We start from the raw sequence: 141,410 nt of genomic DNA, 5'->3' as shown, positions 1-141,410 counted from the left end.
TGCATGGACAAACATGTGGGTCAGTTTTGAAACTTTGTTGTGGGATAGCCACAGATTAGTCACAGTGATGTGCTTGTACGCTTCAGCTGGGGAGCCTTGTGTCCAGAAGAGCCCTCTCAGCTTGTGCCTTGAGTCCTGCAGTCTTGGGCTTCCTTAAGAAATACGTAAATATATTGGAATACACAAAATGGATCGTTTTTGTGTAAATATTCGTAGCAAACCAGTTTGCTTGGCTCTTGGGTTATTTTGTACTTAGTTTGTCCTTTTCGTGAAAACGTTGATAAGCTGTTGTTAGAGTAGACCTTGTCTCAATTTTGGTCATCTCCTGGGTAAGATTCACAATTGTGGTAAAAAAAAAAATGCTGAAAGCTGCTTTCAGAGTGATGTTTCATCATGATCTCTAGATGTGTTTCTGAAAACACGCCATTGTATCTTTTGTGTGAAGAAAACTTTTTGCAGAGGTGGATGCTTAATAACATCCATTTCGCTCTGGAAAAGCAAGAGAATAGGAAAGCAGGGAGGTCATTTCCGTTTCTGACCTAAGAAAACTTAAAAGCAGTCTTCTTAAAGCAGTGATTCCATTTACATCCTTTAGAAAAGGAGGAGCATAATTACCTTATCCCTAGCTTTATATTTTACATTTTGAAGTGATTAGTGAAACTTAAGTTTACATGATACTATAATGTATCTTTTGGGGTTTCTTACAAGGATCTGTTTATTCCTTATGGAAGAACCAGTCTTCACTCCCAAAACAGGCAGTGAGGAAAACTTTTCTTGGAAAAAAGCTTCTGCACTTTTGTTCTGTTGATCATTTCTTGATCTGATTGACCTCACTGTGAATAAGGGGAGTACTCTTGCTGGGTTTAAATGTCCTTTGGAAAAGTTGTACTCATATTCAACTGGAAGTGGAACATTTCAGTGCCCTTAGTGGTTATCATTTAACTACATGCTGTAACTTACCATCTTTCAAAATACTACATTGAGTGAAAGATGGAAAAGTGTGAGGGAAAAACTAAGTGTGAAATGTTGGTTGTGTGTAGGTTTAGATGAGTATCCCTTCTTCAAAATGTGTTGTGTAAGACAAGTGTACCAAGCCTGTGTAAGAATGAAGTGTCAAAATCTCTTGGAGGGGGGAAAAAAGTAACTTTCTCCCTGAAATGTTTCTGTGAATGTTTAGGTTATTCTAGCTTGTACTTGAGGGACAAAATTAGAGCAAGTATTGGTATTTCTGGATAAATGCTTAAGCACTGCCCACACATTTTTCTTGGGTTTTATACTTTTATGTCCTCCTTGTCATCATGTGCCTTCTTACAAAGTAGTAAAAATATAGTTGTCTGGAACTGTGTGGTAAGATGCTACCAGAACCTAATTATTGTATCTTACAGGAGTATTTTTTGTAAACTCTTCACAAAATCTTATCCTTTGGTCTTGCCTCTGCAGTTTTTCTTGAGTGATGTGCAGTGTTTTGGGGGCAAATAGCTTCAGTGCTCAGTTGAGACAGGCCACGTGAGGTCCATTCTGCGTATGGTCTTCTGAATTCAGCAGGAATGCTGTATTTATCTCTTGAACGAACTTAAACTGTTGAGAGAGCTGTGTTTTGCCCAGGCTCTCTTAAATCAGTGGTTTTCAACCTGGAGTTGGCAAGAAGCAACTGTGGAAAAATAAGATTGTTGCCAATAGTTTAAATTGTGTAGGGTCTTTATGCTTTTCAGGAGCCCACAGTTTGAAAATTACTGCTCTAAATGATTTGTAAACAAGAGCTAATTTTTTCTTTTTCCTTTTCCAAAGTGGTTGTAGGTGTAAAGGAGCATGAGCTGATATTTAGTCATGTATTAGATTAGGATTGAGTTTTCTTTTCCCTTTTGCTTCTTGTACCTAACTATTTAAAAGCATATTTTATCCAAAAATGAATGTCGCTGAGGAGACTAACCCTGGAGAGCTTCAAATTGAAAACTAAGTTCTGCAAGAAGGTTAGAGTGGCATTAAGCAGGTCTGGTTTAAGCGCTGTGCTCCCTGTCCTCAGAGCTTCTGTATTTTCCCTTTCAAGAATTTTGCTGTGAAGGTCAGACTCCTGCTACAGAGTTTGTGGTAGATCTAAAGATTTCAATAGTGCCCCTATGTTCCCTTCTTGTGGTTGAGAAGGGAGCACAGGCTTGAGTGTAAACTTGAGTGATGTAGTCTCCATGCCCTGTGTTGGCAAATACACTGAGACAACAGGTAAGCCATCTTTCTGGCCTCAGGAGGACATGGTTTTAATGACTCAAAGGTATCTGAGGTGTGGAATGGACACCAAGCTGTTTGGTAGTTCCTAGGTGCACTGATAGTCTGGGTATCAAAGTCTTCTCCTAACAGCTCTTCCAGCTCACTCTTACTTTACTAGAACCTTAGCTGAGGTCACAGGCTGAGTGCACTAACAAATTTGAATACAGAGTTCGGAGGTTACTCAGCTCAACAAGTTGCTCAGTTTCAAATTAGATTAAAAATTGACTTCATAAGTTAAAGATGTTGCAGTCCTGTAGGCTCCTTTGCCATGGAGGCTGCCTTCCTTGCCTGTAACAAACAGATTGGTTCTTGTTCCCAAATCATCTGTTTGCCTGTGACTAATCTTGAATTCATATCTTCCTGCTGCTTGTACTTTGAGCTGAATTCTGTGCTCCAAATAAGAACAGCAGATAGGGCTTTAAATTTTCTCAATCCCTCCTAGCCCAAGGACTGCTCCTGCCCTGGGATAGGAAATGCCTTATGCAGCTTTGTGTATAATGGGAGGTGATGGAGGGGAAGGCATGCAGGGAGAAGTCGATCACAGCTGCTTTGGTCTATACTTACTGGCATGTTGGTGAACTTTAGCAGCTAAATGTGCTTGTGATGACACCTCACAAACTTCAGAAAATAAGCAGTTATTTTTGGAAACTTTTTCTCTAAGAACTAAACGTACTAAACCTACTTAAAAAAAAAAGTCTATGCAAAATCACCTTCTGCTTATCATGCTCATGGGCATTTCAGCATCCTAACCCTAAATCCTGCTTGGTGTTCTATCCTGTCTGTCCTTCCATTATCTGGAACGTGGAGCATTTTATGTTGCTGCAAAGCAATTGTAGAATAGTTTGGGTTGAAAAGGACCTCAAGATCATCTAGTTCCAACTGCCATGCTATGGGCAGAGGAATAGTTCTTTCATACTCAGTTCAGAGGAAGAGATGAGTGATTCTCTGACTTAATCTTTGCTCTCAGCATGCCATGATGCTGCCTAGGAAAGTTTTTGTGATTCTGCCTGTAAGCAGCAGACAACCAATTTCAGGGCTGGTTTGTGCTGGGAGATTTGAAGGGTTAAGAGTGTTGAATTTATTGCATAGTGTTGAGATTCTGGTGGTGGCAGAACTTTCTGTACACACACACCCCCCCACCACACCCCCCTAAAAAAACAACAAACCAAACAAAACCAACCCCTAAATAATCCCTGCTCTGAACACTGCTTTGCTGCCCCATAGTTTTACTAGCACAGCTGTATCAGTGTCTTTTTGTAAGCTGGGTCCTGAAGCTGAAGTTTGATAAGCCTTTCCTTTAGTGAGAGGTCCTCAGTGAGGCTGAGCAGGGTGTATCAGACCTCAGCTGTGGGTGGGCCTGAAGGAAAGCCATGGATATAGGTATGTGGAGGAATCCCTGCACGTGGTGTTCCGTGCCTCTGAGCGTCTATTCACAATGGCTGCAGAAGGGCCCTGGTGCCTGCTTGGAGCAATTTCTGCTGAGGCATGAAAAGTGAGGCTCTCCTGTGGACAAATCCCTGCTTTCTGTCAGCATGGCAGCCAGTGTGCAAGTGGGCTCTGACTGTTGGTCCAGTAATAGCTCGCACTGCTTTCAGTCCACACTGGGGGCTAAACCCACACTTGAGGTTGGGAGCTAAAGTAGAGTGATTCAGATAGCCTTGGGAATATGAACTTTTGCCTCAGGTGGTCACACAAAAGGTTGTAAACTTGCTCAAAATGACACACACAGTACTTATCTACAGGCTTTCAACCTCCTTGGTAATGCATTCTTTTGCTTAAGTGACTCCTCCCTGTTAATTCAGTCCAAGGCGAGGTAGACAAGATAGAGCCAAATATGAGCTAATGGGACATCATAGCCTTGAAATATCTCGAGTCTTTCCGCTCAGAACCAGTGAAGGAAAATGAATCTCTTTCTTAAAACTAGGTCTCTTTTGAAAATTCAGATTTAGCATAAATGAGGGTCAAACATCACAACGAATGCTTTTAGAAAAGGAGATGATACACTCTAATAGCTGTATAATTGCCTTGTCTGAGGGGATGTAAAGGTGCATCTAAAACAAAGAATTAAGAAGTTTTTGTTGTTCTGCCTCTGGATTAAATTAGCTGTAAGTGCCATACTAAAAGGTATAGTTGGTTTAGTTGAGAGATAGTTCTGTGAAATCCAGAGACGCAAAGCATGGAAGGTCAACCAGAGTAATGAAATAAACTTTGCATAAAAGTATAGCCGTAAACAGGTGTTTCTATTGTGTGGTGGTTGGGGTTTTTTTTTTATTTGTTTTGGAGTGTTGGCTTTTTTTTCTCCTTTTCTTTTTTGATCAGGTGGGGGTAAGCAGAATTAAGAGACCTGTCTGTGGGGAAATCATGGCTATTTATTTCTAAGGTACTGGAAAAACAGATCAACCAGTAGGCTTCCAAGTACATCTTAGAGTTTTGGGGAAATGGACAACATATTTCCCACTCTAGGGAAAACCCACTTTCAAGTAAGTACCAGTCGTTTTTCCCATGAGAGGAAGAAGTATGTTCTTTGCACACCTTTGCTTATTAATATTTTAGCATGAGACTTTGGGGGATAGTGATGGGGACAGACTGGTGGGAGAAGGCAGGCAGGCAACCTGGTCTGGTGGAAGGTGTCTGGGCCTGTGGGAGGTGTCCCTGCCATGGCAGGGTGGTTGGAGCTAGGTGATTTTGAAGGTCCCTTCCAACCCAAACCATTCTATGATTCTATGATTGTGCTGTTGGTTTTTTTTTTTTTTTTTTTCCCTCCAGTCTTACAAAGCAGATAGAAGTTACCTGGAAAAAAACTGTTCTAAAAGCTCATTGTTTTCAGTTAAGGGGTTGAGTGGGTTAGGACAGAATAGAGATTTGCCTAGATAGAGTCATCAGAGAACCTTTCTTTTAAGGAAATCAGCATCAGAAAATGGTCCTTAAGAATATTTAGTAGAACCACTGTTGGCTTTTTGAGTTTTGGGTTGGTTTTTTTTTTCAGCATAAAGCTAAACATTACACTATTTATTTGTTAAATTGTATTGCATCACAGTAACGTAAGCAGGCTTATAGAGGTTCAGATTTCTGAAAAGGCATGAAGTTAGTCTCTGTGCAAAATAACTGTTTAAGTGGAAAATATTGAAATATATTGCTTATAGTTTCTATGTCCTAAACCTGTGTGTAGAAGATGCTACAGGAAGCATTCAGTAGACTTTATTTTCCCCTTTTTAAATAAAGGAGAGATTGTGCTAGAGCATAATAAATGAACTATTTCACCCTGACTTTGAAGAAGCTGCAAGTCCACCTACAGACCTTGCCAAACTGTGAGAATTTGCTTTGCATTTGTAGTAGGTACAGGTTTGGGCAGTAACTCTGGTAATTTTGGAGAAATGGCAATTTTACATCTGTTAACCTAAATGGGCAGAATGGGAAAATACAGTTGTTTAATGCTGGCCAGTCTATCAGATCCTTCAGGAAAGGTCTTGGTTCTACCACAGGAAATAGAATGCACATCCAAAGGATGCATAGCCGTAGAAAGTTTAGGGGCAATGCTCTCCCAAATGGCAGAGATGGTAGATTTTAACCATGGGAACCTCCTGAGGTTAGTCAACCTCTCATTACATCAGATGGTTGTGAAGCATTCTTGTTTTATTCCTGTATTTTCCCTTTTCACTGAGAAACAATCCCTACCAGAGAGGATAATGTGGGATGATCACAAGGTGTACAGGTCAAGCAGGTTTGGACTGGGCTTTCTGTGTGGTCAGTCAGTCAGGATGCATATTCAGCTTGGCTGCTGGTTAGGAATTTTGTGTTTAGGCAAGGCTGGATGTTGGCACAGGGCTTGCTTCCAAACTGGAGTCATCAGGTAGGGCTATAAGGGCAGGTTGGCACTTGTGCTGAATTCATCTGCTGAGATTTGTCAGCCAGCAACTCTTGAAAGTTGACCGAGGAGCACAACAGGACTATGTCAGACCAGCGCAGGAGAGAGGAGAGAGAACTGGAATAAGAACTGTTCCCAGAGCACATTTCCTTTCTAACAGCCCTTGATTCTCCAGCATCCTCACTGTAGTCCACATCTCCCATGGTTTTCACTTACAAGGAGCTGTAAGCAGTTATGTGTCTTAACTGATCAGAGTAAGTGCATACTCTGTTCTTGGGCAGTCTCTTAAGCAGTAGCTGCACTACTAGCTCCTAAGCAAATGTAGAGTGGATTGATTTTCATGGTGGTGTTGTTTACAGCAACCCCTTATGTGGCCACTTACATATTGCCCTTTTTGGAACTGGGATTCCTGGCTAGTTAAACCTTTGTCTTAACACTGAGCAGCTGTTCTTATGCAAAGTGGACTTGCAGAAGTTACTTCTTAAAAAGAAAAAAATTAAAAAAAATGTGTATATATATATATATATATATATATAAAAAGGGGACATGCACACTCTAAAATCACTTGTTCCTTATGCAGTCACATGAATTTGCACCAGTGTAACTGATAGAGTGCAGGGATAGGAATTGAGGTTATGGAACAGAGAAGGGAAGGGCTGCAGAACCTGCTGTTACTGCTGAAAGACATGCTTATGAGACTGTGCTTTGAATCTGTAGGCTTGATTGGAGTTTGTCTCCCTGAGTTTTGCCTCATGCTAGCACTGATAATTCAAAAGGGGCAAAAGACTGCATACATAAATACTTTGCCAATATCCCCTGGTGCAAAAAGCAAAGCTTGAGGGGTTTTGTCATGTCCAAAGCCTCACATCTTCCTAAAAAGCATTGAGTTCTTCAATGAGATGATGTGGTTCTCAGTTCTATAGTGTCCCTGTAGTTTGAACTACCTTAAAATGGTACTGCAATCCCTTAAAAGCAGCGTTTCATGTGCCTTTGGCTTGAGGGATGCCTGGGAGTCTGTTGTTTGAATTTCCATTTAAATATTCTGGACTAACCAGTCTCTGTCAAAGATGAGGCAAACTGGTAGGAGCTGTTTCTTTATTCTTGCTATTACGCCACGAGCAGAAGCTGTATATGTTCATGGTTGAACATCTTCCTCAGAATGACTTATTTCAGAAATTGGTAGCTTAGCAGTTGTCGAGTGGAGGTAAAACCTTCAGCCTCCTGTTTTCATGTGATGATGATACACATAAACTGAAGCACAAACATCAATGCTGGAGCTTATCCTAAGATACAGCAACATGACAGGTGGAAAGATGGCTTCTGTTAAAAAGGTTTTTTGTTGTTTTCCTTCCGATCTGCCCTGAGTGTAAAGTATCTACATGGTTGCCTTACAGAAGGCTTGTTAATGAGAGTTAATCCTGCAGAATTAGCGTATTCTGTTAATTTGGGAATGAAGCAGAATAGATGGTTCTTAGTTTGTGCCTGGGAATATCTCTTAAGAACAAAGGCTTGACAATCCCTGAAGATGTATGCTGGGTAATGAAGCTTCTGCTTTTGTGTTTATGTGGCTACTGCAGGTGGGGATCCTCTTGCAGCCTTTCTAAAGGTAGAGTCAGTTCTTTCCTCCTGTTGCCTTTGCCCTTAAAGCTGGATGGTGCAGACATTCGCTATGATGGATGAGTGGATGTCGTGCTCAGGAAAGTAAGGTGAAAGTAAAGGGTGAAGGGATTTTATCCATTTTTCTTTCTTTCTTTTGTAATAGTTGAGCTAGCTGTTTTGGTTTCTTTTCTCAAGGACCACATGAATAAACCTGAACAATATGAGGTTGAGTTGCACCTGTAAAAATGGATGCATTTTGTCAGCTTCCTCCTGTTCTGCACAAAGCCACGAGCAGCAGAAGTACTGGAAGAACCTGCTGCGTAGGCTTATGCTAACCGTATGTTAACTTTGCTTCAAAAAAATTAAACCCTACCTCCTGCAGAACTTGATTTGCCATTGAGAAGAGCTTTCCACTTGCTGGGATTGAAGGGGAATTTTTCAGTCCCTGGCAATTGTGCAAGGAGATGGCTATTGTTACTGGCTCAAAGACTGTAGAAAGAACTTTAATTTCCCTGCTCTGTTTGATACCTCTGCAACTCCAAACTGTTTTTCAATGCAAATATTCAGCTGATTGTCCACTGTTGCTGCTTTTAGGTTTCTTTCGTTTTGACTTTCTCTTCCCCTATCCTCATGTTTCCTCTACATCGAGTGTTTGAAATTATTTTTTTCACGAGACATTTTTGTTTCCAAACTAATTTTATTTTCTGTCTAGGTCATTTATGTATTTGTCTTCACTAATGTTTGCAACATCTCCATAGTATCCTCTGTGAATTTAACTAACATGCTGTTTACCCTTTCTTCCAGATCCAGTTTCTGATCCTACTTCCACATTTGGGAGTATGCAAGGGACAAACACATCTCTTTGCGTAGCTTGACTGGATATCCCAAGACTAGGATGTTAGTATATTTAAACAATTTATTTTTGCATTAAAATGTTGCCACTATATTAATTGCACATAGATTATTATTATTATTATTATTATTATTGAAAATGTAATTTGCTTTATTGGCATTATGCATATTCAGAAGCCTGCTGTTAGAAACACTTTTTCTGCAGCCTGACTAATGCTTATTGGTGACTTTAAAATGGGTGCGGGAGTAGGAAGCATTTCAGTGTTGGTTTTAAAGGAGCCAGGCTTATTTAGTGTTACAGCTTTAGCACTCATTCTTGAAAATCTTGGCTCTTTGTCTAATAAGATTAACTGTAGGTTAATCCAAAAACATATAAAATCTTTAGACCCATGTTCAAGATATTTATGAAAGACCACTTCAGACTTCTGAATGCATGAATACAGGCTCTAGGAGAGATTTTTAAATACTTGGAATAGTCAAATATCCACAGAAATACTTTCATCAAGTAAGTGTTAATGAAAAACTAGAATTGCACACTGAAGTTTTTTGAATCCCTGCATCACAGGTTGCATTATTCTGGTATTTGTAAGAAACCAATTGTCTGGAAAAGTAAACCCTGGGCTAAACTACTTTTGCAGAGTTGATAATGCAGCTTCCTTTAAAATGTGTTTTGTGATGGTGCAGTTATTGCAAAATGAGCTAGTGCATGTTTTCTGTTATGTAAGCAATTGTCTGGCAGTAATCAGCAGTTCAAAGATAAAGAAGTCAGCATTAAACTAATGTGCTATTTTTAAAACTATTTTTGTCTCAGCCACCTCTTGGAGTGTCTCATGTAATCAACTGCTACTATATCTAATTGAACAAACTACTGAAACACTACTACAAGCAACTATTAAATTCCTGAAGTGAATTTGATGCTGGATGCAGTGTTCATTGAGTAGCTGTAGACTTTGCAGGTTCCTCTGCAGCCCTGGTTTTCCAGTGCGCTTACGTTCTTTACCTCTTGTAAATGGAGTCTTCTCTTCACGTGGTTTGAATTTCTTTTGTTAAAACTGTTGCCTGTCTTCTTGGCTGACATTTTGAAGTAAGTGGGTTTTCATTTATACTGTCTAGCTCTGTACATGGGTAGTAAATTTAGGTAAGATTTCAGATTTTCAACTTAGCTACTTTGCTAGATGCTCTCAGAAGAGCCAGTGCTAGGGAAGCACAGCACTTGTTCTAGTGTTCCACTGTGTCTTATTTTCGTAGTCCATTCCTTCACTCACCCCTTTAGTGTTATTCCTGTGCTTTTACAGAAAAGTGAGTTTGGTATGGTTGCTAACAAGCTTTTCAAGGGAATTTGAGGCTCATTGAATACTATTGTTTATCAGGTTTGCTGAAGCACAAGGTATTCTAGAAGTCAAATATTCCTTGAGCCTGGAAATGTTTCTAGTGTCAACAGACCACTTTCTTAAATACATTGGCTATATTTGATATAACCTTCAGAGGATTTAAGGTATAAAATAGTGGGGTAATGAGGAGCAAGGCACTTACATGAAATTGTTACTTGTGCGTCCTGCACACACTGTCTTCAGCAATTTATTGTTCATTCTTTGTGATACTTTGTTCATTACATGTGCATACTACTCTTTCAGAGAAACTTGTGTATGAAGAATTCTATAGGGAAAAGCTGACCTTAAGGGAAGATACCTACCAAGTGTTATAGACACCAACCTATTTTGTAACTTTGAGTATCTGTTAGTGCTGCTCTAGACTTTTAAACCCTTAGGATCAGATGATTAACATGTAGCCTGCAGAAGCACAGTTTGTATCAAATTCCTTCACTGTTTATATGGCTGCGCTTCTGGCAGTTCCTAGCCCTGGATTAGTCGATCCGTTTCTGAGGTTTTTCTCTGAAAGGAATGCTCAGAAGTTACAAAAAGGGCTGCTTTGGGTATAGGTGGACAGCGACTCTTATCTTAAAAGCTGAAGCTTTTCTAGCAAACTGTCACTCAAAACTGTGAAGTGTTTTTTGTTTTTTCTTCATATAGAGGTTGTCTGTCTCCAGTGAAGTTAGCAATACAACATAATGTGCAATGCCAAGCTTGAGGAGCTTTGTGTATAGATTACCTGGAAAATTTCACTCTGATTTTGAGCACAGATACTGTAGTACTCAGCTTAGAAGGCTGAGTGTTCTCCCAGTGTTTCTTTACTTAGCACCAAAGAAATGCTTTTAGATCTGCTGAGCATCCTAAACAGGGATTAATTCTTTGAACAGATCTGAGGCAGTAACAGGTCTGCCAAGACTGTTTCATTGAGATACCACCTATAAAATTGCAGTAAGGGTGGCTGTTCTAGAAGCCTGATCACCACATGTTTTGTCTTTAACAATTTGATATTCTTGACTAGAAACCCAAATTTGATTAACTGTGAATATAGTCTGAGATTCTGCTGTAATTCAATCTCATTGAGCAACTTAGTGTGCAGAAAGCGTGGGACTGCTGTCTTCTTTCAAATTCAGATCACACATGCTGTTTTCAAGCAAAGAACTTCAGCTAGGCTGAAAAGAAAAGTTGTGTGGGAATAGGGTGGCCTCAACAAAAATACAGTGGATTAAATGTTTGACTTCTTTAGTTATGCAAGGCTGGTAACGTGCTGTGCTTCAGGAAGTGTTCAAGGCCAGGTTGGATGGGACTTTGAGCAACATGATCGGATGGAAGGTGTCCTGCCTGTGGCAGGGAGGTTGGAACTAGATGACCTCTAAGGTCCCTTCCAACCCAAACCAAACAGTGATTTTGTGAATTATAGAAGGTCTGGAGTAAATGAGACAGAAGACTGGGCTTCTGCAGTCAAAAAGTTGCACAGACCTGCTTGGCTTGAGAAAGACTTAAACTTACTTAGGTAAGTGCAAAGTAAATGGTTAAATATACCATAGACACCAAATTCACTGTAGCTATCCAGAAAAGATACTTGGGCATAACTTTGAAATCCTGAATGGCCATCATAAAAGATGTGTTCACTGTCACGTTACGTTTGCATCAACCGAATCCCAAAGGATTTTCTTCTATGAGTTTCAGCTCTGATCCAGTACTTACTTCAGATGTCTGTCTCAAATCTGAATAAGAGAAAGGCAATCTGAGAGAGGGAATGAGAAAGTCGAACAGGTCTTGATTTCAGCAGTGTTGCTGTCTAAGCTGTCCCTGGTCCTGCCACTTGTTCCTGGACTAAGCCAGGAAATTGTTCTTGTCTAGAAATAAGGCAAGCAAAACAGGTTATTTTTCTCATAGTCTTCTGTATGTACCTGAACAGGTGCTGGTGTGTTGCCAGTGAAAATGGAAGAGTGTGAATAGAAAAGCCTGGTGTTAAGCAGCCTTTCTTCTGTCCTATGTTACTGTCAAGGAGGAAAAAGAAAAGCTCAGTCTAGCTCCAGTTGTAGCTAGACACAAAATACCCTAAGAAAGTGTGTGCTTCTCCTGGGAAGCTCATCTGCAGGCATAGCTTATGGAATTGATGGTGTGTATCTGAAGCTGAAAGGTTAGTAAGATTCAGAAAGCTGCTACATGAAATGATGGCAAACATTGCATGACATTAGAAGTGAGAGAGAGATTTATGAGTCTCTTGCTCTTTGGGAAAATTTTCTACTAAGCCCCAAAAGCCAAGCTGTCTTAAAGCTGCTCACTGCAAGTTTCTTGCATCTGTGTGTAGTTTTTAAAGAATGTTCACTACTCCTATTGTACACCGAGTAATGAATTCTCCATCACATTTGGCAATTTCAGTTCCCACAGCTTACTTCAGCACCAAACTGTTTCGCTGCTATAATCTTTTGTTACAGTGTCATCAGCAGCTGTGGTTATGCTTTTGTTTCCAGAGAAATATCAGGGCTTGCAGCTTTAGTGCACAGGCATAACTCGAGGTATGAATGAAGGGCAGGTATTCCAGTTACTATTTAGTTCTTGGCACAAGGGTAGCAATAGTAACACAGCTGTATCTTCTGTGATGTTGTCATGTGCTGACTTTGTACGGTTGTGCTCTTGATACTATTGTTGTATAAAGGGCAATAAAGCTGGAGGGGCTGTGAGGCTTAGGTGTTTTCCCTTTGAGTTTGCATCTTGTGTTGTAGGCTCATGAATGCCTCACTTGAGGTATACTTTCAAATGTGATTTCAGTGGTGAAAATTAGTCCTTGTAATCTGCTCTGTCGCTAGTATGACTTCTGTGCTCACATCTTTCAGTGTTAAGATACTTCTCTCTGGGTGCTGATCTGCGTGTTTGGGGGATTTTTGTTTAAGGTGGATATCTTTTCCCTGCTGCCTTGCTTTCTGTTATCCTTTCATTTTGTGTAGCTGCCTGTATCACCTGCTGATTTCACTTAGATCATCCTTTCTGTTGACAGAACTGAACAGTCCATCTGAAAAGCCTAAGGGTACTTTTTTAGAGTTTGAGAAGCCTTCTCAAAACATCAGGCATGGCTCCTATTCACTGTAGTCATGATTCAGCCTTCTTCGCATGATCTAGATTCTTCTTTTCTGTTAGCTGCTTAAGCAGAATTTAGATACACTCAATGTTTAGTGAGATAATCACTTGACTTTATTAAGTGATGCATCTTTACATATTGTAAGACTTTTCAAGATGCTGTTAGCTAGCTGGAATCAGAAGGCAAAGTCTTCCTGGGGGCAATAATGTAATGGCTTATGATAGAGATTTATTTAACATCAGACTTACAAACACAAATCACAGAGTAAAAAGGTTTTTGGCACTTTGTACCTTACAGGTAAGCTCAGTATATTCACCTCTCAACTAAGAAATGTTCAATAAACTTTCACAGGTCTATGCTATTTGTTGAAGATCATCAGCTTTTCAATAATGGGTGATAAAACTATGTTTAGTTTCCTAAGTAGAATCACATTATCATTCCCCTTTGCAGACTCCTATATAAATTTAACAGTCTCTGTAGAGATGGTGAAAGGCATGTTTATAACTTGAGATCCAAAAAGAAGAGAATAACTTATTGAGTTCATTCAGTAATGAATGATGATATAACTGACCTGCTGTGATAAAGGGGGTGAAACTGAGTGACACTCCAAGGGTTTGCTAGAGTGTAGTTGTTTAAATGGACTCAGCAGCTTGTGCTTACCCTTTATGGGCTGATATTTAAGTGAATTGTTTCAGTAAGTGTCTGTGTGTTGCAGACAGGGAATGATGTGTTTCAGGACTGAGTTCCTAGGGGAAGGCTCACTTTTCAAATAGGTCTGCTGTGGAGTATAACTAATATCACAGCCAGTTTAACCCACTCTTATAACACGCTTCTTCTCTGTGCCAATACCTGTCTCTTGAGGCTGAGGTGGAAATCTCTGGTGTCCTGTGCTTCCCCATATACTACTTCTGGGGGAGAGGGAAGGTTCCTCCACGGTTTGAATTGACTTGAGCCTCTGCTCTACCTACTTGTGGAAAGTTGTTCCTGACACCACACCTGACTGGCTAATCTGTGGTATGGACGTTACTGTGGCCATGAAATAAAGTGGAGTGGTGAACTGATGCTGCTGGAAATCCTATCTCTTCTGTAGGAGGCATTTTCCAGGCAGATCAATTCTGTCTGCTGCAAGTCTATTCTTACACTTGTGCCGAGGGAGCATGGGGATAAACACTGGTGGTTAATGAATGTCATCTTAACTTTGCTTGGGAGTGAAGCATTAACAAGTTGTCTCCAACAGGAAAAAAATCTCAAGGTTTTTATTTTACTGCAATAAATAATGCAACACTGTTGAATATGGAAAACAGTTGCCTCAAGATTGAGAAACGTTTGTGTCTCTGTATAAAAAACCTTTGGTCCATGATGTTTTACACTATTGAGCACACTCATTCTTTGACTCTTTTAATCTGTTTATAAACTTTCTGGCTGGTTGGTATAGTTTTTTCTCATCGAGAGTTGTACCTGGTTCCTTGCTGGAAATCCAGACCTGGAGGTTGAACAATTAAGAGCAGTGTCTTTGAATTGAGATACTGAAAACCAACTCCCACTTTAATTTGTAGTGTTAATATTTGTTTGGGTTTGGGGTGTTCTTCGTTTGTTTTTAATGTGGATCATATTTTACCATTAAGTAAAAATGACCTTTTTAAGGATACATGGAAAGTTGTTAGTTATTGAAATTCTTCTACTGTCTTTGCCATTTTGTGATGCCTGTGTTTTCTGGTTTATTTTCTAAAGTAATAAAATGCAAGTATTTACATGAGAAGATTCCAGTTAGATTCTGCATTGGTGGTGACTGGCTGTGAAGAAAACCAGGTAGTCTTACAATAAACCTCCTGATCTTGAGTTATAATGTTAAACAAAAGCCAACAACCGCTGATTTGAAGGACGAGCCAGATTAGTGATGCAGTATCTACAAATCGGAGGATCTTCCCACCCCCACAAGCCCACACAAGATTACAGCTCAGTCTGCCTGATCAGTTGCTATATCTTGAGGTGATGTTGAGCTGCTGCAGAGTCCTTGGCTTTTCTTGAATTCTGCTGCTGAGGCTTTTGATTAGAGATAAGAAGGTTGCATGCCTTAGTGTGATTCTCCACTTGGTATCAGATCACACACACAAAAATACTGCTCATGGGAGGGGGATGGGAGATGATCCATATTATGCCTTTTGCCTTGCTGTACTCTGGCAACAAGCTTGTAACTTGTCACTTCTGGGTTTTTTGGGGGTGACTTTTCAATTGTAATCAGTGAGATAAGCTGCTGGAGTGCTAACAGAGGATGGGGAGACCTGTTCCCATTTTTTTTCACTGGAGACCAGCCTGATAACTTGTTTTCTTTGCTTCTTCATTCTCCCCTGTAGAGGGAAGAGATCTCTCTTTTAGGGGGTTTGGCAGGGTGCTCTTCTCTTGTGAAGGCAAGTGCATTGCAACTGTGGTTTAGATATGTAGCTGTTCTTCTGTCATGCTTAGCTTATTAACTTTTAAATGCCTTGCTGTGAGTTTGATACTACATCAGAGAAAATGTGCTTAGGCTTGATTCTCAGAGGAAAAGGGATTGCTTGGTAGAGAGGGATGGAGAGAAGAGTCAGGATGGCCTGCTGCAGCTGCTTCTTTATTAAAATTACAGACCAGTAGTGGAATTTTAATGAAGTCTTGCAGGATGGTTGGCCAGAAGCTCTTCTATCAACAGTGCTTGTCTGCTCTAGTAGTTTTCTTGTCCCTTTTTTGATTTCTCAGCTTACTGCTGTGGTAAATCACTGTAACAGTGAAGTGGCTGTTTGACAGAGCATGTGCCTTGTTGGCTTCTTGCTAGTTTCAAATGAAACTTCTCTACTGGAGATGCTGTTCTACAGTGAATGAAACATTAGTCTAAGGCCAAAGGACTCTCTCTTGAGCTCCAAGGGCCTGTTTATGGACCTCAACAGGTGATACCGTGTATTCTGTCTTGGAATGCAAGGTGTTCTGATGAAAAAGCTATTGAAGAGCTACGTATTATTATATAGAACTTCATTATATCTGTTCTTTCAAACAGTACCTATCTTAACATACTTAGTTCTCTTCTTCTGTATGTGTGTGTCTGTATTGCTCTTGCAGAAGTAGGTTATTGGTATTTATGGTCCCTGGAAAGTCCTTGGATTTCCTAAAGCATCTGTTGTCTCTGGAGGAGGGATACCTGCAGCAAGTCCCTCAGCAGTGCAGTTTCATTAATAAAAATGCAGAAGAACGAACTTTGAAAACTTGCTAAAGATGCGCAGCTTTTTCTTTGTTCCACGGGAAGCTCAGAGAAAGTTGGTCTAACTTGTAGTTAGAGTACTTAATTGGACTCCCTTCGCATAATGAGATCTTTCATCGTAGATGGATGGGAGTTTTTTATTTTGTTGCATGAATTAAAGAATATTCACAACTTATAATTATATGCGTGTCCTGAGACTTGGTGTATATTAATAACTGTCCTGTGACTTTTTTTTCCCCTCCCTTGTTGCTTGGTCTTGCTTTTCTATTAAGATGCCTGTGACTGAAACATTCAAGTTTAATAGATTTTTGTCCTGAAAGAGTCAGAATTCCCATGATACGCATAGACAGTAGGATTTTTCTGAATTAATTCCTCCTTCAAATCCCATAGCTGTGGATAAATATATCCAATCTTGACCAGAAAATCTAGGCATGAGAAATCCAATAAAAACCTGATGTGATGATGGTGGCTCCTGCTTCCTACTAGTTAATGAGACTCCTAACATGAATGTAATTGCTGGGGGAGAGTACAAGGAGAACAGATCTTAGCATCCAGTCCATACTTCCCTAAATAACACCTCCAGAATCCTAGAGCAGGGCAGGTGTTGGTCCTGTCCTAGAGTGCATGTCTTCTGTCTTTACTTGGACCCTTGTCTTATTGTCTGGCTGAGTTTGATCAGCTTCCGATTTCATCTGCTGGATCTGGGGATGTCTTTAATAATCCTGTTGCTAAATGTGTGATTTGTGGCTTTCTCCATTCCCCTCCGCCCCCTTTCAAAGTAGTGTTTAATTGCATTTGCTTTGGTAAGCAGCCTCTGTGACCTGGGCTTTTGTTATTTACTGTTCTTCCTGTCTTTGTGTCTCCTGCAAATTTAGCGACTGCTTTCTTCCAAGTCACTGATTAAAACGTGAAATGGCATATGGTCAAGAACCAATACCTGATGAAGCTCACTAGCAGTGGTTTCCCACTGACAGCATTTAAAGAGCTGTCACTAAATTGCCTTTTAATCTGATTTATATGTATTTGGCTGATTTTTGGCTTGGTTTGGTTTTTCAATGCCTCCTCCTCAACTGGTTTTAGTCAAAATGTGTTGTGCTGGCCCAAAAATGTTGCAGAAATCTAAAAATATTATATTAAATCTGTTACTGTTAATGAAGTCTTCATTTTCATTAAAGTCATTAAATAATTGCTGTTAGCCCATGTTGAGTGACACCATGTCTGTTAAATCCTCTGTAGTCCTCTGGGCTGTTCCTTGGTTTTTAAAACCTTTACCAAGTTGAGAGCCCAGTTAAATGTTTTTCAGAGGGAAGACTTTTCCAAGGGACATTTCAAAGGGAAGACTTCTGCTCCCACCGCCCCAGCCCGTTGGAACTTTCTCAGTATTCCAAGCCTTTCTGGAATTAAACATTGCTGCAAACATTCTTTGAGTAACTTCCAGGGAGGTGGAGGAGGGGGGGTAGGGGTGGTAAAATAGCCTACGTAGTATTCTAAGGCTGTTAACTTAAAAATGTTAAATAATATCACCTTGCTGGATCGTGTTGAGTAATCATATACCATTATATTGAATGTTCATATACTACCCTATTCTTATAGATTTTTTTTATTTTTTTTTTTTACGGTACTATTCATATGTGACTTTTGAGGCTTGTTTTTTTTTTTCTTTGTTCTGACCTTTGTAACATTTCTGAATTTTTATTGATGTTCTCTGCTCTGAATCCCCCTGCCCCTCTTCCCAACCTCTTATCTTCTTCGTGCTTTCACTCTTAGTTGCATTGTGGGTTTGGATTTTGTTAGGTTTTTGGTGGTTTTTTGTTTGGGGGGTTTTTTTTCCATATTTTTTGAGGGTTTTAGGTAAAAAGTTCTTAAATAGTCAAGAAATCTAAACAAAAGATATAAGCAACTCTTGTCTTAGTTGATTTGACTCAATTTCCAGCTATTTGAAGTTGTTCTTCCAAAGTTCAAGTTGCTATTTATTAGGCTGATTGGTTATTAGAAATAAATGTTGATGAATCAGTTGCCTTCTTGTTGCGATTGATCTACAGTATCTGCTGTACTTAACTACTGCCCTGGCTAGTGCTTGTTTCATCTATTGAGATCTTTCATACAAATTGATATTCACAGATTAAATCGATGTTCACGAATTAGAGTTGATGACTTATGTATGCTTTATTTTCCCGCTTCAAGGCCCTTGCTATTTTGATTTTGTTGTGGGTTTGTTTGAGTTCAGTTTATATAGTAGTAAAGACAGGTTGTAGCTTTTCTTTTCTTTACTACCCTCAAAACGATTTGACTTTGGGTTAGTGGTACAAGCTTTACTGCTTTGATGAGATCCATGTGTAGGGCTGAATTATGTAGTGAGTATTAAAGGGTATGTTTGAGCTGTGCTGTTGCAGGGAAAGAAAGCATTGTTTGAAAAGCTAGGCTCTGTGTCAGTGGCAGTCCAGAAATGCATCCCTATCTCCTCCTGATCTTGCATTCCTGTTTTTTTAAAGGGGAGAATATGTCTTTGGCTCACACACATTGCTAGAGATCAGCAAAGTCCTCCCTTGGACTCTGATAACACTCTAATAGTGTTATCTCAAAGAGCCCAGTAGCTACTTAATCATGACGAGCTCTCAATTTTAAGGCAAAAGAGGATCTAACTGGATAATTTTATTTCTAAAGCTTGAAGTCAAACTATTGTGTTAAACTGTTAACCAACAGTTTAAAATTTATGACTTAAAATACCGGTTATAGAAGGGAGGACGTAAATGCCAGAAAAGATGAAAACTGAACTGTTTATGTGCAGAGATAAAACTAGTGAAATGTAACCATGCTGAAAGCTGCATCGTGAACTTTTCTCTTTAATTTTTGGTTTTAATTTTTTGCTTTTAATTTCTGTGCTTGTTACTTGTAGCATAAAAATAGCGCATCCATGTTCTGGGTTTTGTCAGGGGACTTCTTAGAGAATAGTGTTTCTTAAATATTGCTTTACTTTTAGAGCTAACAGTGGTGAAAAAGTATTAAGTTATTCTAGTCTTGCTTCAGTGTTAAGGGTTTTCTTTGTTCTTTCTGGGAATTTGGTTTCTTTTCGGTAACTCTTCATTTGCTGGAGAGCCTTCTCATATAGCCAAAGTGTTTTACACTTCAAAAATGTTGTATTTTGAAAAGAAATTAAAACCTTTTGGGTCTTAGTATAAGAATTTAGGAAAAAAAGATTTTTTTCCCTTGTACAAGTCAGCAGTTATAAGGATTAAAAGGATGGCTGCTTTAATTGTGAGGAACTTGCCTAAGGGAAAGCTCTGAAATATCAGGATCTTCATCCTCTTTTCTCTCCTCTGTTATTCCTGCAACTTTTCCACTGGCCCTGCTCTTCAGCCACTGTGAACTGTCAGACACCGAAATATAGGTGGTGGAAATATGAAAACCGGGATTTAGTGGAGGCAGCCATGTTAATTTCTCTTCCATTTGAAATGCAGGAAGATATCATCTGCCAAATGGAAAAGGACAATCGGTGGGAAAAGAAATGTTCTTTTCAAGCTTCTAAGAGCAGTGACAATGGAGAGAAAAAATACTATAAAAAAGTAGGCAGCTCCTTTTTCAAGATTTTGTTTTCAATGTATTATGCATGATTAACTGTACACAGTTGCTCTTTCGGAGTCCTCAGTGACTGAATACTACAGCGCAGGGCTTAGACTGTCTTTACTGCGCTGCACTTTGCATCTGGGGGGAGTAGGCCTCAGCTTCATGGTGGTTCTGTCAGTCATTATACTAATTTTGAATACATTCATACTTCCCTTATTTGCCTTTTTTAATGTCAAGCATTGCACATAAGATGTTCTGCTGTTGCTATGCAACTGCTAAATCCAATATTTAATATTAATAAAACCCGAGTGGCATTAGCATCACTCAGAACAGTGGGCTAGCAAACTATGATTGTACAATATCCAAGCTGTAAAACTTGGCAGGGACTTCAGTGTGCAATTGCATGCATGGCAAACTGTGGGGCATGAGTCATTGGCAGTTACTATTTTAAGAGTGGTGAGTTTGGGTAAAATTTCTGTGCTCTCTTTATTTATATATATAATTTTTTATAACAGAAAGAATGAGGTTGGCTACCTGTTTTTCTTAAGGTTTCATTTCGGATACAAATTCTGAGGGGTCACTACCCATAAGAGAGTCAATGTTCAAAATCTATGGGTCAATACCCTGATTCTCCTATTTTTCTTCTAGGTCAGGTTGGTCGGCCCTTTCCCACTGTTCCTGCCACTTCCTGAAGCCTGAATTGGCTTTTTTTGGAGGCAGTGCTACTTCTCTGCCTGACAAGGTGCTGTTCAATGGGATGTTTATCCAGTTTCTCCTCTTCCACCTTGTTTTCCAATCCCTCCCTATTTCTCTTTACTCTTGACTGTTACTCTCACCATCCCTCTTACACCTTTATTTTTTCCTTTTTATTTTTTTTTCTTTTCCCATTTGATCCTTTCCGAAATTAGGTATTTTAGTGCCAGCCTCTGATAGGGATTAGATCACCCATGGTGATGTACCCCAACAATGCTGTGGCCATCAGTTGTTTGCAGGCTGCAAATTCTGTAGGTTTCCACATCTGGTACCTGAAGATGTTGTTGCAGTGGCACTCTTGCTGACACCCAGAGGGGTGTAATGCTACTTGTCTTTTCCTTTTGAAGACTGCTGTCCAGAAGATAAATTTGGTCTGCAAAAAGTCAGAGTTATTTTAGAATTACTGCAATGTAATAACCATTTTCCTTCATAGATGTGACCCGTTTATATTTCGACTGGTTTCTTAAAATGGATACTTCAGGTAATTTATTTGTCCCCGATTTGCCCATGCAGGTTTCTCTGAATTTAAAACCATATTTTTGCCTGTTTTTTTCCCCCTTCATTTCTTCTTCTGCTTCTCAAAGATTCAGGCAAGTAGGAGAAGCTGCCACTATGTATATGCAAACCATTATTAAACCTACAAAGCGAAAGTATTAATAGGGCAAAAATTACCCTATTAATTACCTACAGTAAGTCGTAGTCATGAGTTTTATGGTTATATTGGGAGTATGTTTTTCTAAACAGGTAGAATTGGTCTCTCCCACTTAAAGTAGTTTTTGTATTTCTCATATTCATTCTGTTAACCTGTCTTCTCACAGTATTCGGTAGTTAATAGCTTTGTAGATTTTACTGCCAGCAAGGGGTTAGTGCAGTATTGATTTAACATTTCCAAATAATGGCAGGAATTTTGGTACAGGTTTTCCCTCTTTTGAAAAAAACTAAAATTGGTGAGATTTATTTCAAGTAAGGCGCAAATCATGGCATTGAAGTAAATCGGACTGTGTATCTTGGATGTGAATTTGTGATTGGAATTTGGTTCCTTAGTGGCATGCCACTTTGAGTCCCTTTCCTTTGAATTTTCTCTCCTCAAACCTGTAACTCTTCAGGAAACACTGATTCTAACGTTTGCTGAAATTCAGAAAAGTAACTGAATGCCACTCAGATGGAAGAAAGTATTTCTTAATTGGGAAAGCATACCTTAGTTCAGAGGTTTAAACAAGAGATTTTGTAGAGCAATTATCTGGTCATGTTGTAGAACTACAACCTACAACTTCCTATTTTCTTTCTGAAATGGTTTATTTCAATGTCATCATGTTCTTTGTTTTTAACTTCGCTGTTTACCGAAGTGCAGGAGCTGGTGGGCTCTCTGGACTGTGCTGTGATTTGTCAGGAGTTCAGTCATCACAACTGACCCATGCATCTTGTGATACTTAGAGAAAACACGTTGAGCTCTGTTCTTGGAACAGATAAATATAGAACTGCTATTGTGAATATTCTTGTAGTGACGTACTTAATCTAGAAAGCTAACAATTCTTTTATTTGCTTTTAGGGTTTGAAAGTATTCTAGAAGGCCTGTTTGGACCTGGATTATTAAAAGATCTCAGTTTGTTTAAAGGTATTCAATCTCTATGTTTGTATCTTGTTCTGCATTTCTAATGACAGAAGCAGCCCCAGCTCTGCCTCTAGAAAATGTGTGTTACCGTGGTGATTTGTGCTTTTTTTCCCCCTCCCCCAGGCAGTGCTCACAGTTAGTTTCATATTGGCTAAAATTACTAATGAGTGTGCGTTCATCTTTATGTAGCTGGGAGTGTGTTTGGCAGTGCTCGGAAAAACAGATTGGTTGTGCATAGATAAAATGTGTACAGTTTGGTAATCTGGGGATTTAGACAAATGGCTGAAATGAAGCCTGCATCCTCAGAATGCAGGCAAGAATGTGGTGAAACAGGTATTTAATTTGGCATTTCTCTTTTGGCTCCAGTTGTGTCGCGCTATATGAATATGAAGTAATTTGCTATTCCTCTGATTTACAGACTGTGAGCCTGAAGGTGTTTCTGATTGGTCTTTTGATGAAAATTGTCTTTTCTGCTGCCTGAGAAGAGAAAAAGTGAAGGTAACAATGCAGATGTGTGAAGCTAGTAGTTGTAGGGGAGGGACAAAGGGAGGGAGCTTGCTCCTAGTTAAGTGAACATAGAAAATTGCAACCTCCTACCCCCTTCCCCTCCTTCGGAAAAAGGCTTCTTTAATTAAAACAGTGCAAGTTAATGAACAGACTTGCCTCTTCTCTGCAACTTTGTAGGATATGATGCACATTTTTATTCGTTTTCCATGTGTAGTGGCTCTTTCTGTTTGGTGTTTTTTGTTTGGTTTGGTTTTCTTTGAGTTCTTTGTAAGAGACCTTGTTGGGATCATAAACCCTTTCCAAGGGAGCCAAACTGTGGCTTGTGCATGTTTACTACTGTCGGATGCTGGGCTTATCTGCAGTATGGAAATGTGGTCCTTTTAACAGCCTAAAGTCTTGTTCTGTATCTTGGAATCTCTTTCCCTATGGGCCATATCTTTTTATTAAAGGGCTCATGTATGGTAGGTAGATTTTGTACTGTGCTTGTTTATAATCAAGTCATAGAATCGTAGATGATAGTCAGAGCCTAAACATGGACAAGTCAGCTTTGTCAGCATAATAAACTTGCAGTTGGTTTTCTTAATGAGATATAGCAGTATACAAAGCAAGAGCTCTTGTGCTATATGTGATGGTTTCTCAGCCCGTGTGTTGCAAAAACGATTGTTCTATAGCATAGGAAGGAAGGCAGGTTCATCTATCTTGGCAAAACTTCATTTGCTGGAACTTGTAACTACTCCTTCTTCCTGCACAATATAAAATAACACACAGTGGATCTCCATCAACTTAGGAATGAAACAAAAGCACTCTTTCCTCTGCAGCAGCTAACATGTGTGTCTTGTTCATAAAGGAAGTACTTTGTTGATACTGATACTTGCCATGTTGACATTTTACACTTGTTTTGTATTAACAGTTTTTAAGGCATGGAGAGGAGAGTTAGGACTGCTTGAGTTTAGCACAGATGTAAGGCATAATGCTTTCTTTCATTGAGACTTACAGCAGGTAAGCTGTATGTGTGCTTGTGCTGTAAGGAGTTCTGTCTTTGTTTTATGTTATCTCATAAAAAGACAAAAATCAGTGTTCAGCACAGTTCTAGTTAAGTTGATTCTGAAATTAATTTTGTGGTCAGAGACTAGTCATAGTCTGGGGGAATCCAACAGGTATAGGTAGAGTTTCAAAACCACTGTTTACATCTCAGTTGTCTTCAGAGGTCCACAGTACCTAAAATAAAGCTCCTGAAAATCAGTGATTTTTAGGTGAAGACAAAAACTGAGAACATGAATGTCCACTGTATAGTGTGCTGATGGTCATCTTGTCCTTTTCAAACTTCAACACAACTGCTGATCAAAAGCTGAGATATCACTGTATTTTCATGTACTTAGCTAGGCTTTCCTGTCTAAGTTTCACATGGTAAAGTGTAGCCCATGATTCTGAGTATCACTGAAAAACCAGTGATGTATTCCTTGTGCTAGTGGTAGTTATCATTTACGTTAAGGTTCCTCATGTGGAAGGTTCACATTAAGGTTTCCGTTGTACTGTGGCTTTTCAATGGGTGAAAAAAAAAATGCAGATGTGGTCACCTTTGGTGTGCTCTGTGGTGTTTTGGCATCAGGCTCTAAGGAGATTTTAGGATTGTGTTATGTGCAGCATCGCTAGGCAAAGGTGCTCGGTGAAAGGGATGGAGGTTATAAGTTCTGAGCAGGCAGGAGAGAAATGCAAGTTTAAAGGCTGTGGTAGTATCAGTCAGCCACTATGGGCTTGGGTAGAATAACTTTCATAAATAAAACCCAAGCAATTTCTGTCACTTCATATTCCAGTAGCCAAAAAATACCTGTTTCAACCACTTTTCTTACAACTGATTGGTAAATGGGAACAGCAGAGTTGTTCACAGGCTTATTTGTTCTATGGCCAGGGATCACTGGCTGAGGGAATGGGGTAGGAGGATAAACCAGTCCATTCACATCAAACTTGTGACTTCTCTGTTAATCCTGGTGATTCTCATCGTGCTTGGAGTATGTGTGATTCTTTTTTTAGTTAGTTTTTTGTTTTCTTCCTGCCTCTCAGCATTTGTATCTGTTCTGTTGGGTTTGGGGTTCTGGGGTTTTTTGTTTTATTTGGTTTTGAGGGAAGAATGTGTCTCCTTGTAGACTTAGTGAGTTCTTGTATATCAGCTGAGAGAGATGGCAGGGTAGGAGTACTTCATTTCCCCTGCGGGTACACCAAATTGCTGCACTGCTGGCTGTTGCTGATGCCATTAGCTTGCAATACAGAGTTAAATATGACTCTCTAATGGGAGCCTTCAAATAGTATGGATTTTACAACGTAATTTAAATTAAAACGTCAGAGACCTAACTGTTACAAAAAGTCTGTAACTTCCTTTGGTATTTAGCCAAGTGATGGACAGAACTAGATTAGAAATGGTACTAGTTTATTTGAAATCTCTTCCATTGAACATCTGTATGGATAGCTTTAACTTTTCTTTTTGGGGAATTGCAGGTTCAGTTTTCTGTAACTGATAAAACTTGTCAGATCCTGTACATAAAGCAGTAGCAATTGTGCTTTCTGTGCCTCATCCTCTATACTGCTTTTTTTTATTGTACATGTGCATTCTCTTAGGTTTTGAGGAAAAGAACTGGTGAAATGATTTAGGTCTGTGCTTTTGTGTACTGCTGAATTACAGAATTAAAAGGCATGTAACTGATGCTGTAGCTGGGAGCAAGATAGCCACAAACCACGTTACAACAGTGTGTGGCTGTGGCTGGCCTTTTTTTTTCACAGTAAGTACTTCTTCACCAATACACCTTTTTAGATTAGTGGAATAATTAACGGTGTGCTTGATTTTCACCTCTGAGTGACATGTAGGTACTTGGTCTGACAAGTTCAAACCCAGTAAAAATCTTCAGGGGTTTTCCCTGGATTTCATTTGCTCAAAGTACCTGTAATTTGGGAGACCAGTAGTTGTGCTTAAGGAGAATTGAGTTTTACTGCAGGATGAGAATTGGAGGCCAAGATTAGTTTATTGGCAGAGCTGTTAAGGGGAAAAAAAAAACACGCTTGCTCTCCCACCCATGTCAGTGATGTTGGTTCTTGCTTTTACAGGCAATCAGATTCAATTACATGAATTCTTCAAAGGATGGAGAACCATCTGCCAAAGCATTCTGGAAAGATTAATTTATTTGTAGCAGTAGTTCTACTTGCAAATACTGAGCAAAAGCATGGATTTTTTTTTTTTTTTTTGGCAGTCAAAATACAAGACAGTTTTTGATGAAGAAATTGATTTAAGTGCCTTCATTTGAAAGGGATGATAAAATACAGACAAAATAGGGAGCTAAAATCTTCACAAACACACTTTTGCCCAAATCCAAAGGGTTATGTGCAATAATCTTAAGTTTTTTAGAAATCAGAGTTCGATTTTCTTCCAGAAAGAATGCAAAAGAATGCCGAATAATTCCAGAATAATGCAGAGTAAACTATTATTTCAGTATGCTATGATCGGAGGCTAACAAATTGCCTAAGGATCTGCTACCAGGTTATTAATGTGGGTGTCTGTGTGCAAAAACATATGGGTACATTGATGGGTATGAAAGACAAAAAAGACAAAGTTAGCAGCTCTAGCTGCCTACTCCTAGTGAGAGGAAGTAGGTTGGGTTCTATGGAACCAAACTTGGTAAACTTGGGTAATCTGCAAATATGGTGAATTTGAGTAATCTGCAAATGTGATAGTTCTCAATTGCTTGTGGGCTTTAACCTTCACAGGGAATATTTAAGATAGTTTAGTTTGCAAGATGGTTGTGGTGGTTTTTTTTCTCTTTATAATGAAGTTTTTCCTTCTAAAAGGTTGTGGCACAGAGAAGACCCATCAATTCAGATGAACTGAACGTGAAGTGTGCTTGACATATCTCTTTAATTATGGTTCTTAATTTTTCAGTTTGGCTTGTTTAGATAAAGTGACAGAGATTACGGATGAAATCTGTGGCTTCATGTAGAATGCTTGTATCAAATGTGTCTGCGGTCAGTTGCTCATAGCTGGAGCTCAAGCTTAGTTTAAGATGTTGTTTCTTTTATAAGAAAGAGCTGCAGATAGAGAAGGACAGAAGAAAGCAGCAGTGATAAGAGGGGAAACTGGGAAAAGACTACATGAAGAGGATTCAGTCGAGTATATTCATTTGGAAAAGAAAACACTGTTGTCTAAAGCTACATAAAGCAATCCATATGTATTATTAAAAAAAATAAAAGGGGAAGGGGGGACACAACTAATCTCATTAGTTGGTGAGAGCTGAACAAGAAGGATAATACTCCTAAGCACATTAAGTATTTTATAGATATATTTAAGCTACAAAAATAGCAAGAGAAAATGTCTTCTGGAAGCATATTCTGGAGTCTTGTGCTGTTGACGTCAGAGGGTTGAGTCTGGACTTCAGAGTACCATGGCATACCTGGGCTTCAGTGTAAGGCCCTTCCAGTTGTGAAGAAGTATGGGAGGGGTACAGCACGTGAAGGAGTAATTTTAAAATCCAAAGTTATTCTGATATGTTTTTTATCTTTTTAAAGGTTATAAGTAATTGCTTTGCGCAAACATCTAAAAGGTAATGCTGTGCCATTACTTGATTATGTTTAGTCACAATAACAGCCTCTGACTCTGGTATCCTTTCACTATGGAGGAACATAAACAATAAGAAGCAAACTGTGTAAGTGTCTGAATAATTCTGAAGAGAAGCTACCGCTATCATTTAAAGCACTAACTCCTAGGGTAATTGAAGATAGCAGAGGAAATACCTGAAAATGAGTTGAAGTTGTGCAACTCTTGGGATTCTTTGATGGCTTTAGAGTGTGTTTAAACTGTGTACAGAGATCTTAAGTGCGCAGGGTGATGCTCCTAAAACATTTTTCATGCATTTCATCACATAAAAAAACCCTCAAGCATTTAGAAGGTCAGTTTTGTATTGGGTGGTTATAAAATAATTTGCTGTGGAGTCTAAAACCTGAAGAGGCTGTTTATGATAACCTCCAGCTAGTTTTAGTAGTAGTGCAGGGTTACAGTTTTGCTTGTGTGTAAATGTCAATGTCAAACTTATTGTAATTCCACAGATTTTTGTGTCTTTCTCTCCCTCTTATATAGCTAATAAATTATATTCAATAGCTATGGATCAGTCAAGTCATATTTATCAAATTCAAATTTAATATCAGTCATCTTAATAGAGAAATAAATACTACTTCTTACTATATGAGTATGTATGCTCAGTAAGTGAGCATAAAACTAAGCCATCTGAACTTTTAGTTGATTCCAAGATAGGAACTGTTGTAGATGCTTCAAAGGACATGCTCAGAAGTGGGAATGTTCTCAATAAATTTGAAAATCAGGACAGACTGACTTATTTTGTCAAGTCACAGGTTGCAGATAGCTGAAAAGTGATAGCATTCTAAAAGTACTAAACCGTTTCTGGGGCCATAGCAAGACAGGCATTTGTCTTCATACCTGGAAGGACCTAAGTTGAGGTGAAACCTCAACTGGGTGTAGCATTTTGAGAGAGATGTAAATGAACTGAATATTATTGATTATTGGTGTCCCTGCCCATGGCAGGGGGTTGGAATTAGATGACCTTAAGGTCCTTTCCAACCCTAACTATTCTATGGTTCTCTGATTACTGAAATGAAAGCAACAAGAATGACTTGGTCTTGAACACAGAAGGAAAGAAGACAGTCTCTGGTGCCATTAGGGCTTTTCTGCAGAAAATAGTAGGTTGCTCTCCTTTGCACTGGCTAAGAGATAAAAAGACTGTACAGTCTTAAGAAAAATGAAGTGTTGGAGGAGACAACCTAGGGATGCTGAAACATTCCTTTCTTACTTGCTGTTCCTGATTTTACCTTGGAGTGATGGTCTAGATCGTATCCCTGTGGGCCATGGGTTGGCCAAGTGGTCTGCTGGAAGCCACCACTCTGTTTCCTCCATAAAGATGGATAAGAATTACTTCACAGCATTTTATCTTACGGGTGATTCCTGCTCCATCTGCGTGCAGCTTGTGGCTTAAACATGAAGCTGCTGTTGCCGTATCTATATAAAACCAGCCTGCATTATACCTTTCTCTTCATGCCAGCAGTTTAGCATTTAGAATTGCAGTCTCAACATTTCCTACAAGGAGGGTCTCAGTGAGGATCCAGCACTAGTGCTGACAAAGCCAGGCTGTCCAGGATTAGGTGGTCTGTCAAGGTCATGCATTGACCTTGCATTTTGAAACCCTGAGCTCTATATTTCTAAGGCTCTTTGACTTAATTATATTGTTATGCTGTGTATCTTAATGTGCAAAAGGCTTTAGACCTTTGGGAGCATATGAAATCCACTCCAAATATCTTTTCCTGAAGGTGTATTCTTCAGTACAGTGATACTGTATGTTCACTGATGGCATTCCAGGGATGCTCTGGGGCATGATTCCCGTCTGAAGAGATGGACAAAGAGAACAGAGTGAATTCTGTGCTATAAATATTATGTAATAGTAAATGGTTGGGGTTTTTTTCCAGGGTGTTTGCAACTAATGACAATGCTATCTAAATATTCGTTTGTTTTTCTTTTTTCTGCTTCCTGCATGTTGGTACTGAAAACTTCAGTGTGATCCAGGACTGTGGAGTGAGAGGATAAGCCTCAAGATAGTGGATCTATATAATGGTTATTGGGAAGAAATGGTGGAAAATGTTTAAAAAAAACCTCCACCAAACAAACCAAAACAACACCCACAAAAAATCAAAATGCCCCAAAATCACCAAAAACCCTCAACAAACAAAACCGAAACAAAGCCCCAGAACCCAACACGAGACCAGCCAGCCAACCACACAGATCCAGAACAAACAAAAGCCACACTTTTGGAAGCTGACTTTGAATAGCAGTCACAATCAAATATTTAGCATGGAAACTTGAAGCTTCTTTTGAGGAGTTGAGCCAGCTGTGATTTCTGGCATAGTTGTGACACAATTGATAAGAAAAATTATGGAAAACTGCAATAAACAGAAATCTTCCCCATATTTTCTCATGTAGTGAGTGCTGTGCTGCAGATACCAGAAAATAGCTGAAGATTATTTTTTTTTCTATGCACAAGGTTAAATGATTGCTATAGAACTGTATTTCTTTGTATTTCGGTGTCTTAGCATGGATGTTAATAAAGCCCATACATGTAAAGAACAGCATGCTCGTTACTTTGAGGCATAAGAGCTAAGTGCTGCCATTGCCTTGGTTATTCTCCTCTTCTTCCAGATGCAGATCAAATGATCCTTCGTTCAGCCATTCACCATTATAAGCTACTTAAAATTTTTTTCCTGACTGCTTTCCTTTTCTTCATTCCTTCTCTAGAAAATGTGTGGATTGGTAGATTAAACTGTACTCTTTATGCATTGCCTTTACGTGAGTAATGTAAAGTACACTTGCTTCTGGTGAGGCATGCTGCCATTCAAATCTGTTTCCACCAAGTTGCTAGGCTAGTACTTACTGTGTGTTGTCTTAGTTGCAGAAAGTACTAGAAGGGTTTGAAATGCATTTGGTTTGCCAAGGGTTATTTTTATTTTAGGCTTCTTCCAGAGCTAAAGTCTGTCAAAGGGCTGAGTATCAGCTCAGGTTGAAGGGTAATGTCTCCTTCAATTCTGAATTCTCTCATTGTGCTTTGAATTAAAGGAGTTTTTTGCAGTGGCTTCTGGGACTTTAGCTAGAGGATGCCAATTAGCTGTAATAGAGCTTATCTAGCTAAATCTCTGAGCATCAGTTTGCAGAGATGCCTTTTAAAGTTAAACTTGAAGCAGTTTGTAAATGCTTAGATATTCTAGTGATCGTTCCAACACTTCTGTATGCCTAGATTAATTCTGTTATTAGCTAATTTGCACAAACATCTGCTTCTTGTACAACCTGATAAGCCAAGCTTACAATTATTCCGATAATGCCTAAAAGATAATGGAGCTTGACTCAGAATGGCTGTCAATAACTGGGACAGATCCTGCAGTAAAATTTGTCAGATACAGAAACACAGTTTCAAAAAGGGGATGCAAATGTGCTCTGTGAATTCTCAACTGAGGCATAAGTCCAACAAAACTATTGGGCTTACTCTCCACAAATAGTTTTGTGAGATCCTGTGCAGATACTTCACACTTTTTTTTAAGTATCCGAAAAGTACAATTGCATTTTGTGTGTTCATAAAGTGCCAGGGAACCACAGGAGCAAGCCTGGAATCCCTCTGGTATAGAAAAAAACCAGTCACTTTGTGAGGTATTTACTTGTGCAGACTCTTACCTTCACAGCAAAGTGTGGTGTTTTACTCGCCTGCCATCTCCGGCATTGCATGTTCCTTATCTTTTTATTAAAAGCACTGCTTTGTCTCTATACCCTGTCTGAGAGAGTATCTCCCTTTATTTGTGATAGAGAACTTTTGGAAGCTGTTGAATTACAAATCTAAGGCGAGAGCCCATGTTGTTAAGGCCAGAGTCCACAGCATTTCGTATTATTACCCTTTGCACGTAGTTCATGTGATTGCAGTGTTTGTTAATTTACTATGAGCTGGTTATGTGACCTTGCTTCATTAAACCTCTTAAGTTGAGACGGCACAAACTGAAGAGTGACTTCTTTGAATTTATTGTGAATTATAAATGAATTGCCAGTTCTTTCCTTCCCTACTAATCCCATGAGGATATGAACCTGAAATCAAGTTTTAGAGGCCAAAATCCAGATGTACTCTAGATATATTATGGTAACTGATACTTCTTAAAGGTTAACAAAACAAAACACTCCCTAAACCCAAAGAGTGGTTATGTATGCATTCCTGCAGTAGGTAAATACAGGTAACTTTATAGCTTAAAATGAAAGTGGAGGGAGAGGGCCCGGAAACAGACTGTTCTAAGCAGGAGCAAGGCATTGAACAGAGAAATGAGAAAAGGGGAGTGTGTTGGGGCGGGGGGAGGGTTCTTATTTAGAGATCTTATTTTTATAACCGTTGGCTTCTAGTTTCTTGAGTTCCATTTAAAGTGAGTAATTTATGCTGGCATCTCACACAGTTTAATTATCCTCGTTAAAACACTTGTTTTGAAATATTGAGATAACTCAGTTGCTTCCAGTTGTAAGAAAGAGAATGAATTTTATTTCACTGCAGGTGGTGTGTGCAGCTAACTTAAGTTTATTTCGCTTAAAAGTAGCTACTGCTGAGCCTTTTCACAAAGGATCTGTTTGTTGCTGAAGTTTGGTCGTTTGTTTATTGCTCAGCTCACATGAATGCTGCGTAGATTGAGGAGAACTTTCTGTGTTTTGCCTTCAATGGTTATTTCTTGGAACTAAAAGTAGTAGCTAAAGAACAAGTGCTAGATAAGAGATTCGCAGCCAAGTGTTGTAAAATATCTACATGTTCTTTATAGTAGCCTCTTATTTCCCATAATGTTATCAAATCTTACCGGCTTCTGCTGCATTTACAACAAGAAAACAGGACAAAGTACAATGTTCTGAAGCAGTCAAAAATTAAGTTGTGATTTCATTAGATTCAGCTCTGTCTAGTACATAACAAAGTTTTGAATTTAAATTTTTTTTAATGCCTAAGGAACTTTATTTATTTTGGAGTCGGGAAGATCTTACAAATATTAAATATCTTTGCAGGAACACTTAGTCAGTCTGGATGAGCCAGCCTCGGAAGCTGGACAAGAAGCTCTGCTTAGACAAGAGCAAGCAAAAATCATTCGTTTTGAAAGGCAAGCGGAAGAGTTCCTCAATGCAGTCTTTTACAGAAAAGGTTGGTTTTACTTGGGGGGGGAAATGTTATCTCTTGCTGGTCTCTTTGCATGCAATGCAGGTATCAAAGATCTGACATTCAAGCTGTCATTGTATGTTCAGTATTTTTCAGTTGTTGTCTTAATATATATTTATCAAGAGTAACCATTGACTCTCAAATAATGTAGCAATACAACAGTGTGGGCTTGAGAGAGACGAGAAGTGTATAACATACTTAGCCCTAAACCCAATCTCATCCTGAGAGCACTGGTGTGTGTTTTGTACTTTCAGAGGAATGACTCAGTTCTTATCCAGTATAACTGCTCCCCTGAAACCAATGTTTGGGTGAGTGGGCTGTTTGGAAGAAGGGGCAAGTGATGGTGGTAGTGGGTGGGCAATTTTAAACAAAAAATTGCTTTTTAGAATCTTACTTTAATGGGATGTGTACTAATGCAGTTTTTCTTGAAGCTCAGCAGTCTTCTCACTATGGTCTGTAGTGATTACCCACCCCCAGAAATCAACAGTACAAAATAATGTTGGAATAGTGCTAAGGTGGATATGTGGCGAATTCGAAATGTGATCAGCAAAAGAATTGGAAAATTGATGCTGTAGAATTTTCTGAGACCAGTAACAGTAGCTCAATGCTAGACAATCCTGTAAATCTCCTCTGGAGAGTTATGTCAGTTAAACTGTGCTCTTAGGAAGGCACAAAACTCATTTCAGTGTTTTCTACCAATCTGAGAAATGGGAATCCAGAGGTTGCTTCCAAATGCATCCTGAATGAAAATACATCATACTTATCAGTCTAACCCACGTGTGAGAAAATCTGCCAAATCAGTAATTCCAACCTGTCTTCTGGGGGACAATGGAAGGCTTCAGTTTAACAGATTAGAAATTGCTGTAGCCAGTCCTCAGCCCTTCCTCCCAGGGACCAAAATATTTAAAGGTGTTTTAAGTAGATAACAGTATCTTAGCCTTTCTTTTAGGACTCAAATGAAGAAACACAAACTATACATTATGATGCATTATGTAAAGTATAGAAGCATGTAGGATGGTAGGAAGGATAATTATTGCATTACTACTGATAGTTCAGATAATGCTTTTATTGCAAGTCTTCCTTCTCAGAGTGTGGGTTTTGTTGTTTGGCTCTTTTTTTTCTTTTCTTCTAAGGTTGATGTTTCCTTTTACTTTTAAATTTATCCCATCTCTCTTTTTAAATCCAGAAGGGATTTAAGTAAACAAAAATCTAGAGGAAAATATACTTTTTTCCATTTTACTTTTCTCACGAGAAAAAATAATGCACTTCCGCCACCTCCAAATGGTTTATTAAAGATGTGATCCATTTAACATTGAGCTTAAATTTTTCTCTATGACCTGCCTGTGTGTCTTATTAGAAATGCATACTTTCCTGAATGTTGGAAGACCATTGGCAGATACTGCAGTGTGCTAATGAGGGGTTTAATGCTCTGTCCTTGGTCAGATGCACACAATGAGCATAATGAAATGGCTTCAGATGTCTAAGAATCTTTATGGATTTTTTTTAATATACTCTTGCTTTCCTTCCTCTGGCATATCTGTGCTTGGTGCAAGAGTAGTAAGGGAGGGGAAGCAGCCTGGCAGGAAGTAATTTTTGAATCCTTAATATGCATCATTGTCAAGCTTAGCTGTATTTAGATTGCCTGAAAGGTTATTCTAACTCATGCCAGTGCCACAAGATCCCCAGGCACTGTCATACCAAAGAGGACGCAAAGAATGGCAGAACTCTGACACTCCTGTGATGCTCAGAGATGCTGGGCTCTCCTGGCATCATGCCAGATGTTTGTTCTTTCCTTTTTTGTTTGTTCTTTCCATCCTTACTGTCAGTAACATTTGAGACTGGTGTTTTGTAGCCCAGGCAGATCAGAGAAGATGCAGATGCTCTGTGAACAGATGCCTGTTGCACATCAAGGACATGCACTCTTGTGCCTATATATATAGGCAATTAGCAAGATCAGCAAACTTTCTGAGCAGGTCCATTAATCTTACGTACTTCCTCTCTGCTTTGTGCCCACTCTGTGATGCATCTTTTGAGTATTCATACTTCCCCGTTGTCTGTACATACCTAGTTGTCTGTTACCTTTACCTTGTGGCAGGATAGGACCTTCTTTTGATGGTTTAATGAAGATTTCAGTGTAGATAAAATACAACAGCTATCAAGATTTTGGTAGCTCACAGGTACTGCTTTAGATTATTTATAGCTGATAAATATTTGCTGTATTGTTCTTCCCTGAGAGTTTCTATGGTTTAGTTAATTTTAGTTAATTAAAATAAAAAACAAACAACAAAATAATGAGACACATGGAGTCAAAATAAACATCTGCTGATTTCAAGTGATGCTGCAGAGGCACCAGCGAATGTTTTCCACTTGCTTTTGAACAGCTTTAATCCTTAGTGTTCAGGCTTTATATTAAGCAAGGAGCCTTTAATGTGCTAGGTAACTGTTCTTCTGCTTAAAAATTGAGTCCTGTGTTCTGAATTAGTGAGTTTATCTTGAGCAGCACTGGAAAGCTCTCAGTAGTGATCCTGTGCTTATTCTTTGAAGTTGCAGATTAAGATGCATGGCTGTAGGCATATGCAATATTTTCTTCCTGAATTTGGAAATACGTTTAACTGTAGGCATTACTGTACTGTATATGTGGATATGGGTGCACGGTGAAGGCATGATTCTTCTTCAGAAAATGCAGGTGCCTCAGAGCTCTGTATTCCTGCCAGCCCCACTTGTACATACTACAAGCACATGTTGAATAGTTGGTATCAGTGTGATCATGCCACCAGTTTGTGCCCTTGTGGGCTTTCTTAGGGCGTTTCATATGTCCTTCAGCAAGTTATAGTAGAGAGGCTAGAAAATGGAAGAAATGTCACCATAACAAAAAAAAGCCTTCATGCTTCTCCAGGGTTCCTGTGGGCTGCTTAGTAAGAAAATGAGAATATGATTGCACCTAAATTCAAGTTTGGCTCATCTCTTGGGAGCTGCTTAAACTCTAGTGTCTCATCCTTAGCAACAATAAAACACCCTGTAGATTTTACAAGAAAATGATTATGAATTTACATGAACATCTTGAAAGTTTACAGCTATTATACCCTTATAAGAATATACATGGTGATTATGAAAGGTCTTAGTTTTAGAAAGCTGTGCTTAACAGGAAGGAATTTGGGCTTGATAAGTATTTAAAGCTCAGCACGGTTTTTCATCAAGAAACACAGAGGCTGCTGCTTGCTGCTTCTCTCTGGTTTGTGGACAACTCCATGTTCAAGCTCAATGTCAGTCATCCTTTATAGATACACTAAAGCTGGATTGTTGGGATGATGCATTTTTGTCAGAAATGGCAGCAAAAGTCTAATCTAAGACTAAATATCCCACAGAAGATTTTGCTCGTGCTTCTAATAGTTCAATCTCAATAAATTGCCTTTGAACATGGACAATTTTTTTTTAAAGAGGAAGTAAACACTTCTCTGTTGTTCCATTTTGAGAGCTGCTTTTAGGGATTTGCTTGGTCTTCTACTGCACAATTTTCCCTGAATGTTTCTTCAGAAATAGAAAATCAGACCTTTTGAGCCATTGCTGGAGTTGTGTGGTTGTGGTTTTTGTTTTTGTTTTGGTGGTGGTGATTTTGAGGGGTTGTTTGTGTTGTTTTTTTTTTCCCCACATCCCCAAACATTTTTGTATTTATACAGTATTTCATACAAATAAATTGGAATGTCTGCCTGTTCCATTTCACATTTCTAATAGATTTAGCAGCTCTCCTAGAAACAGTTATTTTTCGTTTTACACATCGTGGGATTTTTGTGTATGTGAAAGCTCTTTGAGTAATCCCTGATGTTGCATTGATGATAATGACTGAAATGTCAAAAGGAATAGATAGAATGGGATGGAAACACTTGAACATTTGATCTTATGCGAGTTATTTTGAAGAATCAGAACTACAGGGCTTGATTTCTTGGTAGACCTGTAGGGCACTGCTGCAACTTTATTCTCCTTTCTCCCCTTCTGTAGCTGCAGGTAAGTTACTCAATTCTTCCTCTGAATAACCTGTTAAATTTTTTTGTTGAATGAGCTTCGTTACTTGGTACTTCAGAAGTCTAACTCTCCATTTCCATTTCCACACCTCTTAAAGGTCTGGTCAAATATATCTATGGTTGAAAACAAAAGATAAGGTTGCATATTTCTTAATTTGGAAAGGCTATACCAGAATTGTCAATAGTTTTTGTTCCGGTATTCTAAGACTAGAGTACATTTTCTACAAAAACTATTTCATCTGTGGCTTTCATTTTTTTCCCTCCCATTAGATTATTTTTTTTTTAATAAGCAATGATTTAATATAAAAGCTGTTTTACTTAAAGTGCTTCCTTAAAAAACATCTCTAATATTTACAGACAGTCCTAGGGTCTCTGACCCCAATATTCCCCTAGTGGCCCGTGAGATCATGCAGCGAATGATCCGACAGTTTGCTGCTGAATATACCTCAAAAACTAGCTCTACTCAGGACTCCAGCCAGCCCAATAGCACAAAGAACCAAAGCCTGCTGAAAGCATCTCTGGTCGCCTCCTCTCCCACGGCTGCAACTGCTCAGAACCCTGTGCTCAGCAAACTTCTCATGGCTGACCAAGACTCACCTCTGGACCTTACTGTCAGAAAGTCTCAGTCAGAACCTAGTGAACAAGGTAGGACTCTTACCAGTGTCTTGCATCCTACAGCAATCCATTAACGGCATTCTTATTGCAAAACCAGGCAATTGAAAGGTTGCACTTTTACATAAGCTGTAAAGGGGAAAAGCAGTAGATGTTTTTACAATAAAATAGCAACTAGCTGGATGTGGCTGGGAGAGAAGAGACTTTTTGGAAGCATGTGGGCCCATAGACATGAATGATATTTCTGAAGAAGGGCAAAGGGAATGGATGTGCTCCATGCTCTGGAGACAAGTGGGCTGTTCCTACTGGGAGCTGCAAGAAACAGTCTGCCAAAATAGACTGTGTGCTTGCAGATAAGGCAAGTTCACATGGTCATGAAAACCATAATGTTGACTCTTCTCTGAGATCAGTACACAGTCTGATTGAAAGACTGATTTATTTTCTTTCTGGCCATAGTGTGAAAACAGTATCTTTTTAGAAGTCTGTGAGAAATGGCTTTGTGAAGGCTGTAAAAGTGATACCCATGAACTGTACAAAACTTCCAGGTTTATGCATTTGGAAGAAATGTCTCTTCTGCCTTAAAAATAGACTTGTTCTGGAGAGCACAGATTGAATAACTTGTAACAGCATTGCAGAGCTTGTTTTAATTTGAAAACCTTGCTTGCCATTAAAAATGTTTTTTAACGAGTGAGTTCTGTGAGTGATTTACAGTATGTGAATGTTGGTTTGGTTTTTTTTTTTTCCCTGAAACTGTTGACTAGAGGTTATCGCAAGTGTCCTACTGAGAGGATTAAAATTAGCCCCTTTACCCTTCTTTAGAAATATATTAATGTCTGAAATCATTCTGTCAAAACCACAGTAGGCTGTCCATCCTCCAGTGGGAAAGGTAGAGCCTTTAAAAAGCTAGTACAGAATTGTATGTGGATGTTTCTTTATTCTTTGAGCTTAGGTTTATGAAGCCCTTTGTACAGAGGTTAATTTGGTGTGTCCAACAGCATGCAGTTTGGGCGTCTGGACACTTACTGCACCTACAGCACTTGCTGAAAGTTGTCACCACACTTCAGTTACGAAACTGCAGTGGAAGGGTATATGGTGTCAGTGGAAGGTTATATGGTGCCTGTCTTGAAGTGAGGACCTGTACCTTTAGCTGATAGGAATATGTTTCTAGCTATTTTTTGGTTTTGTTTCTAGCTAATTATAAATGTATTTCACACCTGTTGCATATATGCTTATAAATGTGAAACTGTTCTTATTGTGAAACTTTTTGCTGAACCAAAGAATCGGTTTCGTTTCTGTTTCTTTTTATTTCTGGTTGGTTTTTTTTTGTAATTAGAGGATTGTAGGTGAAGAAGGAAACATGAACTGTTCTTTGGCTACCATGTGACAAAAAAGCTCTAAGATAATTTGTAATGTTCATGGAATCATAGAATGGTTTGGGTTGGAAGGGACCTTAAAGATTCAACCCTAACCCTTCATAACACCTGTTACAGCGTTAGAACATACACATATTAACTTATACAGCAATCTGTCTTTTTTTTTTATTATTTTTTTTTTTTTTTTACAATTTACATTTCATGTACTTGGGAAGAAATTTTGCCAAACTTGTTAATGAGAGATTTAAGAGGCTGTCAGGAAAGACTGCTGATGGTGCTTATTGTTACATATCTGTTCCAGTAGGTAAGCTAGTTGTAAACTCTGTGGAGTACAAGGAAGGCTCTACTTGCCCTCAGAGACTTCCAGGTCGTTATGACCCTTCTGACAAAGGAAGTGTGGATGCAAGTGCCCCTGGCAGCAGCCCATGCTGTTTAGTGTAGCCCCTTGAAAAGGAGGTGCTACTTGATCCAGTCTGTGTTTCTTGTGGCTGCGTAAGTGTTGTTCAAAAGGAAGATTGAATTCCCTGCTTAAGTTTGGGTTACGGTGTGTTCCCAAATGCAGTGGGTGGAACAGCTTTCCACAAGTTAATTCTAGTTCACTGTTTATCATGGGTTTTTTTTTCCTCCATATGTCAAATGAGAACTTTAAGCAATTTAAAAGCCATCTTACATTGTTCTTGTGCTGGGTTGTATTTACTTGATTAGATAGAGTGAGGAGCTCAAAAATGTCTCTAGTTTACCTTACGAACAGGTTACATTTATCTTTGTCTCATACACTCCTTGTTTCAAAGTTTCCAGGAATTTCAAATGGCTGTGCTGCTTCTATAACAATGTTGCCCTTTTAAAATGACCAAAATTTCAGGTCATTTCAGTGCAGTGGGAGCAAGGCTTTGCTAGCAAAAAGCACTCTCTTTTCTGTTGCCTAGAAATACAGAGTTTACGTAAGGGCTTGCAGAAGAGTATGGGTGAGTGTGAGGATGTGCCATTAGTGAGAATGGAAGAAGCAGTCTAGCAGGAAAAACAATTTGGTATATGGAAGAAAAGAGGGAGTAAAATGACACAATAGAGAAGGGAAAGGCAACAGCTTTGCCAGTAGGAACCCATTGGAGATATGGAAAAAGGATGGTGATAGCTGCCAGGTGAGGGGGAGTCTCACATTTAAGCGTGTGTTTATTTGAAAATGAGTTTCCAGTATGAAATTCCCAGTGAATTTTCCTACAGAGATTTGGATTTAAAAAAAATCAAATACTGTCTTAAATTGCCCTGTAAGGAGAGGGAATATATCAGGAATTTGGAGATTGCCTCATTCTGGGACCGCTGAGGAGGGTTAGTTGTGTGACAGGCTGTAGTGTGTCCTGAACTGTCATTTGTAGGTCACCTTTCATTCCCTGGCTCTGATAATAGGTGCACTTTTAATTTTGTCAGTTTACGTTATGACTTCTGAGAGCTATGTTGAAGTCACACGTAAGCCAAATAGCAAACAAATCAAAGCCTTAGTTTGTTTAAAAATAAAATGAAATAGAAAATGCTGTGCGCTAAATAAGACTTTAGCCCAAAAGACTTGGTGTGTCAAGAAACAGCATGGCTGATCCTGCTTCTTCAAACACTGAAGTCATTCTTTTGTCTCTATAGACGGTGTGCTTGATTTATCCACTAAGAAGAGTCCTTGTGCCGGCAGCACCTCTCTGAGTCATTCTCCAGGGTGCTCCAGTACTCCGGGAAATGGGTAAGAGACAGCAACTTACTATGACCTTTTAAAACTGTTTTATACTAAAAATGTGTGCTTACCTCCCGTTAATTTTAACTTACTTTTGGTGTTAACCCTTTGGAGTAATGTATTTTTCAATTTGAACCTTTTGGCAAATACCTTCACCCCTCCTGCCAAATAAGTTGTTGCAGTTAAGAACTCTAATATCTGTTATTTTGGCCAATTTAGTACTTAGCCAAATATCTGTCCATTACTTGCTGCTTGGGTTTAGTGGTAAGTGACGTCTATGGAGATGAGAGTTCGGCTAAATGTACGAAGAGCCTTGGAGACTTTGCAATACAATTTAGATTTTGTTCCACTAAGAGGAAAGTCAGCTAACGGGAAAGTTTGTATTAGGGTAGCAATGCTTTGAGTGATGAACCAAGTTGAATGAAAAGGTTTGAATCACTGCATGCTTTTTGTTAATAATTCCTACCATAAATCATAACCTAAAGCGGCTGGGGGAGGGAGTCTGGTAGCTCAGAAAACTTTAAACATGGCTTTTTGGATTTGTGATTGTACCATAGCACTGAACAAGTTTAAAACAATGATTATAAGATGTGTGGTGTAGTACTCCTGCCTTCATTAGTTCAAGGTGTGAAAGAATGGTGTATAAAGTTTCTTTTAGCTTTTATATTTCTCTTGGTCACTTTTGCATACATTTAGAAACCCTTTAGGATTGAGTCAATTGCACTGGAGAGACTGACTGGGAGTAAGAGGGATTTTGGGTGTTGATGGGAGAATTTTATCTTGAAGCTGCTGTGAACAAGTCACATTTTTAGTGAAGTACAGAAACAGTGTATGGTTTAAGCTGCTATTTAACTGCTGGATTTAGCCGTTGAAAAGCTTGAAATTTTAAACTAACACACACACACACCCCGATCTAACTTTAGAATTTCTTCTTGGAAAAATATTACTTTCAGACTTGAGACATTTAATAGTTTTATTAGTAAAATACTTCAATCCTTGTTGAAAAGTTAGTCTTAATACTTTTTCACTATTCTTTAGCATAAACCTTCCCCACCAACTCTTCTCTTTCAATGCTGGACAACTTATTTCCAGCTCTATTTGCCTAGGAAGGCAGCAGAAGCAATCACAGCTCTGTGTTGTTTGTTCCCTTGTTGGTGTGTCAAGTGAGAGCCGAAGTCCAACACACAGGGGTGCAAGGCCAGCACCTAGTACTGCCCTGAGCAGTCCTGTGGGTCCTGAGAGGATGCGACATACTGGCATGTGTGGTTACTTGTACACGAGGCTGACTGCAGTCTATTTAGTGTCAGTGAAATCAGGTATGAACCTCTGTCCTAGGGACCTGGCAAAATGACTTTTATTTAGGTGCAGAACCACTGGTGTGCATTCAGATGCTGATACATGCTGTGGAAGGAGCAGAGGATGCACGTTGTTTGAGAGAGTTCTCTGGAATAGTAAACTTTCATTCACTTCTGGATTTTGTTCTGAATCCATGTTGACTCTTGTTGCCCACTTCAACTATGACCTGCTGCGTGCTGGAGAGAAGCTAGCAGCATACATACCAAGCACAGTGTATGTTACACGCCAGGTCCTTTTCAGCGGATGTCTTTTCTCCTAAGACTTTCCTTTTTAACATCACATTAGGATTAAAATAATGTAGCTTTTCAATAGTGTGTATCCTATCCTTAAATAATGCTGACTTAGCTAGAGGGCTTTACAGCACTGTAGTGTCCCAGAGCATGAAAATAGAATCGCTTGCTAGTCTCTTTGTTGATCTGTATGTTGAATACGGAGAAGTTTGGAGGTGGATTTTGAAATTAGTGTGACTTAGTTTCTAGAGAGGGGTAAGCTAGCAAAAAAATCAAATACATATGTCTGCAGTAGTAGTACTTTGTGTCGTACAACATTTGTGACAAAAGGAAAATGCTAAAAATACGCACTGCTTTTTTTGCTGTTAACCCTTGATATGGATGACAGCTGGGACTTGGATTTCTTTTCCTAGCCGTGCTATATATCAAATGAGAATCAGGGACATGTATATGTGCAATTAGTTATGAGAGCAATTTGGTAAGTCTAGTGTAATGCAGTGTTTTTCTTTGTGATCTGCAGTATCCAAGCTTTCTTATTCGGTGCTTAATGAAAGTCAAACAAATACCTTTGAGGCCTGCTAAGCATTTTTTTTTCTTCACCCTGAGCAGTAATTCTTCAATACAATATAAGCGAACATCATCCAATGTTTCCACCTATGTGTAGATACTGCGGGTGGCAGTCATATTTGCATGTCGAATATGTTGCACTTTGGCTTACTCTTTTATTACTGTACTTGTTTAGTGGTAACGTCACACCAGTAACACAGTTGTGTGTAGCTCTATGGCGATTGATTACTACTTTGTAATTAAGGTGCTATTTGCAGACGCTTGCGCGAAGTCTTTTCTACTCCGAGAATTTGTGAACCCAACCAGAGACCAGCCAACAGGTTTCATTTTTCTTTGCCCAAAAAGCTTCTCTTTTTTTGTGAACAAGTTTTAAAACTGACTGATGCTGAGACTTAAAAAAAAAATAAATTAAAATAAAATCAAAAAATAAATACAAATTTAGAGAAAAAATAAATAACACAAAAAGTGATGTTACCCAAGCAAGGCCTTCTAATAAAGGAGTGGCCCCCTCACCCATCCCTCCCTACCTGTGCAAGTCCTGCTCACATCAGTTTCCTTCCATCCAATTAGGCGACCTGGGAGACCCAGCCAGCACCATCCGGAGGGACTACAGAGTGGTGATGGGGTACCTCCAAGAAGCTTGCAGGATGGAACCAGGGAAGGTTATGGCCACTCCACATCTCTTAAAGTACCGCTGGCTCGATCACTCCAGATTAGTGAAGAACTGCTGAGCAGAAACCAGTTTTCTACGGCTGCCAGCCATGGGCCATCTGGACTACAGAATCATGGACAGCACTTAATATTATCCAGGGAGGCTTCTTGGGCAAAACCACACTACGAATTCAATTTCAGCCGCATGAAATTCAGGGGAAATGGTGCACTCAGCAACATCAGTGACCTTCCTTTTCTTACAGAAAACTCTGCCTTTCAAAAAATGGCACTTCAAACTAAACAGGATGGGAAAAAGGACATGAGCCATTCGTCTCCTGTGGACTTAAAGATACCACAAGTTCGAGGCATGGACCTTTCATGGGAGTCCCGCTCTGGTGACCAGTACAGCTATAGCTCTTTGGTAATGGGTTCACAAACGGAGAGCGCGCTTAGCAAAAAGTTAAGGGCTATCCTTCCAAAACAAAACAGGAGAAGTTTGCTGGATGCTGGACCAGATTCCTGGGGCTCAGATGCTGAGCAGTCTACCTCTGGACAGCCATATCCCACCTCAGATCAAGAGGGAGATCCTGGCTCTAAGCAACCTAGGAAGAAAAGAGGGAGATACAGACAGTACAACAGCGAGATACTGGAGGAAGCAATCTCTGTGGTTATGAGCGGGAAAATGAGTGTTTCCAAAGCTCAGAGTATTTATGGGATCCCCCACAGTACACTGGAGTACAAAGTTAAAGAGAGGCTGGGCACTTTGAAAAACCCTCCAAAGAAAAAAATGAAATTAATGAGGTCGGAGGGGCAGGATGTTTCAGTAAAGATTGAATTAGATCCCCAGGGAGAAGCAGCACAAAGTGCAAATGAATTGAAAGATGAGTAGGGATGTTGTAGAGTGCCAATTACTTTGCAAACTGGGTGAGCACTACTGCATAGTTCAACCACCACTGAGCGCACCTGATTCTCCTATTTGCTGCAAAGCTCTTTCCTTTGCAGTTTAGCATAGACTTGTGTGGACACAGGTGAAAGGTGTGCTCTGAATGTCACATTTGTAAATTTTTCTAGCCCGGTATGGTGCAGTTTCCCTCCTTCACCTGCCCACTACCCTCTTTTATTTTCTTTTTTTCTTTTTTTTTTCCTTTTTCTTTTGCTTTTTGCATGTTTCTCTGTAATAGAGACTTGAGTTACCTCACAAAGAATGCAGATCTGTGGAAGTGGACGTCTTGCCTGTAGAGCCTGCCTGAACTTCCGGTGTTGGAGTTTTCATGTCTGCCTTCATAGAAAAAAGTCCACTTTGTTAAACTGATACTTCCCTAAAACCAGGCATTTTTCAAATGAGAATCAGACTGTCATTCTTCAAAATGTTTCAGAGATCTTTTTCTCCCTCCTTTTCTTTGATCCAGTTGATTGAAAGATTTAAGCTAAATCAGGTTATTTAGGAATGGTACCTCACTTGAACTCAGAGATTTGCTTATTAGGAGGATAATCAATTGGGTCTAATTAGGCTCTCCACTATTTTCTTTATAAATTGAACATACTTGCCATTCACTGTCTGCTTAGTGCTCACCCGGGGAGGGGTGGGGGGGTGGGGAGGGAAGGGAAAACTTACATACACTACCTTCAGAATATGTCAGTTAATTATTTGTAACACTACCTTTGCTGTAATTTTGTTTGGTATTTTTGAAGGGTGATATTTAGACTCACCTGCTTGAGGATGTAGCCTTATCTCACGGAAGACAAGCTTCTCACAGTCAGGAGCAGTCAGGGTACACTAAATGATGTATTAGGGTATGCCTCATTATAACAGAACTATGGTTCTTTGTGACCTTTATGCTTTTTACAGACTTGATTCTGAGTTTACTATACTATGTGGTTCCAACAAGTAGTTCAAATGACTCTAATCTGGGGAAGGGGGATTTGTGTAACAAACTACTGTGATATTGCAAAAAATGGGAAAAAAAAAAAAAAGAAAAAGCCCACAAAACGGTGATCTCAAACGTTACAACCTCAGTAGTCTGCCCAAATATCTACATTAGTGAAGGAGCTTGTTAATGTTCAGGGAAGAAGTAAAACACTGGTAGCCTGATCTGATTCAGGCTCTGCATCATATCTATCTGTAATACTGTCAGGGTCGAACACTCAGTGAATGGGTGTTTCCTTTTTAAATATTACAGTTGCCAGTAGCAGGAATTAATCCAAGTCCTGCTTTTTTGTTGTTGTTTTTATTTAATCTATTTTGATAGTGGTTTATTACATGCTAGAATAAGCATTTAAACACCGTAAAAGCACTCCGTAAACCACCAGTCCAGTTTTTTCAATACAATGATATCGTTATCATATGATATATGGAGATCCAGGATAAGTTTTGTACAGAACTTTTATCTTTGATACTTTCTGCAGGAGTGGTCAGTAACTGGGTGGAGCTTACTGGACTTACCACAGTATGACCAAATCGGAATTGCTGGTTCTTCAGGTAGAAACAATTTGGTCTTAACCTGTGCAAAAGGTAGATAGAATTACCATTTGTTATGTTTTTTTTTTCCCCCATTTGCACAACCAAAAGAAGCATTAGAGTTTTTGTGTGAGAGCATTAAGTGATGTCAGTGATTGAAAGTGGTTTCTCAAAGTTCATGGGAGGGTGGCCTAAATAGCTGTAGGGATGCTGACTGACTTCTGGAACAGTTGATTCTCTCTCCCCCCTCCCCAGCAACTTCATATTTTCAAAGGTTAGGCACACCATTGCTGTCGTTTTGAATATGCACTGCTCATTCTTGAAACGGACTGGGCACTTGGCCCCAAGTACACTTTTTTTTGTTTACTTAATATATTTTAGTACTCAAATTCCTGGTTCCTCGTAGCTCTCTAGTTGTCATCTTGGTATTTAAAGCAGTTTAAAGCTCAGTAGCGTATATAAACTCTGCAATACGTTCCAGTTTAGCTGGTGATTGCAATAAAGGCGCAGTTAAACATGTGGTTTCATCTGCTGTTGGAGGTTATGGTAGAAAGTTTGCTGCAAGTTTAAAGGAAAAAAAAGCTAACACAGTTTTACTGTTCAGAGAGGTTTAACCTTCTGTAGTTGTCTTTATTTAAGCGACATGAGTTGAGTTTTAGAAACCTTGTCACTGTAGTGTATGTGGAGTGCTCATTTTACTAACCTAAATATTTTGTATGTGTATGTTTAAGTGGGTGACAATCGTGCAGCAGAAGAATGGTGTGCCTACCCTTTAATGCTGCAGTTTTAAAAGAGAATTTGTCTTGTCATTTCAGACTGTAGGCTAAGAATTGTAAATAGATAGTGAGAACTTGAGTACTCTTTATTTGCTTTGGTTAGAAAGTGGATTTAAAAAGACAAAAAACCAACAACAAACCAAACGCGTAACTTTCTCAGTTTAAATGTCCTGAGACCTGAAGATTGTAATACTCATGTCTGCAAAGCTTTTAAACACAACACTTGATCTGTGATAACTTTACTATTCAGGTAATCTTTCTTTTTCAAGAAGCTTTTGAACAACCGTATTTCCTCCAAAGGTCTCTGTTTGAAAAGGAAAAAAAGAAGAAAAAAAGAAGTGTAGATTATTTTTTAAGCACTAATTGCATTACATTGGTAACTGCAATATGAAATAGCCATTATTGTTTTGTGAAGCATGGTTGAGATTAGTTAGTGGTCCCTTTTTAAAATTTCATGAGCCTCTCAAAAAATAAAAACAAATTTAAAAAAAAGCTGCTGAATATTCAAAAGATATATATTTTACCTTATTGTAGGTTTTGTAAATTTAGTCTGTAATATTCAGGTGCACCTTTTAATGTTACCTTTTTTGTTTCAAAGTCCCATCTAATGTATTTTCTCTGAGGTGATTCGTCACATAAGGCTAGTATCACTCGAAGTGCTGCAGTGATCACTGATGTTCTGTTTCCTTTCTCACTACATATTTTTTACAGGCGCTTTCAGTGTAGCTAACTAGTAGTATTTGCGATCATTTTAAATATATGATTGGAATTAATGTTTGTCCATTAGCATGCTTGATTTCCTGCTGACCAGCAGTTTGCATGGCCAAAATCCCTGGTTGACCATATTTTGGTGTGGGAAGGTGTGGTTCACTGCTGTCTTTGTAACAAAAGCCTTGTTTCTCATGTTATTTCTGGTAAGTGGATGCTTATGTTACTTGGATCACTTGGACAGGAGAGAAGGTTTAAAACCTTTCTCCTGCTGCTCTTTTGAGATCGCATTAACGTGTAACATAGACAAACTGCAACCCTGTAAAAATGGAGACGTCGTTAGGAGGAGGCCTTTCGGGTATTTTTCGTCACTAGTTTTCTCTTATTCCCGAGAACGTCCATCCGATGTAGTTATTGGATTTAACAGTATTGTTGTGTACTACGTTGATGTAGCTGAAAAAGCCTGACAGCGAGAAACTGTGAATACTATTTGTGGCAGTCTCTGAAAACTAGTTTTTCAGTCCAAGTATCATGAAGGAGAATCCCTCTCCCCTACCCCATCCTAGAAAAGTAATTTTATATTTTGTGTGTATAAAGTTTTAAGAATCAAGTTTCATATTGTACTGAAGTTTAGGTGTTGCTTGGTAAATCTTTGCTGCAGCATATAATTGAAGATGAGTAAGGCTTAGTGTGGTAGGGGTCCTGATGTGGAGTTAATTATCGTACAGTTCTGGTGAGAAAGCCCAACATGTATGAAATGTGTCATTTTCTTTTCTTTTATTTGGACTTGTAAGATGTAAAAGTGCTTTTTTAGAACTCTGACCTATTACAAACTATTACCTCACTTTCAGCCAGCTGGATCCTCATTCCACAGTGTTGTAGGCATTATTGTGGCCGTAATGCTTGAGTACAGCTATAGAGTTGAACGTTTCCAGTTAGATATTAGTAGGGACACGTTTCTGGACTTGTTTTTATTTATGTCAAAAGATACTTTATTCTCCAGTCATTCCCTGCCTTTTTTTCTTAAAGGCTCTAGACAGTTTCCTTTAGAATTTCTCATTATTTTTTTTTTTATTCCCCTGTTGCACAGGAGAAGTTGCTGCATAAGCAAACAGGTATGCTTTGCTTTGCTTCTTGTTGCAGAACTCATCATTTGATGCAGGCATTACCCAACCCTATTGCTAGACCTGAAGTCAAACACTGAATTTTCATTGCAATTGGAAAACAAATTACTTTTAACAATGCAGGTGTACAGGTAAGGTAGTGCCTCTAGTAATTGAGCACCTTCTGCTTCTGTGTTCTCACACAACTCCTATACCACCTTTTTTTGTAGAGCTTTCCAATGCTCAAGGATATTCCTAAACATGGGAGGCAACTGCACGTGTGTTTAGACCAGGTAGAGCAGACCAGTCTCTGCTTTGTCTCGTGGCAGTCTGACATTTGAGTCTAAATACTTCTCTAATGAGAACCCTAGAGTACATTGCCTTCCCCTGGAAGTTCGCAGAAGCTGGCAAAGTGATTCAGGGGCTTTAGGGTTGAGTAAGCTTTGCATAGATTGGAACAGCTCGTTTTAGTTCTTATTGTCTTGCTTTTTATATCATCTGCAGCAATTGTTATACAGGAAAAACTGGAATTACCGTGTGTTTCTTTCCAGTTTACTTTGAAGTAATGCTCCTAAGATGTCCTTGAGTCTTAGGAGATGAAGTCCAAGGAGTGAAGGGAACACTTTGCTGTTCGCTTGTTTCTCAAAAACAGTGTGGCTACATCTGTAATGTAAAGAGCTCTTTCTTCAGTGAAGACAAAATTTTAACTCTTCAGTGTAAGAATGCATACACTTGTTGCAGTCCAAACTCTTATGAAGGCAAAATTATTAACCTGTACTGAAAGCTTTGTCACAATATTTTAAATAGGTTAAATTCTCTGCCAAATGTTAGAGGTAGAATGGGAAGGATTGTGTCCCTCATTTGCATGAGGATCAGAAACTTCTAGATTTTCCCCAGAAATGTTTCAGAAACGAACAGTAATTTCAGTCTAGGTCAATGTTGCTTTTTCTTGGCACCAGGCGATAATATTGACTAATACTGGTTTAAAAAGCTGTACCTAATTTTGGTACTATAAAGGTTTCCAGTTGATCTCAAACTATGTTGAAAACTCAGTAGTTAGAACCTTCAGAAACCTGAAAATCTGCACTGCTGGTCATACGCAGTTCTGATAGATGTAGCAAAGAAAATAACCACTACAGTTACTCATTTCAAATTATCCAGCATATAAACATGATGTACTGTACTGTGATGATCACTAAGCAGAGAGGGATTGCGGACTCAGAATGGTCCGTAGATCCACTTCACGTATACCAGAAAAAAAACTGTTAGTAACAGCATTCCCGTGTCCATCTCTCCCTCTCGCCTGTTCTTACTTTGACTGGGGCCAAGTCTCTATACCAGTATTACAGCAGCAGTTTTAGAGTTCATGTCCTACTGAATTATGCCTATATTCAGGCGTTGTCATGAAAACCTTCCTATTCAGAAAGCTTTATTTAATCCTCACAAAAATCTCTTAGCCCAGTGGCAGGAACAATTTTACTGGGCCATGTAATAGGAGGAAGGATTTTTCCAGCCTATCCAGGGCATTTCATTCACCTTCTTAAAAACAAACCTTCCCGCCCCTGTGCTTGTCGCTACTGATTTGGTATCATTTAGAATAACTCCAGATGGTAACTACTTTATGGAGCAGGAATTAGGACCCAGACTTTGTTCTGACTGGAGCAGAAAAAGTCAATGTCAGGAAACAATTTCTATAGTCATCACCTGGTACAGCCTAACTTAATATTTCCTACTTGGAAATAATGAAGACACTACCACAACCACTAATACAGGTTTTCAACTACTTGGTGCTACATTTCTCAGATATTTTTGCAGATACTATTTTTTACGCCTGCATGAAAGGATGTAAACTTTACTGTCACTATAAAAAGCACTTGTCTGACCTATTCTAAAGTACCAGAAAAGGGATAAATAACTGCAGCACTTTTTCTGTTACAATGCCAGAGTCTTAATTAAATCTGGTCTTCAGGTTATGAGATATCTTAAACGTACAATCTAGGATCATTAACGGCTTTTCAGGTCAGATCACAAGTTCTCTTGGGATACTAATCTGTCTTTTAAAGACTAATACAACAAAATAGTGTGAAGTTCAGGCAGGGGATGTATATATACATGCCTGATGTTTTTAACTAATCATTTCGGTGGCCATCTCATGGCTTGACATTTGGAATCTGGGATGATGGGTAGGGAAAGGGAAGTTTCCCAAACCGAAAAATCATTTTGGACCATTGTTTAATGTTCAGTTTGAAAACTATATCACAAGAAAAATGGGTAGGGATTCTTTCTCCCTTATGCCTTCAGGGAATGAGTAGTATTTAGAATCTCTGGCTGAAATTCAAGCCTTTTTACCATGTAAATTTTTAATATAAACTCATTGACATGCTTTTTACATCTGAGGACTGAAAATGGATCTTAATGTTTAAGTTGTGGAATGGTATATTTCTTAAATGAAGGGGGAACATTTAAAAAGAATAGATTAGAATACCAGCATTAGTGAGCTTAAGGAATTTTAGTATGTAATAGCAAAGTATAGCAAAGTATTTGATTAAAGAAATTAATCTTGAATTGCTAGTCTGTAACTAGGTGCATTCTAATTTAGCAGGTGAATATTCTTTACTTATCAATATATGATGGGCTTTTTGCAAATAGAAACCTTTATCTGAGTCCCATGTGTTGCTTGTACTGATGGGATGTATGCTTACAGCAGCTTACTGCTGCTTTAAAATGTATAAAATATGTTTTGAGTGTTTGCTCATAACTCTTTCTAACCTCCACTTGTTAAATTGTCAGACATTGGTATTTTATCAGTCCGCAGTGTAAGTTTAAACTAATGTTCTTAGGAATCCAACTTGTACACACACTGTTTAAAAACCCTCAGGGACAGTTTACACACTATCCTCACTCAATTCAGGTACTTGTACTCTCTTCTTAAACCTAGCAGTGACTTGTATTTTGTTTTGCTTTTCTTTTGACGTGCTGATAGCACATCCTTGATGAATGTCAACTTAAAACTCAGTTCAGGTATCCAGGTATAACTCAGCCAAACGGATTTTAAAGCTGCATATTTACTCTCCAGCACACAGTGCCTCAGACACTTATAGTGGCATTCTGTATATTCAGTTATTACTACTGAGCAGATCGCGTGGGGGTTCCTGGTATGTATTGTAAGAAATTCCTATGTATATTATATAATATGTATTATATTATATACATATATAGTATATATGTTATCTTAAACTTATATATTTTAAAATGCCACTACTAGCCAGCGCAGCTAAAAATGAAATACATTCCCAACTGCTTCTGCGAACGGCAGAGGCAGCTTCTTAACGTGGCTCTTGCTTCTCTCTCACCATAACTACTTCTAACCTCAAGCACGGGTCCTTGGCTGTCTGACCTCTACACTCTAGTTATGCAATGTCCTTAGAGAATTCTGTGCACTGGCCACTGTGATGGAAACCAATGGGCCGGGAGTGCTTTGAGTTTATTAGTAATTGTTCTGCCAAAGTTGGTGTTTGTATGACAAGCGTTGTAAACCTGTCAGATAATGAGCAGAGGTCCAAGGAATCCGTAATGGTGTGCGTAATCGCTTCTACCTAATTGGTAGGACCAGGCCCTCAGCAGGTGTCTCCTCTCTAATGCTGAGCACTAATTTGGGACGTGTTGGCACTTAACATCTGTAGTGATGGGCCCCTGTGCTGCGCTCGCGAGGAGGCGAACCTTGAAATCTGCTGCTCTGCTCTCGCAGGGATCTGTTGGCAGTCGCAAGTCAGCAACACCTCTGCTTTATTATTTGACACTTTACATCTTAAAAAGTCTTCTCTTTCTATTTATGTAACCCATAGTCTTTGAAGAGTATGGAAAATGGCATTTCTCTCTGACCTCTAGAAGTTCAAGTGTCATGGGAAAAAGAAATAAAACAGGAACCCCCCCCTTTACTCTTATGGACCTCATTTCAATATACTGTTTACAGTTTGACGGAATTGTATAATTTAATATTTCTCTTGTACTGTAGTTTATATTTATTTACAGATTTTTTTTGTACTGTGTGATTTGAATTTTTTGTTCCTTGCTATGATCAATGTTTTATGTAGTAGAGCACTTATGATCACAAATTAAGGTTTTTGGTTTGATTGCACTACATTAATTTTTTTTTAATGCAGTTCTGATTTTTTGACTGGACTAAATAAGCTGTGTCTTAATGTATGTGATAAGTACTTTTAAATTTTTATTTCATGTGGTCCATTTATTTTTTTGCATTGTATGTCAAAGCGCTAATTCTCTTGTTGTGCATGTGTAAGATTTAATGGCTCCATTGTATTATTTGACCATGTCATTTTGGAAACACATTCCCAGCTGTAACGTTGTGTATGGTAGTTTTCACTGGATGCTAGACTTTTCAAAACCACTATTCTTCTAATAAATTTTGTTGTGAAAAACTTTAAGGGGTTCCAATTCTGTTGTTTGTGGTGTGCTTCCTGAATGGCCACACTGAGGTTATGAAATGCAAACTGTCGCAGATCGAGAGCAGCAGGGAAGTGAAAATGTAAAGCCAATTCTGGCTGAAGGATCAAGCTTTGGAGTCTCTGTACTCTGGTTCTTCTCCGAAATAGGATTGTGGTAAAGCTGCTTTAGCAGCTGGGCGGGGAGCACATGTGAAAGCTGAAATGCTGTCTCGTAGCAGCGTGGCCTCCTGAACTCCTGTACTCTCATTTGCTCTTCCCTACTGGCCACCTTAATTTCTTTAATGGTAAATAATTCATCCGGTGAAGAACAAACATCCTCTCAGGGAAAAAAAAAAAGTGATGTAGGCTTGTTCATTGAGCACTTAGCAATGAGTCAAGGTAGGAACTTATTCTTGCTCTCATTCTCTGCAGCCGTCAGCTCTCCCTTCACAAGAGGAGGCAAGTCCCCAGCTCCTGATAAACACAAGGACAGCTCCAGCAGCTCTGTCCTGCTGTCCCCCTTCACAGGGGCACGAGGCAGGGTCAGCAGCGGCACCACACTCCAGCTGGGCCGTGTTGGAGACCCATGTTTACTTGGCTTGTGACTGTGCTTTGGGTTGAACTACTCCTGACGTTATGCATTATTGATACCGAAATGCTGAATACTAAAAAGTAGGTTACAGTAAGTGGTGTATAATGGAGCCCATGTGAGTTTAGGCATTTCTGCTAACCTTTGTGTTCAGCCCTAGGTTGATTTTAAGAGTGATGCACAGGGATTTCCTAGCTTTAGGAAAATTTATCATGCTGCACAGTCTAGGCCAGGTTTCTTCTCTCCTGAGAAACTGCCTTTCTCAGCTTGTGCTATTGAAAAGTAGGTAATTTAGGGTTTGCTTTTGCTAACATGATTCTTCAGTGCCTTTTTTTTAAGATCCATAAATCACTCTTACATTACAAACTAGCTGTTGTATTCCTTGCATACTAATACTGGTATTAAGAACAAAAAGCAAAATGGTAAGGTAGCTGGATGTTGTCATTGGTTTAACTTTACTGGGCAAATCTCATTTAAATACAAAGCTTGGTTTGACTAGAGACTACATCTTATTCAGGAATAGTGAGTCTTTATGCATAAATAGCTTGAAAGCCTTGTGCTGTAAACTAGTATTTATCATATTTTTTGTGTGTATGTCTGAATACATCTGTCAAATCCATGAAAATAACCTTTGAAAGTGATGAACCATATTCCCATCTGCCATTCTTCAGGATGTATTACACCCTGCAAGCTTTTCCCAGAACATGTTCAAACGACACTTGCAGTCCTATGATTAGCAGAAATACCAAGTTTTTCTGGTTTTCCTGAAGGACTTGCTGATGGTCTCACACTGTTTAAGGTGAAGTGGTTCAGAGTTAAAAGAATGCAGGCTTAAATTCTTCTTTTAAAGCTGTTTTCCGTAATGCAAGTATGTGGCATGGTGAGAGTGCACAAGATGATGCGCGCGGACCCAGAAAGAAGCATCTACGCTGTTATAGAAGTTGCTACAAAAGAAACATAATTAGCCCCATTAGGCAGCTTTAAAAGTCTTCTGCTAATTTACCTCCATTCTTTGCAACTCAGGATGGGTTTTGAGCTGCTCCATTTGTTACTGGAAGAGGCAGCTGCCTCTTCTGAACCTGCGGGAGCATATCTGATGGCCTTCTGAAGTAACAGATCCTCCATGGAGCAGCGGCGGATTGTACCCTTACTTACACCTGGGTCACTTTCCACAATCCAGATACTCTGGCAGATGTGAAATGAGAGGCTCTGCTGTGTGCAAACGTGTACTTCTGTGAAGGGAAGAGCAGGAAGCTCCAGGTTAACCCCAACACTTGCAGGTAGTGACACTAGACCTGACAGTAGGCAACTCCCTCACCTCCGCATGAAGGATCTGAAACGCTCTTGTGTTGGACGTCGGGAAGTGTTGCGAGTGAAGCTGATTTAATTAAGGCCATTTCTGAGCATCACAATTTCATCTTCTTGTGCAACCAAAACGGAGCCCTCGCGTCGTGGTCGCTCAAACAGCAGCAATGCAAAGCTTGCTCTGGTGTGCTCAGGAAGGTGTCACTGTGGCTTTGCTGCTTGGGTGTGCTGAGCTGTCTAATTTCCTAGAGCCATGACAAAAGTGAGGTGGAGAGGGGGAGGATTTAAATCCCAATATTGGGAAGGTACTTCAGGAAATCACTGATTTCTTAATACGCAAGCTCTGCTCTGGAAGGTGCCCAGCCATGGCTGCTGGCTGAACTGTGGTTTGAACTGGAAGCAAATAGCAGGTTCTTGGACCTGTTTAGGAATGATTCATGTGCAGGGAAACAGAGGTGCAGACCAAAAGCAATTTCAAAACCAGCGCTTTGAAAACCAGGCAAATCCAGGAATATGGAGTTTGATACGAAGAAGATGGCAAAGAGATGAAAATGAAAGTTGATCCTTGTAATATAGTTATTCTTAAAACACTTTGTTACGATGCTGGAAGGATCCCAAGTAGCACCATTTGTGGGAGTACTGTTTCCCTTGATCTGGTATGTTCGATGCAGACTCTGTGACTTCAGCTCCAAGATGTTCTCAGTTATCTAGTAGGAGCTTCAAAAGAAATCTGAATGACTTCACACCTCTGAGCTAGGAATTAATTAGGTTCCCTCTTGTTCACCTCCCTGAAAACCCCAGACAACACAACCTTTAAAAGTCCTCCTTTTTATGTCAGAAAGAGGGAACACAAACAATTGCACCTCATTTTTACAGGTCGCTTTGAACTCATCACAATTTACAGGTCACGTTTGAAAGAGAACTTCTAAAGCTGTCTCATGCCTCCTCCTCTGCAGGTGCCGTGCAGCTCTGCAGGAGGTCCATTCCATACGCACTTGACTAAAAGGCAGATTTTGGTATGAGGTGCTGCGACTGAAATCTCCAGGAACTGTTTAAAAGCTCAGCTAAAATTAGAAGTGCTTAAGGTATATTTCAGAGTGTAGCAATAGAAGCACTGCTGCCTGATCAGTGCAATGGGTCCTGGAGGCAAATACACCTGTACCTCCCCAGGGGACTGACCAGAGAGCCCGTGCTGGATCCAGCAGCCCATTGTGGCGGCTGCTGCTCTATCTCCCTTGCTGGCAGGCTCCATCACGGCTTGCATGCCTGCCTGCCTTGGCTGGGCTTCTGCCTCGGAGTGCAGCTCCACCAGCCTTGTGCTGACAGGAGCAGTGGTTTGTGCAGGGCTGTCAGCAAACTGCCTGTAAAAATTACAGTGCAGTTTTGTTACACCTCCTAAGAGCTGATTTTAGGGTTTTTTGCACCAGGATCCCATCATCACGTGGCCCCTGATCCCTCCTGCCCAGCTAATAAAGTGTGGGGCTCGCTTAACTCATTTTTGGAATGACATGGCTAACTTTGAAAGGGCTTTTATGGTTTCCTTTCTTAAAGCAGGGCCTTTGACTGTGCTTTTCTTCCCACTGAGCTTTAGAGGAAGACTCTGACACCAGTTCTTGAGAGTTAGTCCGGCTCTGCAGGGAGAAAACTGTCACTAGGAGAAGCCAAACAGCTTCCCCACATGTGTGAAGGGGTTTTCATAGACACATTCCAGTGCTGGGGCACTTGCTGCAATCTGAGCCTGAGATGCTTGGAGAATCCCCTTGTTCCTGCGGTGTGGCCCTTCTAGGTGAAGGTGGTGGTGTCGTTTTTGCGTGTTTTCGGATGTGCTGTGGTCATGCCTGGTATCTTCCTCAGATTCCTTTCAGGCCTTTAAAGCAAGTAGCTGCGTGTGAGGTGTTAGCAGTGGCTTAAAAGAAACTCTTTAACTTTGAAAGGAGGCTGCAGAAAGGACGCTGTAGGATTCTGGGTTTGCGTAAGAAGCTCTCATAAAAACGTACTCTGTTTGCATGGAAATTCTTCTGATTTCCAGCCATCAAACATAACCTGAGATGTGAAAACTGAACCAACTTACTTGGTACCTGAAGCGTGTTCACTAATAACAAGGCTCTTGTTGGACCATGGTGACCTGGTCTCACTGATGGCTACAGGTCTGCCTGGCTGTAACTCAGTGGGCTCTTCTGCTGATGCATAAAAGAAGTAGGTTTTTGCTTCTGTTTCAGGACCTGTGTTGGCTTTTCTGTAATAGAAAGGTATAAGCGTGTACGGTAAGGGTGACTGCTTGACTGCTCTTTTATTCTAATCTTCTTACCTGTATCTATCCTAATGTCGGTACATTTGCTTTTGTTTGAGTATACACTGGATTGCTGATGGATAAAAACAAAGATAACACAACTCTGGATTTAAAGAAAATACACCTTTGTAGCTCCTTTCATGATCTCTTTAACAAACTAGGAATAATAATTACTCACAAAGCTTAAAATCTGTATAACCTAGCTCAGAGTGACGAAAGTGGTGCCTTAGCGCTGACAAAGAGCAGGTTGGTGAGGTTTGGGTTCTGGCTGTTTTATCTGTTCCTTTATGGCTATGATTAATAAGAGTAGCGGGCCTCAGCAGGACAGCAGGGAATCTGGCACTCAGCCTTCTGTGGGTCAAAAATCCCCACGGCATACTTGCTTTGGGCTCTGGCATCGCGGAGTGGAAGTCACCGCGAGGAGCGTTTTTCAGAGGTGGTTTTGCTGTGATTCCTGGGGATGGTCACATTCTGTGTTCCTCTGGTCACAGAGAACACAGTAAAAGCACCAACATCCCGTTAGTGCTGCGGTCTCGCTACCACCGTGCCGTTAAGCGTGAGTTCATCTCTCTGAGCTTTCAGGGTTCGTGCATTGCACTTACTGTTAATGCGATAAAAAACGCCCGCGGTAGAGGAGACCCGCGAGTGCCTGATGGACATCATGTGCTAATGGGTCATCATCGCTTTGGTTTCGTCAGCAAAGGCTGGGGACTCGTTTTCCTGCTGGTGGGAGCAATGGGACCAGGGAGGAGTGGATATCAGGGAGGCAACTCGGGCATCTCAGGGGGGATGTGCCTGGCTGCAGTGCTGGCTCCTTCCTCCCTGTGCGAGAGGAGTGATGAGTCACTTCTGCTTTTTCCAAAGGATCTGTTCCTTTGCAGGAATAAGCTGTTGTTGGTACATGGGTTTTTTCCACTTTATTTTTCCCTTTATGGCAAAACAGCAATTGATGGGTTTTGTCCACCGCATAAAGAATCAAACAATACCTATCGTTATGCTGCAGGGAGGAAAATTGCAGAGATAAAAGTAGATTGTAACTGTGGCACCCAATTATGGAACTGCCAAAATCGAGGAGGCTTTGAACGTGGTAAATAACCCCAGAGAAAGCCAGGTGTGTTAGTGGTGATGGCACGTCACGTGCTAAGCAAGGTGTAGTTCCCTGCCTTGCTTTGCCACATAGCTGGACAAATATTTGATGGGGGGGCAGATGGGACCTTTTTCAGTGGGCATTCGCCATGATGGGGTGAGGTTTGTGTTTGTGAGTTTTCCTTTAGCATTGCGATGTGTGACAATACAAACAATGGAGAAAGATAATTGTGGGCTGGGATAGCAAGGTGAATTTTTGAGAGGAGAATAGACTGTCTTGAAAGGGGAGGAAGGACAATAGTTGTAATGACAAAGGTTAAAAAAACAGAAAAGATGATGTGAGGGATGCACAGAAATGGAAGGATGAGAGGTTGGAGCTGAAGGGGAGGGGTATGCATTAGCGCAGAGGAAACCTCTCCCCACTGGCATGCATAGAGACATTTCCTGCCTTGTGTTTTGGTTTCTTAATAGTTATCTGACTATAAAATTAACCTACATCATTTAATGGTAGTTGAATGGCAGTTAAATTAACCCACTTTCAAAATAGAGCTTACCTAGCCCGTCAGCTCTGAGACAGCCTCGTCCCCAGGCATCCAGGGCTGCAATCCACTTCTCTGCCTTAACCTATTTCCCAAGCAGACAGCCAGAGTGGTGCATCAGAAGCAGGGTTTGCCGCTCAGCCCGGCGGTTGACAGAGAATACGGGCACGTATCAAACCACTAATTCATATTTCAGGAGGCATTTTCGTGCAAGGAGGTGTAGCCTCGGCACGCGGGAACGCTGCCGTTAGGAGTTGTGATGCCGTTTCTATTAACAGCGTGGCCTTGATTATCTGAGGCCCAATTACCAGAATCTCCAGGTTATCTGAAATGGGGTCGTATCCCCCAGCGCCTGTTAATTACACCCAAGATACCCTCTGCTCTCCAAATGTCTTCCCCTGGCTCCTCCCAAGCTTTGGCAACCGGGTTGTGCTGAGTGTGCTCAGCTCTAGCAAGCGATCTAGCTAATTCCTGCATTTGGTTTTGATATCCATGTTGGAAAAAAACCCAGAATATCCTGGATATTTGCAGACTTCAAAATCCTTGAAGACTTGTAGAAGCAGACAGTGTCAGTGCATGGCGATGTGCTTGTTCGAGCTGGCAATGTCCGTGGGGAGGGCGTCCAATGCATTTGGGTTTTCTTCCACCCCGCAGGTGCAGCCCTGTAGCATCAGTGCAGCGCAGGAGGTGGGATGTATCACAGCGTAGATTAAGCCACTCACAAGCCTTTATTTACTGCAGATGAGTGCACCTTCAGTGGGGGGTTTGCTTCTTGTTGGACCTCTGCTGTTGCAGTGGCCCCAGCTGACCTGTGTGCATGCCTAAGGGCTGGGGGGGAGAGCTTTGTCCCAGGACAGACCAGGAGCTGAGAGCGATGTGCTTGGGAGCAGGGGAGAAGCCATACACCTGCCTCACCTTGGGTGCAGAGCTGGTGTGCGCTCCCAGCTCATACCTGGGGCTGTCAAAGACACAGGGCACCCCTCCCTTACACCATAGTCCCTGGGGTTCTTTCTCCCTTGCCTTAACTGGGTGCTGCTTTTTAAAACGCATGTGCAAAACTGTGAAAATCAGTGTAAGAGCCTTTGTCTTTGCCCTGCACATTTTTGTTATCTGTCTCCTGGTGCTATCTGGTTTTCGGTCTGTTCTCCTCTTCTGGTCCTATCTGCTCGTTTGGAGCACTTAGCTCAGGGAAGATGCTCACTGCTGCCTCGGAGAGAAACAATCATGGTAATTTTTTTTCTTCCTTAAAGGGAATATCCCAGATGTCCTTGATAATTAGAAAAATTAGCGAGGACAAATGTGGAAAGGCTTTGAAAGCCGGTGCGTAAAATAATGTTTCCGATGTGATAAATTTCCCTTGGTTTTAAAGCAATAGCTCAGTGGTAAGGTTTTTAATTAGTCATTAAATATTGTATTAGGAGTATCACAAGTGGTGATAAACTGCTATAGAATACAGTTGGGTTAGTTACCTGGGGAAGGTGGGAGTGGAGGGAGCTATGACAGGAATACAATAAAGATGAGCTTACCTTAGGTTGCTATTAGGTTTTTTAATGTAAAACCAGCTTTGGTTTGTAAGGTTTTTATTTGGCTACAGGTGGGGAGAAGTGATTTTTAATGTTTAACTACTATAAAGAAGCAAATACAAGGCACTACTCTGAAGGGTTAAAAGTCTGAATCTGTAATGGATGTCTCTTGTTGATCCAGTCACTTGGCGATTGTACAGCCTGGATACCTATACATTCTGCTGACAAAAACCCCAACCAAACAAAACCCATCCATAACTTGTTTCTTCCTGCTTTTCAGTTGAAATGCAAACTCAATCCATCCCCACGTGCGTCACCAAGGACAGCATAAATTCAGGGGCCTTGAGAACCTGACAGCGATCATTTCCATAGTTATTTTGGCTGTGCTTTGCACAACTTCAGCTTTGAATTTAGAGGAGAAAAATGCTTTTTCTCCCTCCTCGCTGTTGTGTGGAGCCTCGGCTCTCTCTGTGCTGCTTTTTTCTACTGGTTTTTTTTTACAGTGCAGCGAGGAATTACTGTAGCACCCACAGAGGTGTGAAGGGACTCATTCATCTGTGTGGGGAGTGTTAGGTGCCAGGCATATTTCTGAGGATTGAAGTACAGGCATTTAAACTGGTACATCCAGTGTCAGCCTTTAACGGGGGCTTTGGGAGATGAGCTCCAGAAAACCTTGCTGCAGTGCCTTTTACACTGCTCGTGCCTGCGGCTGTTTTGCCCATCCCCTGCAAGGGATCGCTGCATCCCAGAGCAGTGCCAGCAGACGGAAACGTGTCCCCCACCTCCACCTCTCAGAGCACGAGGGCTTTGCTGCCCCTATGAGTGGAGATGGGTTTGAGCACGATTCCACATGTCAAGTGGAGCAGGGAAGATGCAGCCTGGGTTGCCTTTTGCCACCCTGGGGTGATAGTTTCTGGCAGAGAGCTGGCAGTAGCCGTGGTTCTGTGTCCACTGTGGTGACATTGCTGTGTGCTGCTGCTGAAACACACGGTGCCACCTCCTGCCTCCATCCAGTGCCTTTCCCCAGCGCTGTTTGCTTTTGCACAGCCACTCCACCAGCATACTGGGGCTGGCAGAGAACTCGTTTCCAGCTCCTGCTGGGCAAGACCCACGTGTGGCTCCACATGCAGCCCCCTCCCCGACAGTGGGGAAAGTGAGCCCAATGCCAACCCACAGCCACTTTCAACTGCACGTTTAGCACACAGGATTCACGGCACCCCTGGGGCTGGGGTCAGCTCACCTGGCTGCCAGCAGTGGGTCGGCTCCTCGTAAGAGGCCGCTTCTCCTTTGCAATCCCTCAAAATGCCATTTCCATTTGCCCCGAAGCATAAATTAAGTGCCCGAAGCCAGCAAGAAGTGTTGCCTTCGACCTTAGGGTCAAGGTGGGCATGGTCAGTGCTTTGGGTTCGGCTCATGGAGAGCATCTCTGGCAAGTCAGGCTTTCTTCTCAGTCATCCACATTTCCCAAATCTCTGCTTTTAGCCAGGTTTCCCTTCAGCTCAGTGGGGTACCCCAGTGGTACCTCTGGTTTTGGCTGGTGCCAGGCAGCACTCCACCCCCTGGCACAGAGTGAGTTGTGCGGCAGCAGGAGAGGGAGAGGAGAGGTCACCCCCATGGAAAGAGTGACTTGGATTTTATAAGTTTACAGCAGTGTTTTGTTTCTTTTCCAGAACTGTAATCCTGGTGCTGAGTGGTCTGAAAGGAACAGAAACACTTAGCCTTGAACTTTTGTTCTGCTGCTGCTTCTTGTGCCGCTGAGGTACAAAACATACCTGTAAACTTATCATCAATCAAACCGGTGTGCCGGGGCTAAAAAAAAGAAACCCAAAAAGGGCACAGGCTTCATGTCGAATAGTGAGAAACCTGGGGTGGGGAAAACAGAAGATTGCAGTTGCAATCGGCAGGTTTTCAGAGACCAGCTTCCCAGGTAGGTTGGTATGAACCAGCTGATCTCTTTCTCCCTCTCTGTCCAACTCCCATCCAAAATACACTGTTGAACCAGAGGCAGGCTGAGCTGCCCCTGAAGCTCCGTTTGTGGCAATCACAAGCAGAGCAAGCACAGCGTCACCCTGATGCAACTACAAAAGGGGAGATGTGGCAACCCCTCCAGTGGGTCCACACTGTGGGAGCTGGCTCTGTAACATGGGCAAAGCTCCTTGGGCTGCATAGGGTGGAACCCAGATAATTTGCCCTTTCATCCCCATACTGTAAATCCCATACCTGTGCAGTCCGTAAGTGTTACAGACAGATAACCCCTTGCCTTCCCCCATCACCCCCAACCATGTGGCTTTGTTGGAAGCCCCAGGCTGCCCCCCCCCCCAGCAAGAGCAGGGGGAGGGCTGACTTCAAACTCCACTAAACAGTGCAGGCACAATGCAAACAAATGTATTGCAGCACGCAGCTATGCAAATAGCTTCGGAGCACTGCGTTTTCCCCGGCATTAATTGCTGCACCACCGGGGTTGCGTAGCAACAGCTCTGGTTGTGTCTCTGACAGCTCCTGCCCCTTGATGCCTCTGACACCTTCTGTGGCAGGCAGGGAAGGAGGAGAGAACAGGGCTGCCCTGGGGAAGCTACAAAGGCCAGGAGGTAGCGAGAGGCTCAGGGGTAAGGTCTGTATGGGTGTCTTCTGCCGGCACAGGGTGACACGTGCAGTGCGGCTGGAAAAGGGGGTGTTGGGGCGCAGGAGCCTCCAGCAGCCGCAGCCTTGTGTAGGCAGGTTCCAATGGTGGTGGACAGAAAGGGCAGACCTGCCATCTCCCCGGCTCTGCAGGAAGATGGGCTGTCTCTGCAGCGCAGTGAATCCTTCTGGGTACCCCATGCGGGTCTGTGCGCTTGCAGCTCAGCCATAGGCATGAAGGGTCTCCACTAGGGCACCTCGCACTGGCCACAGATCCTTAGGCTTGTGGCTTCTCCAGCCCTTGAGAGAAATTACACGTTCCTTAGGCACCCCCAAAACTAAGAGAGTCTCAGGCCAAGCCCCGGGGGAAGGGGGGAGCACAGGCACCAAAGAGAAGGCTGCAGATGGTGTGGGCAGCCCTGAGCTCCCTCGCTTGTGTGCTGAGCCCAGCAGCTTCTGCAGGGCTGACCTGTGCCTCCCAAAAGGCAGGCTCTTCAGGGACAGGGGTGACCACCGCCCAAGAGCAATTTTTCACCATGCTCCCCATTCCCATCCTCTGCATTCATCAGTCTTCAGCTCCTGCTGTGCCTTTGCCCGTGGGGCTGAGGAACCTGTTAGTACCCAGCACCTTCCGCTGGGAAGGCACTTCAGCTCTGCAGTCGGCTCTCCCCTCCTTTCCTCTCTTCTTTCTGATAAGCCACGTAAATAAATAGTTTCTCTGCCACAGTTTACAGAGTCCGTAAGCAACCCTGCCTGAAGCCATGGGGCACTTGAAATAAACTTCTATTGCACCTCAGCATAAAACAAGCTCTTCTCAGAAACTGCCTTAAGTAGGGAAGAAGTGGGCAATCCTGATTCCATTGGCAGATAGGCAGGAGAATGGCCATGGGCATGTTTTACTTAGTAGTAACAGGCAGAACAGACAGGAGTGGTGGGGAATACTGGGCAGGTCCCAGGATGCACAGATTAGCAGGTCCCAGGGATGGAGAGGCACAGGCTGCAGCTCAGCACCCTCAGGGCACAGGGAGAGGAAGGACTGAGGTAGAATCCAGCCACACAGGGAGAGCTCTGCCTCAAGGTTACCTTTGGAAGAGGTGATGCTGCCTGCAGCGCCCAGACTTGGGGTGCTGGATGGGCTGCGGAAGGAGCACATCGACCACAAAGTGAGAAGTTGCAACCCATCTTTGAGCCAAAGTGATGTGAAAGCAGAGGACCATGAGTGCAGCTCACCTGCAGAAGCAGGTGAACTGTGTCACTGTGTGTGAGATGGGTCTTCTAAGGACAAAGGGCATCAAGGCTGCATGGCTTTTTCTTTATCAAGCAAGAGAAAGACTTATCTCTGCTTTTGAAATTTACAGCTTGACAAGCAGTGTGTATCTCAGCTTGATTCCTTGGAGTACAGTGGGGCAAATAAGGTGAAAAGCAGCACCATGGACTCAGCCACACTTCAGAGGAGGAAGCTAGGTGCAAGCAAGGCAGAAATGCTGCCTGGAGCCTTTAGGACCAGGGAGCCCAGCTCTCCTCTGCCATACAAGCAGGATGTGGGTCTTTTGAAGACCTGCATACCTTGCAAGGCAGGCATGACCCGCAACCGGCTGTGTTCAGCGTCGCTCCTGCAAGGCAAGGAAGGACCGTGTCCGGCTGCTTTATTCCCTGCTCCCAAACTGGGGATTCCTGGCACAGACCCACGATGTCCTCCCTCGCCAGGCATCTCCCAGCCTGTAGCTCACCTTTTCACCCGCACCACCCACCCGGGCTTCGCCTGTGCCATGGCTCTTTTCTTCGCAGCCATTTGTGCCCTGGCAAGGAGGGAGCTTGGCTGTTTGGCCACCGTAACCTGCTCCGGAGCTGCCCGAGGAGCGTGGTGATGGGGAGGGCTGGGGCAGGGACACACCTCTGCTGCCACGGTTATAAATTGAGGCTCCCTGGGGGAAGATGGCTGCCGCTCTTAGGAGCAGGGCTTGTGAGCAGGTAAGGGGAAAGCATCCACCCCCTTTGCGAAGGTGGAGTAAAAGCTCTGCCTCTCCGCAAAGCCCCCTGCTCCAAGCCCTCCTCCTGCAGGGGGGTGAAAGGTTTATTATCCCCTTTGTTATGCAGCAGGGCAAGGGGAGGAGCTGGGCTGTGGAAGGGATCCTGGCTGACATAACCCTGCCCATGCATGGCTCTGGAGAGGGGCCAGGTTGTACCTGAGCATTTGTATTCAAACTAATCCCGGGCATCGCAAACTGAAAGTCACCGCAGCGCCAGGTAGAACCAGTTGAGACGGTTGCTGAGGGCGGGTTTTTTCGCCTGGGTGTAGTAAAGCAGTCTCAAGGTACGTTGTTTATTGCTAACCCTGGGAGTACGTTTGGGAGCTGAGCTCGCTCAGCCTTTCCGGGTGGTTTGGCAGAGCCCTGCTGCCTGCCACCGAGCACGGCTGGCTCTGGTCCCTGGCTTTCCCTCATTCTCTCTGCCAATGGCTTGTCCAAGCCGGGGCTCTTCCTCCTTGTCCACCTGCCTGGCAGCACGCGGGGGCAAATCCCACTCCAGATAAAGCTGCTTTTCCCCACCCTGGCCCCAACCCCTGTGATAAGCGCTGCCCCCCTTGACCCAGCCAAGCGAGCAAGGTCAGAGTCTGATGCTGGGGAGGGCAGAGTAAGGCTGCAGTGGGGGTAAACGACTTTCACTCCTCCAGTACAAGGCCAGGAGGTGCAAAGTGCGACTGTTACTGGAAAGCAGCCTGGCGCTGCTGGCACAGATCCTTGCGCCTGCAGCGTGGGTGCCAAGGCGCGCGGTCCCCTCGGAGTGGCCAGGACTGGGTAGGAATCGCCCGTGCTGCCGTTGGGAGCAGATAGGGTGTCAGTAACGGCACCTGGCACGGTGCAAACACCGGGTAATTATCCCTTAACCTCTCCACCAATAAGTCCTAATTAATTGCCTCTGCCAAGCAGGTTAAATGATAATCACCTCGGTTTGAGAGCTAGCTAATGGCAGCGATCCTGTGCTGTAGAAGCACACCTTTCTGAGCGACCACTGCGTGTTGACAGCCTGTCAGCTGCAGAGCCACTTTATTAAATGGCACTAAATCAAAGGTCAGTGGAAATGGCAAGGCACCGCACCTCACAGGGGTGCACTGCTGCCTGCATGGCCTGCGGGCTGGCAGCTCACCACAGGTTCTGCACTGGTTTGCAGAAGAGGTTCCGATCTGCCCGGTTTGCCCCAGACCCGTGTTCTGCCACCGGGGCGTAAGCAGAGTTTGAAGTCTCACAGTAGCTCAAGGTTTTTGTCATCTGGCTGGGATGCTGCTCTGCTCCTGCCCGGCCTGCATGGGCAGATGGAGCATGCAGAGGTGTGCAGCCGTCCTGCTTGGTCCCAGAAGTGCTGGGCCCTCCACGCCCTCCACGCTGCACACAGTGCAGATACTGAGTCTGATTCTTACAGGGAAATTTAGGTTTGCCTTGAACATGTCACACTGTGCTACACACCAGGATGTGATAGGTAGAAGTGTAATTATGGGGGCTCTGGCAGTGGGAGACCAACAGGAGCATGGTCCGTGTCCTGCCAGTAGTATGCATACATGTGTATCTCGGGGACTGATGGGGTGTCTGCCAGCCCCATGAGAACAGGATGCTTGATCTCACCTGGAGGTCAGGCAAGTGGTATGCCTGAGTGGGAGGAGAAGAGTTATTCCAGTTTTGTAGTATAAAGTTTTATTCCCTGGGACATGGTACTGATTGCTTCTCTCTTTATCTCTCTAGTGAGGATGCAGCAGAGACGATAGCAATAGACTCTAACAATCAGCCGAAGTCTCCACTGGAAAAGTTTATGGTCAGACTGTGTACACATCACCAGAAGCAATTCATCCGTGTGCTAAACGACATATACACTGAAGTGCAGCCAGACCCTGAAGGCCAGCAGTTGTCTGAATCCGAGAGCATGGAGGCCTCTACTTGTGTCTCTGGTTGTAGCCAGCGAAGCACTGAAAATCAGGACAAGGGTGCTACTTGTACTGAATCAAAGGCCCCTTCTTCCTCCGACCCAGGACAGTCGGGGTCCGATGGCCCCCTGCATATTATGGGACAAGCCCCGAAGCAGCTGCCGGAACTCAAGTGTCTGGACAGAGCAGAGAGCTCCAGTCCTGCTTTGAGAAGGGACTTCTCTGAGCTCCCCGTCACCAGGCTTCATTCTGCTAGTCCAAAGGATAGCTCCACCCAAGGATACCTCAGCACGTTGAACTCTTCCTCTTTGAATTTCCATCATGCCGCAAGGAGCGTGGACGGGCAGCAAGCTGCTGGGCACGAGCAAGAAGTCAGGAAGTGTGAGGACAATAAAGAGCAGCTAGCAGGTAAGACTCTGATGGAAGGTTATATCTCGGTCAAGGTGGCAAATGTGAACGGCAGTGAGGACAGCTTAGACAGCTGTCTGGGGTCCCAGAAGAGCTCCTTCAGAGCTCTGCCAGAAGAGTCCTGGGATCCCAGCTTTGCGGTGACCCCCCCTCGCAGAGCTGACAAAGAGAACACTTTGCAATGCAGCTCAAATGCATCTTTGCACCAGGACTTAGATGCAAAGGAACAAGATGCAAGACCAAAGCAAGAAAACCACCTGCACGCCGTGCCCAAGGGCAAGGCAGGCTGCCACCTGCACCCGGCCGACAAGGGCCCGCTCGACAGGTCCAAAGAGGGCTGGTTGCCCACCGGTGCTGTGCCAGCCACCCACCGGACCCCCAGCGGGCACCCCCGCACTAAGGCAGCCTCCCTCAGATCCACTCGGAAGAGCAAGAAGGCATCGGGGCTGAGGATCAATGACTACGACAACCAGTGCGATGTGGTGTACATCAGCCAGCCCATCACCGAGTGCCATTTCGAGAGCCAGCGGTCGGTGTCGTCCCGCAAGACGGCGAGGAAGAGCACGCGGGGGTATTACTTCAACGGGGAATGCTGTGAGCTCCCGACCGTCCGCACGCTGGTGAAGAGCTCGCGGGTGGAGGAGAGGGGGAGCGGCCCAGCCCTGCGAACAGAGACCCTTGTAAGCGCAAAGCCACCCCTGGTGCTCTCGCTGGGGGGGTCTGCGGGGACAGGACGGGAGGGTGAGAAGAGGGTTTCCCTGAGGCTCCTGGCTAAAGGGGCACCAGCCAGCCGAGAAGTGAAAGAGAGACCTGAGCTGGGCTCCGTGCAGCCCCGGGATACCCGTGCGCTGCGGTCCAGGGAAGCCACCATGGCCATGCCCTTCTTCTCCCTCTCTGCTCCACCCAGCCCTCAGAAAGAGGACAGCTCGGCCGGCTCACCACCCCCAAGCCCCCCTCCTGCTGAAGGAGGGGAGACAGGAGTTGGAGGCACCATGCCCCAGGAGGCTGGCAGCAGCCTGGGCTCCCCCGGGGACAGCAGTGGTGGTGAGCAGCCAGCTGATTTTGCTGCCCTCCCCATCTCAGAAGCACCCAGTGGGGACCAAGGGTGTCCAAGCTCCAACATACAAACTGACCCAGACCTCCCCACCACCCCGGAGCCAAAGTCCCCCTTGCAGCCTGCTGCCACTGCAGACACAGAGCCCCTGACCTGTGATGGTGCCAGGGATCCTGCCCAGCTTCCAGGCGTAGGGGATGTGGAGCCCAGCGGGCTGGGGCTGGCAGAGCCCTGCCCATGCTCGCCAGGCTGTCAGGCTCCTGATGAGCCCCTTGCCACCACGGACAGGGAGAGCTGCCCAGAGCCCCCTGCCACCTTGCAGTGTGTGGATGTAAATGAAAGCATCAATGCTGAACCAGAAGCCGAATTATCAGGCATGGTGGGTGACAGCTCCCTTGAGCAAGAGGAGGCTGTGCTGGGCAGCCCAGCCCTCCTCGAAATACCAGAAGGGGAGGCAGTGCAGAATAACAGCCCAGCAGGTGAAAAAGAACCTGTTGAAGGGGAACCACTGCCTGAATCTGACATCTCTGACACTGCAGGGAATGACTCTGTCTCTTCCAAAGACAGTCTAGACAAGAAACGAAAGAAAGGCAGGAGAGTGCTTGTGGCATCAGACCGGCGTCTCCGTAGCCAGCAGTCCCAGTCACCCACTGAGGGCAGTGCTGAGGATGCTGATTCTTCCAGCTCTGTGCAGCTTCCTTGCCTTCAGATCAAATTCTCCAAGAGCCCTGGCACTAAGCGGTTCAAGAGAGAAGTGCACATGGATGGGGCAGCATCCATGCACTTCCCAAATGACTGCTTCCCCAACGTGCTGCTCAAACCCAGTGAGGGGCTGGGTACCGGCCAGGCTCCAGAGAGCATCGCTGAGCAGCAGCCAGGCGAGGAGAATGGTGTCACTACCAGACAAACCTATAAAAGCATCTTGGCAAAAGAGACTGTATCCGAGGGAGACAATTCCTCTGCAGGTGACCCCCCTGCTAGCAGCAGCCAAAGTCAATCGGGAGAGATGCTGGAAGTCAGCGTCCAGGCTGATTCTGAGAAGAGAAACTTTCTCCTTCCTCTGGAGAGCACCGTGCCTGCAAATGATACCGAGCAAGTGGATGTGAAACCGGGCAATGCCAGCGCAAAGGATGAGGAGAGCCCCAACAGTACCGCAGACATGGGCAAGCTGGAGAACTATGCGCCAGTGGCCATCTCGCCTCCGTGTCCCAGCAGCAGAGGTGGAAGCAAGCATGTTCCAGCAAAGGCTGCAAAGCATAAAAAGGTCGCCCTGCAGTTTTATAACTTAAGACACGCACCCACACCCATAGACACTGCAAAAAAGAGCACACCAGGGAAGGAGCCTATGCAAGCGATCCCCAAACCAAGGGACGAACGCAGTTCAGGGAATGATGACTCCCCAGTGTTGGAGGACATAGACATGGCTGACAGCAAACCAAAGTTCATGGAGTGGTGTGCTGAAGAGGAGAACCAGGAGCTCATTGCTGAGTTCAACACCCAGTACATGAAAGTTCAGAAAGGGTGGATTCAGCTGGAGAAGGAGGTGCAGCCAACCCCCAAGGTAAAGAGCAGAGCTGACAAACTGAAAGAGATTTGGAAAAGCAAGAAAAGGACACGGAAAAGTAGAGGCTCGCTGGAAGTGCAGAAGCTTTCTCCTGTCCAGATGCTGTTTATGAAGGCCTTTAAGCTGTCTGACATCTGCCAGTGGTTTCTGGAGACAACTGAAACCAGGTCTCTAGTGATCGTGAAGAAACTCAATACCCGTCTCCCAGGGGAGATCCCCCCCATCAAAGTCCCCATGCAGAAATATTCCTCCTCCAGTCTCTACCCCAGCTCACTGCAAGCCGAACGCTTGAAGAAACACCTCAAGAAGTTCGCCGCCACTACCCCGGCTCGGAATAACCTGAAGAACCAAAAGCTTTGGGCCAAAATTCGGGAGAACGCTGATAAAGCAGAGGCTGAGGAAGCCACCGCTCCCAGCCGGACGTCTCCCACCAGTGCCGGCACCGAGGACCTGGGTGAGGACAAAACCATCCAGCCTGCCCCCAGCTTGCCCACACAGGCCAGCACCAGGATCCTGCGCAAGTACTCCAACCTACGGGGCAAGCTGCGAGCCCAGCACCGCATGGTGAAAGTGGAGAAGAAGAGCGATGGCCCAGGGGACCACTCATCCCTGGAGAGCAAGCAGAGCAGGAAGAGCGTGTGCATCAACCCGCTGATGTCTCCAAAGCTGGCCTTGCAGATCAAAGCAGACGCCTTTCCTGCTAAATCTCCTTCAGTGGATGGGACGGGGAAGGGACGGAAGGGGAAGAGCCGGTCCCAGGAGGACCCCTCGCCCAAGGCTGACCTCCAGCTCAGCAGGAAGAAGAGGATGCTGAAGGAGAGCGGGAGTACACAGGAGCGGTCTGGCTCCTCCACCAAGGACAAGTTGCCTGCCAAGAAGGCCAGTAAAATAAAGCATTCGGAGGTCAGCACAAAAGCCCCTGCCACCCGAAAGCAGGCTGCCATGGAGAGGAGCAATAAGCTGGCTAGAAAGATGTCTTTGAAAGAGAAGAGAGCCCCAAAAAGGCAGCTGGAGAAGGTGCGGCTCCCAGTGCGGAAGGGCAAGGAGAACACGAGCAGACGGGCCGTGCTGCTCACTGGCCACGAGGAGATGGCCAAGTCCCCGAAGCAGAAGCCCCTGGGGGAGTCCTCTACGCGGTCACAGAAGATGGCCAACAAGAAGCCCAGCGGTGGGAAGACCCTGACGAGGTCCATGAAGAAGATGCAGGAGAGCAGTGGGTCGCAGGGCAAGAGGAAGCTGAGGGCGAAAGTGGACTGTTCGCACAGCAAACGCTCGCGACTGGACCCGAAATAGCAAAGAACCGGTAGCCATGTACAAACCCAATGTACAGTAGTAACCCTTTACCATGCATTAACTAAAGCTGCTTTTATAAGCTGTAGCAAGCCTTTAAAAATCCGCAGCTAAAGGATAATGCCCGTGATTTTAGGCATCGGCAGATGTGTCTCGGACAGAGAAGAGGTCGGCCTGTCTGGCTCTGCTGTTCAGAAGGAAGTTTCTACAGTTTGGACGTTCCTTGGGTTTTTTAAACCCAGAACCAGGCAGTTTTAGTTAAAAGTACAGTGCCTTATTTATCACTTTAAAAATAAAAATAAGAAGCTCGTCTGTGTGATTTGGAGGCTTGCGTTTTATACTTGAGGCACAAGCACTTGTACTGTAGCAGAAAGAAAACCACCACCGTGCACATGAAGTAGCTTTCGCAGTCTTTGGGTGCACGCAAACATTTCCCTTTCCTTCAGTCCTCCTCCTGTCTGTCTTCTTAGTGGCATTTAAAGCAAAACCAAAACCATTTCCCATCACTGAGGGAGAAAAGGGCAAATCTGTCCTTTGTTGGTTTCTTAGTAGCAGCGGCTGGTGTCCCGTACGGATACCTGCTGCTGGTGTGTGTACTGCTGATGGCTGCCTCACTCCCCTATGGCACAGCCCATGGCGGGGGTCCTGCTCAGGCAGCAGGGGAGATGCTGCAGGGGCTCTGGGTACCAGGCTGCTGCATCCACTGCTGCCAGGTGGGCACACTGGGCTGTATCCATCTTTATTTCTTGCTGGCTTCAGGGATGAATCGGTCATGCCGTGCCGTGCATTTGGACAGACTTTCTTCTCCCATTTTGCTGCCCTTGTGGTGATTTCTGTGGTCTCTGATGGCAAAGCAGTTTCCACAGTGCTTCACTAAAGGTTGAATCTCTCCCTTTTGACGTGCCCAAGCTCCTTCTGATGTTGGTGCTCTGCAGAAGAGGAGCCCTGGCCCTCACCCTGTGCTTTTGTGCACATCTTTCCTAGTGTCTTCCTAAAGCCAGAATCTGCAGTTGGAATAGGGCTGGGATAAGGGACTGACTTAAATCTGTTTTATACTGTAATTTGCATTTCATCGCTTTACTGGCAAGGTGCAGTTTGGTTTGTCCTTGCTCGTGTCTGGTGCTGCGGAGCCTGAAAGCAGCCAAGCTTGTGCCCTGCACGACACCTCTGGGACAGAGCCGTTACAAGTACACAGAGCATGTGGCTGTGCTGGCTCTGCTGGGGAAAGACGATCAGTGGCTGAGAAGTGACTGCGGGGGTCTGTGCTCAGGGCAAGACCCTGCTCAGCCATTGCATCTCTGCCTTCACAAAGCCCGTTTGCACGGATCCTGATGCAGGGAGCAGCAGTGCTGGAGAGGGCACCGAGGGCTCTGGGGTGACCTGACCTTTAACAGCTGCTTGCTGGTTCTTGCTCAGCAAGGCTCTGGTGCAGGGCACACATTCAGGAGATCCTGCCCTGGGGGCAGAGGTTAGAGAGGGCTCAGCTGCAGCAGGAATTGCTTTTCACAGTTGGCATTGAACTCCAGATCCCGAAGCCCGCAGACTGGAGCTGGAGAGCAGATAATCATCTTTTATGGCTTTCATTGTACCCATTTAGTTTAGAGGATGAAACCAAGTGTCTGAGATTCGCACGCCCTTCGCAGAGCACCTCTTGCTGTCTTGCAGGTATTCCCTTCCCCCAGTGCTGACGCAAACAAGGCTGCAGCACATTTTCCTCTTACTATGAAATGGCTGATGTAAAAAGAAAAACCCATAAAATCCTTCACCTTTCCTTTGAATCATGCTAGAATAAGTTAACTCTCTGAACAGCTAGGCAGTGATTAAATCTAGCCTGTCAGTCCCTGTACAGATTACTATGAAGTTATCTATTACTTTAATTTTTACTGCATGCATTAAATATGTCAAACATTCCATCAGAAAAGATTTAGAAGCGTTTCAGGAGAGGTGTGAGGCAGGAGGGCACCGATGGCGGTTACATGACTGATCTGTACGTTTCGTACAGGTTGTCTTTCGCTCTTGCTTCTCCATCCGTACTTGTGGTCCTCCTCTAACCTCAGGCTGGGGCAGCCTCTCTGCAGGCATGTGGGCCTGGAATTTCCCCTCCTTACCCCTTGCTAGCACCCATGTGTGCAAGCACCCCTCTTACCTCTCTTCTCGTGCCATTCTCCTGCAGCAAACCCCCCCTTCCCCATCCTTCACCATCCTTGACAAAGCAGGTGAAGTTTTTCAGATGGGAAGCTGCTGCTCCAGCCTGCTGGCTGTCCTCCTGTGTGTCAGGGTTTCCCCTGCACTCTTTGGCTTGAGCATGGCAAGGCTGGGTGATGGCAGGCGTCACAGTGGTGCTGGGAGCACAGCAGCATCTGTGCCACCCAGTTCAGTGTGTGCTGCCTGGCTTAGGTGGTGGTGGGAGCAGGACGCCAAGCTTCCCAGCAGTGTCCCTGCCAGGCATCAGCTCCGAAGAGGAATGGCTAGGATCTGTTTTGTGGAGAAATCAGAGGTGCTAAAAGGGAAACCATATTCCTTCCACCCCTTTGAACTTCCAGTCTCCATCTGTAGTTCTCTCTTCTGTTGCTGTGTTTTGGCTAGGTTGGATGGAGATTTTCCATGCTGAAGGCAGGGAGTCGCAGGTCTCCAGGGGGGAGCAAGGTTGATGTGGCCATGCTGGGAAGTGTGCAGGCAACATGGCCTGAGACTCAAAGTGCCTGCAGCTTTAACTCATGCAGGTAGCTTTTACAGAGAGCAGGCTTGTTTGCCAAGGATGGGTAGGGTGAAGCCATCAGCTAGGGCTGAATTGCTGCAGCAAGCACTTGGGCCTGCCCTCTCCAGGTGGGAATACTGGTGCATTTGTACAAGTTCTCTGAATTACAGATCCATGCGATCCTTTGGGTTGCCCCAGGGGAGGATGCCCCAGGGGTGGTTGTCATCTCTAGAACAGCCCAGAGGCTTTCTGCTCTGAGGAAACCCCCAGCTCCTTGCCGGGCTCCTTTCTTTTCTGTCACTGCTCCTGGAGATGCTATCTTGGCCCTTCTGCCTCTCCTGTGTGCATTCTCCACTTGACATAAGTAGTAGCTGCCAGGTCTTGCAGACTACACGACCCGCTTTTAATGTGCTTTGCACTTGCTTTTGTGAGTGCTTTATTCTGGGGCAGGAAGGAGCAATGCTGCAATTTGCTAGCAAATGGAAGGATCTGCCTGTGAGGTGACTGCCTGGCTGTATGCTATTGCCTGGGTAGCTCCAGGTTCTTTATCAGTGCTCAGATGTTTGAATTGTTTCTTCTTTTCTTTTTTTCCCGATCAGTCCTAATGTTGCATTACTCTTGATTTACTTCCCAGTTTCCTCTCTCCATGCAGCCATGTTTCAGCTAGAACAGTACACAAGAGACACAAAAATGAGTGGAGGTACTACCATATCTATATAACCTGTTGCTCTTTGTTAATGCCTTAGGACATGTGCTACTCGTTTCTGTACTGTACAGCAAGGCAGCTGTGAGGTGCGCTGTGAGGCACAGCCCCTGCTTTAGAGCAGCCTGTTTCCAATAAATGCAGCTCCTACGCAATGCAAGGGATGCACAGGGACCTGCAGATGATCTTAATGAGTGGAAGGAAATAAGCAACATGATTTATCGCCTTATTACACTCAGGCATCAAGTGCGTTTCTGTTTGCTACGGTGCGGATCTGCCCACTGGCACTACCACAGTGCCATCCTCAGCTCCGCAGCCTCATTGCGCTCCTCTCCTCTGGGCCACACCACAGCTCCCTGCTCTGCTTGTTCAGCTCTGGATTTCAGCACAAGGGCTGTGTCCCACAAAACACACCTCTCCTCTTTCTATTACTTTGGCTTTCCTTGGTGCCACTTTCTCAACCTGTTCTTCAAACTAGTTTTTATCCCAGCTCCCCGGTGCATGTGTCGTGAGCAGCATCTTAGCTCTGCACCTCCGCCGATGTCCGTACTGTCACTTTGCTACCAGCCCCCCCTTTCTCATCTGCATGGTTACCTTCTCCTCTCATCTCCTCCTTGGCAGCTCAGCATTTTCACACTTCACGTGGTCAGGAGCCACCCATCTTACCTAACCTCTGTGAGGGTTTTGTGAGCTCAGAGTCAAGGTTTGTCTGTTGGGCTTGAGAGCTGCAGCTTGTGCCCAGGATGGCTCCTTCTGTCTGTCGCTGTTAGGTTCTTGTCTAGCAGTGCTATCCCTGGAATGGGTTTCTCTGCTGATGAGGTATGTGCGGTACATCCAAGGTGTGCGCATGTTTGTATTCATCACCCACCAGGCTGGTTTTGCTCACGTTTGCTGTGTGCCGTGGTGGTTCTGTGTTCAGCTACCTACACATCAGAGAGACGCATTTGCAACAAGCCTCTCCAAAGAGCTGGCGTGCTGGTGCTGGTGCTTGCAGCAAACTTTCTGCTGTGCTGCTGCTGATTCTCCATGTGATGGAGGGCAGGATGAACTTGTCCCCACTGCTCTCTGCGTCCCTGTGCCCGCCCTGCCAGGGGCAGCTGTGTGGCATTGGACTGAGGGGGCTGGTGGGCTGGCCAAGCCTCTTTTTGCTGCTGTGCAGATGAGCAAAGTTCCAGCCAGGCCCATGTCCCAGCGGCTCACACTCCCAGGTGCCTCTGGAAGTGCCAGTGTTCCCAGAAGCTCTTCCAGCCCCTGGTAACATCCTAGGAAACAGAAGTGTAATGTCAGAAGGACACGGATGTACCGCTGCCCTGTTTTTAAGACTTTCTAATGGACAGTTTCTTTCTCCAGCTCGTATTCTTTCATCCTAACTGCATTCCCAGTTGAAGGCCACTGGGAAAGCTGCGTTTCTCAGCCTCCCGTAGGCATGGCAGTGCCTTGGGGCAGCAGGGAGGTGCTCCCACCTTTCCACTGCCAGCGGTTGTGCCAGGGGAAGAGGGCTGAGCCCCAGCCAAGGCATCCTTGGGTCCACGTTCCTGGGCTGTACACCCAGATGTCCCAGGAGCAAGGCAGAGGCAGGCTCACCCCTGCCAGGGAAGGCCACTGCAGCTTTCCCTGTAATGATAGGTTTTGTGAGCAAACCACGAAGCTACGATGTCCCCACACCATCCCCACTTCTCCCCTGTGTGTCATAGCATCCGTTCGGCCCATCCTTTAGCTTGGTGGTTGTGAAATGAATCCATCTGTTCTAAGATGTTCTCAGGAGTTCTTGTTTGTATTAAGCTCACCCCTAGGCTTAGCAGAAATCACAGTCCCCGTCCTCCCTCCTCCCATCCCCGCAGACAAGCCCTCTCCTTCACGAGCACTTCCACCCTCTCCCTGAAGGGCAGTGGGGGGGCAGCTGGTGGTTTCGATTCAGGGCACGTTGGCAGCTTGGGGGCAGCCGGAGGAGCTGGGATGCAGCCGGCCGGCGTTCGTGGCGGGGGTCCCTCGGGCTGCGTTGCTGGCCAATGTTTTCTAAGTCTGTTTGTAAGAGTACCTAATTTTAAAATGAAATGTGAATATATATTATGTGTAGGTGCCATGTAAGATAGTGTTGTGCTAGGCGGCAGGATGCTAACCTACTTTTTAAGCTTTTCTTGGGGCAGGAAAAAGCATTTTTCTCTCACTTCGTGCTCACAGATCTAATATTGTAAATAGTTTTTTAAAGATATTTATTTCATGGGCTTTCCACAGGTTCTTGTTGTGACTGGTGTGTCGGTTGGTGGGGCTGTACTGCCCAGCGTGCCGCAACCAAAGGGCTGGCTACTGCGTGGGGGGGGGGGACGGGATGGGTTGGGGTGGGTGGTGGTGGTGGTTTTTAACGTCACATCAAGGTTGAAGCATTAACTCTTTCTCTTCATCTCATTTTGATGATGTCAAGCCTGGTCGATGGCCACAGTCCCCGGGGAAGCAGTTTGCTCCCGTGGCTGTTCCCCGGGGTGGGGGGCACTGCAAGCAATAAGATTTGTAGTAATAATGTCTGTTTCAATGGCAGGGGCTCAGGGCCGGGTGGGAATAACCCCGCTCCTGGCGGGGGCTCGGTCCAGCACGGCCTATGTGGGGATTCTTGGCCTAGGGATCCCCACCGATGCAGGAGGTGGGGGCTACCTCGCCCCCAAGGAACCCCCCCACACGGCCAGGGTAGGGTAGGAGGTCCCGTTAGCAAACTCCTGCTGGTGAATTTCCTGCGGGGAGCAGCTGCCTTCGGAGCTCCTGTGGTTCCTGCGGGTATGGGTGACCCAAGGGAGTGCACCACTGTCACTGTTACAGTCCCAGTGCCGGCTCCAGAAGGTCGTGTGCTTGCCATGCTGCAATTTGAATTCTCCTTCTGTGCGGTTCGAGGGCATTTGCCTGGTTTTCCTAAGTGGGTTTGGAGTTTTCTTCTTCTTTGGTTTTTTTAAACCCCTTTTTTGCCTGGAGCTGTTTGCTGTGGGGAAGCATCAGCGGGGTCGTTGCTGCTTTTATGGTGACGGGTCTCTGAGTTTGGCGGGTGGCATGGGGAGTGCTGCTGGGTGCTGGCCCTGCAGGACCCCTCAGCATCCCCATGCTTCCTTTGCTCTTGGAGCAGGTGTGTAAAATCAAAACAGAAAGCAAAGGAAAAAAGGCAACAACACCCCAATGATTCTTTTACTCAAGACACTCACTGTTTAACACTTATCTCCACCCTGGCGGCAAATGTGTTTCCTTCATCTGTGTCTGCTTCCCCGGGAGAGTTTTGTTTCTCTGTTTGTTTCTGTATGAATTTTAGACACTGAGCTGAAAAGTCCTCCTGTCCGGTACTGTATGTTTGAGCCTAAGCAATGTGAACTGTACAGACCAGCGGTGGGAAATGGGAGCCGGTGGCTGTGCCTTGGGACGGCATTCCCGGTGCTCTGGGGAGCAGGAAGTAGTGCATGGCGAGTTGGGAAAATGAACTGTCTGCTGTGAATTCTCGGCTGGAAATGTGGAGAGGGGTTTCCATTAGATAATGTTTACATACCTCACCTGACGAACCTTTGAAAGTGTATATATAAAAAGAAAATAAAGTTATATTAAGTTGCTTTAAATCAATATGTATAGCTATAAGAGCTGGGTCATTTGAACTTTGAATATGTATCGACTCTCTAAATGTTGACATTTTGTGAACTCTGTGCTCCTGTCTTTTATTTCATCCTAGCCTATGGAAGAAGTTGTGTTCTTGTTCCAGGTAAAAGGTCCCTGACTCAGATCTGAACTCCTCAAGGATTCCCACCACCTTGTTTTCTTTTCTCCCTCCACTGTCGATATTCACCCTATGAGCTTTCTAAAGGTCCATATTTTATTGCAGCTTATTAAACGTTTCTTTGATATCAGCCTGTGTTTGGTGTGATAACTGGGGAAGGGCCAAGGTGAGTGGGTGCATGAAGAGGGGGACGCCCCTCTCTGGAGGGGGGATATAAATGCCAGGTGGGATTTGAGTGCTCCCGTGCTGGTGTCTGAGCTGTTGGCGCTGCTTTCCGCCATGGATCTGTGGGACAACCAGTGGAACCGCTCAGTGCTCCTGGGGACCTGCCCAGGGTCCCTCTCCCTCACCCCAAAGAGTTACAGGTGCCCAGTGTCCCCCGCAGCCACTCCATCATGGCAGCAGGCACCCAGCCTTGTGGTTTCTCATGCTGCCGCACTCATGACCCAGGGAGTAATGGCTCCTTTTGCAAGGCATTGAATGGAGAACCCCAGCTCTCTCCAGCGATGAGCCCTCAGCCCAGGATGCACATCCCTGCACCATGTAGTGCCATGGTTTAGTGGTGGTCTTGGCAGTCCTGGGGTGATGGTTGGACTTGATGATCTTACAGGTCTTTTCCAGCCTAGGTGATTCCATGATTCTGTGTGGGCAATGCTCTGGCCCGAAGAGGTGGCCAGGGCTGCTCCATCACCCATGGCAGAACCAACTTGCCCCTGCCTGTGCCACCTCATCATGTGCCCAGCAGCTCCCCAGCACCAGCTACCCCCTTCTCCCCTCCAGGAAAGAAGAGGCCAAGCCTCTGAATGAATAAATGTCATGTTCACATGGAAGACAACATAGACAATACCAAACATCTCCTAAAACAATACAGCCTCTGCCAGCGGAAGGATGCTCGTGCCTCCCTCGCCAGCCTAGTACAAACCAGCGTCTTCAACAGTGACACACACAAACCCCACAGGCCAAACAAAGCCACCGTCATTTTCCTGCCCAGTAGCATCTGTAAACAAAAAGAAAACATCATTTGTTGACCCCGAACATATAAAAATACTATAACAAAATGAAATACAAATATATATTAGAATCTGTAAGTATTCTGTATAAAGAGATACTTTAGCGGTTAGCGTACAGCAAGAACAGAAACACAACACAACCAAGCCCCAGCTGGGCCATGGGCAGAATGAGACACGTCCTGGCTCCTCTGTGCAGCAGAGGGGGCTCCTGTGGAGAGGGCGTCGATGGCAGAAACATCCCCGTGGTGGTAGGAACGTCCTGGATGCCGTTGGTGAGCAGGGATGGTGATGGCACCCACAGAGCTGGATGCACGCAGTGGAGATGCCCGGAGCCCATTCACAGCCGGCGGTGCAGACCTGAAGCCGATGCGCTGGAGCAGAGTGCTAGAGAGGCCTGGTGCTGCAGCCCTGGGATGAGTTTGTCCACCCCAGTGACATGGTGACACGCTGTCCAGCTGCGTGCAGTGTCCCAGGTCTGGCACCCACCATCCTTGGCCCCCACAGGCAGAGAAGCGATGCTGCTGTGGAAGTTGGGTGCGTGCAGTACCCCACCATGGGGTCCCTTGTGCTGCACTGGCAGTGGTGCTGGGCCTGGTCCCACAGTGTGTTCACCAGCACTGCTGACTTTGGAGAGGAGCTGCCCGAGCATCAGCACCCGCGTCCGGGAGCTGGCGGGACCTGCCATGGCAGCAGTGTCAGCTCCAGGTTTGTGCATCTTCAGCCTCTTCAGGCAGCCCTGGCACCCAAGAGGCTGAGGTCCTGGTGATGGGCACCGGTGATGGGCATGGCAAACCCACACCGCAGCTATCATACCCTGGCTGGCTGGGCCGGGGGGACACAGGGCACCATTGCCCAGCAGCAGAACCCATTCCACAGGGTTGAGCCTGGAGGAAAGGGGTTTCTGTGCTGCCCCACACCTCTGAGCAGAGCCACCCAGCTGGGCTGAGGGTGCTTGGAGCCCCCCTCCATCTTAATGGCACAGTGGCAGGGCTGGTGCCGGGACCCCCACAGAAATCTGCACACCACTGCCTATGACCCACACAGTGTGCTTGGACCACCCTGGTCCTGCTCCATGGCACCTGTGCCACCGCCATGGGCTGGAGCTGTGCCCAAGCACCCTGGAGCCTCGCTGGCGAGCACAGAGCCCAGGGGTGCCCCCAGCGGGTCAGCCGGTGGCAGTGGAGCTGCTGACATTCGGGTACTCACTGCTGCTGCCATCAGGGCAACGGCAGATCCTCAGCAGGGAGTCCAGGGCTGCCAGAGGAGAGGATGTGAAGCAGCGCTCCAGGTTCGCAGGACCACAGGGTGTCAGCTGCACTGCACAGCCCTCTGCCAGCCGCAGCCCATGAAGCTCTGCCGTGCCAGGCCCCTCTGCTCCAGCCCCGGATGCTGGAAAAGACCCTGGCTCACTGGTCTGGACACGGGATGGGGCTGCCAGGAAGGGGACACACCAGGGGATGCAGACGCTGCCCTCTGTGGCTGTGGGGCTGCACTGGGGAACAGGCCAAGTGCCGCACGGAGTGGATGGGGGCAGCTGGGCAGTGGCCACCCCATATCCACACGTCTGTGTAGCTGCAGTTCTTAAAAAATTCTCTATCTACACATTTGCTTTGTGGGTTTTCTTTTCCCTTTTCTTTTTCCTTTTTTCCCAACCCTCGAGATGCAACAGCTCTGCCCTCCGCCGGGCTCCTCCGGGGCAGTCCAGGAGCACCCAGCCAGCAGCACCGCGGCCGCAGGGCAAAGCGAGGTCCTTGGCTCTTGGGAGGGCTCCCTGCCGGCCCCCCGGCTCGCCAGGGCCAGTGGCCGCTCACAGGCACTGGCTGCAGCCGCACTTGCTGGGCTTCTCCACCTCCTCCACGAAGGTTGCGCCGTTGCTGCACTCGAAGGCGTATTTCCTGCGCCGGAGCCGCAGGCCGGTGCAGCAGCCGGCGCTGGGGCCCCCGCACGTCCCTCGGCATTCCACCCAGGCCACCGGCCGCGTCGTCTGGCAGATGGCATAGCCCCGCTGCACCTGGTGGTAGTCCCGCACCGGCTCCCCGCGGCACTCCGGCTCTGCGGGACAGCGATGCTCAGGCTGGCGTCCCGGCATGGGGCTGCCCCCGCCCCGAGCCCCCACCGCCCCGGCTCCTACCTTGGTCACAGAGGGCTCCGGTGTAGCCGTCGTGGCACTCGCAGGCAGGCTGGCCGCCTGGGGTGAGGCGGCAGTGGCCGTGGGCGCAGGGCTGGCGGTGGCAGGGGTCGGGCGGCTCCGTGGGCTGGTTGCAGAGGGTGCCCTGGTAGCCCTCGTGGCACTGGCAGGTGTAGGAGAGGGCATCGAGGGGCAGGCACAGCCCGTGCACGCACCTGTGGGCACCCAGCACTGTCAGGCAGCTGCCAGCACGGCCCAGCGCCAGCGTGGCACCGGCACAGCACTGCACGTGGGACCAGCACGGCACCGGTATGGCACAGCCACCATGGCATGGGTCTGGCGCGGCACCGCACTACTCAGTGCAGTGGCATTGCCGCCACAGGGCACCACCAGCACAAGGCAGGCCCAGGGGACAGCCAGCAGGAGGGGTGGGCAGCGCAGGCGGTGAGGAGGGGCAGCCAATGGAGAGAGCAAGGAGGAGAGGGTGGCCAGTGAAGAGCAATTAACGACAGGGCAGCCAATGAGGAAGAAGCAATGGAGTGGGGCAGTGGTGGTGGGGCAGCCAATGAGGAAGGGGCAGCCGAGTGAAGCTGTTGTGGCGGGGCAGGCAGTGAGCCAATGGAATAGGGCAGCTGTGGCGGGGCAGTTGGAGACACAGTGGGGCAGGGGGGTCACATTGGGCAGCAAACGGCTCAGGACCATTACTGCTGGACAGCCAATGGGGCAGCATCATTGCCTCAGGACAGCCAATGGGGCAGACGGGTCACTGCGGGGCAGCCAATGGGACAAGACCGTCGCTGTGGGGTAGCCAACGGAGCGGGGACACTCACTTGTGCCCCTGGCAGGGGCCGCCGCGGGGCTGATCGCAGTGGGGCCCGTCCCAGCCGGGCTCGCAGTGGCAGATGGGGCCCTGGGCGCCGGTGGGCTGGCAGATGCCGTGCAGGCAGTAGAGCTTGCGGCAGGGCTCGCAGCCCGGCACCACCCCCGGCGTCATGCGCGTCTTGGTGAAGTCCTGCAGCTCGTTGTTGATGTAGAGGTTGCGGATGCACCCGTGGAAGCTGGTGCCGTTGAGGAGCTGCCAGAGGCGGAAGGCGGCCGAGTTGACATCCACGGGCATCCCTGGGGAGAGCAGGACCGTCAGCACACACGGGTGTCCCCACCACCACCCCTCCACGTCCCCCGGTCACCCCTCTGGCCCCTGTCCTACCTCCCACGTAGAGGGGGGCCTCGCTGTTCAGCGTGTAGTGCTTGCCCGAGTTGTCCATGGTCATGGGGCTGCCGCCGTCGATGGAGAGGTTCACCATCTGGTCGAAGGTCACCAGCTCCACGGTGTGGAACTGCCCGTCGTTGATAGTCTCAGCACTGGTGGAGACAGTCGGGTCACCGGGGACACCCGCCAAGCCCGTGCAATGGGGGGGTGGTCCCCGGTGGGTGGCCAAGGGGTGGCAGGTACCTGTAGATGGCTGAGCTGGGGTGGGTGCCGGGGTCATAGCTGACCCTGACGTGTCCCTGGTACAGCTCCACGGCCATGTGGTCGCTGTCGCCATTGTACAGCAGGATGCCATTGCCTTCGGCCGTGGAGACCTGGCAAGGGAGAGGTGGGAGCCCACATCCCTGGGGCAGCACCCCCACTGCTACCCCCCCGCTGTCCCCATGCCCCCCCAGCCCTCACCTGCAGGGTGATATTGGCCCGGGGCCAGTCCTGCAGGTCAGTGAACTGCAGGTACGTGTCGCGGTCCACAAAGTTGACGCTGAGCAGCTTCTCACACTTGGGGCCGCCAAAGCCAGGCAGGCACTGGCAGAGGGCACGGGCACCCCGCTCCACGCACAGAGCCCCGTTCTGGCACTCGGCTCGCTCGCAGAGGCCGGGCTGGCTGGCAGCGTGGGGCGGCATCTCGCAGAGCTGGCCGCTGTGGGGCCAAGGGTGCTGCTAAGCATGGGGCTGGGAGAGCGCCCTATGGGGCTCTAACAGTGCTCCCCTGATTTGCATCCTCAGGGAGGCTCTCCAACCAGTGGCATCTAAGGGATGCCGGGATGCTGAGCACTGCCCTTGGGTCCCTCCCCAGGGATGCTGATTTCCCCCAGCCTTCATCCCTGAAAACCCACACCTCCAGCGCCAATCCTTCCTCTTGCACTGGAGGAATGGATGGATGGATGGATGGATGGATGGATGGATGGATGGATGGATGGATGGATGGACGGATGCATGGATGGATGCATGGATGGATGCATGCATGGATGGATGGATGGATGGACATGGTAGCCAGGATTGGTTCCTCCTGCACAGTGCCATGTAACGATCCCCACTATCCCCAGTGTCCCCCATCTTCCCGGTGATACCTGTAGCCCTCGGCGCAGAGGCAGGAGTAGCCGTTCACCTCGTCCAGGCAGCGGGCGTTGTTCTGGCACCGGTGGTCCTGGCAGTCATCAAAGTCCTCGCTGCAGTTGCTCCCCACATAGCCGGGCACACATTCACACCTGGGGCAGGTGGAGGGCTCATGGCTGCCCCTTCCTTCTCCCCCGAACCGATGGGTACCTGCTCCTCCTGGCACCCCCCTTCCCATAACCCCTTCCCAGCCTGTGAACTGCAGCCCCCCAAAAGCGAATCTCCCCCACCAGGCAGCTGGGACAAAGCAGTCTGTGGAGGGGGAGCTCACCTGGGCCCCTGGCTTGTGGAGACACAGGTAGAGCCGTGCTGGCACGGGCTGAGCTCGGCTGAGCAGAAATCCAGTGGCTGCTCACAGAAGTCCCCTGCAGGGTAGAAATGGGGACACCAGGGATGCTCTGGAGCTCGCACTACCATGGGCACTTGCCCAAGTTGTTCATGGTCATGGGGCTCCATGGCTGTGGCCTGTGGCCGCAGGCAGCTCCTGCCTGAGTCAGGCACCAAGGGCAAGCCAGGGTGTGGGGGCTCAGTCGGATGTACCAAAACTCGATGTGGCTGGGCCTAGAGGCCATGGTGATGGGCACCAGGGCAGCAGGCAGAGGAGATATTAGCCCTCATCAGTGCGAAGGGAGAAGCAGTGGGCACATACCCCTGCCAGGCCTGTGAGGTTTGGGGATGCTTAGCCCTCATTCCAGGTACCTGTGTAGTGGGCAGGGCACAGGCAGGTGTAGTTGGTGGCAGTGGGCACGCAGGAGCCCCCATTCTTGCAGATGTGCTCCTTGCAGGGGTCGCTGGTGGCATGGCAGTTCGGACCCTCAAAGCCCGCTGGGCACAGGCACCTGCATGGGACACAGGGCAGTGTCATGGGGTGGGAAATGGAGTATTTTGGGGTGGTCCCTGTGAAACAAGCAGCACAGCGAGCACAGGCAGGGTGGCAGCCGCAGCAGGCTGTGAGGATGCTGAGTTGCCACGACAACGGGCTGAGAGGCCACTCAGTGCTGGGGGGGGGCAGTGGCTGCGCAGCCCACCTCCTCACCCCGTTATGATAGCTATTTTCAGCTACTAATTGTGTCCTGATTCCTGGAATGGCTTGAAGAGTTCAGGGTAGTGAGGGTTGTGCAAGGGCATGGCAGCCCTGCAGGGAGCAGCAATGACCCCGGGCCACATCCTGCCCTATCCCAGTTAACCCTGCTGCAGCCCCCACATCCCAGCCCCAAATCCCCCTGTGCTATCCCTTCCCATGCCTTCTGTGGTGGTAGGACCTGCTCTGTTCCCCATGCCCCCAGCCCTACAGGGCTGGGGGACATAGGGAAGCAGAGCCAATGCTCAGCCCTGCTAGTGCTGTGCTGGCAGGAGGCATAGGCAGGGCTGCAGAGAGCAGGAGCCTGGGCTGGAGCTATTACATGAACGCAATAGCCCAGCTATATGCCTAAGGGAGCACGTAGAAGGCGAGGGAAGCATTAAACATTATCTCCAAGGGATGCTGGGGATCCCAGCTGCTGCCCAAACACCCGTCTTTCATGGGTTCCCATTCAGCACTCACCTGAAGCCTGCTCCTTCCCCGTCCTGAGGCTGGCAGGTCCCCCCATTGAGGCAGGGGTTGGAGGAGCAGACGCTCAGTGCCACCTCGCAGTCCCTGCCCTGGGGAGGGATGGAGAGGTGGGAGCGAGGAGGGTGGCACAGCACCGTGCCCAGCTCTCCCTGCCCCATCACACTCAGTGCAGCACTGTGGTGGGCAGGGAGGGTGGACAGTCCTGCTGGCAGTGAGCCCCAGGGACAGCCCTCGCTGCTCCTTTTGCCTCTGCAGGGACATGTCCCCCTGCACTGGGGACCCCAGGGACCATGGTACCTTGTAGCCGCTGGGGCAGGTGCAGCGGTAGAAACCGAGGGGGTCATTGTGGCAGGTGGCCTGGTTCTGACAGGGGCTGGAGAGGCAGGGGTTGCACTTGGCCTGGATGCTCAGGGCAGGTGGGCCTGTGGGATAGGAGGCACAGAGATAACCAAGGATATAATACAGAGAGTGATGGAGAGGTGCCGTCTGTGGGTACCAACACGGGGTCAGAGCTCCAGCCACAGCAGGGAACAGAGCCTGCCCCACCAAGGACCTGGGGACAGCCACGTGTTCTGTCACCAGGGACGTGCCACTGGCCAGGCAAGGGGACGAGCCTCCTGGTCTGCCCCCTCCTCAAGGCAGCTCAACAGGTTAAATGCTGGAGTCCCCCACACTCACAGAACATCAGGCACCGAGCAGGAGGTAGCCCGGCTCGCCATGGCACCTGCTGCCCTGCCTGAGGATGGACAGATGGACAACACAGGCACCTCGCACCTTGGCACTCAAACTTCTTGGCAGGGGTGGTGAGCAGCAGCTTGCCTTCCATGTCGGGGGGCCCTGCGCAGCGGGCGATGCCTGGCTCCTTGTACCCCGTCTTGACCCAGCTGGAGAGCCAGCGCAGGTTGCAGCTGCAGTACAGCGGGTTGGCCCCGATGGCTCTGCAGGGGGAGGAAGGACAAAACTGCATCCCCTGCACCGCAGAGGGTACCAGGCTTGGAGACCTTGGAACTGGGCACGGCTCCATCACTTGGCTGGGCTGCCATGTGATGGAGAGCCCAATGCTCTGTGCTGGAGCTCTTCCCCACTGCCCACAGAGAAATCCTTGTGAGTCCCTCTCCAGCACTTGCGCAAAGCTACCTGGGCTTGAGGCTGTGCAGAAACATCAGACCCCCTGCACGGGAGCTGAGGACAGCCTCGGCTCTGCTGCACAGTGCAGGGCAGGGGCACTGGGGCAGGCTGCTGGGGACAAGCAGCAGTCACAGCCAGAGCTCATGGGGACAGCATCGTGGGAGAGCAAGGAATTGCTCCAAGAGAGCAGCATTGCCCTGCTCCACAGCAGAGCAGGGCAGGGAGCAGCGGGTGCTGTGTGAGGCTGAGGGGTTCAAAGCCTTTTTGCACCCTCCTTCACTGCAAAGGCCAGCAGCGGTGGAGGACCAGTGCGACTGACACGTGTGATGAAGGAAGGAGATGGCAGGCAGGGCGGCAGGCACTAGGGACAGCAGCTCGGCTGGGGCTTACGAGCCTGCTCCTACAGCACCAACAGCGCCGGCTGGTGACACAGCTCAGCTCTGTGGGAACCCGCAGCACTGCGCTTCAGCAAGAAAACCAGCGAAGAGCCAGGGGAGACCAGAAGGAGCAGAGCTGCTCCCAAAAACCAGGGAGGCCAGGACTGGAAATCAAGATGCTCTCTGCAGGCTGGAGGAACAGCCTGAGAGCCCCAGGATGCCAGGAGCAGGACCAGCCACTGGAGGGTGGGTAGGAACCACTTAGCATGAACAGCGAAGGGACTGAAAAGTCATCCTGAACAAAGCGAAAACCCTGCCCTGGGTGATGGGTATGGGGCTGTGCTCCTGCGGTACAGGCTCCCTCAAAGAGGACGGAGGAGGATGCTTGGTGAGAGACTTGGGGCTGCAGCAGGGAAGGACCCTGGCAGGAGGCTAGTGACATGCTGGCATGGGTCAGAGCAGCCCGTGCCAACCCATGGTTGTGCCAGCATCTTGCATGGCTTCACCTGCATGTTAAGGGACTCTGGAGACCTGGTGTGACTCCAACACCACCTCCATCAAGGACCAGCAGCACTGGGAGGCTTAGCTGCACACCTGGACCTGGGGGCAGAGCACATCAGTGCCCCACAAATACTGTCCCAACTACCAGCCCAGAGAAGAGAAGAGGAGGCAGCTCAACCCTCAGAGAATCTGGGCTTAGCCCCATGGGTTTTAAAGGTCTCCTGAGCATGCATCCAGCCCTGCACCTGAATATGCAGGAGATACTCACAGGTGGGACAGGGAGGTGACATCTGCAAAGATGCCCTCGGGGAGGCTGGAGATGTCATTGCCATGGAGAGACCTGCAGAGAACAGAGGGTCCTGTAGTGCCCATAGTCCCAGGGTGTGCAGCAAGGACTGTGACCAGCAGGGCTGCCACCACCCCGTGGGTCCAGGCATGGGTGGCAGAGCTGGACCCCACCACTGTCACTGCTGCAATGGCATCATGTGCTCTGAGAGGCTGAGTCTTCTCCCCTTGCTCCTCCTGCAGCCTGTACCCTGCCTGCCTGCACCCAGCTCTGGGCAAGTGCAGGGGACACGTGGGCACAGGCAGCAGCAGGGGCTGTGAGCAGGGCTACGGGCAGGTACTTACAGCAGCCGGAGGGAGCGGAGGCCCTCAAAGGCCAGCGGAGGGATGCACTGCAGGGAGTTGTAGCTGAGGATCCTGTAGGAGGCAAGGAGGAGGCAGCACAGTGCTGGGGGCACCTCCGTGTGTGCTGCAAGAAGCCCACCCTTGGTTGCATGCTCCCTTTGCATCAGCCCAAACTATAGCTTCACCCACACGGAGAGGGGAGACCCTGGTGTTCCCAGCACCCCGCAGTCTTTGGGGTCCCCTAGGAACAGCCCCCCACAGCTCAGTTCTGCGGCACACCACAGGGACCGCACTTACAGGGTGGTGAGCTGGCTCATGTTGGTGAAGGAGGAGTTGCTCAGGGAGCTGATCTTGTTGTTGCTCAGATCGCTGTAAAACAGAAACCCCAGGGCTTGGCGCAAGCTGGGCCCTGTCCCCCCTCGGTGCTCCCCTGCCCTCTCAGGTGCAATGGGAATCAAACAGCAGCACAGCCTCCAAGAGAGCAGCAGGGCTGTCACACAGGGTGGTGGCAGGAATGCCACTGTCCCCCTGCCCACTGCCCCCAGAGGCTGTGAGCACCCAGTGGCTGAGCGTCGCTGCAGTCAGCTGTTTCCCAGTGCTCAGCAGGGGTGCAGAGGGATGTCAAGGGTCCCTGCACACTGCCAGGCCCTTCCCCAGGATCAAGCACCATGGGGACAGCCCCTGTCCTTGCCCGCCACTGGCCAGCACTGGGACCAGCTGCCTGCCTGGCCTCCTGCTCCTGCCTACTTACACAAGCTGCAGGTACTTGAAGGTGGAGAGCTGCCCCGGGACCTGAGTAAACTGGTTTCCATCCAGGTAGCTGCAAGGCAGAACAAAAGCACCTCAAGGTGGCTGAGAAGCCAGAGGTCCCTCCCTCTGCCCCCTGATTCTCCTGTGCATCTTCTTATGTGCTGCAAAGAGCATCTCCAGCATCACCTCTCTTCCAGCATGCAGGGCCTGGGGCTCTCACGGGACCCCTGGGCTGCAGGGCAGGTAGTGTGAGAGCATATGGGCACACTTGAGAGCTCTGTGTGCTGGTCCCCAGGACAGCCTCCAAGCAGCCCGCATGTGTGAGCACAGCCAACCATGTGCTGCACTTACACATCCAACGTGAGTGTGGGCAGCAGAAACCAGTCCCAAGGCACGTGTGAGAGACAGCGGAGGATGCAGAGAGAGGAGGGGTGTGCGAGACAGCGCAGGAGCGTGAGGCGCTGCTATACAAATGTATGTGCATAACCAGTGCCTGCACCACCTGCACACAGGACTTGCTGCTGTCCCCCATTCCAGACAGGAGCAGAGTCCTTTTCACAGCAATGGGCACTACTGCTCATCCAGAGCTGGCACGGATGCTTGGGTATCCCCCTGACACCCAGGTAAACCACATTCCATTGCCTATGTGCTCAGAGCTGGGGATGCCCGGGGTATCCCTGCAGCCTTGGTGAGAGGGGATGGCACAGCAGGGCTGGGGAGCTGGCAGAGGCAGGGTGGCCCTGTCCCTGTTGCTGGTGGCAGGCTGACTGGGACTGCAGGGCTGCATGGCAACCGCAGCTGCCCCCTCCCAAGGATGCCAAAGAGCAGAGACCCAGCTGCTATGACAACCCCTTGCACATCACAGTTAGTAGCCCTGAATCAGCAGAGGCTCTCACTGAGCCCCTCCTTGGGGTTAGGGCTGGGCAGGGTCCCTTGGCTGGGTGGGGGTCACTGCCAGGCTGGGATGGTGCTGTGGGAGAGAGCTGTGGGGCATCTTTGCCCCGACACCTGCACAACCCCTCAGCAGAGCCCCCCTCACCCAGAGCTGCAAAGTCTGGGGCAGAGCCTGGGCACTTGGCCACCACTTACAGCTCCGTGACGTTCTTGGGGATCCCCTTGGGCAGGGCCTTCAGGTGCTTGTTGCTGCAGCGGACAACGGTGTCGAGGCACGTGCACTCCTGTGGGCACTGCGGACGGGGGATGCAGCTCATCTCCTCCTGACCTGCACCGGGCACAGAGAGCCACAAAGTCACCTTGGGCACCACATGAGGCTGGACTCGATGCCTTGTGCTCATCCAGGACTGCTCCCCTCCCATGCCAGCCATATCCCCTCGCCCCAAAGCAGGGTGCTGCAGGCAACAGCCTCAGCCCAGCTGAGAGCCAGCAGCTCATGAATCACTCCTGTTCCCAGAAACCACGTTCCCCACTCGGATGGATACAATCAGACAGCTCCAGGCTGCTCTGATTTTCACCATTTTCAAGCAAAAAACACAGCCCCAGGGGTAGCAGAGAGGAGGGTGCACGAGAAGCGGCTCAGCCCTGCCAGTCCTGCTGAAACAACCTCCTTCACCCGTCTCCCAGAGGCAGCAGTGGTTGCGCGGCGCAGCCGGAGGAGCCAGCATTGCTCCCCCTTCCCACGGGAGAGGCATCCCCAGAACAGCCGTATGCTATCTCGCACAGTTGGGAAAGGCGCAGGATGCACCCTTCAGCGTTTGACGTGGTGGAGGAGGGAAAGCAGAAGAAATGATGATGTGTTTGTAAATATTTTACAGAGGGCTCAAAAGCTGTTCTAAATTAAAAAAACTTTAAAAAGAAGTCTTTTCTCTCAACAGGCACATTCCCCGCCTGCTCCATCTGCCCAGCTCCATCATGTGGGGCTGGGAAGGGAAGAAGCAGGAGGAATCTTGGTGGGCTTTGCCTATACACCTGCTCCTGCCAGCACCCAGGGCTCAGCATTTGCCAGCACAGACCTGCCTACATACAAGGGCCACAAGGTGCAGTGGGTGCAAACTCCTCTCCCAGCTTCAGAGCAGCTTGTGGGGATCTGAATGCAGCCCTAAGGGCTGGGCACCGGGAAGGGAAATATGTGCATCATCAGGGGAAAGCATTAATGGGCTGACGGTTCCCTCTGAGCTACTGGCTTGTTACAGGACACTGCTGACCATCCCAGAAGCAGGGATGATGCTGGGGCAAGCAGATCATGGTGCCAGCCTGGGACAAGGAGCCCGATCCCCTCTCACCCCCGGCGCGGCGGGGCCCGTGAGTTACCTTCCTCACACCTGAAGTCGGGGAAAGCCACGTCCTGGAGCGGGATCTGCCGGAGGAAGTCAGGGTTTTGGCACCGCGGGTTCCCCGTCACGATCTTCCTCTTGCGCAGCCAGTCCCCCAGCCAGGCCAGCTGGCAGTTGCAGTTGAAGGGGTTGGCGAGCAGGTTCCTGCACAAGAAGGAGTGTGAGGGCATCACCTGAGCAGCCACCGGGCACGGGTTCCCCCTGCTGCACCCCCCAATGCGATGGGGACAGCCCGGGAGCATCCCTGCTGAGGCCCGAGACTTACAGCGTGGACAGAGACTGCAGCGTGTCGAAGGCGCCCGGTGTGATGGTGCTGATCTGGTTGTCGTACAGGGAGAGCAGGCGGACGTTGCGCAGCCCTGTGAAGCTGTCGTTGTGGATGCAGCTGATGCGGTTGTTCCTCAGCATCCTGCGGAGGGAACGGGACAAAGGCACCTAACAACCGAGGCAGACACCATGGGGGAACCCACCTCAGCAGTGCCTGGGCTGTGCCCACCTTGCTGCAGAGCCAGGACCTGAGCAGCAAAACCTTCCCCCCAGCTCTGGATACAGCCAGTGGATGGATAAGGCACTCCTGAGCTGGCCCAGCAGTAATGCAGACAGCACCAGCCCAGGATCACAGGCAGGGCAGAGGGGCAAGGAGCAGGGATGTGCCCATCCCTGTCCCCACGCAGAAAGGGGCACTCACAGGGTCCTCAGCCCATCCAGGCCCCTGAACATGCCGCTCCGCACAGACTCCAGCTGGTTGACGGTGAGGTGCAGCTCACTGACAGAGGATGCCCCCTCGAACGCCCCATCCTCGATCTCTGACACCTTGTTGTTGCTGAGGTTGCTGTGGAGAGGGGAAAGCAGGCTGGGACAGGGGGCTCTGCCCCAACCTCAACCTGAAACCTGCCTCCCCCAGGTCCCACCGAGCACCCCCTGATGGCAAACTCCTCAGGTGACCCTCGGGTTGGTACATGTCCCCAGTTTCACTCTTGAGGCTGCCCTGGCGTCGGGACCCCATGTGCCTTCCCAGCCCCCGGGCACTCCTGGCAGAGCTGTGCCTGCCTGGTACTCACATTTTCTTCAGATGTGGGAGTTTCTTGAAGATGCCAGTGGCCTCCAGGACAGAGATTTCATTGTTGTTCAGGCGCCTGGCGTGGGCAGCAGGGAAAAGAGCTCAGGAGGTGGCTGCAAAGGGCCTGGCACAGACCAACCCTGAACCAAACCCCAGCACTGGTGATGCTCCGGCTGCAGGAGGGAAAGCAGGGTGGGAGGGAGGAGGCTCTTACAGCTCTGCCGTGGACTGTGGGATGCGCTCCGGGATCTTGGTGAGCTTCAGGTTGGAGCACTCGACCACGTTGGATTCGCAGCGGCACTTTGGGGGGCAGATCACATCGCTGTTGCACTCGCTGTTCAGCTGGTAATCCTCCGTCCCTGTGCAGCGGGGAGGGCAGCATGGGGTCCCAAGGGCGGAGGCACCTGGGCTCTGCCTGCCCTCCCCTCCCTGCTCCTCCCACATCCCCAGCTGGTCTTGGGCTCTTCCCCAGCTGCCCTCATCCCAGGGCTATGCACAAATTACTCCTCCCCATGCCCAAAACACCTTATCTGCATGGGTATTTGTCCTGGGTACACAGGGTCCTGTGTTACCCAGCACCCTCTCCTCTCCTGCAACCAGAGCTGGACGGCATGGACACCTCTGTGCCCATCTGAATAACAGCACAAGGGGAGATGCTGGAACATGTGCTGCTACCCAGCAGTTTTGTTACTGCAGCACCTGGGAACTCAGCAACCAGAAATGATGGGAAATGCAGCGCCAGGCCAGACCGTGGGGCTCCGGCACAACCATCCCCCAGGCAGCCTGGCTGAAAGGGCACCATGCACACACCCATGCATACACAGTGTGTCTCCTCCTCTTACCTGGGATGAAATACTGCTCTTTGGCTGTGGAATGAAAAGCACATCATCACCGTGAGCACATGGACACGGGGCTGGGGCAGGGCTGAGCGCAGCACAGGGATGGGGATGGCTCTCACCTGAGCAGCGAAACTTCTTGCTCTTGATCTGGCCAATGCGCTTGTTGGCCAGGCGCCGGGGGCTGGCACAGCGGGCGCCACTGGTCTCAATGGGGTTGGCACGGAGGAAGTCTGCCAGCCACTTCAGGTTGCAGTCACAGATGAAGGGGTTCTGGGCCAGGTGCCTGCACCACGGGCAGTGGGTGACCACCAGCTCCGGCTCTGGCTACCCAAGAGAGATGCTTTCCTCCAGGCGCCTGCCCGGGCATCAGAGCTGGTGTGGGTACTCACAGGGTCTGGATGGCCCGCAGGGAGGTGAAGGTGCCCTTGGCCAGGCTCTGGATCTTGTTGTCATAGAGCGAGAGCAGCGAGAGATTCTGCAGGTCCTGGAAGGCGTCCGCTCGCACACAGTTGATCTTGTTGGCATTGAGGAGCCTGGCAGGGAGGGAGGTGAGCCTGAGGACCCTCCTCACTGCATCATGGGTGCTGGGACCTCACTTGCTCTCTGGTGTCCCACAGAGCATCCCACCCAGCCACCAGCGCCTTACAGCAGCTGCAGGGCAAAAAGTCCCCCGAAGACACCCTTGGGGAGGTCTGTGATCTTGTTGCCATACAGCACCCTGGGAGAGAGAGACTGGTGTGAGCGACATGATGGGGAGTGGGGTGGGGCATGATTCAGGGCATGCCACATCCACCCCACACCACCCAACACACTCCGGTGGGGAGCACTTACAGGGAGTTCAGCGAGCGCAGTCCTTGGAAGGCGTCAGGAGCAATCTCTGAGATCTGATTGTTGCTCAGGTCTCTGAAAACCAAAAGGAGAAGGTGGCCTGGTCCCCTCTTCTTTGCCCCATGCCCCCATCCTCCTGCTGGGCCCAGGGGTCCACCCCTTGCACTCAATATACAGAGCTGAGGGCATCCAAGGCCCCATCCCAGCGCTGCCATGTGGGGCATCCATGTCACACCAAGGGCCACAAGCCCATCAGAGTGGGGGCCTGTGGGCTCACAGCAGCGGTGTGAAGGGTGTTGGGGTTCAGGGTGAGTTGGCAAAGGCTCCACGCTTACATCCTCCGCAGCTTCTTGTAGGGGGAGAAGGCACCTGGGGGGATAGACTTGATGCCATTGAGCTCCAGGCGTCTGCAAAGAGAAGGGGGACAGATGAGGGCTGTAGGGCTGGTTGAATCACAGCACCCCACTGACAGAGCTGGAGAGCTGCAAGACCCGCAAGCTTGCAGTAAGTTATCCTACCAGGGTGTTACCACTCACCCCAGGGACAACTTGCAGCCTGTGGTCTGGGCTTTCTCCATCAGAGGGGGGTGCCATGGATGGGGGGAATGTGCTGGCTGGGGAGCACCTCCTCCCTCCCAGCACCCTGGGCCTGGGGGCGCTTGCTACCCCGCAAGTGCCCTGCATGCCATCCCAGCGGGGGCTTTGCACCATAATTGGATTCCCCTAAGGAGATTATTTCTCTATTTACATTTTTAATGCAGTTAAATCCAGGGCTAAACCTGGGCAGCATGGGACAAGGGCAGGAAAGGCCTGCTGCCACACAGGGTGGCTGAGTGTGGGGCTTGCCCCTGTGTCCCCACTGCCTTCAGCCACCCATAGCCAGTGGTGACGGTGTGGGGACGTACTCACATCTCTGTCATGGTCTCGGGCAGGTTGGCAGGGATGGCCGTCAGCCCCTTGCCCCGACAGTCCACGATGCCGTTGCTGCAAGTGCACATGGCTGGGCAGGAGCCAGAGGACAAGCTGCAGAGCTGGGCACGTGTGGAGTCTGTTTGTCCTTTGGGAAAGCAACCATCATGGGAATTGAAAAGAGCTGGGCCAGGTGGATGGGTGGCAGCACCCAGAGGAATGGGGCCTGGTGACAGCTCGGGGTGCTGGAACAGCTCATAGCACCCTTGAGTGGGTGCACAAGGTCCTGGTGACCCCAACCCCATGTGAAAGGCACTGGCTGATGCACCTTTTGTCACACTGGTAGGGTGGTGGTGTCCCCATGGTGTCCCCACACCAGGGACAGTGCTGACCAGAGCCAAGCCCAGTGCATACATCCAGGCTCTGAGCTGGGGCACGTGGCAGAGTGGAGGTGGGCTGCATCAGTGGGACCGCCTTTGTCCCCCCAGTCCATGTCCCTGCCCTGGTACCCACTGCCTCCCAGCCCCCTCACCGGAGCAGCTGAACTCATTCTTCTGTATCTCGGCCACGTTGAGACCACGGAGCTGGGCTGGAGCAGCACACTGGGTAAAGAGCCCGATGGTGGGGCGCTGGCGCAGCCACTGTGAGAGCCAGGCCAGGTGGCAGTCGCAGAAGAGGTGGTTGGAGTGCAGGCGACTGCGGGTGGACAGGGCAGTCAGTGCCCGCAGCACAGCTCCTGAACACCCCGCTGCCCTCCGGCCGACGCAGCCTGGCTCTGCACAAAGGTCCGCTGGGGACACAGAGGAGCCTGAGAGCATCTGTGCCAGTTCCCAAGGCCACCTAGATTGGGAGTGCCTGGGATATACTGCAGGAGTGTCCTCTCCACCCCCTCCCCATGGATGCTGCCAGCACTAGTAGCAGAGCTGAGGACATCCTACCCCAGCCCAGGGGGTGCCTCCTGCCCCCACAGCCCCAACACTCACAAAGTCCGCAGCTTGGGCATATGATTGAAGCTGGACACAGGGATGGAAGTGATATTGTTGTTATTCAGGGTCCTGCAGGAAAGCAGAGGGGAACAGGTCAGGGTGGCCAGGCCATAAATGGGAGAGTGTGCCTGCGGTGTCTTGTGAGTGGGGAGCACCCAGGGACACCCTCACCCCACATGGGGCTTGCATGCTGGAGGCTCCAGCCAGCTCTTGGCCACTTACAGGACCTCCAGACCCCGCAGGGCACGGAAAGCCCCATCCTCAATGCAGCTGATCTGGTTCTTGTCCAGTTGCCTGAAGGAGAAAGACAGAGGGAGCATTACTGGGACAGCCCAGGCAGAGAGTGACCAGTGGCTCCTGACGCTTCCTGCCACTGGACTTGATCCCAAACTCCTTTGTGCCCATCCCTGTCAGGACTCACAGGTTCTTGAGGTCGGTGGCCCCACGGAAAGCTTTCCTGGGGATGGCCTGGATGAAGTTCTCACTCAGGTCCCTGCAGAAAAAGGATGCAGAAACGAATACGATCAGTGCCTGCAAAGCACGATGCCCCTCAGGACCAGGGTGTCCACAGGCAGGGGCATGCCCCAGCACTCAGTGATCCCCCTGCGGCTCTGGGAAACTGTAATTTGGCCTCAACTCCTTGGTTGCCCATTGCCCTGCTGTCCAGCTCCATCCATGGTGGCCTCAAGGTCCTCAGGAACTGCTGTCCCCACCTCTGACAAGCAGAGCAGCAGGGCACAGCTCCGGGAAAACCCTCTGTACTCAAATACCCTCTGACTGCCATAATTACAGGTCCCTGCTGATTAACTGGTAATTACGCTTAGCGGCTCCAGCAGGCATTCCCATGGAGCCTGCCCTGCACTTCAGAGGGCACAAATAATTGGGTCATTAATTACTCCATCACTACACGGCACTGTCTGTGTAATTACCTGCTCTGCAATGCCGGGGCACGCTGGGCCAACACAGGCTCTGTGCCGCAGGGCTGGCAGCAGGTCAGGTCCTCCACCATGCTTGGGCTGGCTTTTAATGACCATGAAGATCAACAATCTTATTTCAAGTAGGGTCTGGCTAGGCTGGCTTAGGTCTCCCTGTCCTTGGGGGGACCTGCCTATCATATTTGTGCCCCATGTCTCCCACGCAGCCATTCCCTCTCCCAGTCCAAGGGCCAAGAGCTCCTCCAAGCTCAGTGCGTACTTGCATTGCATGCCCATGGCCCCATGCCAGCACAGCCCACAGTTCCCTTCAGGCACAGGGAAACTGAGGCACGAAACAGCGTTTTGTCCGGTGCAGCAAGTCCATGGGTGAGTGAGGAGCAGGACAAGAGCATCCCGCAAAGATTAAGCACAGACAGCTCCCGTCTCAACCTGAGAGGTGGCTTGCGGTATCACCAGATGCCAGCATTTCACACTCAGGGCTCACCAGCTTTGCTTCACCATAACAAAGCCTGTTTACTATAGATATCCCTGAGCAGTTGTGCTGGGTCAGGATGGAGGCACAGCATCTACCCTCCTTCCCATGCCCTCATTTGCTCCAGAAAACGGGCTCAGTGTGTCCAACAAGCTGCTTGCAAATGACCTAAAGATCTCCAGATTGGGACTTCACCCCAGCCAAAAGCTTCACTGCCACAACAGGGTAGTGTTCCCAGAGGGAAGCACCAGCATTGCTTGCGCAGATGCATGAGAAGGAAAACCCAAGGACAGTGGGCTTGCCACCAAGGAGCTCCCACATAGCTCCCATCGCTCCAGCACCGTACAGAGGGCAGGGGCTGGTGCATGGCTCTGCGCCGTTCCTGGGGACCCAAACCCGGCCGCTAAAGCACCATTGCTGCGGCAGAGGAAGGGAGATGCCCCCCCGGAGGGGCCCGTGCTCCCGGGAGGGGGAAGCCCAGCTCCCCTGCCAGCAGCCGGGCGCGCAGCAGCCGCAGTTTCCCCGCTACCCACGCGGCGGCACTGCCAGGCTGCCCGGGCCGCGCTGCCTGCTCTGCCAGCATTGACCCCGCTGCTCGGGCCGCGCCGCCCGTTCTGCTGGCGCTGCCTGCTCTGCCTGAAGGGATCGCGGTCTCCTTGCACTCTCCAGTGAGGAAAACACCAGCAAACAAACACCTTCTCATCCTCTGCTGGAGTCGCAATGAGCCCGGGGACCCCAGGAATTGCACTGACCTTCCAGAAAAATGCAGTATCGCGCCAAAACGCCGTTTCCCTTTTGGGTCCTAGTAAAAGGAAGCCCCTAGAAAACCCTTTGGGAAACTCCAGATGAATTTCACCACTCTTCCTGGCAATGCATCGCACTCCCTCTTAGCTGCCTGCTCTCCAACATTAAACCAGTCGCAGTGGAGCTAAGCATGGGAGCACCCACCAGACTTTGGTGTTCTGCACCCTCCTCCCAGCTCCACTGCTGCCTGCCCAGGCAGCCCCTGCCTGCAGCTTGTTTGCTTCCCTCATGGAAACGTCGCTCGTGTTTCTCCACTCGCAGCACATGGGAGTCCCATTGCGCCCGGGGAGTAAACCCAGGCGTCTGTCTGCAAGCTGCTCACTTACAGCTCGCGAGGCAAATGCTGTTAGAAGGTTGCAACTGACTTTGTGAGGCTTCTCCCCTTCACAGCTTTTCGTGACAGCCACCGATGAAGTGCTGCCGTTGGGGGTACCGACGCCAAGAGGGACAGACGCTGGATGTGAGGGTTTCAGAGAGGGCCTGGCACTGGGCTTACATCACCGGCATGGTTACACAGCTGACAATACCAGGACTAAACACATGCTTTGCCTGTGGGATCCTCGCCCCGGCGTTGGAAGGAGGCACGGCCCCTTCCCTCCTGGTGTTTCATAGCTCCCAGCTATGTTTGCCTTACACTTTGGCACGGAAGAAACAGCAGATGGCATGGCTTCTCCTCGCTCCGCATGCGGCTTGCAGCACCCTGGGCTGCTGCGCCAGTGCCACCTCACACCCTGCCAAGTACAAGCGAGTCACTGCCATTGCATGCAGAGTGCCAGCTTGCAGCAATGACCACGAGCACTGACAGGTCCAACAGCTCCGCTGAGGACCAGTCAACGGATGGGCACAGACAGAGGAGGGGAAAGGAAAGCAGCCCTTGTCCTGTTGCCACAGCCGCCCTTTCTGCCTTTTCTGAATTCTATTCCAGGAATTTTCCTAAAGCTCCAAGTTTAAGTTTCTGGCTATTGAACCCAGGGATGTCCAAGGAGCCGGTGTATCCACATAGCCACTGTTCTCCTACCCCTCTGCAACAGGGACCATGCAGCTGTGTTTCCTCCCCATACAGCACAGGGTGCAGACGGCTCTGATACTCCTGGGCTTGCAAAGAGGGGAGGATGATAAGGGATGAGGAGGTGATGGGGGACGCTTCTGTCCCCAGGCTCACCTCCCACAGGGCTTTCTGACCCAGCAGGTGCTTGCTAGTTAGAAGTCCAGCTCTAGCCCATGGCTGTGCAACATGGAGGGGGGTGCCCACTTTTCCTTCCACGTCCCCCCAAGGCCTTATGGCCAGGCTATGTCCACACAATTCCCTCCCTAGCTGGGCCGCAGTAGCCAAGCGCTGGGGTTTTGGAGACTCCCCTGCTCAGACCTTGTATCCCGCTGCAGGCACGATGGCTGCTGGTGCGCGGTCTGCAGCGGGTCAGGAGATCCCTGCCGCTGGCTCCCCCCCGCTCCCCCGCCCGCTGCCCGGGGAGCCTCGGCGAGGAGCCAGGCGCAGGGACGCGGCTTCCCCGGGGCTGGCAGGGGCTCGGCAGCGGGAGCCAACCCCCCACGGCGCCGCCCTGCCCGGCACTTAGCGGGGCACCCGAGCAAAACTGTTCGACATCGCTTCCCAGTGGGGAGCCCACTCAGGCAAACAAACCCCGGCAGCCTTAATCTCCCCGGCAAGAGCCCGGCGGGCCGGAGGGCGGCCGGGAAGGAGGGGGCCGCAGCGGGGCTGCGGCGGCCAGGCGGGGAGGCCGGGGCTATTACCACGCTCTCATTCTTTCGGCTAATCCTGACTTCACACTTTAACCTGATTGAGCCTTGTTTGGCGAGCCGGCTCCTCGCGCCGTGCGAGGGGATTAGGGCCGGACGCAGCGGGGAGGTAATTGCTTCCCAGCGGCGCTGGCCCCGCATCCTCCGAGCCCCCCGCCGCCTGCCAGGAGCGCTGGGGCGGCCTGGCAGCCCTCCGGCACGGCGCTCCCCTCGCCAGGAAGCGCGGCTTGGCAGCGGCTGCCGCACCGCCCCCGTCCAGGCCGAAGCTGCCGCCCGTGTCCCGTCCCAGCGCCGGTGAGGGCTGAGGGGGACAACGCCGTGAAGAGCCGCGTGCCCAGGGCTGGCTGCTGGCTCCAGGAGGGTGACCCGCAGCAGGCTGCTCAGCTCTTCTGTTTCCTCCCCAGCTTCCATGCTGGAATCTCGTTATAGCATCCAGGGGTCTCCCAGACCCTCTCTGTCTCAGGTCACAGGCATTAACCCTTCCGCTGCTGCCAGCTGACGTGATGAAACTGTATGACAGGCCCCTGCTTGTGGGCCAGCTCTGCTCCACCAGCACCAGTCGTTCAGACACCAGCTCAGCCACAGAAACCATCCACCAGGTCTCGAGCAGACAAGGCAGCTGCCCTCGCAACCAAAGCCACGCAACCCCGGGCAGCACCAGCGTTTTGGGCTGGGATAGGTGCTTCCCAGGTGCCAGCCTCACCTCACTGGTGCTGTGCCAGAGGAGGCTATGTCAGGGTGCAGCCGTTAGTTCCCCGAGGCAAAGGGCCTGCCAAGGACTAGCCAGAAGGAGAATGGCACCAGCAGCTATTAAACAGTCTGGTGTCCCTCAGGTCACCGAACGCATGCTGTTTGTCCCAGCACAGCCTGCCCAGGGCAGAGGGATGGGCAGAGATGCTCATACCACCACCTGACAGTTGTCAAGGGTGTGTGTGAAGGGACAGACTCTTGCATTATGCAGATCAATAGACTAATCAGCACTCCCATTAGTAGCCAACAGCCCAGAGCCCCCGTGGGGATTTTGCACTCTAGTCTCTCACCGGAGGGAAGGAGCAGCTGCACCCATTTACTTCAGCACCCACAGCGGGGGAAATAAGTCACCCATGTGTTCCAGCCACACAATCCACTCGAGGTGATGGACGCAAGTCCCTAATGCTGCAAGGACTCAGCTCCCAAGGAGGAGTGTCCTGGAAGGCAGCTGCTTCTGGAAGTTGGGGATAGTTTCCCTGCTGCAGCATTAGCAGGATGCCAAGGTAGCGGTGCAGGGTTTTATCCACTGTGTCACCTGCTCTGGTCCCCAGCCCTGGTGTGAGACAGCCCTGTGTCAGGTTCAGGCTCCCACAGCATGCACCCAGCGTTACATCAGGCTGTTTGATTTTTAATGTGCTCTGCTGTCCCAGCTGCCAGCACAGCTCCATCCTGGCCAAGGGGGATGGACAGACCTCCCACCCCATCCCCAACGTCATGGTGGGCCTGCGCTCTGCCTGCTGCTGCCTGCTACTTGCTGTGACCCCGGCCCCTGGGGCTGATGGCGTTTGTGCAGGACAAGGTGCACCATCAGAGCCTGATGGTGCAAACAAACGAGGGTGCCGCATGGCAGGCTCAGTGTGAGCCACTGCCACTCAGGAGAGAGATCATGAGATTGTGGAAATGGCACTTTGTAGGGGCCAGAAAGGGAATGGGACAAGATGGGACAGAGTCCAAAGAAGTGCAGTGATGGTGAAAGGGAACATTATTAATTGCTTTTCACAACACCAGAACAAGGGATGACCAGCAATATCACAACAGGAGGGAGGCTTAAAATCACAGCTAAGAGTGACTCCTCCAAATTAGGCACTGTTAGTCCATGGGACTCCCAGCCACAACAAGCTCAAAATGGAAATGAATAGAGGAAAGGCACAGAGATGCACCTGCAGTGGCATGCTGCAGTGAGGAACACCTGCAGGTGGATGCTTGAGAGCTGGCTTCTGCTGCCAGGAGCCCAGCTGAGCACACCTCTGGTAGCCACCACACAGCTTGGTGCAGGCTGCCAGACACGGCTGATGGCTCAGCCCTGCTCAGCCAGCAGGAGCTGTCACCCACCGGGAGTCACTTCTCCTGTCAGCCCATTTTAGTGGCAGGCAGAGATGCGCAACCCTTCTGCTCCCAGAGCAGCAGGGGGGATGTCAACCCGGGGTCAGCCCCCCGCCAGGGCAGGGTGCCAGGGGTCCCACTCCAATCCCTGCCTGCCACTCTTGTCCCTGCCCCTTCTGGGCTGTGAGGCCAGCGAGTCGGGGAGGGGGGCTGCTCCTGTAGCCCCCTGTTCAAGGAGGAGCAGCTGGTTGCTGCAAGGAGCATCCGAGGCTGGGCGGTGCGGCGCAGCCCTCCCCGCTGGCAGCCGAGCCAGCGCTTCATCAGGCAGCCCCAGCCGCCAACAATTACGTGCTGAGTAAATCGATGGGGTATAATTGGACTATTAAGATCTCATTATCCTCCTGGCTCCGGGTGCTGCAGCCTGCAGCGTGCTGGGGGAGACCGCAACCTGCAGCCACAGAAATTGCCTCCCGACACAGACAGCCTTGATGGGTACTGGGGACAGGGTGCACAGAGCAGGGATGGAATAGCCAGAGGGGACAAGGATGGTGGCAGCAATCTGTATTCAGCACAGGAGACATCTCTGTGGCACAGTGAAGGGCTGTGCAAAGGTAGGGAGTCCTGGAGATGAAGAGATCCAGGTATCCTTCTAGCCACCACAGCAGCCTGAAAGCCACCGCTGGCCCCTCCTGCCCCATGCAGGTCTCATTGCTGCTGGGTGGCATGGGGAGTTTGTCCTTTATATGGACTTTCATGAGCGCTTCTACCCCCGCCCAGCTGGAAAGCAGAGCTCATGCCTCCACCTGCATGTTGCAGGGTCCCTGTGCTCTGAGTCACACAGACTGCCTGGCCCTGGGGATCCCCAACCCTGCGCAAGAGCCACATCATGTCCATCACCTGATCACACACTGCCCTTGGTGGGGTGATGCGATTCTTGGCCCTCAGACAGTCCTTCCAAAGGGACAAGAGTCCTCAGGACGTCTTGGTGGGCAGGATGACACGCCGGGTCACATCCACCAAGGCCCAATATTGTTGTCCCAGCAGCAATAAATAATCACTTCTTGTTATCGCAGCACCAGTGAGACCGATGGATCAGAGCTCATCCTTGCCAGGCCCATACATACAAGGGCAAAACAATCCTTTGCTGGAGCAAGGCAACACGCTGCTAGACATCATGATGTGATGAGCATCTCAGACCGCAAACCTCAGTGACACGAGCCAAAGCAAATTCTGCCTCCATGTACAAACAGAGAAGACTGAAGCTGAACACTGCCAGATCGGGGAGCAATGCTCCACACTGCTTCCCTGCCTCCCAAAGCGCCGTGCTGACCCCAGGCTCTGGCCCCGGTCCCTTCCCTCCTGGGAGATGCAGATGCTTCCCAAAACATTAAAGCTGGAGGATTTTGTTGCTTGGACAGCAGAGCAGAGCATGTGTAAAATGCAACATATGCTCATGGCAACAGTTAGTGAGAAGAATCCCAGCCCCAGGGCAGTGATGTTGATTTAGCAGAACATTTCAGGGCACACATAAATCTCAGCAGCTTCAAAGGGACGTTGCTGCCCCACACCATGACCTGGGCCACTGTCCTTACCCGAGCACTAGTGGCTTGTATCACCGCAGTGCCTGCAGATGCTGAATGGGTGCACTGGGGATGCTGAGGCACATGTGTGCCTGCATGGTGGGTGACACCAGCCCCTCATCTTTGGGCATGAGGAGAGTTGGGGACATGCAACATCCATCACAAGTGGGATGATGTGTGCGGGGAAGGCATTGAAGCCAGGCTTTGCCGAGCAGTGCCTGTGTGGTGGATCCCATGGATCCCATCCAGCTCCGACAAGGAGCGGCTCCAGCGTGGGCTGCACTGCACAGCCAGAGCCGCAGGACTCCGTGGGAAGGGGATGCTATGGGAACAAGGGGAGTGAGCCAAGGAAAAGAGGGGAGGGAGGGGGAGTAAAGCATCTGCCACCCACCCTGGAGCCTCTTCAGAGATTGAAACAAGTTAAAAGCAGCAGCTTTAATGGAAACACAAGTGAAATAACAAGCTGCAAACCTTGTGTGCCTGTCACCGCCCCCTCCCCACACTGTCCCTTTGTTCCTGCAACCTCGTTATCTGCGGGAAGGGGAGGCAAAGGCATGGCCACCGGCTCCCCAGCATCCTGAAGCTCTGCAGGAGAGCCACAACACCCGCTGTGCCTGGTGCTCCGTGGTCTAGCAGAGGCTGGGGGGGGCAGGAGAGCGCCCTGCCGCACAGCCAGGAGAAGCCAACCTGCCACTGTAAGCAAAGGTTCCACCTGTGCTGCTGACGTGTGCTCCCCAGCTTCCACTGATCGCTGGATGAGGCCTTGTCCCCTCCAGCAAGTGTCTGGCTGGACACTGGGTGTTAAAAGAAGCACCTGCCTGGCCCACAGCCTCCGGGAGGCACCCAGCCAGTGTCCCCATCGCTGCACGGTCTCCTGGTTCTCTCCATCCATGCTTTTCACCACATCCAAGCCCCTCCACTCTGGTGTTCAGCTGCTTGCTCTCCTCCCTCTTTTAATGTTTTTGCCTCCCTCTCACTGTCTAGTCAAGGCAAATCCCCACAAAACCCTCCACCAAAGCGTGTTTTCTCTCCAGCTCCCACGCTACCCTCCAGCCTGCGTACCTACCTGCTTCACATTTGCATCCCCCGGCTCATTCCCAGCATGCTCCTGACGCGCTGCAAATCAAAGGCGCAGAGCCACCCCTTTCCCCGGGGCTGCATGCCAGGCTCCCCAGCCCCACCAGCCTCCCCAATGGCTCACGGCCCCACTGTTGCAGAGGGAAACCACTACCCACATCATTGCATCCCAGTGCTCAAGGACACAGCACATCCCAGGCCATCCAGCAAATCAGGGTACCACAGCCTAGCAGCTCCAGATCTTGGGGCAGAGAGAGCTGGGGAGTGGTGGTAGGGATTTGCTGGACCAGACATGGCTCTACCTCCAGCAGACAGCAGTGTGCCACAATGAGACCCTCATACACAGCCCCATGATGGTTAGGACAAGGTCAATCCTCCTTCACCGCACACGACCCTATGCGCAGAGGGCCCTGCTGGGTGACGGTGCTGTGCCACGCCAGGAAAGGTGCCAGGCTCCAGCCCTGCGTGCCAGGAAGCCTCGCACCCTCCAGCACACAGCGTGTGCTCCCTGCCTGGCAGTTCGCGCCCAAGAAGACACCCTGAACTCCAGGCTGCAACACCCATCCAAGGTGTAAATGAAAAAGCAAATAGCACTTCTGTCGGGCCAGCCCTGAGCCCTGTGGGGAGCTGGCTGCAGCTCTTGTTAGCAGGCTCAGCCCCTGGGTCTGTGGCACTGGTGAGCTCAGAGCCAATGGACTCCCAGGCTCTGAGGCTTTTAATTGCTAATAAGTGTGAAGCCAGCCCTGCCGGCCCTCCTGGATTCTTCCGAGGTGTGAATGAGGCTGAGCCAAGCTGAGAATTGCATCCCGGCTGTCCCAGATCTGGCACAGCCTGGCAAGCCAAGGAGCAATGCTGCGGATCTGGGATGCTGCAGATCTGTGAATCTGATCCTCAGCTTTGCAGGTCCTGGGATAGCAACTCTAAACCGTGGTCCAAGCTTTGGAAAGGGCTAAAGCAAACTCCTTCTGGCCTGGAGGATGCTCTGAAACTGATGCTGAACCTTGTAAGACCCAGCTGGAATTACTTGGCGAGATGCCCTGGTGTTCCAAAGGGTCCTTCAGGCTCCTCACGCTCAGCCTCAGCGCTAAGAGGGGCAAAACTCTTGCCCCAGCAGCAGCTACATCTGATAGCCTGGCTTCCTGAAAGCACCTGGGAGCGACCACAGAGCTGCGGTTCGGGTGCGAGGTGAGAGATGCATTGTGGGGTGAAAAACATCAGCCCCCGTTGGCAACCAAGGTGGAGCCAGGGGAACAGCTCAAATCCAGCCCAGCATCTGGAAAGAGATGTGATTTTACACAGGGCTGGGAGGAAACAGCCCTGATAGGAAGAGGGTCCAACGGGAAATGAGGGTGGGAAACAGTGCAGAGCAATCGCGAGGTTGTGAGAGTGCCCGAGCATGGGAACTGAGCACGGGGAACGGAGCAGGGGAAATCCAACAGGCAGATAAAGAGACTCCATCCCATGTGGCACACATCAAAGCCGGGATAAAAGCTGCTGGCAGAGCAGCAAAGCCCTGCCACTAGCCTGGGCTCAGGCTGGGGCTACCCTTGCTACAGTGGCATTGATCTCGAGAGGGTTTGGTGGAGCAGCACCCAGCTATGGCCATGCCATAGGGGACAGGGAGCTGCACCAGCCCACAGGGCTGCTCTGCGCAGACAGGTTCTGTGAAGAGTCCCTAGTACAAAACCACACCATGGGGAAGGCTCTGCCTGCAGGCAGGCAGTGCGGCTGCAGCCCCCAGCCATGCAGCACTGCTGCCCACTGACTGTGCTGGCAATCAACAGCTCCTCCTTGCTTTGGGGAGGCAGAAATGAGTTGCCAGAGGCACATCTGGGTGCTCCTCCTGCCTCTCCCCAGTGGAGCCTCAGAGGAGCAGTGAGCCTGGCACCAGTGCCTGACCACGAGGCATAGGTCAGGGAGCCCCTGAGCTGTGGGAACCTGCTCTCACACAGACCTTCGGACTCCATGCTAAGGCTCAAAGGGATGGAGCAGTCCCACATCCTTTTGCAAGCTGCCCCGAGCATAACTATCTTTGAGCTTAACAACACAGCTCCTGTCTCTGCTCCAAGTGTATCTCATTTGAGGTGGGGACACCAGCTTTGAGACCCCAAGAGCTTGTGGGTATGCCTGAGTACCCAGGGGCTGTGTTAGCTGCATGTCCACATCTCCTGCCACAGCCCAGGCTGTGCATCTCACCACCATCACCCATGCTACACCAGAGCACGCAGCTCACGGCTATCCCTATGGAAGCAGAAGCAGCTCACCTCCATGCCCCTCTCCCATGCTACACTCTTCCAATTAAAACTTAGCCCAAGCCCAGATGGGATTGTGGTGGGGATTCCTGCTAAGGGAAGAGCCCTGCACCCTGCCTGGCTCAGGGATCGCTCTTCCCAGCCCCAGTGGAGCTGCTGGCCGGGGCTGGATCTGCCAGCACTGCAGCCAGCAGCCAGCCCAGCTGTCCCAGTGGCCTGGTGCGGCTCGGCATGGCTGCGGCTCGTGCTCTGGGACCCAGGGAGAGGAGCTGCGGAGTCTGATTGCCCCTGCCAGAGCAGGCCTGGCGGGTTTATTTTTAACAGTTCTGATTGAAGCTGGTTTCCTGCTGACATTTACACTCCTGCATCATTATCGGCTCCCCGGCTTCCAACTGCCAAGATTAAAGGGGGGATGAAATCTCCCGAGCAGTGGGGTTCTGGCTGCAAACCCCACAAAGGGGGAGAGACCCACGCCAGCACAGCCAGGCAGATATCAGCCCTCTTGGAGGGAGGTGGGTGGCCTGTGAGCCCCATCTCTCACTGGGGCTGGAACCTCATCATGGGATGCAGCAGAACACAGAGCAGCCTGGGGAGGGATATGTGCCATCTGTCACTGGCATTGGTGCAAGGACATGGCAGCATGGCCAGGGTATGGGAGCAACTTTGGGTGCTGGTGCCCCCAGAGCCACCCATGCTGCTGGTATGGCTACCCCCAGTGGTAGCCATGATCACGGCATGGAGTGCCCTGCCATGGCCAACTACAGGTACTGCTACCCCAAGCCACAGCTGCTGCCACAACCCCCAGTCGAATGCATGTGCCCATGTCAGTGCCCTTGAGCAAACAGTGTGGGCACAGGGCAGGGGCTGGCCCCAAGCATGGTCCTCTGGCCCCAAGCATGGTCCTCTGCAATGGCAGAGGCGAGCAGGGGCTGTGTAGCACAGCCTGGCCCTTATCCTCCTTTCCATGCTGCCATAAACCTGTATCTTTAAGGCCCTGCAGAGCTGGTAGCAGGGCTCTCAGCATGGCCAGATCAGAAAACCTCTTTTTTTCCCTAAGAAATAGTCAAATTCCAACACTTGTGGGCTATAAATACACCCAGTCTGCCCAGGACTCTGCCCACTCTTACATCTCTTGAATGATTCATATTTTGCCAGATCCCAGCTCCAGTTTGAGTTTAAAAATACCAGGTTTAGGAGACAAACACATCACAGGCTCAGGAACATGTCAGCCCCAAGGGAGGTGGCTGGAGAACATCTCCTGACCATGGTGGGAGATGCCCTGCTCCAGCCAGGACTGCAGGCTGGGCACGGTCCCTGTCATGGGGAATGGCTGTCCCTCACAGCAGCCCGGGATGGGTACACACTGCTCTGAGGCCAGACCCCGGTATTGACCCTGCTGCATCCCAGAGCAGCTCCTCATGGGGCGGATGCATGCATGGGAGCTTGCCTCCAGCTTTTACTTAACTTAATTACCTTCACGGCTATAAAATCACCAATAACTAATTAGAGAGCCCCATTCCCGCCTAATACACCAAAAGCTGCCTCTTAATTAAATATCATAGGGATTTAAAAGCATTCCTGTCAACATATTACATATGTAAAATGCTGCAAATTCGCCCACTCGCCCACTGAAATCCTGCCCAGGAACAACTCAGGGCCCTGGCTGGGCAGGAATCTGGGACATCTTTTTGAGAGAGCTGGGAGAAGGGCCCGCTCTTCTGGCAACAGGGATTTGTTTCTGAGGGCTGGAGATTCCTGGAGCACAAAGGAGGCAGCCCAGAAATGCCTCTGATGGTCCTGCTGCCCCCACAAGCTGTGCAACTTCCCCCGCCGAGGCGGGTGGGATGGAAGAGGGCTCCCGGTTAGTTAAGTAAACATTAATGCAAATTGTCAGCGAGCCTGGAGATGAGATCCCCGGCATCATGGCTTGGAGGGGAGCAGGCGCTTCCTCCTATCATCAGCTCATGCACCCGCCAAGGGGGAAGCGGGGAGCTGCTCCGTGCCAGAAGAAAGGAGCTCCGAGAGCCAATTTCCATCCGACTGCAGCGCATTTGATGTCTTGTGAAGTCGAGTTCACATGCACTGTCTTGCTTCTGCCTCACAAGGGGAAGGGGGCCGCATTCCCCCTGCACACAGACAGCCCCAGCTGAGCACAGGAGCATCCCGCAGCACCCTGGGATCCAGCATGGGATGAGCCCTCCCCGTTGCACCCCTCTGGCCATAAAGAAGCTGGAAAGAAAAGGGCTTGGGTTTGGCCTTATCCTCATGTGTCAGCTCTGAATGAGGCCAAAGCACTGCTGCCCTGCTTTGCCCCTGCACAGAAAGCTTCTGTGCCTTGATCCTCAGCACAGGCTCTGTGTGAGCCAATTCAGCACATGGAGAACCACAGGATGGGGCACAGGAGGGCTGCAGCATCCCCACTGTAACCTGCAGGCATGAGCCCAGCCTGATGCAGCTGTATCTGCTCTGGTGCCAGGCTCTTCTCCTAAAAGCAAAGCCAGAGAGCAGGCAGTTTGCAAGGGAAAAGGCTGGGAGGGAAGGCAGGGAACACCTGCCTGGTGTAATTGCCTACAAACCTAACTCAGCTTGCAAGTGGGAACCGGGCTTTGAACGGCGCTGTTTCATGTGCATGGTGCTCCTGCCACTGCCTCTGCCTCCTGTCAGACACCACAGAGGGGATGAGGATAGAGGGAGTGTTTGAAATTCACACTTCAAAGTTGACATCCAAGTGGTCTGCCCTGTATTTGCTGCACAACTGGAGACAAGTCAGGGAGTGGGAGGGAGAGATGAGGGATCACTCACCAGCTCAGGGATGCTCTGCTGCATCAGGAGCAAGGAGCTTTATGCAGCCTCTTCCTCACTACGGCTCCCATGCTGCAGCTTGTACTTCGGAATAACACTGCCTGATGCTGGAGCACCCGCAGACCAGGGGCTCTCTTAATCACCCAGTTCCCACTTTCAAGCCTTTGCCCAGCAGTATCCTTTCTCACCCACCCTTACACCAGCACACTTGGAAACGCACCACCCTGGGGAGCAGCAGAGGGGGACACACAGCCCCTCCGGGCTCCACAGGGAGCCACTAATAGGGCAGGATGCAGGGAGCAGCGTTGCCCGGGTGGCTCCCTGCCATGGCCCAGCCTGCAGTAAGTCATGGGCAGGGGCTGTTGTACCTCCCAGGCATTCCTGCATTGTCAGTAATAACAGCACGTCCTGCATCCCTGGAGTCCAGGGCACCGCATTCAGACACAGCCTGGGAAAGCAACACCTGATGCTGGAGCCTGGCAGGTCTGGGCAGCCCTTTCCTGGGTGATGGTGCTGCGGAGTGCAGCAAGGGCTCTGTGCAAGGGAGGAGGGTGCCTCATCCCTGCCATGCTCCCCTCCCAGGCCCTCCCTGTTCCTGGGCTGGGTTCAATGCCGTGGTGCTTCATCACCCAGACCAGAGCCACAGATGTGTAGCCCCAGATAAGGCCAAGCTCTGCACACTAATGCCCTGGCTCTCCTGCTAATGCTCTTCCCACATTAGCAGCAGGGAACAGCAGGATTGAGAGTCTAAGTACATCAAAGCCAGGCTTTGAACTGGCTTTAAGGAAGTTCCCTGTTTTTAATCAGACTGACCATGCCACCCATGACAAGATCTCCCCAAGCCATCTGCACCCTCCTGTATGGCTTAGAATCATAGCCTGATTTGGGTTGCAGGAGATCTTAGAGACCTCAGTTCCAACCCCCCTGTCATGGGCATGGCACCTTCCACCAGACCAGGTTGCTCAAAGCCTCATCCAACCTGGCCTTTAAGACTGCCAGGGATGGGGCAGCCACAGCTCCTCTGGGCACCCTCTGCCAGCACCTTAGCACCCCCACAGGGAAGAGCTTCCTCCTAATGTCTAAGCTAAATCTACCCTCTGTCCTCAGAGGATTTCAAGACTTGGCGTGACCAGGTCCCGGCTGACCTGGTGTGTGTGTGTGATCATCCCAGTGCCAGCAGAATGTTAGACTCAAGAGCCTTGCTAAAGCAAGACCCGCCAGAGACCAAAGGGATCTCTGAGACAGGCTCTCACCTACATGGCTCAGGGGAGTTCAGCTCCCAGCCAAAAGACAGCTCTAAGCCAGAGAACAGACACCATTCCAGGACCACCACCTGCTTTCCAGGTGCTCCACAGCCTCATCCCCCTTTTTCCAGGGACAGATTAGGGCACTGGGACAGTGAGCATCAGTGGCCATAAACCCAAGAACTGAGGAGCACTCTCCCTCCTCCAGCCCCTGGAGACGTCCCGAGCCCCCAGCCTTCCCAGCTGAGAGGCTCTCCAGGCAAAACCCCATCTGCTCATTGGAGCCATGGTGTCTGCTGGGCTGGGCCATACCTGCCCCTTCCCCACCAAGGCACCGCAGGGTGGGCAGCTGACCCACAGAGATGGGACATCCCTGTCACCTCCATGACCTGCAGGCAGCTGCCCGAGCGAGCATCCCCCAGCGCAGGGGTGGCTGCTGCAGCATGGGGCTGGGGAGGGAGGGCAGCTGCCCACCTCCCCTGGGAAGGCAGGCACCAGCCAGACCCATGCCGAGGGCAGAGCCACATGCACCGAGGCAGCACAGTGCCGGCTGCATGCTGCTAAGGGCTAGCATGGTCAGATGGTGGATGGAGCCCAGCAGGAATGGGGTCCACCGCCCATATTGCCCCCGGAGAAGAGGGTTAGCAGCAGCACGCACCCCGCCAGGCTGCAAACAGCCTCTCCCCCTCATTATTTTTTCACTGCAAGAACTATCTTATACCTTATCAATAATTCACAGGTACAAACGATAACGTTCGCTGTCATGGTCCGGGAGCCACATGTTCCCGGCGAGGGGGAAGGGGCTGGTTGGGATCGCTATTGTTAATGCCTGCGGAGCTGGGGGGGGAGGAGGGGAGGATAAATATTTAACACTCTGTCTCCGAGCAAATGTCCATGACCGAGGCCTGAACATGGGTTTTACACAGAGCTGCTCCTGCTCTTGAGAGGGTCATTAGCATGTTAAAAGCCGTCAGAGTGGGGCTGATGGAAGGGCTCAGCCGGAGGGACCCCCTCAGTGCTCTGCGAGGGGGCTTTTTGCTGCTGCTGGAACATGGTGATCTCCATCCTGCCCAAATTTCCCCTTTCCCAAGCACAAAGGCTGCGCTCTTGGCTGCCCAGTGAGGAGCATCCCCGGCTCTGCCCGCTACCACCTGGTGGGGCAGGGAGGCCGGGGCACCTGGGGGTACCCCAGGGCTGGTGGGTGGCCGGGGCAGTTCATTGTGCATAGGAATTACAAAGGGGACACAAAGAACCACACACCGCATTTTGTGTGAGCTTCCTCTCCCGGGCCGCCCGCGCCTTTCTTTTGCCGTGTTGAGGGTGAGCTTTCTGTGTAAATCCCCGGGGCGCAGGGGGAGAATAGGTGTCTTTGTGAAAGAGGCTGCAGAAAAACAAGAAGCAAGAGCACAAAACCCAGGCCCGGCAGCGGCAGGCTGCAAGGACAGGAGCACAATGATTCCCAGAGCTTGTAAAGACATGCCTACAACCCGGGGATCAGGGGTCGGCAGCCTGCAAGGGAACACGGGCATCTGCACACTCTGCCCTGCTCAAGGGACACCAATGGCTCCCCACGGCATCCTGCTGCTCTGCAGGAGCTGAACCCAAATGTGCAGCCAGGGTGGGACTTGCTCAGAGCCACATCCCCAGCTACAGCCAGCTTTTGCCTTCTCACTGTCCCAGGCACGATGCTGGGGGACCAGCAGCCAGGAAAGCCCTGTGGCTGGACAACCAGGGAGCGCTGCCTTTTGGCCTTGCTGTTATGGTCACTGCTGGTGTCTCCCGGCAAAGGATGGGAACAGGAGAGGAGCAAATCCTGCCTGGCCTTGAGGGATGAGGGCTCTAGAGGAAGAACAATTGTGATAGGCAAGGGAGCAGCACGGGAAGAGACAGCAGCTTCAACCCCCACCACTATTTGCCCAATGAACTCCAAGCCAGAGCCCTTGCAAAGCTCAGCCAGTCCCTAACCAGGCAAGGTATTCTGTAGCTTATAAAATGCAAGCAAAGCTGTCTTTCCCTTTTACTGCACCAGTAAAATATAGCTCCACTACAGATGCTCAGACATGATTGCAGCGCAGGGGTCGGGAAGGCCACGGCTGAGCATTCCCCATGGGAGAGCGTGGGAAGACTGGCGCCAGCGGATCTCCATCTCCCCCAGCCCGGCTGAGAGCAGCGGGGGCAGCCTGGGAGCCCCCCACCTCCCCTGCAGCCCTGTCCCCACCAGCAGACATGCCTGCTCAGGCATCACCTTGCATCACCCTGGATGGAGAAGAGCCTTTGCTCAGCCAGCCTTGCAGAGCAGGGATGCTCAGGGGCTTTGTGAGCAATTAAGGTCCTGGCCTGGGATAGAGGAGCTGGATTGATGTCCCCAGTGCCCAGAGAGGGACAGCAGATGAGGTACCATCCATCACCTAGAAGAAGACACTTTATCACTGGGGCACCTCTGCACACCCAGCCCAGACACAGTTCTCCCTGGGATTCCTCTCCACTCCTGTCCCTTCCCATTTTCTCCACTGGGGAAAGACATACGGTCCCCTCTGCAGCTGTAAAGGACATCCAGTTCACCTCTTCCCACCTGAGTGTTCAGTGATTAATTGCTCTTCGTGGAGAAAAAGCCAAATCTCATTCTAGTCTGAATTTCTCTGGTCTCAGCCTCCAGCTACTGAATGATTTTCTGCTGCTTCTCTTTCTTCATTTTTTACAAAACTAATGAGGTGCCTGCAATCAGACTTCTCCCCACACAGGTGTGCAGAGATGGGGATACAACCCCCTCCTAACTTCCTCCTGCATACACTAAATGGGCCGAGCTTTTTAATTCCTTTCACTGGGAGGCAGGTTTTCCATGCCTCCAATTATCCCACACTTCCTCTCTGAGCACTTTTTAATTTCCCAGCATCTCTCTAAACCGTGGGCCCCGCAGCAGAAACGATGCTCAGTGGAAGCTTCCTCGCTGCCCCACAAAAGAGCAACCCTTCCCCCAAGCCCAGGGGTGCTCTGCTCGTCCGTCACTCCCCAACTGCAGCGCTGGAAGCCCGCATCCCGGAGCAGGCTGCCACGACGGCTGCTAAGTCCTTTTCAGTGTAACTGCATCCCTAGGCGCTGCTCCCTGTCTTGTACTGTGACCTACATTAATTTTCCCCAGCTGCATGACCTTGCACGAGGATGTTTTCCAGCACAGGTGTTCCAGGAGGAGCATCCCGCTGGACCGGCATCCCACCAGCAGCACCAGCCCTGCCCCTTTCACCAGTCAGTTCATGTTTCCTCCCAGACCGAGCTCTGTGATGGTGCAGGTAGTTTCTTCCTCAGCTACATCACCTTCATTGCCCAGCACACCACACACCCTCAGCTGGCACAGGGCAGAAGGAAGAGGCAACGAGAGCCCAGGAGACTCATGGAATGGTTGGCAAAAGTTATTGCCACCAGAGATCTCAAGACCACCGCAACTCTGCAGAGATGGTGAGCATCAGGTCACCATCATCAGACCCCCACTGCACCCTGCCAGAAAGGCGACTGCTGCCAATTCCGCCGGGAAGTCTACCAATGAAGCACACTGTCAGAAATGCTACACTGATTTCTGCAGAATATTAATGCTTTCATCGCAATATCCTCCAGGCAAGAGTAAAATGACTTGCAGAAGTCTCGGTATATCATGTCAGCGCAGTCGCTACTTATCAACCCAATTTGTCAGCTCATCAAAAAAAATGATATCAGGTTTGTTTGACGAGAGCAATTTTCCATGTGGATTGGCATTAATTATCCTTTAATTCCTCCCTGATTGCAGCCCAGATCGTTGTTGTAGTGCGGATCGGTGTCAAGCTGGAGGCAGAGCAGCCGGCTGCTCCCCGAGCGGAGGCGTCGCAGGGATGCTCTGCCATCGCTCACTGTGCCTGAGCCCAACCAGTGCCACGGGGGTTAACGGCCTCGTGTCACTCCAGAGGTGGCAAAGTGACTGATGCATAGAAAGTGTCACATCCCTCCCTACAGAGCCCAGGTCCTGGCCAGGGGCAGTTGCTAAGGGACAAGACCAGGATGGAGGGAGTTGAAGGTTGGGAGAGAGGGAGGATGCGCTTTGCTGGACCCTGCTGAGGTCAGATTCTGCCCCAGGGAGCAGGATGCCTGAAAAGACTCCTGCATCAACACAGGTCCCACACTTCCTGGAGCAGCTCCTGGGCCACAAAACCACACACACAGTGAGGAGCCCAGCCAAGAGGGGCAGGCAGTGGCAGCAGGAGGTGGCAGCACTGGCTCTTGCCATCAGCACTGCACTGTACATGGGTGCTGTGCCATGAGTCCTTTCCAGCCACATGCCCTGTTCCCTCAAGGCACAGAAATGCACCCCAGGTATAGATGCAGTGACAGGTAGAGGGGGAGCCTTGGCAGCACACCTCCATGCCCCCAGACCACCACAGCCACTGCCTGGCATCCACATGGCTTCGCCTGTCCCTGCCATGCAAGGGCACCTCTGGCCCCAAGGAGCAGGCTCAGACCACAGTGGGGACCTCGTGCTACCAGGGTGAAGAGCCAGACTTGTGCAACAACCCCCGCCAGGGATGGGGACCTGTCTGCCCCACGAGCCCCTTTCCTCGGGCAAGAGGCACCCTTGGCTGCGGGCTGGGGCAGCCCCCAGGGAAGCCAATATTTGCTTTCTCTCCGGTTAACCCTCGGCTGAGGAATGCGGGGTCAGCACCTGCGCGGCTCCCCGGGGAGGCGGCTGCGTGCAGAGGCGCGGGGACATCCCCTTGCAGCTGCTTTGTTTATTTGCTCAATATCTGTGGAAGGAAACGAGAGCTGGGCCGGGGGGGGGGGGGGGGGGGATGCGAGGCCAAGGATGGGCCGGGGGGGTGGCAGCATCAGCCAGGGGTCAGCGGGCGAGGGAGGCTGGCCAGTGCTTCCCAGTCACAGCACACACACCCCTGCCACCATGCCTGGAGTGCCCTGGACTGGGAGCACAGCCGTGGGTCTCCCATCCCGGTCTGTCCTCATCCTGCAGCTTGGCCATCTGCTTGGGCAAAGGCAGACATGCCGGAGCAAACCGCTGCCTTGGCAAAAAGCCACTGCAGGGCAAGCGGGCTTCTTCCCATTGGGAACAGGGCTTTTCAGGCTTTAGCAGCAAAACATACTACTCGATGCTCACTCACATTAAACCTGACGGGCTTTTCAGCAGCCCAATCCCCTAAGTGTAAATCCCCTGTGAACCATCCTATACAGCACGGGTGATATTCCCAGCAGCCGGCCAGCTCGTAGCTCATTCCCTCTCCTGCTCTCTGCCACCAATAAAACTCAAAAGCAATGACCCTGTGGTCCCTGCCAGCAGCACCACTCCCCAGCAGCCCTTCACTCCTGCACGCTTCATCTCGCCTGGGGCTGACATGCTTCCAGGTTAGGCACTGCCACAGGACAGGCTGCAAACATGCAGCTCTGGCACCATACAGCAGGTCTGGAGGAGAAATGTGGCCGTCGATGGGGGCACAGCCTTTGGAGAGCCAGGGAGGGCTCTCCCCGTGTCTTTAATCCCTACAGAACTGGAGAACGCAACCGGGAAAAGCTCCTGACTCTGAGGCTCGGTTTTCCATCTGTAAGTAAGAAAAGGTACCTGATGTCTGCAGCAGTGGGGACACTGGACTGAGCGAGCACCTTGAGCTACCCTAGAGCCCAGGGGAAGGGTGTCAAAGAATGAATATTGTTATTCCTCACACTGAACCAAGACTGCTGAGGAGAAGCTGCCGCTCCAGGGGTGCTGCTGTGGCAGGCTGTGTCTGCAATGGCAGCTAATGATGCAGCTGAGGCACCTCCAAAAGCTGGCCTCACACACAGTGGCTGTCCCCAGAGCCCGCAGTGGGGACAGCGGAGTTTGCTGCACCCCAGAGCTCCAGGCCAGCCAGGGAAGGTGCCTCCTGTGGCAGGAGCAGCCGCTCTGCTGCAGTAGACCAGGGAGCTGCTTGCCGTAAGCATCCCGATTCCCAGCCCTGATCTCCTTGCAAGTGGCCCCCGTCTTGAGCTGGGGTTGTGGGGGTGTTTCCCAGTCCGGGATGCCCATCTGGAACCCATTAGGCACCTTTAATCCCCCCTCATCCATTCTAGTGCTGTCTGAGCTCCCCCCCACCAACACACACAAACGCTGCCATTCAAGCAGTTAATTTAAACAAATTCTGCCCAGCCGCCACGTCGAGAAGCGATGAAAAAGCCAAACGAAGCAGCTCAAAGCCAAGGGGGGGGGGGGGGGGTGAAAAAAAAAGAGAGAAAAGGAAGGAAGAAAGAAAAGAAAGAAAACCACTCGGCACGGCGGGGCTGATACCCAGAAAGACCAGCTGCATTCTCCCATCCCAGCCAGCCCCAGTCCTCCCCTCTCGCAGGCAATCAGATACCATGCGGGCTGTGTAATTGGATGGCAAAGGATAGAGAGAGACGTCTCAAAGCTTGGGTCTAATCTCATTAGCACCCGGCTGCGGGGATGCTGTGAAATCGTAGGATGCAGGAATGAGCAACACGCTGCGCCCATAGGGAAGAGAACAAGCGAGCCAGAGCGGGATGGCAATGCCGGGAGGTGGAAATGCCTCTGGTCAGACAGCAAGAGCTGGAAATGCCATTGAGTGCTGGGAATGCAGCCAGCCCCCTGCTTGCTCCTTGCTTGCTTGCTCCTGTTCACCCCACGAGCACAGATTCCCAGCCCCACGACACTTCATCCCTATGATTAGTAGTTAATAGAACTGGGGGTACTTGCTAGGCAGTAATAGAGTGGCTGTGCAGTGGAGAGGAGCTGCAGTGGAGCATCCCTGGGATGTAATCATGATGCCAGGTACCATGCATGGACACTGATCCTGCATCTCCACTGTGTTTGCCATGGACCAGCACGTACCCAGCAAAACGCGCAGCTGCGCGTTTTGCTGGGTACGTGCTGGTCCATGGCAAACAGCATCACCAGCCCCTGAGCAAACATCCCATAAGGGTCCCACTATGGGATCAACCCCCAACCTGCATCCCCAGGCCCCCGTTGCCAAGGCGACCCCCAAGCCTGCGTCGCATAGTGATGGGCTAACAGTGGCCCCTGGGAAAAAAGCATCGCAGCCCAGGGGTAAGGGAGGGGGGGATGAAGAGCCCACCCACCTGTGGGGCTTGGAGGCAGACAAAAGCTCCTTTGAGCGCTATATGGGGGTGGGAAAGACGGGGGGGGATACAGGAATAGGACTCCTGGGTCCATAGTTTTGCTGTGGGAGGGGGGTCTGGGGATGGAGGACTTCTCAGCTCTGGGGTGATAGGCACTTTGGGGTGCTGTTCCTGTGCTTTCCATGTTTAATACTCTCCTGCTCCTCCTCGGATCCCAAAATTACTGTTTCCCAAACACTCAAGAGGACAGTCAAGTTCTTCCCACCTGCACTTCCCAGAGAAACCTCTCTCTTCCAGCCCTAGGGCCTGGAAAAAGTCTGAGTGATTTTCTCTCCAAGCAGCTCTGCCCCAAACGCCGTCTCCCATCAGAGGGGCAGTGAGGACCAGACAGGGAGAAGAGGAAGGCAAGGAAACCATTTTAAACCATCCCTGTCTTTTCCTGCCTCCTGGTTTACAGAAAACAAGACAGCAACATGTCTTCGATTACCAACAGCTCCCTTAGGAGCAGTAAAAATTAATCCAGCTTTTCCTGTCCTGAAGGGAAATACAGACACAAATAGGGACCAAAGCCTCTGGGGGCAAAGGGGGGTGCAACAACCATGGAGGGGCAGCTGGTAAGACCCCTTAATCCATATGCTGCTTAGCTCTGCAGGGCAGAGGGGGTCCCAGCTACAGACGTCTGTGTCTCACTGGTTAAGTGAGGATAAGCTGAGATAATTTAACACAGATGAGAATCTGGGAAATGAATCCTCACCTCCCCAAACCCACCCCCCGCACGCTGCTGTCCGGGTTTCTTTGCACACAGACACCGATCGGAACACATGGGGAAATGGGCTCTTCAAAGCAGGATGCTCCCAGCCTATCACTGCGGGCAGTGGACAGCTTCCCCCTGGCAATACCTACAAGCCCTGCCACACCAGGAAACCCTCCGGGCATGAGAAGCGGCATCTCCCCCGCTCACACTCACACGTTTGGTCTTTACAGCACTTTTTAGCACAGGGAAAATGACCTGCGCAGGGTAAAGCATCCCACTGCCCCAGGCAGCCTGCTTGGGCAAGATGCCGGTGCCCACCAAGCAGAGCTGCTGGCATCGGGCTGCAGGTTGCATGGTCCAGCACCGATGCCGACAGCATCACAGGCCTCTCTGGAGCAGCGGAGAGCAGACACGGACAGACGCCCCTGCAGGCAGCTGTTGGAAGCAGTGCTGGAAACCGCGGGCCGCTCGTTTTCATGGCAGCCCCAGCAGCATGGAAGAGGGGGTCCAGCATCCACCCGCAGGAGAATCAAGCAGAAAACACAGGTTAATTACCTGGCTGTGTACGGTAACACGTCTGTGGGATTTACATGCAGGCGTACCAAGTAATAACTCACCCTAAAAACACAGCATGAGACTTTTGTCTTCCACATCCTGAAAGTCAAATTACCAAAGGCTGATTCTGCTCACTGTTCTTTAATATTACTTTGAACCATTCTGCTATTTGAGCTGTGGAAACAGGAGGGAGGAAATGCCTTTATTCTGCTCTCAAAATATAAGGACAAAGGGATCGGCTTCTCTGAGTGCTCTTTTAACTCTTTCAGGGGACCAGAGGTAACCAAGGGGTGAATGTGGCACAATGAAGGCAATGAGCTGTGAGGCGGGGAGGGAATAAGTAATTCCCGTGTGTTTTAATAGCTGTGTAATTAGCACTGCTGCCCAGCATTAGGACAACACGATTCTCCATCACTCTTGCCTGTGGGTTGTAGATTCCCATTTGCCAGTGTGGCAGGGATGACTTGGGAGCTGGGCAGGGAAGCTCCGCACGGTGCCACATGGAGGGGGGCACTTTGCCAGAGGGGGCAGGGGGCTGGGAGCTGCACCTCACTGCAGACCCAGACCCGTTTGCTTTAATAACGTTCCAAAAGCCAAATCCAAGCCTGCACTCAACCCAAGACTGAGGGTGCACCCAGCAGAGCCGGCGGCGCAAGGAGGGAACCCCAGGAGTGGGGACCGACCCCACTCATTGCCACGGAAACCTTGGATGCAGCTCAACACCCAGGAAGCCAGAGCCAGCCGCGGGTCAGGAGCACAACAGGGTGCACGGAGGGAGGGGACAGATTATCTCCAGGCAGCCGGCTGGCAATGCCCGCTCCTGGCAGCTCACCGGTGGGACAATGGCACAGGACGGAGCTAGGGGCTGGGGCACCCCCGTGCAGGGTCTGCTTCATCACCCCAGTGGGAGGGGGCTCAGGCTGATGGGAAGCAAAAGGGGGGCTGCTCAGCAGCAAGCTGGGGCATGGCAGGAAGCCTCACCCTGGCACTCCTGTGCCTCCAGAGACTGCGAGTCAGGTCCCCAAAAGCTTATGGAAGCACTTAAATATAAAAAGATCTTAAACAAGTGTTTAATTCGTGAGGCTTTGAGGTTTGGCTGCAATCAGGATCCCCCACGGAGTCTTCCTGGGCCCTCCAAAGAAAGCTGAGGTCTGCGGCACGTTAGCGACGGAGGAAGAAGGGGGAGAGCACGCAGCCAGCCAGCAGCTCCCTGCATGGCACTGCTGCTTCCCAGCAGGGACACACCGCACAGAAACACAGAGATGCCCTTGCTGTGCTCATAAGGATGCTCTCCCCACAGACGTGGGCAGGCAAACCTGCCTCACCTTGGCCCCACTGCAGCTCCCTATGTCCCCCCTGAGTCGGGGGGTGCCAGCCCCAGCCCCTCGCCGCCTGCCAGCCTGCTGGGAAGGGGGCCGGCCGCCCGCCTGCCTGGCAGCATCTTTGCCTAGGTAACCTCCCCACCTATTAGTGGCACATTTGTTTCCCTGCGTTTCCTTAGAGCTGTCACGAGCCACACTGACTCTTTGTTCCTGGGGGCTGTGGCGAGGCCTCTCTTCCCCCTCCCCATCCCCCTGGCTGGTGGGGGGTGTCCTGCAGCATGCAGACCCCACAGGTCCCCCCCTCAGCTACCATGCTCCCCCTCCTGATTGGTATTCGGGGGGACATGTCCCCGCCTGGCCCCCCCCAGCCCTGCTCTGTCCCCAACAGAAGGGGCTTTGTTGGGGAGCGTGAGGGGGTACAGCACCCGGAGTCAAGGGGACAACGGCCAAAATGTGGGCACGGTGACAGCAGGGACACTTGGCCCTTGCCCAGCAAGGGGAGGGGGATGCTGCCAGAGGGGGCAGCTGGGACAGAAACACGGGATGCTGGGGAAGTGGAAGCAGGGAAGTTTGCTTCTGGGGGAGCTGCTCTCTGCTCCGATTCTTGGCCCATGGAGCTCTGCATAGGGCCACCAGCACATACACATCTGTGCAGAGAGCAAAGGGCCGCACGCCTGGGGAGCTGCGGTGACCCTGTTCCAGCACGGAAAGATGAAAACACAGCACGGTGCCTGCAGGTCCTTTCCCACGCAGCGGCTGCAGGCGCCGGCTGCAGAACCTCGCTGGAGGTAGCAAACCTCAGCCAAAGCCCCAACAGGAGCTATTGCCGTGGGAGGACGGGGCGGGTGTCTGGCACAGGAGAGCCGGCGCGCAGCCAGAGCCAGCCCACCACTGCGGCAGCATTCCCAGGGAGCCAACACGCAGGCAGGCACCAAAACCCCCTGCTGATCAAAACCAGGGCCCAGGCTGGCAAGTCACCCTGATGGGAGGGAAGCAGAGCTGCAGTACCAGCATCCCCCTGCAGCATCCCCCCTGCTGGCAGCTTCCCCCTGCAGCATCCCCCCTGCACCCACACCTCCCCAGCTGGCACCAGCACAGCCACCCACCACCGGGACATGGACTGCTCTGCTGCTATACCCAGCCACCACTGAGCACACGGGTTTTGTCCTGACATTTCTCCATCTCTCCCTTTCCTATCTGGGGCTTTTCCCAGTGCAGTGCCACGAGGAACGGTCACTGGTACAGTCTCGCAAGTAACACCTCCCACACGCAGCCAGCCCCATCCAAGCAGGGCCTGTTTTGTTATTCCTTTCTCTGACAGCTCCTTTTTCACTTGTCACCCTGTTTTGCTACTACTCAGCTCACAGCTTCCTCCTGCGTGCTTGTGGCCTGCTCCTTCTCGAAGGATGTCATTTGCATTTTCTCAAGTTATTTAGCAGCGCTCCATTTTTCTCTGCCTGCTTTTCCAAAGGCAATTAGGGCTCGGTTTAGCCAGATGCAGGGATGGTGAGAGGAACCAGCCCCAGGGCTCACCGTAACGCAACCTTCCCTGCCCAGGCAGCCCTCAGCTCTGAACTCTCTCATCACCTGATCCTTAAATACCCCTGGTCCAGAGTGGGGCTGTATCAGCCCCTGGTCTCTGTCTCAGCTCCCAGGCAGAAGGAAGTGTAGAGCATCACTACCCCTCTGCAGGCTCCGGCCGCCTCACAGGAGCGTGACAATCCCGCCAGCTCCCACAGCATTTCACATGTCCCGGGCTCCGAAAGCCACCGGTCCTGATTGAGATGTTAATGCTGTTTCCAGGGAGCCCCTGCCCTTCCAGGCGGGAGAGCAGCACCGCCGGCCCTTCCCCCTGGGCCTGGCTGCCAGCTCGGGTGCACAACTGTCTCCTCCACAATTTTTGCTGGCATGGGTCCGACAGGAACCAACAGACCGTGGCCTATGTCCTAAATCTTCCTGTTCCTGGAGACAAGACCTTTTTTCCCCACTCTCTGCTCATCCTCTCTCAGCTTCCCACTGCACCGAGCATGGAGCAGCTGCAGCAATGAGGGAAACCTGTGTGGCTGCTGCCGGGGGGATACATCCAGCCAGGATCGCTGCTCCCCGCTGGGGACATCTCCCCAGAGCTCCCTGCAGCCAAGCACCCACCGCTGCTCTCTCCCCTCTCGCCCGCTCCGCTTCCCTTGGAGCAAACTGTTTATTTATAGTCATCCTGGCTGCCTTTAGCACATTTCCAAAGCCCACGTCTTTGCCTCCCCGACGATGCACCCGCAGCATTTCTGTTCTCACCCTGCTGCTACGGCCACCTCAGCCCCCTCTCTCCTCCTCGCATCCCCCACCCAGGACACCCAAAAGGGCTTAGAAACAGCTCCAGGGAGGGGTTTTTGAGGGAGAGAAGTGAGACAGGGCTACAAAAGTCCTCTCCCATCCTTCCCTGTCCCTCCCAAGGGAGCAGAGAGAAACTCAAAGGTTTGGATGCCCCACTCCCCAGGGGAAAGACAACTCCTGCCAGCTCGGGAGAGATGCAGAAGCAAGGTCTGCCAGCACCCCCTCGGCTCCCAGCGTGTTGCAGGGCTGCACTGGGAACCCTGTGCAGAGCCGAGATGCGCACGGCTGCGGGGCACCAGGGCCCAGCGCTGGGCAGTGCAATAGCAGAGGTCACCTTCTTGCCTGGGTGACTCTCGATGAAGGAAAGATCCATTTTGTACCAGCTCTCCACCTCACAGGAGATGTGCTCTTCCCCAGCGAGCTGCTGGGGAACCCTGCCCCCCCCGCCCCGGCCCATGGCGCTTTGTTCTTCTGTCCAGTGCTGACAGTTTAATTAAGCCCATTTTGAGATGGGGTCACTGGGGTCAGGCGCTCTGCAGCGAAACCTCAGATCAGCACCATTTCCAGCCACCGGGGCTGCTTAATGAGTTATCCGTGGGTATAAATAAGGGAGACCATGTGGAGAGTCCCTTTGCCTCATTGCCGAGGCACTGGCACACCCCCCCCACGCCACCACCTCAGCCCGAGATGGTCTCCGGGCAGGCATCAGGTCAATATTCCCAAATACCAAGGGGAAAACATTCCTCTCAAGGCGTCTCACCTCCCCCATGCCCTCATTCAAGGTTTGCTTTCCATTGGCCCTTTCCTGCCATTTCCCAGTTTATTTAAGCTCTGACGGATCAGGTTTAACTCCAACCCTTTCCATTATCCCCATGCACAAATGCTCTTTATAGCCGAGATCCGAGTAACTAATTGCAGCCGGGCTGGGAGACCACAAAGCACCACCACTGTGGATTAGGCTTTGACACTCAGACCCAGGCGGCGGACAGAAAGCTCTCCATCCCTACCCAAAACCAAGGTCTGATGCTTCCAAGCTGTTACCATGAGGCTCAAGGTACAATGGAAAACAGCTCTATTGGTGTCCCATACCCCACATTCAATAGACCTGCCTCAACCTGCTGTCATACTACTGATGTGCTGCTAAAGGTGCATCAAGACTAAGGCTAGAAGACGCCAGCACCCAGGTACCCATCTAAGCAACCCCCACTGGTTCCTGCATCCACCCCTGGGTTTCTCTTCCAGCTGCCACCCATCTGCCAGCCTCATTTCCCAGCTACACAGGTCTCAGCCTGACCTGTTCGGCCAGTTTCTGTTGATTTGAGACTCCCAGTACCAGGGTGTGAGGACGAGGACCTAGCAGGTACCCTGGGAGCAAGAGGAGCATGCTGAGGGTGGCATCCCCAGGCAGCGCAAGAGGAAGCTTGCACAGGCACCGCTTGCTGGAAACAGCCTTGAGACCAGGGTTTGCAAAAGCATGGTGCTGCTAAGAGCACTCTTCCTGACCAGCACAGGTCCCAGCCTGTCTCTGGGGCAAGGAAGGGGCGCCAAGCAATGGGGCCACCCCAGATCCATTTCAGCAGTTAAATAAGTGCAAAGCCTGGTGGAGAGGCTCTGGTTTCAGTTCAAGGCAAGCAGATTTCAACTTAGCTTAAACCTACTCCCCACTGACTCATATCACTGTAGCCTGAGCCAGGTTTGCAGCAATTTAAGAGTGTCCTTATGACCTCCTACACTATCTGGACTAGCACCGGTCCAGATCCCACCTTCCTGCTAAGCCAGCGTGACAGTGTGTCTAGACAAACTCTGCCCTGGACACCCCTTGCCCCATTGTCCCCCAAAACCATCCTCAAACACCTCAGCAACAGGCAGCTGTGAGGAGAAGGAGCTGCAAGTCCTCCAACACACAAGGCTGCTGCCCAAGTGCAGCACCCGACTCTGCCCTCAATACCACAGGTACCCTGTGGGTAACGTGCTGCAGGGAAGGATGGTGAGTGTCTCAGTGCGTCCCCAGTCCCACAGCTTCCCATGGCTCATTGCAGGGACCCTCTACTCCGAGTGCCCATCAAAGCTCGCACTACAGGGCACCACAGACACAGCCCCACAATGCACAAGAAAAAACCCTGGTGCTGGTGTCCAAGTGGAGTTTGCCACAGCAGAGATGGGCAGAAAACAGCTTCAAGGCAGGGCAGGAGGGAATAAGTTCAAAACAACCACCACGACGTGAGAAGCAACAGCAAAACAACAGGCAGAGCTGAAACACACCTGCACATGGGGTGGCTACAAGGAGCACCTTGCACAGCCCTCCTCACCCCCAGCAGTACGTATGGTGCCCTGCACACCTTTTCACAGCCCGTGGAGGGGCACACCACGCAGCCCGCCTGGGGGGCTGCCCTCCTGCGTCTCCCCAGTAAACCATGGGGTTTGCTTTTAGAAAGAGCCTGGCAGTCAAATCTAGAGAAGATTGAAAGGGAAACATTAATGTTTGTGCAATAATTCTCCCCACCGTGTTTTTGTTCTGCAGCGGGCGCTGGAGGAGGATGGGCCCTCGCTGGCGCCAGGATGCAGCACAGCTGAGCTCAACAAATGCCGTTTGATAATTAATTGAACGCCTGCGCTATCAGCTGCCATTACCTAGGCCCATCTCTGGCACAGGTCCACCATTTCACACATCCCATGCTGGCAAACCCACTGTGTTTTAACCCTTCATTACACCACCTCCAGCCGGACACCAGGACCGACTCCTTGGCACTGCTGGAATTAAACAGAATTGCTGCCGAGCAAAACAGCTCAGCCGCAGCCTGCAGGTGCAGGCAGGGCTGCCTGGCCCCAGCATGGCCATGCCTGTCCTGGCAATGTCTCGGCCCATTCAGTTATTTTACCCACTCATAGCCTGCCCCAGCAGGGATCTGGCATCCTCATCTCACAGCTGAGACATGGAGATACAAGATGCTGTAAGCAGAGAGCTCATGTCTCAGCCGCAGCTGCCCTGCTCCTATGCACTGTGAATCAGCCACAGGGTGCAAGCATCTTCTCAGAGCAACGGGGAGCATCCAGCTCAAATTTCACAGAATCACAGAATCAGCTAGGTTGGAAAAGACATTTAAGACCATAAAGTCCAACCATTATCCCAGCACTGCCAAGTCTATCACTAAACCACGTCACTAAGGGCCTCTTGTACATGGGTTTTGAACACTTCCAGGGATGGTGATTCCACCACTGCCCTGGGCAGCCTGTGCCAGTGCCTGATCACTCTTTTGGTGAAGAAATTGTTCCTAACATCCAACCTAACCTCCCCTGAGGCAGCTTGAGGCTCTTACCTCTTGTTCTATCACTTGTTACATGGCAGAAGAGACCAACCCCACCTCACTACAACCTCCTTTCAGGTAGCTGTAGAGAGTGATAAGGTCCCCATGACCCTTCTTTTCTTCAGACTAAACAGCCCCAGTTCTCTCAGCCGTTTCAATGCACCTTTCTTACTCACGGCCCCCTTCCCACCGTGCATGGTGCCTGACATAGCTGAGAGTCAGTAAATGCTTTGTTAGGAGGAGTTCCTGCAGTTTGAACAATGCTGGCACTGCCAATGGCACTGCTGCCCACGTGAAGCAGCCCCGGGAAAGGGAAAGCCAACACGGAAAAGAGTATTTATCAAAACCCCCGCAGCCCTCCCCAGGCAGCCTGCTGCTTCATGGAGGGAGGGGGAGCAGAGGGGTCTGCAGAGCTGCTGCTTGCACAACAAAAGACAGTCCCTGGGCGTGTTTTTATGGGTGCAGAGGGACAGGCAGTGATGGGGACAGGCAGGGAGGGAGTAGCAGACATGAGAGGCTGGATCAGCCTTGGGCAGGGCTTCCCCCTCCTTCCCCAGGCTGCCCCAGACACCAGCAGAAAGGCAGCTCTTGAGCAGGGCTTTGGGGCTCTCTGTGCCCTGTGGAGGTTTCTGGGCAGGATGCGACCCCTTGGGGACATCCTCCTTCACCCTCCCTTCATGAAAACCCGATCTAGGATGTAAGGGCACCCCGCTCCAGAGCCTCTGATCTGCACAGAGAGAGGAGGCTGCAGGGCTCCCAGCACCTCTGCAACCGGCACTGTGCAGGCACAGCCCAGCTTGGTGATGCCCGCCCCAGCCCAAACTGTCCCCACCATCTTCCACATCCCTACCACTGCAAAGATGTTCAACACTGCCTGTAACTGCACCCGTCTCAGGTCTTCCGCAAGGCAAAGCCGATGCCCTACCATGCTGCATGTTGCTCAGAAACAGGATGCATTCCCCTGCCACACACCAGGCGCCCACTGGGACAAGACACCAATAGCCACCATCCCTGGAAGCAGGGATGTCAGTGCCCCTCCAAACCTCAAGCAAGCCCGCAGGAGAGCCCCACTGGCACAGGAGGTACTCACAGCCGTGACAGTGCCTGGTTGTTCTGGAAGAGGAGCTCAGGCAGGGTGTGCAGCTGGTTGCGGTTCAGCCGTCTGCGGGGAAGGAGGAAGGGGTCAGGGTCCTGGGGGCAAGGCAGTCACCCTGCCTGCAACCCAGCCAGCAGCTCTGGGCACAGCTGGGACCTTTGGCTCAGCCAGAGGGACCGTTAGTGCAGAGCATCCCACCTGGCAAGGACACCCCTGTCCTGCTCACTGCACTGGGGCAAACAATGGGGCATTAATAGACTTCCTCACAATGTTGTAATTACATGCAGACAGGACTCCAAGCTGTTAACTGCTGATTGCTGCTTAACTGCGTTGTTAACCTGCTGCTCGCTCAGCTCCTCATATTTGCCCAGGGTTTTTAAACTGCTGAGCTGTTTTACTGAGTACTGGACTGGAACTTATGGCTCCCTCAGTAACACACAGGACACAGCTGGTAACAGTGAGAGTGATTTGTGTTTAACCTGCCCCTCACCTCAAAAACATCAGAAAGGACTTTTAAGATCCACAGAAATAGGTTTGCTTCCCACACTGAAATTCCACTGTTACGCAGCAGAGGAGCTGTTTGAAGTCAGACAGCACCGATACTTTATGGCTTAAGGAAAGGATGCTCTCTGCAACTAAGTCTGGTGGCCCCTCACCAACCCGCCCCCATGCCCTGCACTCACAGCCGCTCCAGCTCCTTCATGTCATCGAATGCCCCACGCTCCACTGTGCTGATCTGGTTTTCCATCAGCTGCCTGTGGAGAGAAGGGGTCAGCTTTCCAGAAGGCGAACCTCAGCAACTCCATCTCACCGGCGGTGTCCCCAGTGCTCCTCTGCACGAGGGCCGCCTCGCTCCCACCTTCTCCTCAACACAACCCAGCCCCCCTCTCCCCACTCCCTCCTGTCCGGAAGCCCACCATGCTCAGCCCAATGCGGATGCCTTCCAGCCCTGCTGGCAAATGCCCAGCAAAGGGCTCAGCATCATCTCTACCAGCCCCAGGAGAGGCCACAAGCTGAGCACGGTCCCCACCAGGGTCACAGCAGACATCCCCTTGCCAGGAACTCACAGGACGCGGAGCTGCTTCAGCCCAGCAAAGTCGTTCTTGTTGATCCGTGTGATGTTGTTGCCATTGAGCTCCCTGTGGAGAGAAGAGGCAGAGATCAGCAAGGAAGAGCTCAGGAGGTGTCCAGGCACTGGGGCTCCCCAGTAAGAGCCTGTCCCGCAGAAAGGGCAGGCAGGGACAAACAACAGCAACTGCTGCATTTCTGTGCCCCTCACCAGGACGGCATGGCTGGCTCCTGCCTCTGGAGAGGACCCTCATTCTTACTGGGCACACAGAAGTCTGGCTGGCCAGAAGTGTGTCAGCCGGCACCTTTCATGGACCACAAAGCAGCAAGGCGCAGGGGCTGCCCAGATCCCCCATCTCCCTGTCCCCGTGCTCAACGCCTCCCTTGGGACAGAAGCCCCAGAACTCTTCGCAATGCAATAAGCAGCCCAGCGACACCAGCAGCCGCCTGGCTGGATGCACATCACTGCGCTCTGGACATGCAGCAAACACCCATTAGGGCCATCCAAAATGCAGAGTGGCTCAGAGGGGGCAGGGGTAATAAGAAAGCAAACCACTGTCCCACAGGAAAGCAGGATCCCTGCAAACACCCAGCTGCAAGTCACCCACACTTGTGCCCGGTTCAGTGTGCAGCCGTCTCACACCTGCCTGGAGAATAAGCCACACTTCCAGTTTCACCTTCCAAGAGACACTTGCACAGCACAAGCTGTTCCTCCTGGCATCTCTTTCACGCAAAAGCCGTGGGTTAGCACAGGGACAGGTACTCCAACCACAAGAGAGATGCTGCCCTGCCTTGCTCACCTCACTGGTGAAAATAAGGGGAAAGAGCAGCACCTGGGGTGCCTACACCCACCCATGGCAAGGAGTGCCCCACTGCTGGACCCACATGTGGCAGGGGCTCTGCTCCCAGCCTGCAGGCTGCACCTCCCCGTCTCTCCACATCACAGTCTCAAACATGCCCCTGCCTGGATTATCCTGCTTTAAAATACATTGAGTGGGGAGCTGCAGAGATTTGCACCTTGCAGTCTCGGCTCTGCAGTGCCTTTCTGCATTTGGGCTGTGAGCACTGTATGGACAGCGGGACTGAGCCCTGGGACCCACAGTCTGCAGACTTGCAGTTCCTGTGCAGCACCCTACAGCAGGAGGGAGCCATCCTCCTCGGCAGTGTTTGCTGCTTGCCATGAGGCTGATCTGCCCACAGTATGTGCTGGGGGTGGAGGATGCCCACACGAACGCACAGCCTGGGGAGGGCTCCCACGCTGCAGACTGCACTGAATGCAGACACAGAAATAAAGAGGAAACCAAATAAACTAAAAAGAGGAGGAGGAGGAGGCAGTCGAGGGAGGAACAAGCTGCTGGAGGCAGGGAAAGGGAGAGGCAGGCAGTGTTAGCCCAGGGCAGACTGTGGTGCCTGGGCAGGACCCCAGCACCCACGGTTCTTTAACCTCCCAGCGGGTCCGGGGGGCAGGAATGCCCCACTCACACGAGGGGCTGAATACAAAGTCCATCGTTCCCATCCAGAGCCGGTCTGCCTCCACCGGGCTCTGCGGCCAAGCAAGGGGTCAGGGTCAGCATCGGGCTGGCCTCAGAGCCACTGAGCAGCGTGCCGGGTACAGCCAGCGCAGCCGCGCACCCCAGGGTGCTGCCATTGTCCTGCTGAAATGGCTGATAATGGCTAATGAGTTCCAGCTCGCCATTATAGCCTCGTAATTACACCGCTATTCAGCGCCTGAGATTGCCGGGCTCCTGCCATTATCCAGCCGTGTGCGCCTGTGTTGGGAAGGAGGTTGGGAGAGCACGTTACTAGGACACAGATGAATGCAAGCGGGGAATGAATAGAGGTTCCCCAGCCCCGCCGATTAAACTGAAACCCACACTCGGGCTCTGCAGCCCCACAACTCGCCCAGCTCGCATACGGCCAGCGCACAGCATGCACATCTGGCTCTCAGAGCAGGGGCTCCATCCCGCGAGGCTGCACCCCATGGAGCTCAGTCCTGCCCCTCTCCTGGAGAGCAAAACCCACAACCAGGCTGTAAGTTCCAGGCACGAGGCACTGGGGCGTTGTAGGGACATCTGTCACCGCAGGAGGGGTGGCTTGGTACATACAGATGTGTCCTGGTGGACCACAGCCCTGGGGTCGGCTAAGGGCAGGGAGAAACCCCAGCTTCAGGAGTGGTTTTCTCCAAATGTCCTAAGGGGTCCCTGCCAAAGCAAATTGCCTGGAAGCTCCCTAGGGCCATGCTGGAGATAATGGCACCCATCTGAGAGCTCCTGGAGAGGGAAGGTCCCCGGCAGGACTCCCAGGTCACCTTCTTTTAGACGTATCTAACATCAGTTTGCCTGCAACGTGGAAGTGAAAATCAGGAGTTGGGAAATCTCCGATACTGCAGGCAGCAGAGAGGCTTGATTTAAAAACTGCTCCATATGAAAGCCAAGGTTTACGCTTCAGCCTGCAAAGCCCAAGGCGAGCTCGAACACCCCTGGGGTGCTTGGAGCACCAGCATCCCAGAGCTTCGGCCAGAGGCAGAGCACAGGCAGAGCAGCGTGGAGATCTGCAGAAACGCCTGGGAGCCATGGACTGGACACAGACAGTCCCTACACGTCTCCCAGGCACCTTCCGGGATAAAGCAGCCTGAACCCAAAGCCTTCCCAGCACAAGGAGGCACAAGCAGAATGTGCTGAAAAGGGACATGAGAACCCACCGCAGCCTCTGCTCCCTGCATGCTCCCTGACACATGCTCATGGTGCTCCAGCTCTGGGGCTGACAGCTGTCCCTGAGCAGGGCAGTGTCCCAGGGCCCCTTCACAGCCCTGCTCGCTGGGGAACCAGCCCTGCATGCTCCCTGACAACCGCTCTCAGCATCCCCCCTTGCCTTTGTTTGGGTAAATGATGGCCTTTGCAACCAAGATGGGAATGAACAGCAGGTAAAGCTTATTTGTAAAGATGCCGAGGCAACACTGTTATTTAACTTCATGCCATTTTTTCCCCTCTAAACCCCCTCAGTTCCTCATGGTGATAAATTACAGTCTGCTGTGCCCAGAAAGCCAGACCCCCATTGCTCAGCTGCTCACTCGCTTCCTCTGTGCCCTTTCCTAGTGAAGCGAAACACCCTGCCCTGCCCCACACAGCAGAGCTTTGATAACGACTGATGTGTCTGGGGAGCTGCCTGGCAGATTGGTTGCGTTTCTGGACTGTGATTTGAAAGCAGAGATGCAGGGGATGCTCTTTCGCCGTTAATCCATAGGATTTAAGACCAGAAAGCATCCTCATGTTCATCCAAATCTTACCCTGTGCTGGAGAGGCAGGGGATTTTCATTTGCAGCCTTCAAGTTTTCAGGTTTTTCACCCCCCCTCCCACTTCTTCCTGGGAAGAGGAAAGTCATTAAAACAAGCAGTCCCTTTGCTACGTTGCTTGTGAATCATCCCACTCCCAGATGGGATGTCTGTGCTGCAGCGGAGTTCGTTAGACTGGATTTGCATAGTCTGGGTTTATATTTGGTTTCTAGCTTTGAATGGCTTATTCCATTCCCGAGGGGCGGCCTGATGCGCCTTTTCCCTTTGCAGGGTTTGGAGCTACGCTAATTCAGTAACAACCTCAGAGAGTGCAAATGCTGAGAGGTAATTTATTAAATACAGCCAACATGAGCGGTGTTTCCCTGGGCACTGATTTATCAGGAGCAGGAAGGGGAAGGAGCAGACAGCGCAATCCCACTATCCACACTCTGTTGCAAAAGCATCAGCTATCTGCACACACGTGACTCCTGTCCTTGTGCTCAGCTCAGCTCAGCTCTCTCATTGAGGCAGAAATCCCAACTGCTGTGCTCCCCAGAGGCCCACTTTTAAGAAGGCAGAGTGAAAGTCTTCAGGATGAAACCCTGCATTTGTACCCCCACGCGGAGAAATGTCCACTTGTCCCAGCCCCACCAGCACAGAGTGTGGTGACTGCAGGGGTGAAGAGGAGGTCTGTGCCCGCAATGCCTGCAGCCAGCCATGCTCCTGCAGACCCCATGCCAAGGACCGCCACAGACCTGGTCCCTGCTGAGGCTGGCAGTTGCACCGTTGATGTGATGTGTCCCTCCCTCCATGGTCCCCATTGCTCTGCTGCTCCTGCCCTTGGCTCAGAGCAGGGGCCCCTAGGGGCACAGCTCCCCTCCCAGTGGCTCTGTAGCTCTCATCCCAGAGCCCTGACCCCAGCTGGAGCCGGCAGTGCCAGATAATGATCAGGGAAGCGGAGAAATGAAGGCTGCAAGGTCACACACCCCACAGCAGTATCTCTGCAGCCCTCCATCAATCCTGACAGATGCATACATGGCTCCTTCAGGGCCAGGGCCTGATGCTTCCCGTGCCCTATTCCAGCATGTCACTGCTCCTGCCTCAAGACCATTTCTAGAACTCTGACCTGAACCCCTCTTGCTGCAAATAAACCCCATCCCTGCCTGCCCAAGACTCCATGTTGCATAGACCACGCTGCTCCCTTGCCCACATGGGTCCCTCTCCCATCCCTGTTCCCCCCAGCAAGCCCCATCTCCCAGGGCAGAACTCTTCTGAGGGGCTTCTCAGGGGCAGGACCTCCTCAATTTGTGCTCCCATCTCACATGTGTGTTGTTGGTGATCCCCTCCTACCAAAGACCTCCCTTGAGTTCCCAGGCAATAGCATCCTTTTTGTCAACCCATTCCCCCTCTTTGCCAAACCCAATTCAAAATCGCAGCTGTCCCCCAGCCCTTTTGCATCTCTCCCAGCCTGGCTTGCATCTGCAAATGTCACGAGCAGCTCGTGCCCCATCACACAGACTGCTAATGGGAACATGGACCAGGCTCGGAGCCCGGCCTGACCCCTGTGCTCAGCACTGGGGGACAGAACAGCTGCAACCTTTCATCCTATGCTTTTACTGCATTTTTCAAGTCCTCTCAAGATTCCACACGGCTGCTTGAATGTAACCGAGCCCCAGCACGGGCTCACAGAGCTGCCCGAGCAGTGAAAGGCAGGGCAGAGCTCTGCCCCTCCCCAGGAGAGCTGGTCCCCTCCAGTACCAGCACTGAGGATGCTCACTGCACCCCTGCAGCCCCTGGGGGCACAGCTGGGTGCTAATCCCATCCCCTCCAAGGGGGGTACAGGGGTGCTGCTGCTCAGGGAAGGTCACTGAGTACCCACACTGGGCTGACACTGCTGCACAAGGTGCTCAGCAGCTTCCCCTCCTTTTCCTTCCCATCCCTGCCCGGATCAGACCCCTCAAGGAAGAGCAAAGGTGCTCACAAGATTCATCAAAGTCCCTTTAAGTGTGCCTTGCACCCCAGAGTGAACACCTTGCCAGCAACCCCTACTGAATGCCTGCAGGGTGATGTGCCCAAAAGGGGAGAGCTCCAAGAGCAGCTGTTTGGGCTTATCTCAGAATAACTGCTCTTAGCCAAGGGGAACCCACGAAGTGCAGCATTGACGGTGTGGGTCCGGAAGGCTTTCTGCTCTTCCTAACGTCTCTCTGGGGTTTTCATACCACAGTCATCAGCCACTCACAGTCAAGGAATGCTTTACACGCACACAGCACCGTGGGGTGTCACCTTCAGGTTAAAAACAATACCCTCCCTGAGCTGCGGTGTGACTGAGGAAAGGCAGCACTTGGTTCTGTTTCACAAACGGGGAAACTGAGGCTCAGACAAAGGAACAGATTTGCCTGATACCCCCCAAATTTGGCATTTTGTGCTGTGCTGGGTAGCCTGGTGAGAAGTATTTCTGCTCCCGTGGCTCCTCTGCTTCCCAGTGCCTTCACCCTGCCACTGAGCAGATCGAGCTCCAATTCACCTGCACTTGCTCAGCAAACTCCCTCTGCTCATCCCTCCTGGAGGAGCTCAGAGCAGGGATAGGAGGACAAGTGCACCCAAACTGCTTGGTTACAGGTGCCTGCTCAACCGCAGACCACTGGAGCATCCCGTTTTGGAGCTGAGGCTTCTTCCTGCTGAGAATTATCCAGGGCCAGGAACTTGCATTTCTCCCACTCTTGGTGCCCAGAGCTGCTCCTTGGCTCCATCGCTTGAAAAATTAATCTTCCCTTTTTTCTGATCTTCCTCCTCCTAGCAGCCTCTCTCCCCCATAGGACACTCGCTCTGCTATTTTGAGCAGCAAGTGCATCCAAAATGCATGCCAGGAAAGCAGATACTCAGCAGAGCTTCAGAGCTCCTATGTGGCAGGAAAGCCTGAGATGGTCCCGAGGGGACAGACCCTGCACTAGTCACCATAGAGAGGTCCCTTCATCCCGCCTCATTCCCTTCCTGCTTCCAGCAGTGCCACCACCCTAGTGACCAGGCTGCAAAGCATCACCTCTCGCTGTCCACATTGCTGACTGGAGCCTGTGCTGTACAGCAGCAAAACCTCTGCTCACTGCTCCCACCACTGCAGCCCTCCCTGGCTGTCCCCTGTGTGGGGACGGGGGCCAGCCTTGGAGCTGCTCACACTGGAAGCCTGCCAGGGATCTGGGTCTGACATCCCCTGGGACGGAGCCATTTGCTAATGCACAACTGGTTTTTATTGCCTTCCACTAAACATGCACAAAAATCTCTCCTTGCCTGTCAGGTTTTATGAAAGGTTATTTTGGTAGCAATAAAGATAAAGAGGATGCATCCACAGCACTAAGTACCTCAGGAGCGGGCAGGGAACCATGAAGGACTCAGATGCGAGACAAAGACAGGCTCCTTGGTTGCCCACCTCACCCTCCTATGCATGCACACATGCACATGTCCTGCTCCAGAGCTCATATCACCCACCCAGGAGAGCAAACTGGACTAAGGATGAAGGAGAAGCCCCTCTCAATGTGGGGTCACGGGCTCATAAACCTTTCCCTGCACTGGACACCCTTTCCATGCCCATATGGAGCTGGTGGCACCCGAATCCCTTCTGTTCTGCACGCTGCAGGCTCTGCTTCCTTGTGGTGGTCTCTTGAGCATCCTTTGCATTTTATAGCTGCCTTCTCTCTTCTGCTGGCTGGAGGTTTGGTAGGAAACAATGAAGTAGGGAAGCATGAAACTCAAAGCAAATGTATATCCTGTAAGGATTCAGCTAGATGGTTTCTGTGCCCGTGTATACCAGGGTGCTACCCTGCACCGGCACCACTGCTGCCGTGTCCAGCTCACCCTGTGGCTGCAGGCTCTGGGCACAGCAGTGACTGCATTTGAAGGTGCACAGCAGAGACCCACAATTACAGCCAGGACCAAATCCCCCTCCTCGCTCTCACCTCAGCAGCGAGGAATTGCCGACAGCACGATGCATCACCCCGGAGGAGCAAAGTGGCAGCACGTTTAAGGCAAAAATATCTATTTTAAAGGACGCAATAAAACAGAGCCAGGGAAGGGTTTATAGGAAAGCAATTGCTGCGCGGGGTGAGAAGTGGTCACCAGAGGCCAATCCAACTGGCTTTATTGCCTGTTACTGGTGACTTTTCCCAACCAGGGGACAATAGATCCTCCGTTATCAGCCTCGGCTCCAGTCAATACAAACACGACATAGTTTTTTAAACTAATATTTTTCCAGCACGCAATTCCATGGAGAGCAAGAACGCAGCGTTACCATGGTGATATATAGACAGCATCTGCCTTGGACGTAGCTGAAGGGAGAAATTGGAATCGAATTGCAAATTTCCTCTGTCCAGGAAGGCTCCCAAGGAAGCCCCTGCAGTGGGCTGTGAGCGGGCTGCCTTTCCCATCCAGCCCGCATCCTGCCTATGCCCTGCAGTGGCTCTCCTGAGAGCCGAGGTCAGCAGGACAAGCCAGGTGCTACCCTGGATGGACACTGGTCCAGCATCCTGCGTCCTGCCTCAGAGCTCTGCAGAGCCCGTGCTCTCCCTCGCTGCCTCTGCAACCAGCTTCCTCATCTGCAACACCAGAAACTTGTCCAGGCACCCAGGAAAGGGAGAGGTTGACCCCCTTCGAGGTGCTTCCTAAGAATTAACATTCCCGGAAGTCCCCAAGGAGACACAGCCCAACAACTGGTGTCGAACACACGAGTGCTGCTGCGATGCACCCTCCTTGCTGCTGCAAGACACTGTGGTTAGCCGGCTGGAGGGAGATGGGGGTGCATGAATTAAATACAGTCTGACCAGGAGCTCGCTTTGGCAGGGGATGGTTGGGCAGCACGCAAGCATGCTTCGAAGTGCGGCTGCCGCAGTATCACACTCCTCTGCTCAAAGGCTGGAGCTCAGCACCCCTTCTCTGTGCCAATGCAGATGGCAGAGACTGCGGTTAGCTGGCAGAGCTGGCTGCAGTCTGGACAGGGCCCTTCTCAGCACAAGCAAACCCCAAGTTGGTGGAACAAGGCAAATGGGAGCCCCATGCAGTGCTGAGGCCAGAGACCTTGGGAGAGGAAGAGAGAGCAAAGGGGGATACGGTGGTGGGGACCCCCAAAACCCAGCTCCACTGCCCCCCACATGGGGGAGAGGGGCACAGCCAACAGTGAGATGGGGGGTGTTCAACCCACCAGCGAGGGGACAAAAGGGGTGAGTGGGGCAATTCTCAGCTGTCAGCTGAAAACTTCAAAAGCAGGAGCAAGTGCAACACCATCAGGCTCTATTCATCCCCCATGAGCTAAGACCTGGGCTGGAAGCAGCCGTTTGGCAGTGGCAAATATGCACTGATCCTGCTGGTAGGGGGAGAGGAACCCCTGACAGGGCAGTCTGCTCTTCAGAGGCGCTTTCAAAGAAAGAACGACAGAAAAGCAAGCAAACAGGGAACGGAACCGTGTCCTTCTCCCACAGCTCTCCTCCGGCGGCTGAGACCAAAGGGGCTCCAGGGAGCAGATAGCACTGTAGTGCTGGAGGATTATCATCCCGTCCTGCCTGCGATGCCTCCAGGACCTGCTCTATCGTGCTTGCCAGTGGCGTAGGCAGGAGCACAGGCAGCCCTGCAAAGCGCCCAGAGATTTTGCTGCTTCCTGCCTGGCTGCAGCATAAGCCTCTCCGCTCGGTGCCTGATCCAGGCAGAGGTGGGGTTGCAGATTAGAAGGCACTTAGAGAGCAATGTGCTGTGCCCCGGTGCAAGGAAAGAGGGTCCAGTGTCCCCCCATGCAGCCACCAGCCATGCTCCATCCTAGACACGTCTCCAGCCACGTCTCTCCCCACCAACAGCATGGCACTGGGGAGGCATCACAGGGGAAACCTTCAAGCAGAAGAAAAGACATTTTCTCCCCAGCCCATGATTCTCCAAAGTTGCAGTGACTCTGCAAGGCAAAAAATTCCCTCTTCTTCAGAGGAAAAGGGTGTGTTTCAAAAGTGATGGAGCTCAGACCTCGTGTCACAGGATGCTGCTGAGTCCCCATGGTGACTTTGGCAGTGCCAGCACGTGTGGCTGAGGCGGCAGCAGTGCCCTGACCAGGGGTTCAACCCATGCTGCCATGGGGCTCAGATAGGCTGGAGAAAGCCTGGAGCCTCCAAACACCATGCTGGCTGCCCCACAAGGCTGCTGGCATGCAACAGGCAGGAGAGGTGACAGCAAAGACAGCACTGCTCACCGGCACATGGTGAGGTCGGTGTTGCTCACACTGCACATCCCAGGGCTTGGGAAAAGAGGCAGGTAGCGGAGAGCACCACCGAGAGGTTTCTGGCTTCCCAAAGCAAGCCAGTCCCTGGGGACAGCGAGTCTGGAGCACAGAGCCTGCTGCAGGCTCCCCTGTGGTTGCTAGCTGACCCTGCTCCATCAAGCGGCGAGAAGCTGGAGCCTGCGAGGTTGCAGCCTCTTTACAGGGAATGTGAACTCGCTTACGAGCTGTTACAGCAGGAATTCACAGCTTGGAGATAGACCTGCTCTGCACAGACACCCTCAAGCACCTGCAAGGGTGTGCAGCACAGCGGGAAGTAGTTATCCAGCAGACAACACCCACGAGAGAGCAGCACGTCTGGCCCAACCCAGCCAGCAGATCCGGCATCGGCAGCTGCATGAATACAGAAAACCCCACGTCTCCGAGCGGCGACGGACATGGAGGGCCAGGTCAGTGGGGGCAGAACAGGAGACGGCAAGCAGGACCCACTGCCAGAAGGGGAGAAATGCCCTCTAGGGCAGGAGCAAGGTGCCCACCCAAGAGTGTCCTCCTCCATCAGCCTACTCCAGCATCATCTTGTCTGAGCGGTGCTGAGCACCAGCCCGGTGGGCAGAGGATGGAGCTCACTGCCCATGCTCCCCCATGGGGCATGGAAAGGCGATGCTGCAGAGCCCACCGAGCTCCCCGGGTGGCAGAAAGGACTGGTGCAGGCTATGTACAAACCTTCCTCCTGCCCTGGGCACAGGAGAAAGGGACATCCTCTCTTGAAGCTCATAAACCAGCTCTATGGGACTAGCTTGCAGCAGGCTGGTCGCTGGGCTGTGTGATAATCATTTGTATGAGGATAATCATGGTGGGAGAAGAAAAAACTCCACTGAAGCGGTGTCCCACAGAGCTCCCAGCACGACAGGCTGGGTGCTGCCAGGCTGCCTGCAGTCCCTGCCTGCGGGGTCTCTCCCCAGCTGCAGGCAAAGGGCACATCACACTACAGTAACGGGAGGCAGCACAGCACTGTGTGTGTGGCTGTCCCGGGATGCATCCTGCAGCTCTGCTGCCCAAGAAGGAGGCAGCCCAATGCTGCCCTGTCCTGCAAGGGGGATTTCAGGCTAGCCTGGCCCCATGGCTGGAGCTGGGGGTTACTATGCCACCAGGCTCCACTGCAAGCAGAGGGGAGAGGCTGGGGACATCCCTGCTCTCCTGCCGGGACTAGGGGCACCCACACACCAGAAACCTGCCACCAGCAGCAGCTTGGACACATTCAGCTCATGCCCCTCTTCCCAGAGCAGGACCCGCTGCAGTCCCCAAGCATGGAGACCTGCTCAGCAGGGTGCAGCATCAAAGGGGTATCCCCCTGCTTGGGCAGCCCAGTAGGAGCCACAGGACCCCCTCAGATGGCTGGACCACGACTGTGGGAGAAGCTGTCCTTACGGGGTCCAGCCAAGGGACCCGGGGACACCCCCAGCACAGGGGGAATGGGGCAGCAGCTTTGATGAGCAGTGAGGTGCCAGCACAGTGAACAGGCAGGGCTGGGTGAGCTGCACGCACGGCTGGAGGCTGGTCACACCGGGGGGATCCCAAGGGGAGCGTGGAGGAATGGGGCCTGATCCTAGCACCATGTGCAGCACTCCCAGGAAGGCTTCCTGGGAACAAAGGGGTGCCCAGCATTGGTAAGGGCTTGGGGTGGCTGGGACCCTTAGGAAATCCCTCCGGCAGTGTGTGTACCCCATGACAAGTCACAGCCACGCACCCACCGCGGGACATACAGCCGCACACTGCAGCCCATTCCAGGCTGCCCCAGTGCAAATGCCCTCCTCGAGCACAACTCTAATTCCAACCCCACTCCACATGCTCGCACACACACTGGCACAGGCAGGCCTTCGCACATGCCGGACCCCTTGCACACCCCTCCCACACACGAAGGGCTGCACACGTATCCTGCCCAGCAGGCTCTTGCACTCACACACTGCTCCCCACCTCGACGGGCTATTGCACCCACCTCATGGAGGGGATCATGCTCATACCCTCACCCAACCGGCTCTTACACACCCGTCCCCTGGACAAGCACTTTTACATACACACACACACACCCCCCCCCACCGGGACGCCGCACATGCACTCACCCCACCACGTTCTTACACACGCCGCTTTCGGGCACGCGTTCACACATGGCCCCAGGGACATTTGCACAACCCCCTCCGGGCAGTCTGTTGCACACACACCCCTCGGAGGGACTCTCGGCACATGCACCCCGCGGACGGGCTCCTGCACGCGCTCCCGACGGGCTCTTACACACGCATCCCCGCGCTGGGCACTTGCAGGCACCCCCAAGGCAAGCCCCCGGCCCCAGCGCCCCGCCGGTCTCCCGCACACCCCGCCTCCGCCGGGCCGGACAAAGCGCCGCGGTACTCACAGGCGCTCGGTGCCGCGGGGGATGCTCTTGGGCACGGCGCGCAGGGCCGTACCGTGGCAGTCCACCGTGGTGCCGCTGCAGGCGCAGAGCGGCGGGCAAGCGGCGGCGCGGCCCCGGCACAGCGCGGCGCACGCCAGCAGCCAGGCAGCGGCCCGCAGCCCCGCCGGGACCCCCGCCGGGACCCCGGGGGCCGGGGCCGCCATGGCAGCGGGCAGCGGGTTAGGCGGAGGAGCCGCTGCGCATCACCGGGGAGCGGAGCGGGGCTGGGCACGGCGCGGCTCAACACGGCTCCGCACGGCTCAGCTCGGCTGCGGGGCGAGAGCCCCGTCGGCGCACACCCGCCCGCTCTCACTGCCGCCCCATCCCGCAGCCCAGGCACAGCCTCCGCGCTGGCTCCTCCCTCCGCCCTGCCCGCCCCGACGGGCCCCCCCGCCGCCGCCACCGCCCCTCCCCGCACCCCCGCCGCCGGCGGTAGGAGCGGTGCTGGCCGGGCAGCGCAGCGGCACCCCCGGAGCCGTCGGGGCTCTGCACCGCCCCGGCCGTGCGGCGAGGTGGGCTCCGGCTCCGTGTCCCCCCTCCCAGGACAGCGCGGTTGGCCCTAGGGCAGCCGATCCCCCTGTGAGGTGGCCGCAGGGTGCCGCAAGGGGAGCGGGTAGCGTGCGGGCAGAGGGACTTGCAGAGACCGGAGAAACAGCCTGGGAACCGTGCGGCGGCAGGCAGAGCATTCCCACCTCTCCTCTGGGGTGCCAAAAGCTTTGGCATCCGCCGGGGTGCCCCAGGCACCCGTGGCCTGTCTCCCACCCGGCAGTTCAGAGCCCCTTCCCCATCATCCAGAGCCCAGGAGAGGTGTGGGGACCGCACGGCAGGCTGGCACTTGTCGGCCAGGATGGTACTCGGTCTGCTCATGGGAAGCCCGTGGCCATGACCCCAGCACGCAGGGGGAACTTGAGCGCACATCTCCACTCTGCTCTTCGCCCCCTGCACAGACAGCGAATCTTAAAGCCCTGGCTGTGCACAAGCTGTGTCCTTTCCCGCTCTGGGGAATGTCTTCAGAAATAAAGTAACCCAAATATCTTTGTGGCCAATCTGCCAGGAAGAAAAAGGCAAAATGCGCCTATTTCAGTGCAAAAAGAAGGAAAGCCAAGAAAGCTTGTGAGCTTGGCTTCAAACGGTTGGCATCTCAGAAACGTGAGCATTGCATTCATTGTATTACCTTCCATTTTCTTCCCTGAGGTCTGCAAATGCAAAGCAGGATTGTGTAACCAGAAGGGCTGGTCACTTGCTTTATTATGGCACCTGAAACACTTGTAACTCCATGGCTCCAAGAGCCGAGTCCTTAAGGAAAACAACAGCGTTTCAGGATGCCCAGCAGAGCCCCAACTGCTGGCAGCAATTGCTGCAGATGTCCTCCTTGGAGGACATCCTTCCGATGGAAGGAGGGGAGGTGGGAGCCTGCATCGCTCCGGCAGCTGGAGGGGGTGTGTGAGCACAGACACCCCGCTGCATGCTCATTTCCCCAGCCAGAGGGGTACTTGCAGGGACAGTGGCAGGTCCCAGCGTCAGGAGTGCCCTCAGCCTACGGAGCTCCACAGTCTCCTCAAGCAGGGTGAGAGGGAGGTGACTGCATGGGGTGTTGCTCCGGTGAGGGACACCTCACACGCACACACAGGACTGCACCAGCTTGGCCCGGATCAGCAGCGCTTTCCCATCCCCAGTGCAGGCTCCCATCATCTGTCTGCATTTTTGTGACATCTCCTTCCTCTGGCCCCTGTCCCGGGAGGAAGCTGTGCCTGAGA

The 141,410-nt window shown here is 50.1% G+C and overlaps 3 protein-coding genes across 4 annotated transcripts in view; 2 read left to right on the top strand and 1 right to left on the bottom strand.

Annotated features, from left to right (window-relative positions):
* LOC136010615 (ligand-dependent corepressor) overlaps positions 1 to 44,596 on the top strand; it is a 52,829-nt gene extending 8,233 nt beyond the window's left edge. Inside the window, exons 2-7 of the mRNA XM_065672079.1 lie at positions 22,123 to 22,188; positions 22,604 to 22,683; positions 32,303 to 32,435; positions 36,827 to 37,114; positions 40,087 to 40,180; positions 42,895 to 44,596. Of these exons, the coding sequence (XP_065528151.1) occupies positions 22,123 to 22,188; positions 22,604 to 22,683; positions 32,303 to 32,435; positions 36,827 to 37,114; positions 40,087 to 40,180; positions 42,895 to 43,864 (1,631 nt within the window). The 3' untranslated portion in view covers positions 43,865 to 44,596. The remainder of the gene's footprint in view (positions 1 to 22,122; positions 22,189 to 22,603; positions 22,684 to 32,302; positions 32,436 to 36,826; positions 37,115 to 40,086; positions 40,181 to 42,894) is intronic.
* Positions 44,597 to 61,476: 16,880 nt separating this feature from the next.
* Positions 61,477 to 74,643, top strand: LOC136010614 (uncharacterized). Of its 2 annotated transcripts, none has more exons than XM_065672077.1 (2): positions 61,477 to 61,556; positions 66,154 to 74,643. In XM_065672077.1, the coding sequence occupies exon 2, from the start codon at positions 66,221 to 66,223 to the stop codon at positions 70,649 to 70,651; it is 4,431 nt and encodes a 1,476-aa protein (XP_065528149.1). In that variant the 5' UTR covers positions 61,477 to 61,556; positions 66,154 to 66,220; the 3' UTR covers positions 70,652 to 74,643. The 2 variants fall into 2 exon arrangements, with proteins under 2 accessions (XP_065528149.1, XP_065528150.1); XM_065672078.1 differs by lacking the exon at positions 61,477 to 61,556 and adding an exon at positions 64,658 to 64,730.
* Positions 74,644 to 78,633: 3,990 nt separating this feature from the next.
* On the bottom strand, positions 78,634 to 139,817 carry SLIT1 (slit guidance ligand 1). Its single transcript, XM_065672076.1, has 37 exons — positions 139,615 to 139,817; positions 127,688 to 127,759; positions 127,304 to 127,375; positions 126,615 to 126,686; positions 95,587 to 95,658; positions 95,388 to 95,459; positions 95,163 to 95,234; positions 94,712 to 94,875; positions 94,180 to 94,327; positions 93,607 to 93,678; positions 93,275 to 93,346; positions 93,090 to 93,161; positions 92,833 to 92,976; positions 92,563 to 92,726; positions 92,447 to 92,470; positions 91,819 to 91,963; positions 91,606 to 91,680; positions 91,233 to 91,376; positions 90,810 to 90,953; positions 90,522 to 90,688; positions 89,343 to 89,475; positions 88,255 to 88,323; positions 87,801 to 87,872; positions 87,504 to 87,575; positions 87,142 to 87,213; positions 85,642 to 85,805; positions 85,165 to 85,289; positions 84,859 to 84,956; positions 84,015 to 84,154; positions 83,587 to 83,680; positions 83,270 to 83,407; positions 82,602 to 82,839; positions 82,383 to 82,513; positions 82,137 to 82,291; positions 81,760 to 82,048; positions 80,933 to 81,144; positions 78,634 to 80,853 (listed from the first exon to the last, which is right to left on the bottom strand). The coding sequence occupies exons 1-37, from the start codon at positions 139,815 to 139,817 to the stop codon at positions 80,609 to 80,611; spliced, it is 4,617 nt and encodes a 1,538-aa protein (XP_065528148.1). The 3' UTR covers positions 78,634 to 80,608.
* Positions 139,818 to 141,410: the final 1,593 nt, after the last annotated feature.

Source organism: Lathamus discolor, chromosome 3, assembly GCF_037157495.1.
Source record: "Lathamus discolor isolate bLatDis1 chromosome 3, bLatDis1.hap1, whole genome shotgun sequence".
NCBI classification, from domain to species: domain Eukaryota; kingdom Metazoa; phylum Chordata; class Aves; order Psittaciformes; family Psittacidae; genus Lathamus; species Lathamus discolor.
This window is presented reverse-complemented; position numbering and strand designations above follow the sequence as displayed.

Excerpts from the sequence above, each read along its gene's own strand:
- LOC136010614 (XM_065672077.1), top strand. The coding sequence starts at position 66,221 with ATGGTCAGACTGTGTACACATCACCAGAAGCAATTCATCCGTGTGCTA.
- SLIT1 (XM_065672076.1), bottom strand. The coding sequence starts at position 139,817 with ATGGCGGCCCCGGCCCCCGGGGTCCCGGCGGGGGTCCCGGCGGGGCTG. Across the intron at positions 94,876-95,162 it reads ATGCCCAAGCTGCGGACTTT|TCGCCTGCACTCCAACCACC; the intron begins GTGAGTGTTGGG and ends GTCCACCCGCAG. Across the intron at positions 93,679-94,179 it reads CCCGAGACCATGACAGAGAT|ACGCCTGGAGCTCAATGGCA; the intron begins GTGAGTACGTCC and ends TTCTCTTTGCAG.